Source organism: Aotus nancymaae, unplaced genomic scaffold, assembly GCF_030222135.1.
Source record: "Aotus nancymaae isolate 86718 unplaced genomic scaffold, 86718_ANA_hifiasm-v0.15.2.pri h1tg000003l, whole genome shotgun sequence".
NCBI lineage: Eukaryota > Metazoa > Chordata > Mammalia > Primates > Aotidae > Aotus > Aotus nancymaae.
The window spans coordinates 1,863,297-1,985,192 of record NW_026988414.1 but is presented as its reverse complement, the minus strand read 5'-3'; the positions used below and the strand labels follow the sequence as shown (position 1 = coordinate 1,985,192).

The following is a 121,896-nucleotide window of genomic DNA, read 5'->3' as shown; positions in this document are numbered from 1 at the left end:
GGCCCGGGCTGGTCCGGCTCGGCCACCGTTGTTATGGCAACCGCCAAGAAAAGGAGACTTTATCTCTTCGGGCTAAACCGAAAGTTTGCACAGAAGGGGCCAATCGAAGGGCCCCGAGGTGGCTAGCACAGGCCCCTCGGCGACTTCCCAAGTCGCACTCTCCAGGAAAACCACCACAGGGTCAGCCGAACCAGACGCCGCGCCCCACTCCCCAGGCCTTTCCGGCGGCTGCGCCCTTTAACCCCGGAAGTGGGCGGGAGAGGAAGAGGCTGGTGATGCTGGAACAAACATGGCTGCTCTGGCGCTCGTCGGCTCCTCCGGCTCCCGCCGTCCTCGGCTAGCCGCGGGCCTCCGGCTGCTCCCGATGCTGGGGTTGCTGCAGTTGCTGGCCGAGCCTGGCCTGGGCCGCGTCCATCACCTGGCACTCAAGGTAAAGCCTGGCACAGCCGAGCCGGGCCGGGGGGCGGAGGCCGAGGCCACTCCCCCGGGTTTTAGGGCAACTTTGGCCCACTGGGGACCCATGAGCCATTGGGTCACCTCTTTGCCCCTGACCGCAGCCTTTCTCTCAGAAGTAGCGGGGGCTGTGGGGAAGGCGGGCCTGGGCGGCGCTGGAGTCCTCAGGCTAACTGGCAGGGGCGGGAAGACTCGAGCTGAGGGAGGGGAGGGGGCTGAACTGCGGCTTAACCCCCACGGACTCGGGAGGCTGCTCTTCAAGCCCTGCTGGCTTCCCTGAGTCCCTCTCCCAAGGCAGCCTGCTCGTTCTTCTGCTTTCTCCCCTCCAACTTTTATGCCGGCTTTCATTGTCCGTGGTCTCCGCTCTTCCGTGCCCTTGTACTGTATCTGCAGTTTGAAGGTACTTGGAATCTTAGCCTCAGTTTCTCATTTTGGTTTAGAGCTCTCTCTGGAGTGAAAATCTTCAGAAGGAATTTCAAATCTTGCTTAAAACACGTGACTGAGAATTTAAAGCCAGCATTAAAAATGTGCCTCTAATTAAGGGGCCTGCTTTTTCTTCCTCTGTCCCGTCATTGTCTAGGGAGGAGAGATTTTCGATAAACCTAGAATGACCCCCTGGATCTTACTTTATAACTAGCAGAGAAAAGACCTCTAAGCCTGAAATGCGCCCTAAAGTGGTTCAGCAGGTTAATAAAGCCGGGAAATTCGCCAGGTACTGTGTGTGTCATGCCTGTAATGCCAACACTGGGAGGCCTAGGCAGGAGGATTGTTTGAGCCCAGGGGTTCAAGACCAGCCTAGTCAACATGGTAAGGACCCCCTCCCCAACCCCTAATCTACAAAAATTAAAAATTAACCAGGTGTGGTGGCACATGCCTGCAGCTTCTGGGGAGGCTGAGGCAGGAGGATCACTTGAGCCCAGGAGGTTGAGACTACAGTGAGCTGTGATCACTCATTGCCCTCCAGCCTGAGTGACAGAGCAAGACTCTGTCTCAAAATATATAAACAGAAAATTAGAGGAATAGAAAAGTAAATTGTTATGACCCAAACTCTTGTACATTGTTTTCATACCATACACTCTAATAAGAAGTGGAACTGTAGAGTTTGTCTTGTAAAAACACATTGTTATAGCAAACTATGAAGCTAAATAGTTTAATTAGCTTCAGACTATTAAAGTCTACATTAATAGTAAAATTTAATGTAGAATTTAAAGAATACAGAATGAATTTTAAAGCCTGGCTTGGCCAGGCATGGTAGCTCAAGCCTAAGCCTGTAATCCCAGCACTTTGGGAGGGTGAGGCAGGCAAATCACCTGAGGTCAGGAGTTTGAGACCAGCCTTGCCAACATGGCGAAACCACCTCTCTACTAAAAATACAAGTATTAGCCAGGTGTGGTGGCACACCTGTAGTCCCAGCTACTTGGGAGGCTGAGACAGGAGAATTGCTTCAACCTGGGAGGCTGAGGTTGCAGTGAGCCGAGATCATGCCACTGCATTCCAGCCTGGGTGAAAATGATACTCTGTCTCAAGAAAAGTAAAAAATAAAAAATAAATACGTGCCTGACTAGATCCATACAACCATACTTTTTTTTTTTTTTAAAGACAGGGTTTCACCATATAGGTCAGGCTGGTCTTGAACTCCCAACCTCAGGTGATCCGCCGGCCTTGGCCTCCAAAGTGCTTGGATTACAGGCGTGAGCCACCATGCCCGGCCACAACCATACTATTTGACATCAACTTTTGTTGTTTGTAAGTAAAAATTATCCTGATTAAAATGGTTTAATCATGAGGGTGGGCAGGTGAATTTTGGCTCTTTTTGAGAATCTGTTGAGAGCTATAGAACCTCTCTTCTGAAAAGTGCATGTAGAAATGTGGACAAAACTTCGCTGGGCGTGGTGGCTCATGCCTGTAATCCCAACACTTTGGGAGGCCAAGGTGGGTAGATCACTTGAGGTCTGGAGTTCAAGACCATCCTGGCCAACATGGTGAAACCAGGTCTTTACTAAAAATACAAAAATTAGCTATGCGTGGTGACTGGTGCCTGTAATTGCAGCTACTCAGGAGGCTGAGGCAGGAGAATTGCTTGAAGAACCCAGGAGACAGAGATTGCAGTGAGCTGAGATCGTGCCACTGCACTCCAGCCACCTGGGCAACAGAGTGAGACTCCATCTCAGAAAAATAAATAAATAAATAAAATAATGGGCGGGTGCAGTGACTCACACCTGTAATCCCAACACTCTGGGAGGCGGAGGCAGGAGGATTGCTTGAGCTCAGGAGTTTGAGACCAGCCTGGGTAACATAGTGAAACCCCGTCTCTACTAAAATACAAAAAATCAGCCAGGCATGACGGCTTGTGATTGTAATCCCAGCTACAAGGGAGTCTGAGGCAAGAGAATCGCTATAACCCAGGAAGCAGAGGTTGCAATGAGCCGAGATCACGCCACTGCACCCCAGCCTAGGTGGCAGAGCAAGACTCTGTCTCCAAAAACAAAAACAAAAGAAATGTAGACAAAACTGTCTTGAAATTTCTGAGTCTTCATAATCTTGTGAAAGCTTATGCATGGGTCCCAGCTCCAGGTTTATGACTCCAGGTTAAGAACACCTGATCTGGCTGGGTGCGGTGGCTCACGCCTGTAATCCCAGTACTTTGGGAGGCTGAGGCAGGCGGATCACGAGTTCACGAGGTCAAGACCATCCTAGCTAACATGGTGAAACCCTGTCTCTACTAAAAATACAAAAAAGTTAGCTGGGTGTGGTGGTGCATGCCTGTAGTCCCAGCTACTCCGGAGGCTGAGGCAGGAGAATTGCTTGAATCCAGGAGGTGGAGATTGCAGTGAGCCGAGATCACACCACTGCACTACAGCCTGGGCAACAGTGCGAGACTCTGTCTCAAAAAAAAAAATAAAAAACCCTCATCTTTAAAATTCTTTCATTTTACTTTAGGATCTTATGTCTTAGATTGAGGAGTTAGCTGAGTTCATACGGCTTATAAATGAGAGACAAAGCTAGGACTATGTCTCATGGCTCCCAGTGCAGTGCTTTTTGTACATTTATAGAATTAAAATGTTAGGTGGTTGCCATCATTAAGTAAATGCTGGCAGTATTGGTATAGATGTAAAAGTATATCCTAACTTTAGGGGTGAAAGCAAATTGAATTGGTATAATTCTGGTGATTGAGTGAGTTCTCCCTGTTTTTCTAAATTACTTAATGGTTTTTGTCTTTATAAGATGTTTCATAAATGATGTGGTACTCAGTCCATAATTAACACTATTGTTTATTTTTTTTTCTTTTTCCATCAAGTTATCCCTCGAGTATAATTGTTTCTTTTTTGTTTATTTATTTATTTATTTATTTATTTATTTTTAACAGACTCTTGCTCTGTCTCCAGGCTGGAGTGCAGTGGTATGATCTCGATCTCGGCTCACTGAAACCTCCGCGTCCTTTTCAAGCAATTCTCCTGCCTCAGCCTCCTGAGTAGCTGGGACTGTAGGTGCCCACTACCATGTCTGGCTAATTTTTGTATATTTTAGTAGAGACGGGGTTTCACCATATTGGCCAGGCTTGTCTCGAACTCCTCACCTTGTGATCCGTTCGCCTTGGCCTCCCAAAGTGCTGGGATTACAGGCATGAGTCACTGCACCTGGCCAATTGTTTCTTTTAAAATAAACATCATGGCTGGGCGCGGTGGCTCACGCCAATAATCCCAGCACTTTGGGAGGCCAGGGCGGGTGGATCACAAGGTGAAGAGATCAAGACCATCCTGGTCAACAAGGTGAAACCCCGTCTCTACTAAAAATACAAAAATTAGCTGGGCATGGTGGTGCGTGCCTGTAATCCCAGCTACTTGGGAGGCTGAGGCAGGAGAATTGCTTGAACCCAGGAGGCGGAGGTTGCAGTGAGCCAAGATCGTGCCATTGCATTCCAGTCTGGGTAACAACAGTGAAACTCTGCCTCAAAAAATAAAAATAAAAAATAAAATAAAATAAAATAAACATCGTAAGTCAGGGATGTCCAATCTTTTGAGTTCCCTGGGCCACACTGGAAGATGAAAAAATGTTTTTGGTCACACATAAAATAGACTAACACTAATCATAGCTGATGAGCTTAAAAAATTGCAAAAAATAAAATCTCATAATGTTTTAAGAAGGTTTACAAATTTGTTTTGGGCTGCATTCACAGCTGTCCTGGGTCACACGCAGCCTGGACAAGCTTGTTCTGAGTTCTTGCCCAAGGAAATGGAAATCATCTGAAGAGAGCCTGTCAGAGCAGCAACTTTATATTGCCTGTCTCTCAACTGAGAGAACTAGGAAACCTGATCAGATGAGAGACCCATACTGGCAAGGATTACATGAAGAGGTCACTGAGTACCAGGAATATGCATTGATCTCTTAAAACTTGGCTAGGCCTGGTAGCTCACGCCTGTAATCCCAGCACTTAGGGAGGCTCATTTAAGGTCAAGGGTTGGAGGCTGCCGTAAGCTGTTATGGCGCCACTACACTGCAGCCTGGGCAACAGAGCAAGATCCCATCTCAACAACAACAGCAACAAAATTAGCCTTACATGGTGGCGCATACCTATAGTCCCAGCTACTAGAGAGGCTGAGGTGGGAGGATCCCTTGAGCCCAGGAGTCAGAAGCTGTAGTGAGCTGTAATGGTGCCACTGTATTCCATCCTGGGGGACAGCATGATACTCTATTTCTTTTTTTTAATTATTTTTATTTATTTTATTTATTTACTTTTTTTTTTTTTAAGAGACAGGGTCTCGCTATGTTGCCTAGGCTGGAGTGAAGTGGCTGTTCACAGGTGTTTATCCCACTACTGACCAGCACAGGAGTTTTCACCTGCTCGGTTTCTGACCTGGGCCGGTTCACCCCTCCTTAGGCAACCTGGTGGTCCCCCACTCCTGGGAGGTCACCATATTGATGTTGAACTTAGTGTGGACACCCGATCGGCATAGCGCACTACAGCCCAGAACTCTTGGGCTCAAGCAATCCTCCCACCTCAGCCTCCCGAGTAGCTGCGATTACAGGCACACGCCACTGCGCCGGCTGAGATCCTATTTCTTAAAAAAAAAAAAAAGACAAAAGAAAACAACCTTTTTATTGTGGAGAATTTCAAATACTAAAGTAGCTAGAATAGTATAAGGAACTCCCATGTGCTTGTCACCCTCAGTAACCATCAACCCATGGCTAATTGTGCCTCATCCCCACATAAATCAAGTTCTTGTTCTTATTTTTCATTATTTTTAAAGTTTGAAATGAGTCCTCTTATGTTTTTATTTCCTTTTCTTATGCCATGCTAACATTTTCCACCGTTCTTCTGGCTTTCCTAATCTTCTCACATTCCATCTCTTTGACCTTTCTCTATATTCCTGGCCCTTTTATTTATTATTATTATTTTCTTTTTTTTTAAGACTGATTTTTGTTCTTGTCACCCAGGCCGGAGTGCAATGGCGCGATCTCGGCTCACAGCCATCTCCACCTCCTAGGTTCAAGCAGTTCTCCTGCCTCAACCTCCCAAGTAGCTGGGATTACAGGCATGTGCCACCATGCCTGGCTAATTTTTGTATTTTTTAGTAGAGACAGGATTTTGCTATGTTGGTCAGGCTAGTCTTGAACTCCTGACATCAGGTGATCCACCTGCCTCGGCTTCCCCAAGTGCTGGGATTATAGGCGTGAGTCACTGTGCCCAGCTATTTATTATTTTTGTTTATTTTTTAAAAGACTTGTCAGCAGGAAGTAATCTTTGCCTTTTAAAAACAACTTTGTTGATGTATAATTTACATACTGTAAAATCACCTATTTTAACTGTATAATGTAATGATTGTTAGGAAGTTTACTGAGTTATACAACTTGGACCACAATCTAGCCACAGAACATTTCTGCCACTCCATAGGATCCCTTGTTTGGTTTTAGAATCAATTCCCATTTCCACCACTAGTCCCAGGCAGCTACTAATCTACTTTCTGTCCCTATAAACTTGCCCTTTCTGAATGTTTCATGTGAGTGGAATCACAGGATAGGTAGGCTTTTCTTTTCTTTTCTTTTCTTTTTTTTTTTTTTTTGAGACAGAGTCTTGCTGTGTCACCCAGGCTGGAGTGCAATGGCGCGATCTCAGCTCACTGCAACCTCTGCCTCCCAGGTTTAAGCAATTCTCCTGCCTCAGCCTCTGGAGTAGCTGGGATTACAGGTGCCCACCACCATGCCTAGCTAATTTTTGTATTTTTTGTAGAGACATAGTTTTGCCATGTTGGCCAGGCTGATCTCGAAAGCCTGACCTCGTGATCCGCCTGCCTCAGCCTCCCAAAGTGCTGAGATGACAGGCCTGAGCCACCGCACCCGGCCAGGTTTGATTATTTTAGCAAGACTACTTGATAGTAGTGCTGTGTTCTTCCTTTGGGAGGCACAGTGTCTGATCGTTTCTTTTGCCCCTGTTGATGACCAGTGTTTACATTCCTTTGTTCATTAGATTTATTGTGATTTAGCGATGCTATTTAGTGTCAAAGGATAAGACTGTTAAATTATATATTTTATTTTTATTATATTTTTTGAGACAGGGTCTCATTCTGTTGCCCAGGCCAGAATGTAGTGATGTGAACACGGATCACTGCAGCCTCAACTTCCTGGGCTCAAGCAATCTTCTTGCCTTAGTCTCCTGAGTGGTTGGGACCACCCACCACCATGCCTGGCTAATTTTTAAATTTTTGTAGAGACAGGGTCTCACCATGTTGTTCAGGCTGGTCTAAAACTCCTGGCTTCAAGTTATCCTCCTGCATGGCCTCCCAAGGTGCTGGAATTACAGGCATGAGTGATGGCACCTGGCCGAGTTATATTTTTTATTGTACAGTAGATCTTGTTATATTTCTCTCAGGTGGCACGCAAGACAAAAGAAGTGTATAAAGTGCAAACAAGTGTCACTACTTAGGCATTCACATGCTCAGGTAACATTTATGGGTTGCTTACATTAGGCACATTTCACTCCCACAGAGGTGAACTGTGCATAATATAAGCAGCCTAAGGCAGCAAAGAAAACAGATAAGTGGGCCAGGCGCTGTGGCTCACGCCTGTAATCCCAGCACTTTGGGAGGCTGAGGAGAGTGGATTACGAGGTCAAGAGATCGAGACCATCCTGGTCAACATGGTGAAACCCCGTCTCTACTAAAAATACAAAAAATTAGCTGGGCAGGGTGGCGTGTGCCTGTAATCCCAGCTACTCGGGAGGCTGAGACAGGAGAATTGCCTGAACCCAGGAGGTGGAGGTTGCGGTGAGCTGAGATCGCACCATTGCAATCCAGCCTGGGTAACAAGAGCGAAACTCCGTCTCAAAAAAAGAAAAGAAAACAGATAAGCTCTTCCACATTCTGAGTACAGTCTAGAATCTCCTCTGTTGATGGGAATTTTTCTTAAGTATCTTACTCTTCTTGACTTCTTAGACTTAAGATATAGAATGTAATTTAGCCATTTCTGGATGACAGGTGATTAACATATTCTTACTCATAACTTTTAACATGGGAATATTTACATGGTCATTGATATTATTTTAATAGTCATTTTCTAATCCATTTCTTCTTAATGGAATAAAAATGATAATTCAAGTTTTTCATTTTAGAGATGGGGGTCTCGGCCGGGTGGAGTGGCTCAAGCCTGTAATCCCAGCACTTTGGGAGGCCGAGGTGGGTGGATCACGAGGTCAAGAGATCGAGACCATCCTGGTCAACATGGTGAAACCCCGTCTCTACTAATACAAAAAATTATCTGGGCATGGTGGCAGGTGCCTGTAATCCCAGCTACTCAGAAGGCTGAGGCAGAAGAATTGCCTGAACCCAGGAGGCGGAGGTTGCGGTGAGCCGAGATCACGCCGTTGCACTCCAGCTTGGGTAACAAGAGCAAAACTCCGTCTCAAAAAAAAAAAAAAAAAAAAGAGATGGGGGTCTCACTGTGTTGCCCAGGCTGGAGTACAGTGGCTGTTCACCAGTGCCAACATAGCACACTATAGCCTCCAGCTCTTGGGCTCAAGCTGTCTTCTTGTTTCAGCCTCCAGAGTAGCTGAGACTACAGATGCTTGCCACTGTACTCAACTAGTCTGAGTTTTATGTCAAAAACTGTCTGAATATAGTTTTCATATTGTGTTTAAAAACCAAATATTTTGATGACTGATCATTCTAGCTTTCAGGTAGATGATGCGGATGAGCAAGTGGACAGGAGTTGCTTTGCTAAAGTCTCAGAAATTTGGGCATTTCTTGGGTTGGATACTTTTATGACAGTTATTTGCAAATCATAACTCAAATGCTCTAGACTTTATTCCAGCAGCTTAGCAGGCCATGTAGTAAAGAGCAGAACTTGGGAATAGCCAGATCAGCAGTCCTCACTGCTGTTGAGTGCTGTGTAACTTCTGGCTAGTCACATTAGAAGCCTTCCTCACCCATGGGATCTAGACTAGAAGATGTTGGATGAAAGATAAGTTAAAGCAGAACATCACACAAAAGGAATATGTACCTGAAACTTTATTTCGACTTAAAATCTGCCAATATACATTCATTGACTTAAATGAATGACTTATTAAGCTTACTGGATGACTCTGCAACACATGCCTTCTGTCTATCTTACTCATTCAACAAATACTCTTCAGATGTCTTTTATATCCTAGGTGGGCACTTCTAGACACAGGCTGAGTCAGTGAGCAGGACTAAGCCCCTACCTACATGGAGTTTTCATTCTAGTGGTAATGGACAGCAAGCTTTTCTTTGAGATGGAGTCTCACTTTGTCGCCCAGACTCTAGTGCAATGGCGTGATCTCAGCTCACTGCAACTTTTGCATCCCGGGTTCAAGGGATTCTCCTGCCTCAACCTCCAGAGTAGCTGGGATTACAGGTGCATGCCACCACGCCCGGCTAATTTTTATATTTTCAGTAGAAACACGGTTTCACTATGTTGGTCAGGCTGGTCTTGAACTCCTGATCTGTGATCCACCTGTCTCAGCCTGTCAAAGTGTTGGGATTATAGGCGTGGGCCACCGTGTGCCCGGCCTGGACAGCAAGCACGTGGATGCACAAATAATTTAAAATTGGGGCAAATTGATAAGAAAATAGAACAGTATTGGAACCAAAAGTAATGGAGTTGGAAGCTGTTCTGGAGAGAGCCTCTGAAGAGTTAATATTTGAACGGACTTAATGGATGAGCCAGGCATTCAGGGGTCTAGGGAAGAGTATCACAGGCAGAGCAACTGGAAGTGCAAACTCCCAGAGTGTGACCGTCTTCGTGTTTCCTTGTCTGTGGAGGCCCATGTGGCTGGAGCAAAGTGATCTAGGGGAGAGGTACACATGAGCCTGGAGGCCATGGTAGGATGCGTGGATTTTATTCTGAGTGATGAGGAACCTGCCCTGGTTTTTGGCATAAGGAAGCAGTTTCCTGAAGAAGTGACATTAAAGCTGAGACTGGAAGAGTGAGAATTAGCCAGTGCAGCCCAGGCATGGTGACTCACGCCAGTATCCCCAGCACTTTGGGAGGCGGAGGCAGGCGGATCCTCTGAGGTCAGGAGTTCAAGACCCTCTTGGCCAAGATGGTGAAACACTGTCCATACAAAAAATATAAAAATTGGCCGGGCGCTGTGGCTCACGCCTATAATCCCAGCACTTTGGGAGGCCGAGGCGGGTGAATCACAAGGTCAAGAGATCGAGACCATTCTGGTCAACAAGGTGAAACCCCATCTCTACTAAAAATACAAAAATTAGCTGGGCATGGTGGCGCACACCTGTAGTCCCAGCTAATTGGGAGGCTGAGGCAGGAGAATTGCTTGAACTCAGAAGGCGGAGGTTTCGGTGAGCCGAGATTGCGCTATTGCACTCCAGCCTGAGTAACAAGAGTGAAACTCTGTCCCAAAAAAATAAATAAATAAATAAATAAAAATAAAAATAAAAATTAGCCGGGTGGAGTGGCGGGTGCCCATAATCCTAGCTACCCAGGAGGCTGAGGCTGGAGAATCGCTTGAACTTGGGAGACGGAGGTCACAGTGAGCTCGGTGAGTCGAAATTGCTCCCCTGCACTCCAGCCTGGGTGACAGAGCAAGACTCCATCTCAAAAAAAAGCATTAGCCAGGTCAAAATGAGGTGAGAGCTTATGTGTGGAAGAGGAAGTGCAAGGGATTGGATTCTTAGTTTCCTATTTTGTAAAATAGGGATGAGGGTAGCTTTCCCACAGGGTCGTTCTGAGGATTAGACAAAATTATGTAAAATAATAGCCCTGAGGCTGGGTGAGGTGGCTCATACCTGTAATCTCAGCACTTTGGGAGGCTGAGGTGGGTGGATCACCTGAGGTCAGGGGTTTAAGACCAGCCTGGCCAACATGCTGAAACCCCATCTCTACTAAAAATACAAAAAAGTAGCCGGGCGTGGTGGCAGGCACCTGTAATCCCAGCTACTCAGGAGGCTGAGGCAGGAGAATCGCTTGAACCCAGGAGATGGAGAGTGCAGTGAGCTAAGATTGCCCCATTGCACCCATTGCCTGGGTGACAAGAGCGAGACTCTGTCTCAAAAAAAAAATAGTAATAATAATAGCACCGAATAGTAGACTGGTCTAAGTAGTAGTTCACTCATTCAGCATTTATTAAATGCCTACTATGTGCTAGACACTAGAGAGACAGAAATGAGACAGGCCCATAAACAGGTAGTTATGATACAGCATGGTGGCTCTTTCGCCCGCCTGCCTTCTTGCCTGCCTTCCTTCCTTATTTCTTTCTTTCTTTCTTTCTTTTTTTTTTTAATTTTTCTTTTTTTTGAGACGGAGTTTTGCTCTTGTTACCGAGGCTGGAGTGCAATGGCGCGATCTTGGCTCACCGCAACCTCCACCTCCTGGGTTCAGGCAATTCTCCTGCCTCAGCCTCCCTGAGTAGCTGGGATTACAGGCACGCGCCACCATGCCCAGCTTATTTTTTGTATTTTTAGTAGAGACGGGGTTTCACTATGTTGACCAGGATTGTCTCAATCTCTTGACCTCGTGATCCACCCTCCTCAGCCTCCCAAAGTGCTGGGATTACAGGCGTGAGCCACCGCGCCTGGCCCTTTCTTTATTTTTTTAAAGACGGGCTTTCACCATGTTGGTCAGGCTGGTCTTGAACTCCTGACCTCAGGTGATCTGCCTGCTTTGGCCTCCAAAGTGCTTGGATTACAGACGTGAGCCACCACGCCTGGCCCGGCTTATTTCTTTTTTTAAGTAAGAGATAGAGTCTCTTTCTGTCACCCAGCCTATAACTCAGTGGTGCAATCATAGCTCATTGCAGCGTCAAACTTTTGGGCTCAAGGGAGCCTCCCACCTCAGCCTGCCTAGTAGGTAGGACTACAGGTCCACACCACCACGTCCAACTAATTTTTTAATTTGGGTTTTTATTTTATTTTATTTTATTTTAATTTTTTTTTAAGACGGGCTTTCACCATGTTGGTCAGGCTGGTCTTGAACTCCTGACCTCAGGTGATCCGCCTGCCTTGGCCTCCAAAGTGCTTGGATTACAGGCGTGAGCTACTACGCCCGGCCAATTTGGGTTTTTTGTAGAGATGGGGGTCTTGCTATTTTGTCCAGGCTGGGATCTTGAACTCCTGGTCTCAAGCAATCCTCCCACCTTGGCCCTGAACTCCTTATGAGAGAATAAGACAGGGAAGATTTAGTTGTTTTAATACCAACGTCTGGCATATTTGAACTAAAAATACTCCTAACCTCAGTGTACACTGTCAGTTATCTTTTTTTAATAGACATTTCAGGGTTTCTTCTCTTTTAAGTATGAATATTAATATCTATTAAGCAGCTGCTTTTCGGCCTGTGTGTATATATAAAAATATAAGATGCTTTTTAATTTAAAATTTTCAATTTTTAATTATTTTTTCCTATTACTAGTTTTTCTTCTTTTTTCAAGTTTCTACAGTTTGCATTGAACATGGCTTTTTTAGCGACTGCTGTTTGGTGGCATGTATGCCAGTGTGCTTCCTTCTGAAAATACCAGTGTAGGATAATAAAATATTTGATTGCTGGAGTTTGTTAATAAAACAAACTTGGAGAATTCCAGCGATTGCTTTGTCTTTTTTTTTCTTTCTCCTTTTTATTGCCTCCCTTTACTACTGCTGTGTAGATTTTTTCTTCATGGAGTTTTTTTTTGTTTTTGTTTTTGGAGATGGAATCTTGCTCTGTTGCTCAGGCTAGAGTGCAGTGGTACAATCTTGGCTCACGGCAACCTCCATCTCCCGGGTTCGAGCGAATCTCTTGCCTCAGCCTCCCAAGTAGCTAAGACTACAGACATGCGCCACCATGCCCAGCTAATTTTTTGTATTTTTCGTAGAGACGGGGTTTCACCATTTTGGCCAGACTAGTCTCGAACTCCTGACCTCAGGCGATCCACCTTCCTCGGCCTCCCAAAGTGCTGGGATTACCAGCATGAGCCACTGTGCCTAGCCGGGTTTATTGTTTTTGTATCTAATAGAAAAAAAACTAGGGGTCAAGAAATTGTATCTGGACTATAGGATAGCTTTTCTTTATCCCTTTCTACATCTGTTTAGTTGCAGAGTAACAAAAATATGGGTTAGGTAATTAAGCACCAGAAGATTTCAGTGTAAATGAGTAAGAGGATGGATCGGTATGTGTTGAGTTGACTGGCGTCCCCTGAGTTCATGTCTACTTGGAACCTCAGAATGTAACCTTATCTGGAATAGGGTCTTTGCAGTTAACATTAGGTCATGCTGGGGTTAGGGTAGGCCCTATTTTCAATGCACCAGGTGCTGTTATGAGAAGAGGAGAGGGTGCAGAGACATATGCAGAGGGAAGAAGGCCATGTGATGATGGAGGCAGAGCCTGCAGTGAGGCAGCTACAAACCAAGAATGTTAAGAATGCTGGCAATCACCGGGAGCTTGAAGGAGAAGGAAGGATTCTTCCCCAGAGCCTTTGAGGGACCAAGGCCCTGCTGACACCTTGATTTTGGACTTGCAGCCTCCAGAACTGTGAGATAACAAACTTCTGTGGTTTTAAGCCACCTGGTGTGTGGCTGTTTGTTACAGCAGCCTTAGGAAGCTCTACCTTCATAGCAACGTGTTATTGCTTTATTTTTGAGTAATAACTTTCAGAAAACATATTTAGCCATTAAGTGATGTTTGCAGCTGGCGCGGTGGCTCATGGCTGTAATTCCAGCACTTTGGGAGGCCAAAGTGAGTGGATCACCTGAGGTCAGGAGTTTGAGACCAGCCTGGCCAACATGGTGAAACCCCATCTCTACTAAAAATACAAAAGATTAGCTGGGTGTGGATCCCACCTACTCGGGAGACTGAGGCAGAAGAATTGCTGGAACCCAGGAGGTGGAGGTTGCAGTGAGCTGAGATTGTGCTATTGCACTCCAGCCATTCCAGAAAAACCCCAGAAAACATTATGTGATGTTTGTAGGCCTGGCGTGGTAGCTCATGCCTGTAATCCCAGCACTTAGGGAGGCCAAGGCAGACAGATCACTTGAGGTCAGAAGTTTGAGACCGGCCTGGCCAGAATGTTGAAACCCTGTTTCTACCAAAAAATACAAAAAGTAGCTGGGCGCTGTGGCACGTGCCTGTAGTCCTGGCTACTTGGGAGGCTGAGGCAGGAGAATCACTTGAACCCAGGAGGTGGAGGTTGCAGTGAGCCGAGACTGTGCTATTGCATTCTAGCCTGGGCGACAGAAAGAGGCCAGTCGCAAAAAACAAAACAAAACAAAACAAAAAACCCACAGTGATGTTTGTAAGTAAGTAAATCAAATCCTTCTTTGCACAAATGCTCCAGAATTGGTGCCAATCAGGACCCACCTGATCACTCCAGCTTTATGCAGTGGATCCTTATTACTCCATTGGCTGCAGCCTCATTTCACATACTGCTTTGTGAATTCCCAGTAGGGAGGGATGCATTTATTCACTGCCTTCCAAAAGTATCTGGAAAGTTTGGGGAAATTAAAAGAGGATTTTCCTGGCCAGGCTAGGTGGCATACGCCTATAATCCCTGCACTTTGGGAGACCGAGGCAGGTGGATCACCTGAGGTCAGGAGTTCGAGACCAGCCTGGGCAACATGGTGAAATCCTGTCTCTAATAAAAATACAAAGTTAGCCAGACGTGGTGGCAGGTTCCTGCAATTCCAGCTACTCTGGAGGCTGAGGCAGGAGAATCACTTGAACCCTGGAGGCAGAAGTTGTAGTGAGCTGAAATTGTGCCACTGCACTCCAGCCTGGGCAACAAGGGAGAAACTCTGTCTCAAGAAAAATAAAAATAAATTTACAAAGAATAAAAGAGGATTTTCTTCATCTCATTCACGTTGATTGTTATTGCCTATTGATGATGATAATGATGATTGTGCCTCATCTCGGGCCCGTTGATTATTAGCAGCTCCATTCTGGTAAAGCTCAAACCTTTCCTAGGCATGCCTCCAAAACTGTGATCAGTATGAGAAATTAAAAACTGGGCACATGTCCATCCATAGGTTAGCCATGTCTGTCCAGAATTTTGAGCGGACCATGTGGACCCAGTGGTGTGGAAAAGGAGACAGTGTACTGCTGTGGCAGTGTGAGCTCAAGCCCAATACCTTTATTGTAAGTGTGGAAAAGAGCTTCGTTGTGGCAGCCAACAGCTTACTCAAGTGGACTTGGATGGAAGGACAATAGGAAGAGAGCTGGGAGAGTGTGACACTGAGGGGGATGCTGTTGACACATTTAGTGTTCTTTTAAATCTTTCTTCCCTCTTAAGTATGCTGACAGAATTCTAGTAAAATGAGACTGTCCTGTGTCCACAGAAAGGTTGAGACTGCTGAGTTAGTGATAACTGTTCTGAGCTTACTTGGGGAAGATGAAGTGTCCTACAGAATCCAAATTTTAAGTGATAGTAATAGCTGCTTGTTATTAAAGCGTCTGTGATGGGTCAGAGACTCTGCTAAATATTTGATGCTTTTTATTCATTGACCCCTCATAGCAGCCGTTTGAGAAAAATGTTATTATTCCTGCTTTATGAATTTTAGAAAATGGAGCTCTGGCTAAAAAAGTGGAGGAGCCAGAATTTCAACCCAGGTTAGTGCACCTTCTATTTTACCTGCACTGGGTAAGCTTCTGGTGCCTAAAGCCCTCAGTAACTGTCTAAGAGGATAGTCCGTTTGCCAGCACCTCAGTCTTCTGTGTAGTTCTCTCACTTCACGTGCTTAGCTGTTGGATTTTTGAGTGAATATGAGTGAATTTGACTCCTTTCCATTTGTGAATTGCTATGTATGTGCAATGAGCCAAGAATTTTTAATATTAAACTTCTTAGGTTAGTTACTCCCTCCACTAATAGAAGGCAGCTAATGACTGGTAGTCCCCTCCCCCCCCTCTTTTTTTTTTTTTTTGGAGACACTCTCGCTCTGTCACCCAGGCTGGAGTGCAGTGGTCTGATCTCGATTTACTGCAACCTCTGCCTCCCAAGCTCAAGTGATCCTCCTGCCCCAGCCTCCCAAGTAACTGGGATTACAAGCGGGCACCACCACTCCTGGCTAATTTTTGTATTTTTAGTAGAGATGGGGTTCCACCATATTGGCCAGGCTCAAGTGCCTGAGCTTAAGTGATCCTCCCACGTTGGCCCCTCAAGGTGCTGGGGTTACAGTCGTGAGCCACTGAGCCTGGCAGTGATTGGTAGCCTTATTGTTTTTTTTTTTTTTCCTGTATTAGTAGAGAAACTGCTGATGGTGCCTGAAGCTACTTTTTGCTTACTTTTCAGATCTGATTTTTGTCTTAATCGGTGGTCACAAACTCGGATGCGGTTAGAAGCCAGCTCGGTTTTGTAAGTCAGCTGACTCAGTGAGACTGTACGGGAAGGGGCCAGCAGGAGAGCACAGGCTTCTTCCATAGTGGCCACTGCTTCTTGCTCCAGAGAATGGGTTCTTATTGTACTAGAATGTGGCCTGCAAGCTCTGGATCTTGTGGCTCTTTTTTTTTTTCTCTTTTTTTTAAATAAGAGAAGCTGGAAATTCATGTTATTTTTGCAGCATTCATTGGCAACTAATTAAAAATTAAAAGCAAAAGTAAAACAAAACACTGTGTTGGCCATATATAACACGTGTGCGTCAGTACACTCTGTAGACCACCAGTGGGTGAGCTGAAGCTAGCTCAGTTAAGTGATACTGTATTTATTATTTTCTAAGATTCAGTTTATAAACCTAAATTGAGGTATCATTACCTTTTTGTAATGACTGAAAGCAGTTTAATATGAAGTTGTTTTGGAAGTTCTGACATTTAGTTAAACTAGCATTGTCAGTATAAAACAACTGTTTTTAAAGGGAGGAAGGAAAAGAGCAAAAACATCAAAATAGTATACACTTTTTTTTTGAGATGGGGTTTTGCTTTGTCACCCAGTCTGGAGTGCTGTGGCGCAGTCTCGGCTCACTGCAACCTCTGCCTCTTGGGCGGGTTCAAGTGATCCTCAGCCTCCTGAGTAGCTGGGACCACAGATGCATGCTGCCACACCCAGCTACTTTTGTATTTTTGGCAGAGATGGGGTTTCACCATGTTGCCCAGGCTGGTCTCAAACTCCTGAGCTCAAGTGATCTGCCTGCCTCAGCTTCCCAAAGTGCTGGGATTACAGGCGTGAGCCACCACGCCCACCCCTAGGATATACTTTTTATTTGGTTGTAAAAAGTATGTGGTAGTTAAAAGAATAGATTTGGGGCTTAATCAGTCCTGAGTTAGATTACTGGCCCTGCCACCTACTGGCCTTATGATTTTAAGCAAGTTTTAACTTTCTGAGCCTCTGTTTCCTCATCTACCAAATGGACATAATAACTCTTGCCTCATAGAGTTGTAAGAAGTTGAGGTGAGATATGAAGCTCTTAGTGCAGTACTAGAGACAAGTTTAAGTGCTTGCAGTCTCTGAAATCCTTGGTGAAACACGCAGCCTTTACTGCTGTGTGAGTGTTCATGGAAATGGTAGGATGGAGGCTGAGGTCGTAGCTGAATCTCCATTGCCTGCATCTGGTATTGTCACGCTCTTGAGATAGGGTGGAGGTTGAGAATGTAGCTGAATCTCCATTGCTTGCATCTGGTAGTGGCATGCTCATGCTGCTTCGGCATATCCTCGCTTGTCTTTTCTTCCAGTCTCAAGATTTCTCTGTCTCTGATTTTTATAGTGAGGTATAACAAAGTCACTTCCATACATATCGTGTTTGACATGACATGATAGCTTACAATGGAGGTGGGGAACAGGTTGATGAAGGTCCTGCAGATATTACTGGCAGCAATACTTTTATTTTATTTTATTTATTTTTTGAGACAGAGTCTCACACTGTCACCCAGGCTGGAGTGCAGTGGCACGATCTTGGCTCACTGCAACCTCTGCCTCCCGGGTTCAAGTGATTTTCTTGCCACAGCCTCCCAAATAGCTGGGATTATAGGCAACTGCCACCACGCCTGGCTCATTTTTGTATTTTTAGTAGAGATGGGGTTTAACCATGTTGGCCGGGCTGTTCTCGAACTCCTGACCTCAGGGGCTCCACCATTTTAGCCTCCCAAAGTGCTGGGATTAAAGGCATGAGCCACCACGATCGGCCTCTTTTTTTTTTTTTTGAGTTACGGTCTTACTCTGTTGCCCAGGACGGAGTGCAGTGGCATGATCTCGGCTCACTGCAGCCTTGGCCTCCTGGGCCCAAACTATCCTCCCACCTCAGCCTCTTGAGTGGTTGGGATCACTGGCTTGTGCCATCATGCTTGTGCCACCATGCTCAGCTAATTTTTTTTTTTTTGATAGAGATGGGGTTTCACCATGTTGTCCAGGCTGGTCTCAAACTACAGGGCTCAAGTGATCTTTCTACATTAGCCTCCTGAGTAGCCAGCATCACAGGCACCTGCTATTACTCCTGGCTATCTATCTATCTATCTATCTATCTATCTTGAGACAGAGTCTCACTTTGTCGTCCAGACTGGAATGCCGTGGCATGATCTCGACTCGTTACAAGCTCCGCCTCCCAGGTTCAAGTGATTCTGCCTCAGCCTGCCAAATAGCTAGAATTATAGGCGTGGGTTACCACTCTCGGCTACTTTTTTATTTTCAGTAGAGATGAGGTTTTGCCATGTTGGCCAGGCTGATCTCAAACTGTTGACCTCAGCCGATCCACCTGTCTTGGCCTCCCAAAGTGCTGGAATTACTCGTGTGAGCCACCATGCCCAACTGATGCTGTTTTTTTTCCTTCTTTTATTTTTATTATTGATTCGGTGTCCCTGGAGAGATGCTGTTGTTATTGTTTAAAAGAGTGTTTAAAAACCTGTTTTTCATGGCATTGTATCATCAAATGAAATGATGATGCAAAGGTAAAAAAAATTGTAAAGGAATGTACTGTTTATATGGGGAAAAAGTGCTGTCAGGTTGCAATTGAAACATTTTCTAAAAAAAAACAAACCTAGAAAACCTGTATTGTGTTGGACTGAGTGAGTATAAATGAAACACTTAGAAGTGAGCTTCGTGCTGGATCAATTAGAAAAAGCATACTTTGGCCGGGCGCGGTGGCTCACGCCTGTAATCCCAGCACTTTGGGAGGCCGAGGCAGGTGGATCACGAGGTCAAGAGATCGAGACCATCCTGGTCAACATGGTAAAACCCCGTCTCTACTAAAAATACAAAAATTAGCTGGGCATGGTGGTGCGCGCCTGTAGTCCCAGCTACTCGGGAGGCTGAGGCAGGAGAATTGCTTGAACCCAGGAGGCAGAGGTTTCGGTGAGCCGAGATCGTGCCATTGCACTCCAGCCTGGGTAACAAGAGCGAAACTCAGTCTTGAAAAAAAAAAGAAAAAGCATACTTTAAAATTTAAACTTTATTGAAGTATAATATACATGCTAAAAATTACTCATTTTAATAAGCAAACAACTCAGTACGTTTCCAGAATGTATGAGGAAATGAGGCAGAACCATTACCAAGTCCCTCCAGAAGCACCGTAAGCCTCACTTTCCCTCAAGTGACAGGAAAGCTCCTTTCTCCTGAGAGTAGTCACTGTCTTCACCTCTGTCGCCACAGATGATTCCACGGCATTCAAGTTTGTTTACATGAGTATGGCTGTGATTCACATTCATTGTTTTATGTGGCAGGAATTGTGTGTTCATTTTCCCTCATCCTCTCCCTTCCGGGTCCTGCTCCACTGAAGATTCTGCCAGAGAATTAAGACCAGTGTGCTAAGGCATCCATTGTATGTAGTTGAATAAATTTCTCCTGTGCCTCTAGGGTGGTGGTCGTCATGTACTGTCCTTGAGAGAACTGAGAAAATAGATACTTAAGACATTTTCAGTGGGTTTAATTCTCTCAGATAATTCCAAGAAAGGCTGGGAGCCTTAGCTTTTCTACCTTTTACCACTGACCCGCTCTTGTGGATTCCAGGAGATGACCTCTGTTATCCTATCTGGCTTTTCTAATTGTTCTCTCTGAGAATGTTGGTTTGCTGCAAGCCACTCCAGCCCACCAGGGAGTGGAAGTCCAGCAAACATGTTTTCACCACATAGCTGAGGTCCTAAGAAAATCAGGGAAATTCCCAGGGGCCCAAAAAAGGAAAGAAGGAGCTGAAACTCCAGTGGGCAAAAGAACAGGGAAGCCAGGGCTGCCCTGTGTCACTGCAGAAACTTTAAGCCCAGAGTCCTGGGTTTGAACAGATGTTGAGGGGAAACAGGGACCATAGTCTTAGGCCTGAGCAGGGAGGCAACTTGGAACTGTGTCCCTCTGTGTCTCAGCCCGTAACCTAGGACTGTCAAAAAGCTATATTCCTGGAATGCAAGAGTGGGCAGGAAAGAAAATCCTGCTAGTCACAGTGCAGTGTGGTAGAGCTCTGTGGGGGAGGGGAGGGGATTTGGTTTATATTGTTTCTGCCGAAGATCTGCTTCACACAGGCCTTTGGTGTTTGCTATTAGACTACCCGTGATGTCCAGGAAACCTCAAATCTAGAAATAAAAAGTTACCCTTCACACAAAGAATCAAACTGCAAACTTATGAAAGGTGTTGCAGTTCAGCCAAATCTCAATATGAAACTCTTTTTTTTTTTTTTTTTTTTAAGACGAGGTTTTACCATGTTGGTCAGGCTGGTCTTGAACTCCCGACCTCAGGTGATCTGCCTGCCTTGGCCTCCAAAGTGCTTGGATTACAGGCGTGAGCCACCATGCCCAGCCCGAAACTCAATTTTTACACAACATAAAGTGTGTTTGTGGAAGCCCAGTTTTAGAAGTGTTCACTGACCCCATTATTCTGTCGGCCCTGCAATGTACTGACTTAGTTGAGATTGGAGTCATGATATTAAGATACAGCATCAGGCAGATGGGATAGGCATCTGCCTGTGTGATGCAGTCTCACCAACTTAGGATTCTCCTGTATCCAAAAAGACTCTGTCTCCGTATCACTGTTTCCTATTCCTGGGATTCCTCTTGCATAAGGCTTTGTTCCCTGCAAACCCATCATATACTGTATCATTTTTAGGTATAAATTCACCTTTTAAAATAATTGAATTATAGCTTAGTATATCAATGCGCAGATCCCATTCTTCACCCTGCAGGGGAGGAGCCAGGTACGAACAGATTGATAAGAGGATTTATATAAATGAGTGTATCCTTGGAGCAGCTTCAGCCACTCCCTTTCTTCCTCCCCACCCCTCAGCATGTTTTGAGTGCCTACTAGATGCCAGGCATTGTATTATCAGGAAGGATATGGGGATGACGAAAACATGGTTCCTCCTGCCCTGGAGTTCACATTCCAGCCAACCTCTGAGTTTGCTCCTAGAACCCATACCAGTGCATTGGAGTGAATTTGAAAACATTTAGTACTTCCTTCTGCAGAAACTTGATATCTTTTGGATTTCTGAGGAGTTGTCTTCAGCTTTTGGAGAAAGACATGTTACCACAGCTGTGTATGTTACTGAGCATATGGAAATGTTGGCTGGCTAGCAGGAAATGAGATATCACAATTTTTTAAGAAAACGAATAGGTTAAGTAATGAAAAGCACTTTTCCATATTACTGATTCCACCACTTCACGTCTCTTTAGGATGATGTGAGGCATAAGGTTCATCTGAACACCTTTGGATTCTTCAAGCATGGCTACATGGTGGTTAATGTCAGTAGCCTCTCAGTGAATGAGCCTGAAGATAAGGGTGTGACTGTAAGTACCTTTTAATGAGATCCAAGGGTTTACTCTTTTAGCCTGGGTGAGAGCCACCTTCCAACCCCAGTGCTTAAGTATAAAGTATCAGAATGTGGAGATAATGAAGCTTGTGAGTAGCAAATTATATGTCAAGCATCAAATAATTTCACTTTTATCACTTAAGATGTAATGCTGTAATAATTCCAGTAATTACGGACTTGACTTGAGTGATTTTAGTTTGCCTTCTTACAAAATGAATGCTAAGAAAACTGAGAGGAAACCACGTCAGAAGTACCACCTTTTCTGCTTTTTGAGTAGGAAAAGTATGGACAATTGTGTGGATATTTACTTCTCCTCTTTTTACTCCCCATTAGATTGGATTTAGCCTAGACCGTACAAAGAATGATGGCTTTTCGTCTTACCTGGTGAGTATTAAATCTGTGACCTGGTCCATGTCTTCATTTGAACTCAGGCCATTGAATGGGAACACTCTAACTTCCTGTAGTGCCATTTTCAGTTTTTTGGAGTACAGTAGCACAATCAGCTTACTGCAACCTTGACCTGCCAGGCTCAAACAATCCTCCCGGCTCAGTCCCCTAAGTACCTAGGACTACAGGCTTGCACCACCACGCCTGCCTAATTTTTGTATTTTTAGTAGAGACAGGGTTTCACACTTTCTTGGCTATGTCTCAAACTCCTGGACTCAAGTGATCAGCCCACCTCGGCTTACCAAAGTGCTACAATTGCAGGCGTGAGGCATCACGCCCGGCCACAGCGCCATTTTTTTTTTTTTTTGAGACAGAGTCTCACTCTGTCACCCAGGCTGGAGTGTAATGACAACCTCCGCCTCTCGGGTTCAAGCGATTCTCCTGCCTCAGCCTCCTGAGTATCTGGGACTACAGGTGCCTGCCGCCATACCTGGCTAATTTTTGTATTTTTAGTAGATAGGGATTTCACCATGTTGGCCAGGATGGTCTCGATCTCTTGACCTCGTGATCCACCCGCCTCAGCCTCCCAAAGTCCTGGGATTACAAGCATGAGCCACCACACCCGACGGTTTACTATTTTGAATGGAGTTTGAGCCACTCATTTGCTATGTTCCTGAAAACTTTCTGTTCTTGTTCTAGCATGAATGAATAAGATGATGTAAAATTGGCTCTTCCTTTCTCAGGATGAAGATGTGAATTACTGTATTTTAAAGAAAGAGTCTGTCTCTGTCACCCTTCTAATCCTAGACATCTCCAGAAGTGAGTAAGTAATTCTAAAGTTCCTTCAGTTCAGTTCTAGAGTAGAGTTGGGGAGAATTTAGTAGTACGCTAACATTCCTTGGGTGTCTGCCGTGTGCCAAAGACCATGCTGAGTGCTGGAGATTAAAGACAAGGCTAGGGAGACAGAGGCCTTGCCCTTGATGGGGGAGACAGAATGGCAGTACACACGATTACAGCCAAATAGAGAAGTGGAAGGGAAGAAGAACTCATGAATTGTAGAAAGGAAGGAGAGGCTTCAGATAAGGGTTGGCCCCGAACTTTTAAAATAGTCTCCATGATAACCTCTGTTTTCATGTAAAAAAAAATGATCTGATAGTCTCCTGTATTAGTTAGGCTGCTTTTGGCAGCAAGCAACAAAAGACTTGACTTAGACTCTGGCATATGGAGTGAAGACATTGATAACCTCGCCTGTCTGCAGTGGGGCAGGCGAGACACAGGCCTGCAGTGGCTTGCTGACTCTGGTTAAGGACTCTGGTGCATTTCATCTCTCTGCTCTGCCATCCTGGGTGTTAGCTTCTTCCTCAGGCAGGTTTCCCAGCCATCACCAGGTGGCTCTGCTCTGTCATCCATATCCAGCCAAGGGACAGAGAGCAGGCTCCTCCCCTAGTTAGAATGAGAAGTGCTTGAATGCGCCAGCTTAGATTGGGCATCCACTCGGGCATGGAAACTGTCACTGGCCCCTCCTGGGTGGGATGGAGTAAACAAAATCGGGTCTCATGAGAAGCGGGAAGGGTGGAAATGGATATTAGGCAGCAACTAACGGTGCCACTGCCCTCTCGTGCTTCCTGGGATTTCACTTTATTTATTTTTATTTTTATTTTTTGAGACAGAGTCTCTCTTGCTCTGTGGCCCAGGCTGGAGTACAGTAGTGTGATCTTGGCTCACTGCAACTTCCACCTCCCACGTTCAAGCTATTTTCCTGCCTTAGGCTCCCAAGTAGCTGGAACTATAGGCACATGCCAACATGCCCGAACAATTTTTTTTGTAATTTTAATAGAAACAGGGTTTCACCATGTTGGCCAGGTTGGTCTTGAACTCCTGACCTCCAGTGGTCCACCCACCTTAGCCTCCCAAAGTTGTGGGATTACAGGTGTGAGCCACAGTGCCCGGCCTGGATTTCACTTTAAAGTATTACTGATGTTTTATGTTTTGTTCCCTTTCTCTTGTGCACCAATTTGCTGAGCATTTTAAGGATACTTGAGGGAAAAGATGTACCTCAGATTTATGTGGTTGCTAAGATCTTAAAGAGAGACTGCCTGGATCCTCGCCCAGCTACTTCCTATAGGTGCTCTTGGGCAAGTTATTTAACTTTTCTGAGCCTTGGTTTCAGTATTGCAGAATGTGGATAATAGAATCTGTGTTGTAGAACATCATAAGGACTGCATGAGCTTGGCACAGGGCCTGCACGCAGCATGTTCAGTGGCCAGGAGCACTGCTTTGACCTTTTTTCCTTCTGTCTTGTTTGAATGTAGGGTAACAATAAAGTCTCCACCAGAAGCTGGTACCCAGTTACCAAAAATCATCTTCAGCAGGGATGAGAAAATCCTTGGTCAGAGCCAGGAGCCTAATGTAAACCCTGTTTCAGCGGGCAGCCAGACTCATAAGACACAAGGTAAACCATAAGGTGGAAACTGGCTTTTAATTTTCACTCCCTGCTTCATAGAAGCTTGTTTTGTTCCTAAGCAAAACATGATCTGTTGTCCTAGCATTATATTTTGGAAGTTATACAAAAATATATAAACGTTAAAGAAAAATGTGGAAAATATGAAGCAGATGGAAAAACAGCAGTCTTTTTTCCTTATTCACAGTGTTAAGAGTTTTAGTAATTTATGTTTTCGTATAAGCTTGTTTCATAAGTCTAGAAGATTTGATTTTTGAAATTCAGTCATGCTTATAATTTATATGCATGCCTGTTGACTTTTTAGCTCATTTCATACTTATCATCTATCCTACTAAGTGGATACTGTAATTTGCTCAGTCTTTCCTCTTAAGGACGCACATTTCCATTTTTGTGTGTTTATGAATGTTGCTGCAGTGGGCTTCTTTATGCATAGAACTCTTTTCATATATAGAACATTCTTTATGATGGTTTTCAGACTTGGAATTTCTGGTTCAAAGGATATGAATGCTTTCGAAAATATTGATATATATTTTTAAATTCCTTTCCAAGTGAGTTGTGTGGATTTATATTCTTACTGGATATATGTAGGAATAGTGTGCACATTATTATGTCCTAGCCAATATGGGGTATTTTCTCTTCAAAAAAAATCCTAAAATGACGGCAAAAAAGATATTCCTATATATATATACACACACACACACACTTTTTTTTTTTTTGAAATGGAGTCTCATTCTGTCACCCAGGCTGGAGTGCAATGGCTCAGTCTTGGCTCACTGCAACTTTCGTGTCTTGGGTTCAAGCGATTCTCCTGCCTCAGCCTCCCTAGTAGCTGGCACTACAGGCATGAGCCACCACGCCTGGCTAATTTTCGCATTTTCAGTAGAGACGGGATTTCACCATATTGGTCAGGCTGGTCTTGAACTCCTGACCTCGTGATCCACCCGCCTCAGCCTCCCAAAATGCTGGGATTATAGGCGTTAGCCACCGTGCCTGGCCACTGGTTTTTTATTTACTCTTATTACCGACGCTGCACTTTTTCTCCATGTGTTGATTAACTAATTTATTTTTATCACCTTTTTTTAAATTAACTGTCAAGTTCATCTGATGATTCATGTGAGTTCGTAAGATAACTTAGGTCCAGGTGCAGTGACTCACACTTGTAATCCTAGCACTTTGGGAGGCCAAAGTGGGAGGATCGTTTGAGGCTAGGAGCTTGGTACCAGGCTGAGCAACATAGTGAGGCCTTGTCTCTGCAAAAATAAAAATAAAAAAATTAGCCGCACATGGTGGCATGTGTCCGTAGTCACAACTCCTCAGGAGACGGAGGCAGGAGGATGGCTCAAGCCTGACTGTTCTAGGCTATGTTGAGCCATGATGCACCGCAGCCTATGTGACAGAACAAGACCCTGTCTCTGAAATAAATACATAAATACTTACTACTTAGACAATTTTTTTCTCAATTTGTTAGTCCATTGCGTTGCTGTAAAGGAATACCTGAGACTGGATCATTTATAAAGAAAAGAGGCTGAGCGTGGTAGGTCATGTTTGTAATCCCAGCACTTTGGGAGGCTAAGGCAGGCAGATTACTTGAGGTCAAGAGTTTAAGACCTATCTGGCCAACATGGTATAACCCATCTATACTGAAAATACAAAAGCCGGATGTGGTGGCACATAACTGTAGTCCGAACTACTGGGGAGACTGAGGCAGGAGAATGTCTTGAACCAGGGAGGTGGAGGCTGCAGTGAGCCGAGATTGTGCCACTGCATTCCGGCCTGGGTGACACAATAAGAGCCAGTCTCAAAAACAACCACCACTACCAGCAAAAAACAAACAAACAAACAAAAAACAAAAAAAAAGAAGAGGTTTAATTGGCTCACAGTTCTGCAGGCTGTACAAAGCATGGCGCAGACATCTCCTCCCGGTGAGGGCCTCAGGAAGCTTCCAATTATGGCAGAAGGCGAAGGGGGAGCAGGCAGTTCACATGGCAAGAGCAAGAGTAAGAGTGAGGAGGTGCTGCACTCTTAAACAACCAGATCTTGCATGAACTCAGAGCAAGAACTCACTCCTTACCACAAGGAGGGCACCAAGCCATTCATGAGGGATATGCCCTCATGACTCAGATACTTCATGCTAGGCCTCACTTCCAACGTTGGGGATTACAGTTCGACATGAGATCTGGAGGGGACAGACATCCAAACTGTGTATCACTGTCTGTCCAACTTGACCACGGTTAAAAGCCATACAGAAAGACTCCATTTGGCTGAGTGTGGTGGCTCATGACTTTAATCCCAGCACTTTGGGAGGCCGAGTCCGGTGGATCATGAGGTGAAGAGATAGAGACCATCCTGCCCAACATGGTGAAACCCTGTCTCTACCAAAATAGAAAAAAATCAGCTGGGCATGGTGGTGTGCACCTGTAGTCCTAGTAGCTACTTGGGAAGCTGAGGCAGGAGAATCACTTGAACCCGGGAGGCGGAAGTTGCAGTGAGCCGAGATTGTACCACTGCACTCCAGCCTGGTGACAGAGCGAGACTCCATCTCAAAAGGAAAAAAAAAAAAAAAGACTACATTTGTGCAATGGTGTAAGTTAATGCCTGTGAACCATCTCCTTCTTGTCTAGGTTCTTTGTGTTCATATCACCATTCCTGGGAAGAAAATACTATTTTGTTTCTTTTTATATTCTCCCTTCCTGCAGGGAGCTTGAAGTCCAGTCTTTCCGCAAAGAATATCTTAAGTGAAAACAAGAAATTCTGTTCCATGAAAGGAGCCATTAGCAATCATACTTCCTGCTGTAGAAAAGAAAGTGTTATTATGTTAAGATTACTTGCTATTAACTTTTCCAAGTGTGTAAATGTATTTCATAGTTTTTCTTGTTTTTTTTTTTTCTGTCGCCTGGGCTGGAATGCAGTGGTGCAGTCTTGGCTCACTGCAACCTCTGCCTTCAGGGTTCAAGAGATTCTCCTGTGTCAGCCTCCCAAGTAGCTGAGATTACAGGTGCATGCCACCATGCCTAATTTTTGTATTTTTAGTAGAGACGGGGGTTTGCTATGTTGGCCAGGCTGGTCTTGAACTCCTGACCTCAGGTGATCCACCTGCCTCGGCCTCCCAAAGTGCTGGGATTATAGGGGTGAGCCACTGCACCTGGCCTTTTTCTTAAAAATTGTGTTTTCCAATGTGATTACTTAGACAATTAGGAAAGTCATTCCATGTGGCTTCTCTGGCAATAACATACACTAGAATATCCAGAACTGAATTCTGTTGTTAATATCACCAGTTACTCCATACCATTTATAATATAACAAGGTCTGGTTTGCTGCTTCAGCAATACACATACTATGTTTTGGGACCTGAGAAAATGGCAGTCCCCAGGATTATTTTGTTTTAATTATTTGATATTAGATAAGCTGTAGCCTCATAAAATGATACTGTTATGTATATATATCTCTGTAAGTTGAGTAATGCAGTGCTATCTTTTAAATGTTTCTGCTTCTAGGTAGTGGAAAGTCTAAAAGAAGTACAGTGGATTCAAAGGTAAGAACTAACCACCCTCTTGTGCTCAGCTTTCCTAGATATTGTGTACGTGTGTGTTGTATATGTGTGTGTGTATTGATATATATCCATACATGCATTCACACACACATGCATATACAGTTGTCCCTCAGTATCCACAGGGGATTGGTTACAGGAACCCTAGTGAATATCAAAATCAGTACATGCTCATGTCTCTTATATAAAATGGCATAGTATTTACACATACACACATCCTCCTGTGTACTTTAAAGCATCTCTGGATTACTTATGACACCTAACACAATGTAAATGCTGTGTAAATAGTTGTTGCACTGTGTTGAGGTTTTTTGTTTTTTTGAGACAGAGTCTCTCTGTCTTCTAGGCTGGAGTGTAATGACGTGGTCTCAGCTCACTGCAACCTCTGCCTTCTGAGTTCAAGTGATTTTCCTGCCTCAGCCTCCTGAGTAGCTAGGACTATAAGCATGCATCACCACGCCTAACTAATTTTTTTGTATTTTTAGTAGAGCGGGGTTTCACCACGTTGGCCAGGCTGGTCTTGAACTCCTGACCTCAGGTGATCTGCCCACCTCAGCCTCCCAAAGTACTGGGATTATAAGTATGAGCCACCATGCCTGGCTGATTTTTTATTTGTATTATTTATTACTGTTACTTTTTAATCTTTCTTTCAAAAATATTTTTGGGGTAGTTTGTACAGTCTGCAGATGTGGAACCTGCAATACAGAGAGGTAACTATATATATACACATATCTGCAGGGGGCCAGGTGCAATGATTCATGCCTGTAATCCCAGCACTTTGGAAGGCTGAGGCAGGGGGACCACTGGAGGTCAGGAGTTCGAGACCAGCCTGGCCAACATGGTGAAACCCTGTCTCTATTAAAAATATAAAAATTAGCTGGACATGGTGGTGCGTGCCTGTAATCCTAGCTACTCTAGAGGCTGAGGCAGGAGAATCGCTTGAACCTGGAAGACAGAGGCTTCAGTGAGCAATCTTCAGAGATTGCGCCACTGCACTCTAGCCTGGGTGACAGAGTGAGACTTTGTCTCAAATAAAAGTTTAAAAAATTTATCTACAGGGAATTTTCTCCTATTTTGGGGGAGAACATTGACATACTGAAACAATTTCAAAGAAAAATTGATTCCCTGCTGGGCATGGTGGCTCACACCTGTAATCCCAGTGCTTTAAGAGGCTGACGTGGGTGGATTGGTTGAGCCCAGGAGTTCAAGACCAGCCTGGGTGACATGGTGAAACCCTGTCTTTACAAAAATTAGGAAAATTAGCGGGTATGGTGATACATGCCTGTGGTACCAGCTACTCTGGAGACTGAGGTGAAAGGATCACCTGAGCCTGGGAGGCTAAGACTACAATGAGCCATGATTGTGCCACTTCCCTTTAGCCTGGGTAACAGAGTGAGACCTTGTCTCCAAGAAAAAAAAAAAAAAAGTACAAGAAAGTTGATAATTGATTCATAACTTGTGTGGCACTTACATGATACTGGGTCAGATAGTTAGGGAAGGAAGATGCCAGGCCATCAGAAAAGCCCTCTGGAAGGAGCTGTCGCTGGGGCTTAGTTTGCAGTTGTTCAGTGAGGAGGAAGAGAAGGAAGGGGAGGAAGAATGCCATACGCAAAGACTGGATGAGACAGATGCTGGGCACTGGCTTATGTGAAGTGAAAGGCACGTATATGGGAGCAGAGAGACATCTTAGATAATGTAGGACCAGGCAATAGAGGGAGTAGATGCACAGGCAATGGGAAGTCATCCTGAGTTCCTGATTGGGAAAGACTGTGTTTATTAAAGATGGTGATTCTGAAAGTAATGTGCAAGGTATCCTTGGAGAAGGAGATAGTGATGTCAGAAGGACCAGGAAGGGCACTGTTGTGATAATACAGGTTTAGGGTGATGAGAATCTGGACTAGAGCAGAGCCTTGGATGGTAAATGACTGGGAAGCCAGTTAGGGTGATGGGAGGGAAAGAGAAGAGCAGAGGAGTGGGTGGTAGAAATAGCAGAAGTGGAAAAATTGGGAAAGTTTGGGTTTGTGATGTCTTGATTTCTCAGTGAGGGGGACATCTAAATGGTGATGTTTTGTCTTACAGCTTTGTTAAAGTATAATTGACAAACTGCACATAGGTAAAGCAGCAATTTGATAACTTTGACTATCAATCAAGAGAATGAACTATCCATCACCCCCAAAATTTCTTCTGCCTTTTTGTAAGCCCCCGTCCCCAAACAATCACTGATCTGTCACTATAGTATAGTTTTATAGAACTTTGTGCAACTGAATTATGCAGTACTTTTTTGTCTTATATTCAGCATAATTACTTTGAGTTTATCCACATTGTTGCATGTATCATTTTTTTTTTCATTGCTTAGTTTTATTGTACAGATGGCATATTTTTCTTTTTGCTGGAGGGAACGGAGTCTCACTCTGTCACCCAGGGTGGAGTGCAGTGGCATGATCTCAACCTCTGCCTCCCAGGTTCAAGCAATTCTACTGCCTCAGCCTCCTGAGTACCTGGGATTACAGGTGCACTCCACCACTCCTGGCTTATTTTTGTATTTTTAGTAGAGATGTTATTTCACCTGGTTGGCCAGGCTGGTCTTGAACTCCTGACCTCAAGTGACTGCCCACCTCGGCCTCCCAATGTTTTAGGATTACAGGCGTGAGCCACTGCACCTGGCCAATATTTTGATCATTTGATGTCAGGAGTAGAATTTAGGGGATGTGACAGGGCATGGCCTGGGTCAGCACCCTTAGTCTGGCTGAAACTTCAAGGGTAGACAAGCTGTCTTGCAGAAAGATTCAAGGCAGGGGGCGGAGGTAGGGGTTAGTTCAGAGGCAGAAGAGACAGCTGAAGAACAACCACCATTTTCTGTGAAAGCAGATTACAGACATCTTGAAAGGATAGTCTGTTTTATTTTCAGAGAGCTCTTGAAGGTCAGGAAATTCAGAGTTTAAGAAACGTGTTTTGTTTCGTTTAATAAATTAGTTTTAATTAGCATACTTTCTATGCCAGTATCATCCTAAAACATATTGTTATGTCTTTTTAGGCCATGGGAGAGAAATCCTTTTCTGTTCATAATAATGACGGGGCAGTATCATTTCAGGTATGTATGTTCTTTGTGTAAAGCCTTATGGAATTTCTCTCTACCATATAAAAGGGTAATTTTTTTTTAGAGGAATTTTGAATTTAGGAATAACAACTTAGGTATACCCTGTATCAATCACTTAAATGCAATAGCTTTCTCTATAACAAGCTCACAAAGGTGGATATGGTTACCTATCTACTTATCAAATAGTAAGTCTCTGAGAATAAATAACTTTGTGACTATCTAGTGTAGGTGACAAGGTCAGTTTCTAGCCCAGTCCTGCCTGGCTGTTCCTGTGACCCCTCTGTCCTGACCCAATGCTACCTCCCATTCAAAGTGTGCCAGAAGCATAGTACTCTATGCCTGAAAGGACCTTCGGTTATAATTTAGGGTGATGTTATAATTTTAGAGATGATTTCACTGAGACTTGGAGGCTTTGAGTGACCTGCTCAGCTGTCACAGTTATTAATTGCCCATGAGTGTTTAGTGGCAGCATAATAGCATATGTATGGGAACAAGATACTGGACTGGGTCTCCGAACCCACTTACTAGCTGGGTGATATTGGATAACTCACCTAATTTCTTTTGGTTTTGTTTTTGAGACAAGGTCTCACTCTGTTGCCCAGGCTGGAGTGCAGTGATACAATTATGGCTCACTGCAGTCTGAACCTTCCAGGCTCAGGTGATCCTCAGCCTCCCGAGTAGCTGGGGCTACAGGCATAGACCACTATGCCTGGCTAATTTTTAAATTTTTGTAGAGATGAGGACTTGTTCTGTTGCCCAGGCTGATAATTGAACTCCTGGGATCAAGCAGTCCTCTTGACTGGGCCTCAGTCAAGATGCTGGGATGACAGATGGGAGCCACCCTGCCTAGTCTCACTTTCTGAACCTCACTGTTTAATCATCTAAAAAATGGCAGGGCATGGTGGCTCATGCCTATAATCCCAGCACTTTGGGAGGCTGAGGTAGGCGGATTGCTTGAGCCCAGGTGTTTGAGACCAGCCTGGGCAACATGGTGAAACTCTGTCTCTACAAAAAATACAAAAAGTAGCCAAGAATGGTGGTACATGCTTATAGTCCCAGCTACAAGGAAGGCTGAGGTGGGAGGTTCACTTGAGCTCAGGAGTTCAAGACTAGCTTGGGAAATATAGTGAAACTTTGTCTCTACAAAAAAAAAAAAAAAAAAAAAAGCCAGGTGTGGTGCTGCATGCCTGTAGTCCCAGCCACTAGGGAGGCTGAGGCAGGAGGATTACTTGAGCCTGGGAGGTCAAGATTCATACAGTGAACCCTGAGCATGCCACTGCACTGCAGCCTGGGTGACAGTGAGACCCTGTCTCAAAAATAAAAAAAGAAAAAAAAATGCCTGCAGTGAAATGCACAGGTCTTGTCTTAAGTATACAGTTTGTTCAATTCTGACAAATGCATATACCCATGTAATTCACTCTCTATCAAGATTTCTGTTTCCATCTTCTGAGAAAGCCCCTCCATCCCCACAAACACTGTTCTGATTTCTTTTACCGTAGATCATTTTGCCTGTTCAACAATTTTTGTGTGTTCTTTAAGCTTAGTAACCATCATTTCATCACTATCCATATGAAAAGCTAACAGTTATTGAGAACTTGCAGGGTGCTCATTTGCTCAGAATCTTCCAGCAGCTTTCCATCTGTCTTGGAGTAAAGCTCAAGTCTTGCCACTGGTCTGCAAGGCCCATGTGGTCCAGCCCCTGTTGTCTGTCTGACCTCAGCTCCTGTTATTCACACTCTGCTCTCCCACACAGGCCGCTTTGCTCTTTCTCAGACAGATCAGCCTTTAAGCTCTGCTCTAGCTGTTCCTACAGGCAGGAATGCTGTCTCTCAGAATTCCACAAGTCTTTGCTGAAATGTCACCTTCTCAGCAAAGCTACTCTTGATTGTAGCTCACTCCTGTTTCCCTCATTGTGCTCTGGTTTTCCTTGGCATTATCCCTTCTAACCTGCCATTTGCTGTACTGACTTAACATTTATTGTCTGTCTCCCCTCTACAGAAAGTACCTTAGGGGTGGGGTTTTCTCTCTCTCATTGTTATATCTGAAACTTCTAATCTTGGCCTATATTTACAGAGACTAATGAACCAATGCTAGGCATTGTGCTAAGTGCTTATATGTCATTATCTCAGATCATCCTCTCAACAACTCTGTGAAGTCAGTACTGTTACTTTTTCTCTTTTACTGATGAGGAACTGAGGCTCAGAGAGGTAATGTAACTTGCCCCAAGCAGGGGATTCAGGTCCACATTTGTTTGACTCCAAGGCCCATGTGTTTAACCACTTTGCCTTTTACTGCCTCCTTGAGAAAATACAAAAGGTCCTTTTCTCTCCTCCTTCTCTCACCTTAAAATGCTTGTTAATAAAATGAGTTTTTAAAATGCTCCCCCCTTTAATCACAAAGGAAAGTGTGATAGGATGCACACATGTCAGGCATAGTCCTTTGTGTTGGGTAAGCATCCAGGCACAGCAGTCTGCGTGGTGACGAGGAACACATGCCGAAACAGCCCATCCGCACGGTTCTTGGGATGCGTGGAGCAGGCCATGGATGGGTGGTTTGCTTTTCTCTGGCTTTCCCCCACCTTGGAAAGAAGTTGTCGTGATTTCTCGCTGTTCTACCCAGTCTCCCGGTCTTGGCCAGTGCAGTCCATTCTGAGCTCTTCTGCTTCATTCATGGCATGGGGATAGTGGTTTATCTACCTAAATGCAGGAAGGGAACTGTCAGGCCTTATTCCAACTCTAGAGTTCACGGTTTTGTTTCGTTTTTGTCTCTAAGGGTCAGGTTCCTCCTCTGATCAACCATGGTGATTCTATTGATTTTTAAAAAAATATTGTATCTTTTAAACTTTTATATCTTTTTTAGACTTCCCCTGAATCTTACTTTTAGAATAGAAGTTGTCAGTGTGTTTAGGAAAGTTTCCTTATTCTGGCTAGCTCAGAGGACTAAAATACACATACACATTCACAACCACAACTGAGTTTGGGACATGGTCTAACTGTTTGGATAATTCCAGCTCACATGTTCTTGGTCTTTTATTTTTATTTTTGTCAGGTGTCTTTTTTCACCCCATTCTTCTAAGTTGTGAGGTACAGTATACATGCAGAAGACTGTAAAGTACTTATATTTAGTTTAACAAGTTACTCTGAACAGTCACCTTTATGTGAGCACGAGAAACCTCGTGTCTCCCTCGCATTCCTTCCCAACTCTAGAGTAACCCCTATCATGAAAAATGCTACCGTAGTCATTTCCTAGCTTTTCTTTGTAGTTTAATAGGTATATATATGTAACCCTAAAAAGATATTTCAGGCAGATTTCTTTTTATTGGTAGAACTTACGGCTGATGTAAAATTTTCTTAGGCTTGACCAGAAAGTCATATGTCATATTCTCTGAGCCTGTCTATCTTTTGATTTACATTAAACTTCATCTAAACTCATGAAATGTATGAAAAACAGAAAACTGTCTAAATATAGAAAATGTAGCTTTTGTTATTGTTCTCTAAAACCATAGTTGTAAATTTTGATGAAATACTGGTTGTTTTCAGGTATGAAGTAAGCCTCTTTTTTAAAGAATATTTTATGCCTATAAAGAGCAAAATAATATGTTAGCTTGAAGACTTGATAAATACGTCTTAGGTTATCTTTGAAGACTTCTGCAGAGACCATCACAAATGGCTAGATCTGTGATAGAGCAGGCATAGAAAAATGTTCCTTGTAGAAGCGAGGTTGTAGCTACGTAGCTTTCACTGTACAATGGGCAGCTGTTCTGTATACTTGAAAATTGTAACAAAATATCAGAGGGGAATCATAGAATAAGAAAACATCAGTTTAAACTCTGCCATGAGAGAGTCAGTAATTTAAGCAGTCTGTTTTTATTTCCTTCAGTCCATTAATATTCGTAATTTATTTATAAGGTTTAAAAATACAGTTGAGTAGAATTTGAAGAAAAAAGTAAACAACACTTTAAAAATAAAAGAAAAAAAATATATATATAGCTGAGGGTTTGGGTACCTTTAAATATTTTCTTCTTCACTTTCAGTTTTTCTTTAACATCAGCACTGATGACCAAGAAGGCCTTTACAGTCTTTATTTTCATAAATGTCTTAGAAATGAATTGCCGAGTGACAAGTTTTCATTCAGCCTTGATGTGAGTACTGTCTGGAGATTGTTCTACGTGGATTTTGTCAGCATAAAATGCAAGATTTACTTCTGTGTAAGATTAGGTTTTAAGAACATTTAAGACCTGCCACTGGGCAGGATACATCCCTGCCACTGGGTGATACTTCAGCAGAGGAGTCATGAGAAAATGCAAAGCAATTTAGGATGTGTCTGCACTTGAACCTGTGCATTAAGATGAATGTGGTGGTTTTGGCCGGATGCGGGAGACTGAGGCAGGAGAATCAATTGAACCTGGGAGGTGGAGGTTGTAGTGAGCCGAGATCGTGCCATACATAACACTCCAGCCTAGGGGAGAAGAGTAAAACTCCATCTTAAAAAAAAAAAAGAATGTGGTGGTTTCAAGTGGGTGACTTGAGTTAAAAAACAAACAAACAGAAGGCCATTTGCAGTGACTCACTTCTGTAATCCCAGCACTTTGGGAGGCTGAGGTGGGCAGATCACCTGAGTCCAAGAGTTTGAGACCAGCGTGGGCAACATGGCAAAACCCCCTTTCTACAAAAAATATGAAAAATTAGCCAGGCGTGGTGGTGTGCACCTGTAGTCCCAGCTACTCAGGAGGCTGAGGTGGGAGGATTTCTTGAGCCCAGGAGGCAGAGGTTGCAGTGAACTGAGATCGCACCACTACACTTCAGCCTGGGCAAAAGGGTGAGATGCTGTCTCAAATTAGAAAAAAAAAAAAAGGAATGTGGTTGTTGTTTGCTGGTATTTACTTTTTTTCCCCTCAAGACTGAGTTTCACTCTTGTTGTCCAGGCTGGAGTGCAGTGGCATGAACTCAGCTCACTGCAACCTCCACTTCCCAGGTTCAAGCAATTCTCCTCCCTCAGCCTCCCTAGTAGCTGGGATTACAGGTACCTGCCACAACACCTGGCTAATTTTTTTTTGTATTTTTAGTAGAGACGGGGTTTCATCATGTTGGCCAGACTGGTACTGAACTCCTGACCTCAGGTGATCCACCCGCTTTAGCCTCCCAAAGTGCTGGGATTACAGGTGTGAGCTATCACGCTCAGCCGCTGGTACTCACTCTCGAAGCCTAAGTGAGATAGCTGAGATTCCAAATTGCTGAATAAAGGATGATGTGTTCCTGAAAAGTAAAAATTAATTTTATGCTCATTTCAGATTGACATCACAGAGAAGAATCCGGACAGCTACCTCTCAGCAGGAGAAATTCCTCTCCCCAAATTATACATCTCAATGGCCTTTTTTTTCTTTCTTTCGGGGACCATCTGGATTCATATCCTTCGAAAACGACGGTAAACTATTACTTCCTTGAGCCCTTCAACTGAAGAGTGAGTTGGGATTTGGATAATTTCAGCTTTTGTGGGCTTCTGAACTTGGAGGCAGTTGGCACTAAGCAGTCTTGTTCCTTTCGAAGGGCGTCTTCCGGAAACACTAGGAAGACTGTGCGGGAGCATTATGGTGTGGGAGGCCTTTGCATGCCTTGGTGTCTGTTCACTTCCCGTTGTTTGTTTAAAAAGCACATCTAAATATTTTTAATAATATGCAAGCAAAATAGACTATATAATCTAAGTGTTTCCATAGTGGAGATCCCACAGTCCAGGACTAGGAGTAAACACATGGGTCTCATTCGGGGGCTGTTTATTCTGGAGAGGAAGTTAGTGATGATGACTGCCTGGCGAGAGCACTGAAGGCCTTGGCTCAAAGCTATGCTGGGATAGATTCTCTGCATTGACTTCCAGATGCTTGTCACTGGACAAAACCTCTTCAAAGCCCATCTGCCTGGCTTTTAGTCTTTTTCTGAAACCCCTGAGGCTTTGACTTCCTGTACATGGTTCTTGAGGGAAGCAGCTGCATATGCGGGAATTCTTTCTCCCTCCAAGAAAATTGAAAACAAAATATTAATATTCAGTTAGAGAATGGTGTAAAGTATTGTAAGACCCATAAACTGAGTAAGTGATGGTATGCGAATATGCTATGATAATATAGATTGATTTAAATTCATAAAATAATTAAGCACCCTGAAATACCTCTTCTTTCTCTGGAGCGTTGGGGTGGAAATGGAGACTTCTTTAATCCCTGCTAGCTTGATTGTGTTTTAATGGACATGCTCAGACTCTGGTATATTAGACTCTGGGTGGGTTCAGTTGCTGTTATCTATTGGTTGTGATATCCTGTTTACCCACCAGATGGAAAGATTTTCTTGTTTACTTGGGAAGGACCTACATAATCATATTTGGACTAGATTATCAAGCAGCAGTTACTAAGAAAGAATCCTATGGGCTGGTTGTGGTGGCTTATGCCTGTAATTCCAGTGCTTTGAGAAGCCAAGGCAGGAGGAGCACTTGAGTCCATGAGTTTGAGACCATTTTTTGGGCAACATAGCAAGGCCCCATTTCCTTTTTTTTACTTTTCTTTTTCTTTTTTTTTTTTGAGACGGAGTTTCACTCTTGTTACCCAGGCTGGAGTGCAATGGCGTGATCTCGGCTCACCGCAACCTCCGCCTCCTGGGTTCAGGCAATTCTCCTGCCTCAGCCTCCTGAGTAGCTGGGATTACAAGCATGTGCCACCATGCCCAGCTAATTTTTTGTATTTTTAGTAGAGATGGGGTTTCACCATGTTGACCAGGATTGTCTCGATCTCTTGACCTCATGATCCACCCGCCTCGGCTTCCCGAAGTGCTGGGATTACAGGCGTGAGCCACCGCACCTGGCTTCTTTTTCTTTTTTTTTTTTGAGATGGAGTCTCACTCTGTCAAATTATGGTAACAGTTTTCAGTCTGTGGTGAAATGAGGCTGACCTATTGTGTACAAATCTCATCTTTAATTTTTGTTGGAGTATAGGTTGCATCGAGAAAAGTCTCTCACTTAAGCCCTGCCAACGTTTTCCCAGGAGTCTTAGAGTCAGTTCTGGTAGGTTGGAAACCCACATGATATAAAGGCATGTGACCAAGGCCACAAGGCACATTTCGCAGGCCCCTGAAAGCTGGAAGCAACTGAGAGAGCTTTGCCTCATTTATTGAGACCCAGAGAAGGGAAACAAGAGCCAGTGTCACCTGACAGAGCTAGGACTGGAACCCGGGTCTGCTTGCTAGTATGTATCAGGCCCCTCCCAGCTTTGAGTGTAGGTAGAACTAGTATTTGAGCCAAGGTCAGTGAGGCTTGTTCTTTCCATCACGTCTCTGCCCCAGCGTAGCTGTTTTAACCATGGACTGCAAGTCAAGGTTACCAGAGTGTGAATGAGCACAGCTCTTTGGCGGTGGGTGGTTTTATACTCTGGGTAAATCTCATTGCCATTCAGTAGTTACAGATGATTCTGGCCTTGACTTTCTTTTTGACCTTCAAGTAGATGAGCACTGGAATAGGAAAGTACTGGGGAGGAAATGAGCCCGGAAACTGACATCACATTGTGCCACACTCTCATTATCACTCGGTGCCAGGCCCTCTCTATTGGTTCCTTTCATTTCCTGTCCCCTCTCCCACTCCTTCCCAACCATGGAGAACTGCTCAAATTATTTCATATGCATTTTTGGATATTTCTTTCTTTTTTTTTTTTTTTTGAGACGGAGTCTTGCTCTGTCACCCAGGCTGGAGTGCAGTGGTGCAATCTCGGCTCACTACAACCTCCGCCTCCCGGGTTCAAGCAATTCTCCTGCCTCAGCCTCCCGAGTAGCTGGGATTACAGGCATGCGCCACCATACCCGGCAAATTTTTGTATTTTTAGTAGAGTCTGGGTTTCACCATGTTGCCCAGGATGGTCTCGAACTCCTGACCTCAGGTGATCTGCCCACCTCGGCCTCCCAAAGTGCCACGCACCCAGCCTCATTTTTGGATATTTCTACATTCTTATAAATAAGTACTGTTTATTGGTGTTGCATGTATTTTAAATTTACATAAAATATTTGTAGACATTGTTCTTGTACATTTTTCACTCAGTAATATCCTTTTTATAATCTAGCCATGTGGCTGAGTGTGCATCTCATTCATTGATCAGCATCCCATGCTCTGTGTCCTCACATTTGACTGCTTTGGTCCTTTAGTGATGGACACAGCCCGGGCTGCATACATCTCTCTGATACTCCAGCCAATGCTGGCATGAACCTCCTAAGGTCCCGTATGGATCTGTAGAGCCTCCGAGCTGCAGTTCCAGAAGGAAGCACACTGTGCCATGGGTAGTTAATTTCTTTTCTTTTTTGAGACAGGGTCTCACTCTGTCTCCCAAGCTGGAGTGCGATGGCACCATCTCGGCTCATTGCAACCTCCGCCTCCTGAGTGCAAGTAATTCCCCTGCCTCAGCCTCCCGAGTAGCTGGGACTACAGGCACACACTACCATGCCTGGCTAATTTTTGTACTTTTAGTAGAGATGGGGTTTCACCACGTTGGCTAGGCTGGTCTTGAACTCCTGGTCTCAAGTGATCCTCCTGCCTTGGCCTCCCAAAGTGCTGGGATTACAGGCGTAAGCCACAACACCTGGCCATTGGTTAATTTCATTACGGGCCAGATTGCCTTCCAGCCTGGCATATAGGTTTATACATATACCAGTGGTGCATACATAGGGTTTGCTGTTTCTCCACATTCTCACCGATACTGATGTCTTAATTTTTGCTAGTCTGATGGGTGTAAACTGGTAACCTCTTTTATTTTGCATTTCTCTGAATATTAGTGATGTGGATTATCATTTTAGGGACTCGTTAACCATATCAGTTTCCCTTCTTGTGGCTGCCTGTATTCTTTGCTTTTTTTTTGAGATAGGGTCTCACTGTGTTGCCCAGGCTGGAGCAGTGGCGTGATCAAGGCTTACTGCAGCCTCAAACTCCTGAGCTCAAGTGATTCTCCCATCTTGGCCTCCCGAATAGCTGAAATTGTAGGCACACACTACCACTCTTGGCTAAACTTTTGTTTTGAGACAGTGTTTGTTTCGAGACAAGGGCTCGCTGTGTCTCCCAGGCTGGAGTACAATGACACAGTCACGGCTCACTGCAGCCTCTGCCTCCTGGGCTCAAGTGATTATCCCACCTCAGGCTCCCAAGTAGCTGGAACTACAGGTGCACACCACCATACCCAGCTAACTTTCTGTATTTTTGGTAGAGACAGATTCTCCATCTTGTCCAAGCTGATCTCAAACTCTTGGGTTCAAGTAATCCTCCCACCTCAGCCTCCCTAAGTGCTGGGATTACAGGCGTGAGCCACTGCACCCAGTCTCATAATAGTCTTATATGTTCTATTAGATTAATTCTTAAGGGGAGGCAGGAAAGAGTAGAGGCGTTTAATGATCAGCAACCCAAAGGTGAACTAGTATCTGTGATGGGTGGGCAGGGGAATGGGTGCTTTATCTCACTGGCATGGAGTATTTACAGACACCAGCCATAAAGGAGAGAGAAAGGAGCATGACCCCAGCACTTTCCCCTCACATATCCCTGCTGCTGGCTCCCAACCCCCCTACTCTGGGCTGCAGACTTCCCCTACAGCTGTTTGTAATCGCTTTCTGCTTTCCTGGGTGTTCTGTGCTGTTTTCTCAGGTCCATCTACCTCATTCTTGCCTCTGGCTTTCCCAGGGTGGTTTCCGGGAGCAAGCTGGCAGGCTGTGTTAGATTTCCATTTACTCAAGAGTTGGAACCCGTCATGTCTGGCTTTAGTGCATAACTCTCAGGTTCATTCACAACATTAAATTGTGTATCAGAGATTACTTTAGGACTCTATTCAAGACCTTTTTGACCAGCAAAAACTACTTTGTTAAAAAAGTGGCCGGGCGTGGTGGCTCACACCTGTAATTCTAGCACTTTAGGAGGCTGAGGCGGGTGGATTACTTGAGGTCAGGAGTTCAAGACCAGCCTGGCCAACGTGGTGAAACCTTGTCTCTACTAAACATACAAAAATTAGCTGGACATTGTGGCACACACCTGTAATCCCAGATACTCGGGAGGCTGAGGCAGGGGCATCTCTTGATCCCAGGAGGCAGAGTTTTCAGTGAGCCAAGTTCATGCCACTGCACTCCAGCCTGGGTGACAGAGCAAGACTCCATCTCAAAAAAAAAAAAAGTTTTATCTGGGTGTAGTGGCTCATGCCTCTAGTATCAACACTTTGGGAGGTCAAGGTGGGTGAATTGTTTGAGGCCAGGAGTTCAAGACCAGTCTGGGCAACTTAGCAAAACTCTTTCTGTATAAAAAATACAAAATAAAATTAGTTGGGCATGACGGTGTACACCTGAAGCCATCCTCCGACCTCAACTTCCTGAGAGCTGCTTGATCACTTGAGCTGAGGAGTTCAAGGCTGTAGTGAGCCGTGATGTCACCACTATACTCCAGCCTAGGCAATAGAATGAGACCCTGTCTCAAAAAAAAAAAAGTTTCATGTTTGTGGTTTGCACAGATTGTATTTCCTGCCTTCCTATAAATATAGCTGATATCTGGAGCTTTGGCTGTCCTTTGGGAGAATGGAATCTTCCTGTAATTTTTTTCTCTCTGTTTTTATAGGAATGATGTATTTAAAATCCACTGGCTGATGGCGGCCCTTCCTTTCACCAAGTCTCTTTCCTTGGTGTTCCATGCAGTATGTATTAGCATTTTGGGGACCATTCATGAAATTACATATAATGCCTATATGAGCAGGCAAAAGAAATTTGAAGAAAGGGGATAGATTGGTGGGAAACAAAGATGAAGAATACGTTTCTCCTAAAGCCTCCTCTTGTCTGGGAGGGCCTGGCCATGCGGGTAAATGATCACCACCTCCCCTCATACCAGACCTCAGGCATATTCTGATACTGCTTATAGACCTACAGTTTTTCTAGAACACTTGCTGTTTTTATTTATTAATTTATTTTTTAGCATTTCTAGAGATGAGAGTGCCACCTGCTAAATTGTTTCCACGACTTTTTTATGTTTCTAAATATTCCCTCATGTTCCTATGTGATTTGAAGTTCAATTCAGTATTGGCAGATTTATCTCAGAGAAAATTGATGCAATAAAACTGGAGGCATGAGAATTGAGCTTCAGCTTTGAGCATTTAGAACTTAGGCAAATTAAAATGAACTTGCCCATGGGGGTAAGCTCACGACTTCCCCCATCTGTGGGCCTCCAAGTACCTGTGGACTATACTTGCAAGGGTGACAGCCTCTAGACGTATACTCTTCGCTGCACTTGAAAATGTCCTCCTTGGAAAAGGCAATCATATATCCAGTGACAGTGCCCCAAAATGACAGTTATTTGGATAATTTCCCTTCTGGGTCCAAGTTCTAAGATTCTTTTTGGAACCATGTAGCTAATGAGTGACTCTGAACTGCAGTTGTTTGATTTCAGATTGACTACCACTACATCTCCTCCCAGGGCTTCCCTATTGAAGGCTGGGCTGTTGTGTACTACATCACTCACCTGTAAGTATGCAGGCACACATGAAATACACAGGAAATGACATACAAGAGAAGTGGGGGTGGGCAACAACCTGCCCTCCTGTGGCAGCCTGTGTGGGACCCTGCCATATGGGAGTAGTGGAGCTCATGGGTGGCTGTTCAGGCTGTGGGGTGCAGAGCTAACTTTGTGGCTCATGTATGATGGATTTCCTGAATTTGGCTGTCTTTTGTAAGAAGCTTGTGAACTCATAGAATGAGCTGTCTAACTGGCAGTGAGAGTCTAAAGAGACCCTCTGGTGTCTGTTCCTTGTTTTCTCTTCCAGTTTGAAAGGGGCACTGCTCTTCATCACCATTGCACTCATTGGCACTGGCTGGGCTTTCATCAAGCACATCCTTTCCGATAAAGACAAAAAGATCTTCATGATTGTCATCCCACTCCAGGTAAAGGAACCCTCGTCCTGTTTGTCACTTCCTCTCTTGGCACTTAGCAGGGCTCCGCGCCAAGCCTGTATGGGAAGAGGGAATCAGGTTACCCTGAAACCCCAGCTTCTGCTAGTGGAGGTTGAAGACTGGATTATCTTCCTGAATTCTGAATAGACTTCAGGTCATTGCACTGGGAGATGCTTGGCCATCAGCCAGCCACTGGCCTTTGGGCGCCTAGATTATTTTGTGTAGAGAGCTGTCAACAATGTAGGAGACAGACTGTACTGTTTTTTCTTGTTTTCTTCATGTTTGCTTCTATGTTTCCTTCATAACAAAATGGTGCTGTTGGTGAGGAAGCTCAGAGATGTAGTGATTTTATGAACAAAGTATTTTAAAACTGTGAATGACACCAGTGAGTTTCCACAGATAGAATATGTAGTAGACCTGAGGGGCAAACATTTCCTATATCCTTACCATGTTTGGGGCCGAGGGCCGAGGCCAGCCTTACAAGGCTGTGAGTCTCTTGGGGGCGGAGCCTTGTCTTACTGGAGGCTGAACTTGGATGTAAAGAACTTCCAGTAAACAGAGAGGTTTTAGCAGGGATGCACAACTATTCTGCTCTGTTTGACCAGACAGCATTTGTTTGATGAAGTTGTCCCCATCAGCTGTTCTCACATTTTGGAGTGTAACGTAAATGTGGAATGTGGTGGGTGGAAGGGGACGACTCCCGAGGCACCCACATCAGCCCTCCTGGCTCTGGCAGAGTTTACAGCAAAGCTCCTCTCTGAGTTCTAACAGACCTTGTCCACCCTCATGTTCAATGATGAGGGATGTGTGTTGACGTCACATGAATGGGACAGGCCAGTTGCTCTGGGTTTCTGGGGAGAGAGTAAGCACTCAGGTTGGAAGGATGGAGGAGGGCTTTGTGACAGAGATGGGGCTGGTCTGGGTGTTTAAGGAGAGGAATGTGACAGAGGCAGGAGTGTGACCCTAGTTACAGCTGTTTTAGAATTTGTTTAGCAGGCTTTCTGGGTTTTGCCAGAAAGCCCCTCTCAAAAAGAAAAAAATATATATATACATGTGACCCTGCTGCCTGCTGAGCACACGTGCTGAGGGACTCTGCTGGTTCCCAGCTATCGAGCCACCAGGGCCACTTCAGCCAGACAGGCCTACAGTCTTCGAGGTCTCAGAGTTGTGAATGATGGAGCCTGGGTTGCCACACGGCTGCCTGTGCCCCTTCCCTTTAGTAGATTCCCTCATCCTTCAGAGTCTCTCCCCAGCAGCCTGAACTGTGCTGTCATGGGGCATAGCCTTCCAGCTTCCCTGTCCTGGGCTTCCCTGAAAGGCAGGCAGACAGACAGACAGATAGACAGACAGACAGACACACACACACAAACACACCCACCCACCCACCCCCAGAATATCACTGTGAGAAAATAAGGACATTTAACAAATTAAGAAAGTTATGACTATTTAGACAATGGAACTAGTCTGAGAGGGCCTTGAATGTCAGCCTGAAAAGTTAGAACTGCTTCCTTTTGGCCACGGTCAGTGACTGAAAGCGTCTAGGTAAGGAGTCAATGGCATCCATGCAAATGATGTTTCAAGAACACTCTCCGCACCCTGTTGAACACAGGCACCTCTGGGAACATTCTTTCTCTCATGTACTGTGTGAATTAAGGACAAAATGGAATTTTGAATTTAAGACGTGAAAGCCTTTGTTTTCTACTTTGTCTTTTTATTTTTAGACGGGGTGTCACTCTGTTGCCCAGGCTCGAATGCAGTGGTGATCATGGCTCATTGCATCCTTGAACTCCTGGGCTCAGGCGATCCTCCTGCCTCAGTCTCCCAAGTAGCTGGGACCACAGGTGCACACCATCACGCCTGACTAATTTTAAAATTTTTTTTTTAGTAGAGACAGGGTCTCACTATTTTGCCCAGGCTGGTGTCGAACTCCTGGGCTCAAGCGATCCTTCTGCCTTGGCCCCCCAAACTGCTGGGATGACAAATATGAGCCACCGCACCCAGCCCTACTTTGTCTTTTTAGATAGAGCCGCAGATGCAAATGTTTTGGATAGACAGGGCTTCATGAGGACCTCAGGACAGGGAAGAACACAGAAGCTGGGTGGCAGTGGGAGACTGAAATTTCAGAAAATGTTTGCATTAGTATTAAATGAAGCCTCAGTGATAATTTGATTTCTAAGTCCTTTATAGAAAGAGAAATTACGCTTAGAGACTTCCCAAATAAGAGCACTACAGATTTTACATTCCATGTGAAAGTGTGGAGGGTTACCTTTACAGCAAGTAAGGCAGAGTGTTGGGGACCATGGACTTCTCATGGGGTGTATTGGTGGAATGATAATCTCTGCATCCCTTCCCAGTGGTAATCTTCAAAAGGATGTATTATAAGTGGTAAATTTCCTTTATGCTCTGCACCATCCCAGTTTAGCCAGCGGAAAGACATTATTATTTTTTTTTTTTAGGCAGAGTCTGGCTCTGTCGCCAGGCTGGAGTGCAGTAGTGCGATCTAGGTTCACTGAACCCTCTGCCTCCCTGCCTCAAGCAATTCTCTTGCCTCAGCCTCCTGAATTGCTGGGACTATAGACGTGTAGCACCACGCCCAGCTCATTTTTGTATTTTTAGTAGAGATGGGGTTTCACCACGTTGGCCAGGACGGTCTCGATCTCTTGACCTCATGATCCTTCACCTTGGCCTCCCAAAGTGCTGGGATTACAGGCGTGAACCAGCATGCCCGGCCCAGAAAGACTTTTTATAAATACTTTTATTATGCTAAGAGCCTAATTATGGGCCTGAGTACATGAGGCAAAGCCCTGAGCTTTGGAAGGAGAAGCAGTGCACGGACACTGGTCAATCTCAGAGGAAGAGCTGGGCCGTGTCCTGTGTGGGGAGCTGGACTTGAAGGGTCCCATGAGCAGCAGTGTGGCACTCAGCTGTGGGGCTGCAGTCAGTCATTACCACTGCTCTGGTCTCTGAAAACACAGTTCTATTGTCTGGCGCTTAGATGAGTTATTGTCACTGAGCACCAGAGCCTGAAAAGTGTGGGCATTTTGGCTAAATAGGATGTTACGTGCCACCTATCCAGCACCTGAGCAACTCCACTAGGTTTGGGGTGTCTAAAAAGCAAAGTGTCCTTGTTGTCTGTTGCTGCATAACAAATCACCCCAAAATTCAGTGACTTAAAACAGCAATAACCCTTCATGCTCTCAGTTTTTGTGGGTTAGGAATTCAAGAGTGGCTAGCTAGGTAGGTCTGACTTGGGTCTTGTGGTCCTTATCACACCCTGGCTGGGATAAAGTCTCCACTCGCATCTGTCTTCTGGGCTGAGAAGCTTGCTCAGGTGGGGATTGGGACATCTGGGGCTCCTGGGGGGTCTTTGGGGATCTTTCCTATCTCTGCATGGTCTCTACAACATGGCAGTTTCAGGGTTGCCAGACTTCTTACAGGAAGGCTTAGGGTTCAGAGATCCCAAGAGAGCTGGGTGGAAGCTTTATCTACCTTGGAAATCACACAGCATCCCTTCCATCTTGCCGTATTAGAGCAATTACAGGCCTGTTCAGGTTCAGAGGGATGGCATAGAGACTCTCCTTCTCAGTAGCAGAATGGCAGAGTTCTGGAAGAGCATGTGGGACTGGAAAGAATGCTGTGGTCGCAGATTGGGGTCTAGAGGCCAAGGTGTATACCCCACACTGGGGCTGCTAGCATTGTAACAGTCCACCCAGGCTTTGGGGCCTCAGCAAATTCTCATGTCTGTAGGTCCTGGCAAACGTAGCCTACATCATCATAGAGTCCACCGAGGAGGGCACGACTGAATATGGCTTATGGAAGGACTCTCTGTTTCTGGTTGACCTGCTGTGTTGTGGTGCCATCCTCTTCCCAGTGGTGTGGTGAGTAGCCCCCAGGAAGGGAGGCCACGTGACAGCTTGGCTGTCAAGCCTGCCAGCTGAACTGGCCATTCCCAAATTGATCCTAATCGCATGGGATGTGTGTTTAAAAGTACAGCTTTCAGGCCGGGTGCGGTGGCTCACACCTGTAATCCCAGCACTTTAGGAGGCCTAGGCAGGTGGATCACGAGGTTAGGAGTTCAAGACCAGTTTGGCCAACATAATGAAACCCCGTCTCCACTAAAAATACAAAAAATCAGCTGGGTGTGATGGCAGGTGCCTGTAATCCCAGCTACTCAGGAAGCTGAGGCGGAGGTTGCAGTGAGCCAAGATCGCACTCCAGCCTGGGCAACAGTGCAAGACTTGGTCTCAAAAAAAAAAAAAAAGTACAGCCTTCTGAGTCCCAGATTGACCCGAATCAGTCTCCAGGAGCAGAACCCTGTGTCTTTTTCAAGTTACCCAGGGGATTTTGGTGGAGTTAATCAGTCACCATGAGCTGGCATTAAGCAGAGTTCTAAGACAATAGAGAATTGGGAAATGAGAACTTGGTAGCAATTGAAAGTAGCAGCCTGGATTTGTGGTGGTCGGGGAGAGTTGGGGACATTCCATAAGCAGCCAGTTCCTGCCAACTTAGGTGGAAAATGAGGAAGTTCATTAACATAAAACTAGTGATAGTTCTCAGCACACAAACATTTTTGATATCTTCAGAATGGTTTGCTCCATTCCTGGAAATGGCAGAGTTTAGATGCATAGATTGTGCTTAGGTTCTGTGTAAAGAAGTGTTAGTGTCAAGTCAGTGGTTGATGAGAAAGAACATCCTTACTAAATGACATGCAGAGTGGCAGAAATTGAGAAGGCTAGCAGCAATAGAACACTTAACTTCACCCTTAGTGATCGAATTCCATGGCTTTTGGAATGTAGTTCTTTTGAAATAAAGTTTAAAGAAAATAGATTTACCTGCATTCTTCCATTAGAAGTGAGGTGCTTCCTTTTTTTCCCCCACCTCAAGGCGTAGTTTCGCTCTTGTTGCCCAGGCCAGAGTGCAGTGGCATGATCTTGGCTCACTGTAACTTCTGCCTCCCAAGTTCAAGTGATTCTCCTGCCTCAGCCTCCTGAGTAGCTGGGATTACAGGCACGTGCCATCACTCCTGGCTAATTTTTTTTTTTTTTGTATTTTTAGTAGAGATAGGGTTTTGCCATGTTGGCCAAACTCCTGACCTCAGGTGATCTGCCTTGGCCTCCCAAAGTGCTGGAATTACAGGCGTGAACCACTGCGCCCGGCCAAGGCGCTGCTTCTTGCAATGCCCCATCCAGTAAATTAATATTTTTGAGGATCCTGGGGTTTGTCAGTTAACGGTATCAGTGGACAGTACTTCTCATTCCAGCCGGTTGGATTCACTCTTCACACTAATTCCATCATACATCACACATGATCTAGTATCAGTTCAGCCAACAGCTACCAGCATAGAAGAGAGAGTATGAATGATGCTCCCTCCTCAGCCTCCTGGGTAGCTCACACTACCATACCCAGCTAATTTTTTGTAGACATAGAGTTTTGCCATTTTACCCAGGCTAGTCTCAAACTCCTGGGTTCAAATGATCTTCCCACCTCAGCCTCTCAAAGTGCTGGGATCCCCTGTACCTGCTGGAATATGAATGACTGTTCGTATTCACTGCAGCCTCCTGCCGCCCTGCACAGGAATTAGTTACTCGGGCATCTGTAACATAGGATGTCCAGCATTGTTTCCAGATAGAAAGAGCATCTTACTAGGGAACAGAGGCTCATGCCCTACTTTTACACATGCCACTATCAGAACAGTAAAATATAAGGAACCCCAACAGTCTATTGAGTTGTAAGCAGCCATTTCCTGCCCCTTGTTAATTTCAACACTAATGAGCAGATGCCAAATGCAAAAATTCCTTAAGGTAAATATCCTGAAAAGTACTGTAAAATGAGAGAAGTAAGTACTGGAGAGGCGATTCAAAATTAATAATACTTTTAAATATTCCTATTCAGCCAGCACTGGTTCAGGGCCAGCAGTGTACTGGGTAACTTGCATGTGGTGTTGCATTCAGTTCTCAAGCAGGTAGCCCCTCTCACGGGTGAGTAAATTACGGAGGATTTAGGAAAAGTAATCGATTTGCTGACTAGAGTGAGTGACGGCGCAGCCCTGTCTGCCTGTGCCCTGCTCATCCCTCAGGCCAGTCTCTCCATTGGTGGCTTTGCATGGTGCCTCCACTTCTCACCTGCTGCTTCTGTAATAATGTTAATGTTCCCCTGCCTGAACTTAATGATGGTCATTAGTTACCAGCACATCACAGCCTAAAATTGCCCCTGCAGGCTGGCATTTTTCAGCAATATTAAAAATCTCCACTCAATGAAATGAGTTTGCATGGAGCTGCATATTCACAGCTCCTGGACTTAAACTCTAGAAGTCAGCTGGTGACTTTCTTTTGGGTTTATTCTCTCCTTGTGGCAGATAGGCTCAGTGAGGCTCCATTGTCGTGGGAGTGTTGGGTAGGGGGATGGTTGTGGGAGTGGAGTTTCATTTTCTCCTCACACTGGTTTCTGCTAGACTTACTGCCACAGATTTGGCCAGCAGAGGGCGACTTTACCTCTCAGACATGTTGATTATCCACCATCCTCCGTTTTAGGGAGAGTGCTCTAAAGTTATTTAGTCCAACCTTTCAGCATATAATTGAAGAATTCACGGCCCCAAGTTACTGAGCTGGAAAGAGAGAGGAGTGCAGATTTGTCAGCTAACTTTCTGTTCTCTAAACGTTTATTTTTAGGTCAATCAGACATTTGCAAGAAGCATCAGCAACAGATGGAAAAGGTAAGTTCCCTCGTGTTCATTTTGTGTTGTTCAGCTTGCTCTGAACCCCCATGCTGGGGAACTGTGGAGGAGTAGGGGCAGCCTGTGGTCTCAAGATGCTGTCTTCCTGGGAAGTGAGCTAGGGGAGGCCTGCGGCCCACTTCCTGAGAGCAGCCAGGGATGGTTTGGAGAAGGAGGTGCAGCACCAGTTGTATGAGGAGGAGGCCGGGGGTGACTGCTGCTTATTAAGATGATTCATTTCATTTCCACTCGTGATTGTGATTGTCACCTTCTCAGAACTGAGTCAGGAAGAGAAAATCTTGTCTTGGAAGGGCCAGATAACACTTCACTGTGAGAACAGGAGGGTAATGGATTGGAGATGGCTACGTATAAGGAGCTCTGGCTGCTGATTTCACACACTTTCAAAATAGATGTGTCGGTGTTAATTTAAAGTGAGACTCTGATGACAGAAGGAACCTTGAAAACTACCTGATATGAAATGGTTGTGCCCTTTATAGCCCTTTTGCATCTCTTTGATTTTCCAGTCATGCCTCTTAAGTCAGAAGAGAAGCTGAAAAGAAAATGTTTTGTGTGGTTCTGGGCTTATTTGAATAATGTTCATGACCACAGGCTGCCATGGCACCAGTGGGAATTTCAGACCCCAAGGGTGTAAGGGGCAGTGCTGTCTCTCCCAAAGCCCAGAACTGCCTCGATCCGTGGTATTATACGCCCAGTGTGGATATTAACATTCTTTAAGGCAAGTTATGAATAATAAACAGGTTTTTGTTGTTAATAAAGTTTTGTTGCTGACCTTATTTCTGATTATAAAGCCAGTGTAGATTCATTTTAGAAAATTTGGAAAATGTGTAGTGGCTGTAAATCTTACTTCATAAACCTGGTATGCAACTAATAACATTATTTCTTTTAGTTGAATTAAACATGACTTTGAGCTTCACGCCAGGGTCAGCCCTAGGTTGTTATTTAGGGCACAGTATTCCGGAGGATCTCGCCAGTTTGGGCCTGGAACAGATAGTATGGCATCCTGCTGTCCAGGCTCACGTCGCTCTTGCTTCTGGGCAGCCTGTGTGCAAGTCTCACCCAGGCCAGGAGCTTTGGTCAGTGCTCAGAGACCAGTCTCCCAAGGCCCACTCGGCTTCTGTGACCTGCGCCGGCGTTTGTTTTCTTTCTAGTCCTGGGAATAGCCCTTCTCTCGTTTTCTCATTTTATCCCTCAAAGGCGCTAGGTTCCCTTCTTTTCCCTCTGGAGTGTCTTGTGATAGGTTCTTTTCAGTGGATTTTAGCAGGAGTCGCAGAGATTTTGCTTCTAGCCTGGCTATATAGCCTTTCTTGGAGCCCAGGAAAGCATCCTACCATTAGTAGAAAAACTCAAGTCAGGAAATACAAATCCGCCTCCGGGGATAATTGTTTGGGCATGTTCTTTTTTTTTTTTTCCCCCAATATTTCCAGCAATGGCTATAAGCAAATGTTCTTTTTTTTTTGAGACAGAGTTTCTCTCTGTTACCCAAGCTGCTGGAGTGCAGTGGTGTGATCTCTGCTCACTGTAGCCTCTGCCTTCTGGGTTCAAGCAATTCTCCTTCCTCAGTCTCCTGAGTCGCTGGGATTACAGGTGCCTGCTACCACACTTGGCTAAGTTTTGTGTTTTTAGTAGAGATGGGGTTTCACCACATTGGCGAGGTTGATCTCAAACTCCTGACCTCAAGTGGTCCACCTGCCTCAGCCTCCCAAAGTGCTGGGAGTACAGGTGTGAGCCGCTGTGCCCAGCCTGTTTGGGGATATTCTTGTCCTTATTTTTCTTCTATTCCTATTATATAAGAAGGTAATTCTATTATATTGTAACTTGGTGAACAGGTAGGATTTTTCTTATTTTATTAAGTCATGATGAGACTGTTTTAACTTTTTCATCTTAGACACTTCTGTATTTCTCATTGGTTCTTCCAGCTGTTTGGCTAAAAGTGTATAAAAAAATCCCAAGGGCAGTGTTTTCCATTGGCAAAGCTTACCTGTGTGTTTCTCCTTGCTCCATCCTGCCCCTTGGTGAATTCCTGCCTTCTTCACCTCCTCCCCGACCCCTGCTTCAGCCTCCTGACTCGCCTGCCTCTTCACTCTTCCATCTCGTGAGCTTGGGGTGACCGTGGTGTCTGCCGCTGGGACCATTTATTCCACCTGAGGTTGGTTGGTAGCTGAGGATCTTAGTAAGGTGCCCTGTCTGGAGTAGATGACACAGCAGGTGAGGCAGCATGGGGTCAGCGTTGTCCCCCAGCATCTGTAGTAAAGGGTAACTTTCTTCAACAGGAATGCGTTTGTCATGGCCTGGGCACACAAGGCAGTTTCTCATTTTTTTCCAGCAGGTGGCAGCATGGGACCTCTTCAGCAGAGAGCGAATCTAAGAGCAGGAAGTCGCATAGGTAAACCAGGGTTCACATTCCCCTTTCTTAGGAAGACATCTGCTAAGGAAGCACCCATTTCTCATCAGCATATATCACAAGCCCTCTGAAAGAAGGACAGAGCAGATTAGAACGGGGGTATCGTTTTGATTCATGTTTCCCTGAATTGATTGAGGCTGCGAGATGCTTTTGGCGTCACTCTGCACCCTGAAAAATGGTTATGCTTACAAAATTCCCAGACCCAGAGCAGCCGTGTTCCCAGCTGAAGCTTCGCCTGCAGAGAGGTCTCAGGAATGGCCCTTTGTGCTGGAGCCACCCTCGGGTGTGACTGCGGGGCGGCCGTGTGCTGTGAAGCTTGCAGGAAAGTAGGAGTGAGCACGCTGCTAGTCGCTGGTTCTGGGACCCATGGCCCCATCCACCCTCTGTGCTCCCCTCGATTCACTCCTCCTGAGATGTGGAGGCAACTGGGAGCACACAGGCCATGAGCAATCATATCTCCTATTAGATTTGGAAGCTTTGCTGGATGGAGCCTGACATTCTGTTTCCTGTTCTCAGGCTCATCATTCCAGTGACTCATTGCATGGCCTTGACAGTAACTTGGGATTTTTTTTTTTTTTTTAATTTAAAATTTTTGTAGTGATGGGGTCTCACTATGTTGCCCAGGCTTGTCTTAAACTCCTAACCTCAAGCCATCCTTTTGCCTCACAAGGCCTCCCAAAGTGCTGGGATTACAGGTGTGAGCCACTGCATCTGGCATTTTGGGCTTAAGAATCTCATTTTTACACCAGCCATGGTGGCTCATTCCTATAATCCTAGCACTTTGGGAGGCTGAGGCAGGAGGATTGCTTGAGACCAGGAGTTTGAGACCAGCTTGGGCAACATGGAGATATCCCATCTCTACCAAAAATCAAAGAACTGGCAGACCAGCCTACAAAAAAATTAAAAAATTAGCCAGGCTTGATGGTACACGCCTGTAGTCCCAGCTATTTGGGACGGTGAGGTGAGATCACTTGAGCCCAGGAGGTCAAGGCTACAGTGAGCTGAGATTGCACCACTGTGCTCCAGCTTGGGCAGCAGAGCCAGACCCTGTCTGAAACAACGACAACAACAAAAAACCACTATGGCAAAGAATCTCATTTTAAGTGTAGAGGTAGTTCCAACCCAGTAATTGCAAGTGAGAGAAATGCTATTTGTAGTTTTCCTTCCTGCATTTGGGGTGAATATAGCTTTCAGAGAGTGTCTGGCTTTTGTTAGTTTATTTGTGTCTGGATTCCTTTTGACCAAACCTGATGGAAATCTAAAGGGAAACATTGAGGCCGAATCTGCCCACTGTCCTTAAGCTGCTCTTTGTCTCTCCTGTCACACACTGTGGCTTCTCTCAAGTCCTTGGTCACTGAGACTCAGCTGCACTGCATCCTCTGAGAGGGAGCTTAATTGAGTCTCGCGCAGACACACCTAGTGCTGACTCCATTCCGTCTCGCCTGCCGAGATTTACTGGCTCTGACTGCCCTTGAGCTCGCATCCCTGTTCCCTTCTCTTTCTCCAGTGTCATTACCTTATAGGACTGGCTCGAGATACACGCCGTAAATTTAATTAACAGTCTCTGCTGCTGACCATCCTTTTTTTGGCCTTGTGTTTCTGAGGAAAGATGTATTCTGAAGAGCCTGAGCTTTTATGTGAGCTTCAGAAGTATTTAAACAATCCCAGTTGGCTGCTGCCGAGGTGATGGAGGAACGGCTTCATTCCAGGGTGCCGCCATGCTCTGAAAGTAGCCGCGGCCGTGCAAGGCATTTTTTAGGGTTAGCGGTTCTCAAGGGGGTCCTCAGGGTCAAAACTATTTTCATAATCATATTTTCGTAATCATATGGTATTAGTCTCTTGTACTGTTGGCATTTGCCTGATGGTGAAAAGCAGTGGTGGGTAAAATTGCCAGCGCTCTCACGTGATTTAAGGCTATGGCACCAGACTCTACGGGCAGCCACTGCATTCTTTACTGTCACCTCCTCACAGGGGGTCAAAAAGGCTCACATCACTTAAGAATGGTCTTGAAATAATAAAACTGTTCATGCGATTACATCTCAACCCGTGCCTTTTAATGCTCTGTGAGACAGCATGGGCGGTGTGCATAAGCATGCTGTGGGCCTGGAGTGTGATGGCTGCGGCCTGGAGGGAAAGTGCCTGTGCAGTTGTTTGAATTGCAGGCTGAACTAGCTGCTTTTATTTTATTTTTTTATTATTTATTTTTTTGAGACAGGGTCTTGCGCTGTTGCCCAGGCTGGAGTCCAGTGGTGTACTCCTGTCTTACTGCAGCCTCAACCTTCTGGGCCTAAGCGATCCTCTCACCTCAGCTCTCAAAATGGCTGGGACTACAGGCATGAGCTACCATGCCCGGCTAATTTTTGTATTTTTTGTAGAGGTAGGATTTTGCCATATTGCCCAGGCTTGTCTTGAACTCCTGAGCTCAAGTGATCTGCTTGCCTAGGCCTCCCAGAGTACTGGGATTACAGGCATGAGCTACTGTGCCTGGCCAAGCTGCTTTTATCTGAAAGAATGACTGACTGTTATGGTTACACAGCCTTGGGTTTTTGGTGGACATTTTCTTGAAAATGAACGAAGTGAACATATTACTTCAAGAAAAACAACTAACAGTATTTGTTGCCAGTGATAAAGGAAAACTTGTATTTATCCCTGTAAGCCTGACAGTTTCCTAACTGACAGTTCCCCAGTTCTTTTTTTTTTTTTTTTTTTTTGAGACAGGGTCTGGCTGTCACTCAGGCTGGAGTGCAGTGGCACAATCTCAGCTCCCTGCAGCCTCGACCTCCTAGGCTCAAGTTAGCCTCCCACTGCAGCCTCCTGAGTAGGTGGGACTATAGGTCTTTGCCACCATGCGTGGCTAATTCTTGTATTTTTTGTGGAGATGGGGTCTTACTTTGTTGCCTAAGCTGATCTCAAACTCTGACCTCAAGTGATCCGCCCACCTCGGCCTCCCACAGTGCTGGGATTATAGGCATGAGCCACCATGGCTGGCTAGTTTCCCACTTCTTATAAGACTTCTTCAGATGTCAAGTGGATAAGGAAATAATAATTAAAAAAAAATAAGACTTCTGATGTAAGCAGAGGTGATACCAAAAATGTAATTTTTAAAAAATTCTATAATGTTTCTGTATCTGAGAGATCTATATAATGCTCTGAAACAGCGAGCTCCATGCAGCCAGTGGCAGGATGCTCCATAGTCATGCTCAGGGGCAAAAGCGCTCCTGAAAGAGCACGATGGACCAGTGGAGTTTAATGTAAGAGTGTGGAAAGTTCATTGATACAGTTCAGAGTCCCCACCTCCCTCATCTTCAGAAGCTACCACTTGTCAGGTTTTAGTACAGAATCACAGACTATTCACAGTAATCTGAAAAGTCCTACATCTGTCTGTATGGGGCCAGATTTTCTTCATATATTTCAACCAAATGCTCCCTCACAGCAAATTGAATGCTGATTGAATCAAAGATGAGGACCCAGCTGCATCTTATTCAGCTAGACATTAAAGAGAATTACAAAAATGGAAAATAATTCCACTCTTCTCATTATTACTATTTTTTTTTAGAAAAGAGGTTTTTTTATTTTGGGGCCAGGCGTAGTGGCTTACGTCTGTAATCTCAGCACTTTGGGAGGCCAAGGCAGACCGATCACCTGAGGTCAGGAGTTCAAGACCAGCCTGGCCAACGTGGTGAAACCCTGTCTCTACTAACAATACAAAAATTAGCTGTGCATGGTGGCACACACCTGTAATCCCAGCTACTCAGGAGTCTGAGACAGAAGGATTGCTTGAACACAGGAGATGGAGGTTGCGGTGAGCCAAGATCATGCCACTACATTCCAGCCTGGGCAACAGAGTAAGAGTCCATCTCAAAAAAAAAAAAAAAAAAAAAAAAAGTTTTTTTTTTTTTAATTTTTAACAGAAAATGTTGCTTAGGTTAACATGTAATGAGTTTATTTTTGTTACTTTTGAATGAATTAAATATTTCTGAAATTTCTTTTTTTTTTAATTATTCATTAGTCCGGGCATAGTGGCTCACGCCCATAAGCCCAACACTTTGGGAGGCCGAGGCAGGTGAATCATGGGGTCAGGAGTTCAAGACCAGCCTGGCCAACATGGTGAAACCTCGTCTCTACTAAAAAAAAAAAAAAAAAAAAAAAAATTAGCCTGATGTGGATTAGCCAGGTGTGGTGGCAGGCGCCTGTAATCCCAGCTACTTGGAAGGCTGAGACAGAGAATTGCTTGAACCTGGGAGGTGGAGGTTGCAGTGAGCTGGGATCATGCCATTGCACTCCAGCCTAGGCAACAGAGTGAGAATCCATCTCAAAAAAAAAAAAATTAATTAATTAATTTTAGAGACGTGTCCTACTGTGTCACACAGGCTGGAGAGCAGTGATGTGATCATAGTTCATTGTAACCTCAAACTTCTAGGCTCATGTGATCTTCTCATTTCAGTCTTCAAGTAGCTAGAATTACAGGTGTGCACTCATCTTTTAACTTTTTTTGTAGAGATGGAGTCTCACCATATTGCCCAGGCTGACCTTGAACCCCTGGCCTCTAGCTGTCCTCCTGCCTCAGTCTCTCAAAGGGCTAGGATTACAGGTGTGAGCCACTGGACCCATCCTGTTTTACTTTCTGATGCATATTTATAGATGTAATCATATTAACAAAAAAACTTGGGGTCTTCAAGAACTTTTAAAAGTGTGAAGAGGTCTTCAGACCAAAAGGTGGGAAACTGTTGTGTTAGAGATGAGGCTTATTGAGTCTCTCATAGCCATGGGGATGTGAGGACGAGTGAAAGTGTGTCTGGTTCTTTTCTTCCTTTGCCTGTTGAGCTTATTTCAGGCTTAGTTGGCCAGATGCTTGTGGTTATTTAAGATGTTCGTTAGCCCAGGGCAGCTTATGCCAAAGAACTCTGTTGTATTTGGGTGTGTTCATATAAACAGACCTAACAAGAAACTTACTAGGGAAGACAAGAAGAGAAATAATCATTGTGTGCATCATGGCTGCAACTCATGTTTATATATTCTTATTTTTCATCCTGGCTTTCCTTGATTGGTGGTTTTTATCCCTTTGGGGAATAATAGACCGATTTTAGAATCTAGTGAGAGCTGTAGACTTCCCCATGTCTACGGAGAGTTTTCCATGGAGTATCATGGAATTCATGGACCCCAGATTTAATGACCTCTTACTTACATTAATTTAAATCATCTTTTTACTCTTCTACAATGATTTGGATAGGAACGCACCAGCCTCTTTATGATGTGAGACTGCCCTGGAAGGACTCATTACTAGGAGAGATCCTCTCCCTTTTTTTCTCTCATTTTTTTTTCTTGCTTTCTCTTTTCTGTCATTTCCACTGGAAAGGACCTCAAAGAGCAGTTCTGCTTTGGTGTTTTTTCTTTTCTTTAAAAGAAAAAATAGGCCAGTCACAGTGGCTCTCACCTGTAATCCAGCCTTTGGGAGACTGAGGCGGGCAGATCACAAGGTCACGAGTTCAACACCAGCCTGGCCAAGATGGTGAAACTCTGTCTCTACTAAAAATACAAAAATTAGCCGGGCATGGTGGCGCACGCCTATAATCCCAGCTACTAGGGAGGGGCTCAGGCGATCTGCCTGCTTCGGCCTCTCAAAGTGTTGGGATTACAGGCGTGAGCCACTGCGCCCGGCCGATATGTGTTTTTTATTAAGCTGGTTTAATACAGTGATTTAAAATTTTTTTAATCACCAAAACCCTCTTGTTGTTACTTTTCCTTAGCAGATTGCATTATATCCTTGTAATGCCATCAACTGAATCACAGCTTCTGATCAACGTTATGAAATAATTCATTAACCAGTGATACCACTCTTGAGTTCATATAAGCTACCCCCAAAAGCAGAGGCCTATCATATCATCTGGCTGAGGAGCAGCCTTGTCTTGGACACATTGCCAGGTTTTTTTAGGCCTTTAAAGTGTTGGGAATCTAGTACTTTTTGGGGCCCACAGCCACCAAGAGGGTCTGGTTAGTGGTCCGTGGTGGCATACCCTCCCTGGATCTGTCTGGGCTTGGTTCTTCTCCCTACAGGTGTTAACATGCATGTGGTTTCCATGGGTCTTGGGACATCGTTGAGAACCAGCTCTTCTCAATTGATGACTGCAGTATTTAGGGAAGGTCAGATTCTCTTACTGAGAAGGTTTTGCCTGCTATTAACCAGCCTTTGTCATCAAGCATTGGGAAGTCTGACCTTCATCATCACCTAGCTCACTGCTGACTGACTGTGTGCAGTGGATAGGAGGGGTGGGGGTGCTGTGCACCTCAGCCCAGCTGCAGTGTCGCATCCCAAGTCTCCCTGGCAGAGCTCACAGCATTGCGGCTGCTGGCTGCAGCTGGCAGAGAAACAGGAGAGACTGCTGAGAGCCAGGTCTGAGACTGGCGTGGCCCTTTGCACACCACCCTCTTGCAATGCCTTTGGCGCATTGTGGTTCTAGAATTGAAGGTAAAGAGGAGCTAGAAACCTAACAGGCTTGACAGCAGAAGTCCTTTTCAGAGCTAGCCTTTCCTGGTATTGTGTGGTCTTTAGTTCTACTGTCAGGAGCTGTTTCTGTTGCTTTTCTCTGATTCTCTGTATTTATCATTTAAGATATAATTTTGTTTAAGATGCACAGTCCTTAACTGTTCAGTTTGATGACTTTTGGTATCTCCTGGGTCATTGCTTCAAATGTGTATTGGAAATTGGAAATGTATTTTTTTTTTTTTTTGAGACAAGAGTTTTGCTCTTGTTGCTCAGGCTGGAGTGCAATGGTGCAATCTTGGCTTGCTGCAGTCTCTGCCTCCCAGGTGCAAGTGATTCTCCTGCCTCAGCCTCCCGAGTAGCTGGGATTACAGGCACCCGCCACCACGCCTGGCTAATTTTTGTATTTTTAGTAGAGATAGGGTTTCACTGTGTTGGCCAGGCTGGTCTCGAATTCCTGACCTCAGGTGATCTGCCCGCCTCGGCCTCCCATAGTGTTGAGATTACAGGCGTGAGCCACCGTGCCTAGCCAGAAATGTATTTTTGATTCATTTTCACATGACTCAACATTTTGAAGATCAGAGAATTTCACGCTCTGTGTAGTTCCTGACTACTCGCAGTCTTTCCCATACTTGCTCCTGATAATGGTCTTTGAGTGGGATTAGTGGGATCTTTTTTTGGTGGAGGCCAGAGGGCAGCTCGTGAACTAAACCCTTCCCAGAAGGGGCATTTCAGGCCGGTGTGGTCCCAGGTCAGCACATGGCCTGTATCCTTTGGTGTCTTTCTGGTGACTGAGAGAAGCCAGACTTTCAGGCCCATGCCGGACCACAAACGGGGGAAGCTCCTCTGTCCCCCATGCTGAGTGAGCTGGAGCCCAGGGCTTAAGCAGATTGTGGAAATGCCAAGACTCAGAGTGAGTCAGAGGTACTCTTAACGCCAGCCAGGCTGTCTGTCGTCTTTATTTCTTTAATTTTTGTGTTTGACTCAAAGTTCCCTCTGAAGCACAGCAGAGAGGAAGCAGACAACAAGGATAAAGAGTAGGTGGGGGTGTTGCCAGGCTCTGTGCTGACCTTACACCCAGGGAAGGATTGTTTCGGAAATTTTTCACCTTTTAAGTGGCTGTTGTGGACCTTTGCTTCTGTGTGTCCCATAAATCATGTGGTATAAACTCCTTAGAAAGGATTGCTGCCTGCTCTTGGGCATTGCCCAGCATTTTGAGTCATGACTGTGTTGTCCTGAACCGCCAGTGGACTTGAAGGTTCTGGACCGCCTTTCACTTAGCCTGAAGCGTAGGTGTTAAGCTGGTCCTTGGAGGGAGGTGGACTTGGGTTTGCGTGTTGGCCTCTCCACTTACAAGCTGGGGAACTTTGGTAATTAAACTTCTCCAGGCCTGAGTGCGTCATAGGCCTGCTTCCCTCACAGAGGTCATCGTGAGATGAAGCATGAGAGGTGCCCTGCTCGACCCCTGGCACATGGTGATCACACAATTTATGGCAACGACCAGTGCTGCTGTTTTTGTCCTTTTTGAAGTTCCAGGATCCTCCTGGGAAGTCAGCTGGGAATGAGGGGATGATCTGTCTCCTTGCTGGCCTTCCTAGTTCCTTTTTCACTCAAAGAGGAAGGAGTACCATCTAGGGCAGGGGCAGCACCTCCTGTGCCCCATGGGGGCGTTGGCTCTTTTGCTGCTGAATCAGGGAGAGCATTGACTTGTGGGGCATTTGCATGGGCTGTGGCATTTCCTGCCTCAGTGGGCACTGGTCCTTTTCTCATCAGTAAGAAGTATTTGCCAGAATTGAGGGGCGTGGTCATTTTCCTGAGAGTGAGTTGGAGGGAGAAGAACCCACAAGAGGTCAGCCTTATAGGAGCCCCTGGAGCAGGTGGACATGATGTCCCTTCCCACCCCTGTCTCCTTCTTCCCCTCTCCCCTGCAGAGGTTTCAGAGTCTTCATAGCTGGACCCGATTCCATAAGATGGGAGGGGGCAGAGGCGGCCTGGGCATCTATACTTAAAGTTCTCCGAGTGATTCTGGTGCTCACCCCCATTAAGAACCATTGCTGTACAGGAATTCTCCTCCACATGAGGAGATCGATGCCTGGAAACAGAGGGGGCAGGCCAAGGGCAGGCCCACCGAGCTGGGACGGGGCAGGGCTGGAAGGCAGGCCTCCTGGATCCTGCCCGGAGCCTCTTTCCTCTCCCCACGCTCATTCTTTCACCATATTTGCTGCCCCTCGTGGTGAGATCAGAAATAGCCCGCCCAGCCTTGGTGAGCCTTCACTCCCATAGAGGCCCAGCACCCAGCCCGCCACAGCCCGTGAGCAGCAGGCTGTCCGCGTTCCTAAGTCTAGGAAAGTCTTTGGAAGAACAGTGGAGGGAGGCGAGGGACCCCAGGCTGCGACCTGCCGCCTCGCTGCTCACTGCATCATGCTGCTTTCACCCTGTTCAGAGCGGGCTCAGCCCCTGCTCGGCGTCCTGACTCATCCTGTGCATATGGTAGCACTGCCTGCAGGAGAGCCCAGGCGCTCTGGCAGTCCCCAGGTCCACATATGTTCCAGTTTTACTCACTGGATTCCTGCCAGAGGTGGCAGCCACTGTGACATAGTAGATGCCACATTTGGTGTTGGGCTAATTCTATATGACACTAACACTGTCAAAGCAAGTAGCCAGCTGTTCACTGCGAGCCGATTGCTTTCTGTGTACTGTCCCATTAATTCCCCTAGCAACCCTAAGGGCAGGTATCATTACTCCTGCCTTAACAGATGAAGAAACTGAGGCTCAGAGAGGGTTAGCTGACTTATCTGAGGCCACACAGCCAGTGAGCAGCAGAGTTGGAATTTGAACCCAGGATGTTCAGTTATGCAGGGCCTGAACTTTAAAGCCCCCTGCTCTCCTTTTTTTTTTTTTTTTTTGGAGACATAGTCTCATTCTGTTGCCCAGGCTGGAGTGCAGTGGCAGTGCAGTGGCACAATCTCAGCTCACTGCAACCTCCGCCTCCCGACTTCAGGCAATTCTCCTGCCTCAGCTTCCCAAGTAGCTAGGACTACTGGCCTGTGCCACCACGCCCAGCTAATTTTCTGTATTTTTTGTAGAGATGGGGTTTTACCATGTTAGCCAGGATGGTCTCGATCTCCTGACCTCATAATCCTCCCATCTCAGCCTCTCAAAGTGCTGGGATTACAGGCGTGAACCACCGTGCCCGGCCTGCTCTCCTTTTTCTTACTCCATGAGTAAGCTCAGTCCCTGCCTCTGCTGCTTCAGCTGCGACTGGAGCTCCAGTGTAGGGATTGGGAGCTTCACTAACCCTAACCCTGCCAACTGCTGTCCGATAAAGGAATGTCCTATGTGTGACTGGAAATTATGTCATCATGACTGGTGGGCTTTTTTTTTTATCTGTTTTTTTTTTTCCTTGTTTTACTGAGAAAGGGTCTCACTCTGTCACCCAGGCTGGAGTGCAGTGGCACAATCACAGCTCACTTTGGCCTCAGCCTCCCCTCCCACCTCAGCCTCTTAAGTAGCTGGGACTACAGGCATGTGCCACCATGTCCAGCTGATTTATGTTTATTTTTAGTAGAGACAGGGTCTCCCTGTGTTGCTCAGGCTGGTCTCTCCCTCCTGGGCTCAAGCGATCCTCTTGCCTCAGCTTCCCAGAGTCCTGGGATTATAGGCATGAGCCAGCCTGGTGAGTTTTGGAAACAATTGTGAGCTAGACAGCACTTGTTCCCAAGGTCCATTTGTCAGTCTTGGCACCTAGATGGCCTAGCATCTGCGCGTGGTGATGTTTCTTCATTGGTGCCTGTGTGGGGTGTACAGGCTCATTTATGGAACAGCTCATAGCCCGCCTCCCATCAGAGAGTGTCCTTCCTGAGGCTGGAGGATGTGACAGGGTGATGCATGATGCCAGGGAGGTGCTAGGCGTAGCGCCTTCCTCTCCTTTGCTCTCACCCAAGCCTGGTCCTTAAGTGGTTAAGACCTGCAGTGCCTTAACCCCTTTGCTTTCTCTCAGTCCCCTCCCCATCCTCATTTCCTTCGCTGTGAAAAGGACAGACCCGTCAGACTTTACCTTAAGATTCTCTCTGCTGTCTTCAACTTCATTGCCTTGTTGCTCTTCCTTCTCTCCTAGCAGCCACTCAGGGGGGTCAGCCTGATGTTCACTGCCCCATCTACACCTTGATTGCTCCATATGGATGGACGTCTCACTGCCTTTTAGAGGGGTCTCCGCAGACTCTAGGTCTTTGACTCACTTGGGCTCTTTTTTTTTTTTTTCTCTCCGTCTTTCCTCCACAGAGGGATTATTCTCAAGTGTAGACCTGATCATGGTGTTGCCCTGCCTAAAACCTGTGGGAGGCTAGTTCGAAGGCGGTTGTGACTTCTGTCAATTCTTCATAATTACAGATCGAACTTCTCCTCCTGCTCTTTCCCTCCTTCTCACTGCTGCTGTTGACTAGTTTAAAAAACAAACAAAAACCAGCTGGCAGGGTTGCTCACGCCTGCAATCCTAGCACTTTGGGAAACAGATGGGAGGCCTTCTTGAGCTCAGGAATTCGAGACCAGCCTGAGCAACATAGTGAGACCCTCTCTCTGTACGAAGTTAGCTGGATGCAGTGGTGTGCACCTGTAGTCCCAGCTATTTGAGAGGTTAAGTTGGGAAGATCATTTAAGTCCAGCAGGTCGAGGCTTCAGTGAACTGTGATCATGCCACAGCACTCCAGCCTGGGAGACAGAGGGAGACCCTATCTCAAAAAAAAAAAAAAAAAAATAGAAAAAAGAAAACAAACCCTTTAGAGCAGGAGTGTCCAATCTTATGGCTTCCCTGGGCCACATTGGAAAAATAATTGTCTTCAGCCACACGTAAAACACACTACCAATAGCTGATTAACTAAAAGGATAAATAAATAAAATAGTTGCAAAAAAGAAAAATCTCATGATGTTTTAAGAAAGTTTAGGAATTTGTGTTGGACTGCATTCAGAGCTGTCCTGGGCTGCAGGTTGGACAAGCTTGCTTTAGAGGTTCTCTGGGACCCTCAGAACCAACCAGGAGCGGAAGCTCAGTCTTCTGTGTCTTACGGAATGTGTGCCTTTACTCAGCCCTGCCCCATTTCCTAGGCTCTCCACAGTCCAACCGCTTTGAGCTGCTTTTCCTTCCCTATATGTGCAGCTCTCTCGCCTCTGAGCCTCCACATCTGCTGTTCCCCAGCACTCTCCCCGCTTGCCTTCTCCACCCTGGCTCACTGCCGATCTGTGTTTAGGCCCTTTGGGAAGCCCTTTCTTTCACCCTGTTCCCCTGGTCTGGCTTGGAAGCCCATGCTTACCCCTGTCAGGGCACCTTGAAACCCAGGAATGAAAACATGACACTTCTCTGTCTGGCTGATTTTCTCAGTTGCAGCAAGACAGGAGTTTTGTTTGTCAGGACTTAGGCAAGCAAAATTCAGAGGAGACTTTTAAAGCATTTTTTATCATTTAAACAGTCTAAATGTTGGAGCTGTTAAGAATTGAGTGTTCTTGCTGAAGAACTGTTTACTGGTTTGGGAAGGCCATGGTTCCGGTTGTGCTGCTGGGCAGAGTACAGTGTGAACTGGTCATTTCATTGTCGCCTGCCAGTGGGAGCAGCAGGTGTGCGTCCAGAAAGGAACACAAAATGTTCATCCCAGAGGGTGAAGGTTAAAATCCCTGGGAGTGCGTCATGATCGATATCTGATGCTTCTCAGTTCTCATGTCTTGTCCTCTGAGAAGGCCTTCCCATCCCCCAGAGAGGAGGAGCATCTGCTCGCAGGCCTGTCGGCAGTGGCCGTGTGTGCCTGTCACTCAGTGAGTGCATAATTTGTGTTTCAGTGCCCTTCTCTCCTCGCAGGATGGCAGCTGCCCGGGGGGTAGAGGGTGCAGCTGTCATGTATACTGCTGTATCGCAGGGCCTGGCTCAGAGTCGGGGCTTGGTAAGTTTGTATTGACTGAATACAAAAGAGATGAGGCCAGACACAGTGTCTCACACCTGTAATCCCAGCACTTTAGGAGGCTGAGGCAGGCGGATCACTTGCGCCCAGGAGTTAGCAACATAGTGAAACCGCATCTCTACTAAAAATACAAAAATTAGTGGGGCATGGTGGCAGACACCTATGGTCCCAGCTACTCGGAAGGCTCAAGTGAAAGGATCTTTTGAGTCTAGGAGGTCAAGGCTGCAGTGAACTGTGATTGTGCCACTTGCACTACAGCCTGGGTGACAGAGCGAGACCTCTCTCAAAAAAAAAACAACAACGACAAAAAAGAAAAGATGAGAACCAGAGAGGTTTGATTTTTAATTTACTTTTTCTGTTATTTTTTGAGACTGGGTTCCTTCTGTCATCCAGCCTGGAGTGCAGTGGCATGATTTCAGCTTACTGCAACCTCAATCTCCAGTGCTCAGGCACCTCTGTTTCCCAAGTAGCTGGGGCCACAAGTGCGTGGCACCACACCCAGCTAATTTTTTTTTTTTTTTTCTGAGACAGAGTCTCACTCTGTCACCCAGGCTGGAGACTGCAGTGGTACGATCTCAGCTCACTGCAACCACTGCCTCCCAGGTTCAAGCAATTCTCCTGCCTCAGCCTCCCAAGTAGCTGGGATTACAGGCACCCACCATCATGCCCAGCTAATTTTTGTATTTTTAGTAGAGATGGGGTTTCGCCAAGTTGATCAGGCTGGTCTCAAACTCCTGACCTTAGGTGATCTGCCCACCTTGGCCTCCTAAAGTACTGGGATTACAGGTGTGAGCCACTGTGCCCGGCCTATTTTTTAGTATTTTGTAGGGATGGGGGTTCTACTGTGTTTCCCAGGTTGGTCTCAAACTCCTGGACTCAAGCAGTCCTCCTGCCTTACCCCACCAAAGTAGCCAGCACACTCAGCTGATTTTTAATTCTTTTTTTTTTTTTTGAGTTGGAATCTCACTCTGTAGCCCAGGCTGGAGTGCAGTGGTGCAGTCTCGGCTCACTGCAACCTCCACCTCCGGGTCCCGGTTCAAGCAATTCTCCTACCTCAGCCTCCCAAGCAGCTGGAATTACAGGCCTGAGCCACCATGCCCAGCTAATTTTTGTATTTTTTAGTAGAGACAGGGTTTCACCATGTTGGCCAGTCTGGTCTTGAACTCCTGACCTCGTGATCCACCCGCCTCGGCCTCCCAAAGTGCTGGGATTACAGGTGTGAGCCACCGCGCCTGGCCTTAAATCTTTTGAAAGACGAGTCTCACCCTGTTGCCCAGGCTAGTCTCAGACTCTTGGGCCCAAGGGATCCTCCACCTTGGCTTCCCGAAGTGTTGGATTACAGATAGGTATGAGCCACTGCGCCTGGCTGAGATTTAATTTTTTCAAAATAACAAGACTGCTATAGACATTGCTAGAGAAGAAAGCTGCTGTGATTTTTCATCTTCAGGTGTTATGTGTGTGCCTGCATGATCCGCTGCAGCCCCAGGGGCAGGTGTTCTATCTTCTCAACTCTGAGACTTTTTGAGCGTCCCCTCATTAATGCATTTGGTTTCCAGAGGAGGTTCTGTTAGTTGATATTCATCTTGAAGATAATTTAGGATTCCAGGAATTTCTTTTGGAATCCTAAGCCTGAATTCCCCCCGCCCCACAACTAATCATGAGCCCAAAGGAGGAGGAAGAGGAAATTTGAACCTTCACCACCCACAGTCCCATTCTTAAACTGAATCAGTAATTGAATGCTATTAAGAAAAATTAATTTCCCTCCTGCAGGAAGGTTTATGATGAATGAAAGGATTGCTGATCTGGCAGGGAGCCAGGCTTCCCTCTGCTCATCAATATTTCAGAGCCACAGGCAGTGTCAGGAAGCTAGCTGTCCTGGCTTGGCTGACCTTGAGCATGCATGAAGATAGGATCTGGCCAGGAAGGCTGTACTGAAAGGGCTTATTACAAGTCACTTAATGATAACTTCAGTGAAATTTGCAAAATACACCTGTGGGTTAATTGAATTTACACCCTCAGCTAGTGGGAGGCTCCCTCAGCTGGTTCTCTGGGACCAACTTGAGACTAGTCCCAGTGGAGGTCACAGCTCTGTGCAGAGCTGAAATGTTTAATGCTGGCTCTCTGGGGGGAAACATTCCTGATTTGTAGCATCTGCCAATTCCTGTGATGTCAGTATGCTCCCACCATAGCCAGGTTACAGCTGCTGACCCTGGGAATCGCTGGAGCAAGCCAGCTCCAGCTCATGTCTGGGGCCATGCTGCTCCCACATTTTTTCCTGGTGATTGGAGGAGAGCCTACCCAGCGGACTTGATTCCAGAGACATGATGTGCCTCTGAATGGTTCTCATCTGCATTAGAGGTGGCCTCTTGACTGAGAGGGTGCCTGAATGAGGCCTGCTTTTAAAAATGAGAAGTTAACGAGCTCTTCGTTTTCTTTCTTCTCTCTAGCTGCTATTAACTTAGCAAAGCTGAAACTTTTCAGACATTATTACGTCTTGGTAAGTAAAAAAAAAAATCCTCAATCTATAAATAAAATCAATTCAAAGAGTAGAGCAAATGAACTTCCAAAGAATTGGTGAAAGCACAAGATGTGCCACCTGGAGCTGAGTGGTGTGGCTTTTCTTTCTTTTCTTTTTTTTTTGAGACAAAATCTCGCTCTGTCACCCAGGCTGGAGTGCAGTGGCACAATTTCAGCTCACTGCAACCTCCGCCTCTCGGGTTCAAATGATTCTCCCTGCCTCAGCTTCCCAAGTCACTGGGATTACAGGTGCCTACCATTACACTTGGCTAATTTTTGTATTTTTAGTAGAGACGGGGTTTCACCATGTTGGCCAGACTGGTCTCGAACTCCTGACCTCAGGTAAGCCTCCTGCCTCTGTCTCACAAAGTGCTGGGATTACAGGCATGAGTCACTGTGCCTGGCCAGTGTGGCTTGCTTTTTTTCTTTTTTCTTTTTGAACACTGAGTCTCTCTATGTTGTCTTAGGATGGACTCCAACTCCTGGGTTCAAAAGATTCTCCTGCCTCGGCCACCTGAATAGCTTGGACTGCTTATGCACACCACCATGTCTGGCTTTCATTTTATAAAATCTAGTTGTGTCTTTTAAAATGGGAAATTAAATACCTGAGTTACATTTTTTTTTTTTTTTTGAGACAGTCTTCCTCTATTTCCCAGGCTTAAGTGCAGTGGTGCAATCTCGGCTCACTGTAACCCCAGGTTCAAGCAATTCTCCTGTCTCAGCCTCCTGAGTAGCTGGGATTACAGGCACACACCACCATGCCCAGCTCATTTTTTTTTTTGTATTTTTAGTAGAGACAGGGTTTCACCATATTGGTCAGGCTGGTCTTGAACTCCTGACCTCAGGTGATCCACCCGCCTTGGCCTCCCAAAGTGCTGAGATTATAGGCATGCCCAGCTGGTGAGTTGCATCTTTTTAACTTTAGTTTTAAATTTGGCTTTAAGTAGTCAGAAAAATAACACATGCTTGATGTGAAAACAAAAACAAAACTGCACAGGTTATCAAAACACAGCACAAGCCCTATAGGAGACTGATCTTCCCCCTCTCCATGGTGATTACTGTTAACAGCTTGGTAGTTATTTCTCTGGGTTTTTTTCACTAGGCATTTGCCATACCTGCTCCTTTGACTTGCTTTTTTTTGAGACAGGATCTCACTCCCATTGCCCAGGCTGGAGTACAGTGGCATGATCTCGTCTCACTGCAGCCTTGACTTCCCAGGCTCAGGTGATTCTTCCACCTCAGCCTCCCAAGTACCAAGTAGCTGAGACTATAGGTGCACAGACACCACCACACCTGGCCAATTTTTTTTTTTTTTTTTTTTTTTTTGAAATGGAGTCTCATTCTGCTGCCCATGCTGGAGTGCAATGGTGCCATCTTGGCTGACTGCAATCTCCACCTCCTAGGTTCAAGTGATTCTCCTGCCTCAGCCTCCCTAGTAGCTGGGATTACAGGCACTCACTACCACACTCAGCTAATTTTTGTATTTTTAGTAGAGATGGGGTTTCACCATGTTGGCCGGGCTGGTCTCAAACTCCTGACCTTAGGTGATTCACCTGCTTTGGCCTCCCAAAGTGATGGGATTATAGGTGTAAGCCAGCAAGCCTGGCCCTGCTAACTTTTTGTATTTTTAGTAGAAATGGGGTTTTGCCATGTTGCCCAGGCTGGTTTCAAACCGCTGAGCTCAAGAGATCCACCTGTCTTTGCCTCCCAAAGTGCTGGGATTACAAGCAGGAGCCACTGCACCGGGCCACTATTTTTATTCATTTAGAAAAATGGGACCACACTATCATGTTCTTCTGCAGCCGTTTTTGTTTTAGTCATTTGAGAAAACCAGTTACATATTGTGGTAATAAATTTCCCTTAAGAACAGAAAAATTAAGATGGTTGTTTTCAAACCTAGAAACAGGACTCTGATGGACATGAAAAGTTGTATCAGCAAGAGACGGAGCTTGCTAGAAATTGTTAGGATCATAGTTTCTTCGACTATAGAAGGTACAGACCTCCCAGAGTTAGTTTGCTTCCTGCCTCTTAAAAGAACATTTCCAAGTCTCCCCTCTGTGAGTTTGCCATTGTCACTTCGGCCAGTTCCTTTGCTCAAGCAAACAGCAGACTTCAGTGGTAGAGAGCGATGCAAGAGCAGACACTCCACTTGGGGTTGCTTTTTTTCTTTTCTTTCCCGCGGATTTTATGTCATCCACCAAACAGGCACAGGTCATCACAGAACCTCTCTGGTTGCATGCGGTGAGAATGAGTGATCCTTGACGGCCAGGTCAGCTGAGCTTAGTCCCCATGCGCGGGCCATGCTCTACTGGCCAGCACATTGAGTCCTTATCACCGCAAGGAGAAATGAAGGCATTCTCCCTTGCTAGAGAACTTGGTAGTATTTGTACTTCTATGAGTGTGGACCACGAATGCTTACAGCATTTGCCAGTGAATAGGACAGAAGTCAGTAATTTCCCTTTGTGGCTGTATTTCGCTATCACTACCGGTAAATATTCCTCAAAGCCTGAGAATAAGAAATACAGTCTTTGGAGATTGAAATGAAGGGCGTATGTCTGTGGATAGGGTGAGGAAGGGTTAACAGCAACCCGACTGAAGTGTCTTGTGCTCCCCGTGGGTGTGGCTGTTACCAATAACTTGGTCAGGTAGAGAAAGTGAGAAATTCTTTCAAGTGTGACTAGCAGGGTAGCCATGTCTCTCCACTGCGTGTATTAATTCACACTATACATGTCACATGCTTTTCTTTGAGTGAATCTGTTTTCTGTTTCCTAGTTCATTTGTGGAAGGAAATTGTTAAAAGTGGTGTCCTGACTTTTATGTTGATTTGATTTCCTGTTTCTTTCCTCTTCATACAGATTGTGTGTTACATATACTTCACCAGGATCATTGCCTTTCTCCTCAAGCTTGCTGTTCCATTCCAGTGGAAATGGCTCTACCAGGTATGCTGCTCACAGGCATAATGCCAGAGAATTTATGCCTGAGGATAAAGTCTTGAAGTGTAACTTAACGGTTGTTACTAATTTGTCTGGGAATGGCCACTAAGACCTTCCATCTCTTCTTTTTTTAAACTTTTTTTAATATTTATTTTTTAGTTTTTGAGACAGGGCCTCACTCCGTTACTCAGACTGGAGTGCAGTGGCGCTGTCTCAGCTCACTGCAACCTCCACCTCCTGGGTTCAAGCGATCCTCCTGCCTCAGCCTCCCGAGTAGCTGGGATTATAGAGGTGTACCATCACGCCCACCTAATTTTTGTATTTTTAATAGAGACGGGGTTTTGCCATGTTGGCCAGGCCAGTCTCAAACTCCTGACCACAGGTGATCCACCCACTTTGGCCTCCCAAAGTGCTGGGATTACAGACGTGACCACCACGCCCGGCCTCCTTCCATCTCTTCTGGTCTATAATTGAGATGATCTGTTTGTCCAGAAATGCTGCTGGATTCCATGCGGAATCTCAAAATAATTGCATTCTTTTAGTTTTCAATCTTAGAAGTCTGAAGAGAAAAGCTTCAGGCACAGAAAGATTTACCCTGAATAATTAGAACTTAGATGAGATGGGATCTTTTCCTTTAGTTACAGGGCTTAGAGTAATTAGAATTCAGGCTTCCCTTCTTCTTTGCCCATTTTATTATTTCAGTAATAAAGTATCTTTGCAATAAACTAGAACTAGCTTAACTGCTCCAAGTGACTTTTTCTTGCGTGCTGTAGGGACCGTAGGAGGATGTGGGTATGTGATGTGCTCTTAAAAGCAACCAGTGAAGACCTGTTAAAGCAAAGCAGAGCGCGGACTCTGAAATGTCATCCCTGGGCAGAATGCTCCTAGTTGAGGCTTCAGCAGGTCTAAGGAAAATGCCCTGTAGCAGGAACTGGCATTTGAGTGAAGAACCAGCGAGTGGTGGGTTGTGGGGAAATATGTCAGTTTGTTTAGTTCCATTGCTTTCTGAAGAACAGTGTTGCTAATCTCTTTATTTTGGGTGGTTTTTAAACTTGCAGCTCCTGGATGAAACGGCCACACTGGTCTTCTTTGTTCTAACGGGGTATAAATTCCGTCCAGCTTCAGATAACCCCTACCTACAACTTTCTCAGGAAGAAGATGACTTGGAAATGGAGTCTGTGTAAGGAATCTTTCTTCACTCTTCCTTAGCCCTGACCCCTCTGCCTAACTAAAAGCAGTGCAGTGTGAATCGGGCCAGCTGCTCTCGGCATTTCGTGGCTCCAGGGGTGGTTCCTCTGTTTTTAAGGGAAGGAAATGGACGCTGGAGCCCCAGGCTGTCTGTCTTAGTTTGAAGTACAATAACTGCCAGGCCTTGCTGGGTCTTGTCAGGGATGATGAACTCACCATCTACTGAGCATCACTGGAGCCTGCTTCCAAGAACTTGGTGGCAAGGACTTAGGGATATGCGTGGCCCGTTCACAAGGGAGAGGAAGGAGCCCACTTTCTGTCAGGCGCTTATGTCTGAAAATGGAATCTTCTGAGTCATCTCTGAGTCTACTAATGATCCTCAAACATCCTCTATCGTCAGATAACTACGTGGCTTTTCACAGCACAGTGACTTTGACCTATATTCGAGCACTAATCCGAGTCACTGAGTGAGTGATTCTAGGGTCCTATTTTCTGGGAAAGGGCAATCATTCTCTGGAAAAATGAATAGCGATTAAGCATATTTGCTTGTTAACTCTGAAATTTGATAAGCCAGATCAGTTGCTGTGTTTGATGATTAGCCTAAGGTGGAGTGTTCTCTTCTTGTTTCACTGGTATTGTGTTCTGCCCCCAGCCCTGGCAGCCTTTGACTTCTTCTCAATTCGGAGGCTGAGACTGGCCCATGCTAGACTCTGCTTGGCTGTCAGCAGGTCAGGCAGCATGGGACAGCTCTCTCTGCTCAGCTCCATGGCAACAGTACATGGAAGGCAGGTCCTGCCAAGGGCCCCAAACAGCCTCTCCCCATGCAGAGAAGACAGTGGAGAGGAGTGCAGGAGGACCATCAGCTGCCTTTCCCACAAGCAGCAGGATCTCAGCAAGTGTCTCTTGGTTGAAGAGGCACACATGTGTCTGTCTGGTAACCAGCAGCATCAGGAAGTAACCTAAAGCGTGTTGTATGTGTCATTCCCCTGCTGGGAGCCTTTAGCTTGGTGCCTCCTCGGATAGGCAGCTGGAAGCCGAGTGGCTGGGTCACAGCGTCTTCTCCTTTACGCCGTTGCACTCCACAGTGGTCACGGGGGTGCCCGCTGCCCATGCCCTTTCCCTCAGCCGTCTCCTCTTGGAGCCTGGATACATTATGAAGGTCTTTTTGTTTCATGGCAAAAATTTGTTTTTAATTTTGTTTTGGTGCTTGTTTTCTCTGTGACAGTGCGGACGACGCGGCTGCCCTCGGTGCAGCCATTACCCCACCAGTCCTGCCTCAGCTTCTTTCTCTGGGCCTGGGAATGAGGGCACAGTCCAGAGTAACACTGACTTTCTGTCTCTTTCCCCTTCTATTTCTTTGACCATCTCTCTTTAAGCCTACCAATTTAGGCAACAGAAGTTAGCGGTAAATAATCAAGTTAAAAGTACTGAATGTGATTTCTATTTTCAAACTTAGTAGCTGCCTCCTAGGCTCTGTGTATCCTCAATGATCTGAATGACTTGTCATCTTGAAGAGTGAGAATGGAAAGAAATGTTTGGTGTGTGGGTTCCTGGCCAGGAGGTTTTCTCCCTGGGGTTCCATTCCAGAATGCTGTCTGCATGGTTGCTGTTCACCCTTCACAACTCCCTGCATTCTCTCAGGTGGGCGGGGAACAAACGTAGAAACGGGGATTGGAGACTAATAGAATTGTCTCTTCACTGGGTCGCCCCATATTTCCCGAAAACACTTTTTAGTTAGAGAAACGGATGTATCCATGGACCAGTGAGGCCCAAGCCACATTTATTGCAGTCTTGTGTGGCAGAAGAAACCTGTGTCCCATTTGGCACTTTTGGTTGCAAGCACAGAGACTTGGAGCTTTGCGAGGGAAGGGGGTTACAGTTTCAATGTCAAGGAAGGAATGCTTGTCTGCGACGTAGGTTGCTGATCGGATGTTGGCCCTTCAACTCTTTGCCCCTTAAGTGCTTGCACCAGAACTAGGACACCCAGTGAGGTGCCTGTGAAGCTGCTGAAGCCCCACCACCATTTGTCTCTGCCGGGGAGGCTTTCAGGTGTTCATCTGACCCGGGTTTCTCTTCTCCCTGCAGCAGAGCTTGAGCTCCCTGGAGCATTGCCGGCACCCCATCTGCAGAGGACTAGCCAGGCTTCCCACAGCATGGGGCCCCAGGTGTTCCTTCAGCTTCCTGGAGGCTTGCTGGGCAAACAGGCTGCAGTGCCCACCCCACCCTGGGCATCTGCCATCAGGTTTCTTCCTCTCCTTGAGTTCATTCCTGCTGCTCCCAGTCCTGGCCACATGCTGAAGCTCCATGTCACCTGCCCTGCCTGTGACACCCTCCTGTGCTCCCACATGCCCTTAACTTCCGTTCTCCCTCTTCTCACTCCCAGGACTCAAACTCACCCAGCCTAGGCCTGCCTCTGCCCCTCGCTGCCCCCAGCCCCTCCTGAATGCCAGGTGCCTCTGTCCTCCTGCTCCCTGTCACCTCAGACTTGAAGTGGCACTCTTCCTGTTTCACACCAAGCTGGCCCTGCCCCAGCGTTCCCACAGGCCTTGGCGGCACTGACATCTGCCCAGTGTCAGGCAGCCATGGCTGAAACACCTCCCTCTTGCTCAACCCGTGTGGAGCACTGACCACGTCTTGAAGGCCTCACTTTGTGCCTCTCACGCCAGCACCACCCTGCCTCTTTGTCTCGTGCCTGGGGTTTGTGGTGGCACCCCCAATCCTCTCCCCTTCCTCTCCATCCTTTTATTCCCTGGAGACAGGGTCTCACTCTGTCACCCAGGCTGGAGTGCAGTGGCACTATTACAGCTCACTGCAGCTTTGACCTCCCTGGGCTCAGGCAGTCCTTCCACCTCAGCCTCCTCAGTAGCTGGGACCACAGATGCGCGCCACCATGCCCAGCTAATGTTTTTATATTTTTTTGGAGAGACAGGGTTTTGCTATGTTGCCCAGGCTGCTCTCAAATTCCTGGGCTTAAGCGATCCTCCCATCTCAGCCACCCAAAGTGCTGGGAATGTTGGTGTGAGCTGCCTTGGGAATACAGGTGCGCCGGCCCTTCCTGTCTGTTCTTCTGAGCTCTAGAATCACCTGTAGAGTGTTTTTGCAGTTCCGGCTTCCTGGCTGCGCCCCTGGAGACTCTGATTCTCACTTCAGAATCTGCTTTTCTCACTCCCCAGGGCAGTCTGAGCAGGAGGCAGGGCTGAGAACCCCGGAGTAAGAATCAGGGTCATCCTTGGGTGACCAGGCAGACTGGGCCCTCGACAGCCCTGCCGTCCTGTGTCCACCCATGCCTCTTTTTCTGCCACTCTCCTTTCCAGACTGGCTGGAGTTATTAAATATATATACTGGAGGCCGGGTGCGGTGGTTCATGCCTGTAATCCCAGCACTTTGGGGGGCTGAGGCAGGCGGATCACCTGAGGTCAGGAGTTCGAGACCAGCCTGGCCAACATGGTGAAACCCCTTCTCTACCAACAATACAAAAATTAGCTGGGCATGGTGGCACGTGCCTATAATCCCAGCTACTCAGGAGGCTGAGGCAAGAGAATCACTTGAACCCCGGAGGCACAGGTTCCAGTGAGCCAAGATTGCGCCATTGTACTCCAGCCTGGGTGACAGTGAGACTTCATCTCAAAAAATAAAATAAAATAAAATATATATATATAAATAGATATATACACTGCAACTACTTAGCACTCCCGGACTTTCTGGGAAAGGTCCTGGGTTTTTCCTCCATGCTTTTTGCTTGTTATATTTCTTCTTTTTTTTCTGGCTTTTATGTTTCTTCTTCCTGACTTCCTTCCATCCATCTTGGGGCTAGCTCCTCTGTGTCGCATGACAGGCTTCCTGGCTTCCCAGTTTCCCAGCAGAGGGGATTCTTCTTAGCCTAAGCCGTCATCCAGCTCGGTTCCCAGCACTCCTGTCTCTGTTGGAGCCGCCTGCAGCGTCGTTCTGGGAGACCATCTCTCCCCTCCTGCGCTGTGGGCCCCCGAAGAGCAATAAGTCCATTTTTTTCCCTCTGTGACCTAGCACAAGGCCGGTCTTGAAGAATGAAAGTTGTTTTCTCTCTTGGCCCACCGTGTGGAGAGGAGTATTTTCTTAGAGAAGGACAAGTGGAACGTGTTTTCCCCAAGTCCATTGTCAGGGCCGTACCCGGGTCACGGGGAAGGTGCTTTACCGCTTAGAGTCAGTGTGCACTGAACTACTCATCCTTTTTAACAGATGCAGTGATCATGGGACAGTGCATGGTTACTGGAGTGTTTCTGGAAGACTTAGGGAGAGGCACGGGGGCTACTGCGGGGCTCAAGGCAGGGGGTTCTCTGGCTTGTGCAGAGGCCCCACCTCCTGTGTTCTCGTCTAGAGAAGGTCCCTTCAGGAGCAGCCCTGTGCACATGGATCCCTCCTGGGGCGAGTGTCTTCCTAACGAGGCCAGGCCTGAGACAGGAGCCAGCTGGCAGGAAGTGACGCTGGGCAGCTTCAGCTGAGGCTCCTTCCTTCGTCTTGGGGTATGCTTTTAGACTCACAGCATCTGTGGGATCCGGCCACATGCCTTGTCCCAGCTTTGCTGTAAGTACAAATAACCAGTGAGTCTGAAGGACTCATTTGAGAAAGGTCTCAACCCAGGGTGTGGGGGAGGGATTCTTTGAGCTTGGGTGCGGTAGCACCTTGGTGGCAAGAATGAAGAGACGAGGAAGAGGGGGAGGTTTTCTTCCCTTACCCCGTACAAACATTTACTTACCATGAGGTCCAGCTGCATGCACTCTAGATGGGTCACATATAAGGCCCCTTTGTCACCATTTGTAGGGAAAGGGGTGAGGTAGTTGGCAGGGGGATGGGTTGGGTCCTTGGAGAGAGTCTGTTGAGTTAGTTGACTGATTTTACTGATGAGGAAATTTCTCTTGGTTTACAGTGGGGGAGCATAAGTCCTCATTGTTTTCCTAGAGGACAGGGGAGATGATGGGCCCAGTGGCTTTGGACCCAGTATCTCTCCCTAGTTCTCCCGATACTTTCAGAGCCGCCCAGTTCCCGCACAGTCCAGCCCACCTTCTGTGAGGCAAGAGATTATCCTCTCAAGAAGCTGGGGCCTGTGCATGTGATTGCTTCTGATGGAAAGGGCTGCCTTGCTTAGCTCCTCACGCCCTGTGAGGCCAGCGATCTTCCATTCTTAATTCTCGAATTCAGTGAATGGCTCCATGGAGCTTCCTCAGAGCCAGGCACCAGCAGATGGAGCCCTGGGAGCTCACAGAGTGGAGGCCTAGGCCACGCACCAATGCACAGCCACATGACCTGGCCCCAGCCTAAGAAGAAGACAGCCAGTTCTCTGTCTGCAGTGGCCAAAGAATCTGTGGTCCTAGAAGGTTCCTCTAAACCTGTGATTCTGTTCCCTGGCTCAGAAATGATCCGTTGTGACTGGTTATTAAAATGTGTGGTTGGCTAATGAGCTTTCTTTTCTGAATGTCAATTAAGACTCAGATTTCAGTCTCATAACCATAACTGTCACATATCTATGCGCCACAAAAATGACACAAGCTGTGACAAAAAGATTCATGACGATTGTAATAATGATAGCTGGTGTTTATTGATTAGGCACTTTGGAGAATCTTGTTTTCCCTCATGACAGTTCTGAAAAGTGAGAATTATTTATTATACTTAAGCATAGAGAGGTCAAGGGACTTGGCGGTTATACAGCTAGTAAGGAACAGGCCAGGAATCAAACTTAGATTTGTGTGTTTCAAAAACTAACACCCATTATCAGTCCTAACCACCGTGCTGTGGTGGAGACGGCCTTTTACACTAAGAGACTGTGAGATGTTCCTTATCTTCTTTTTCTTGCCTTGTTTAGCGTGACGACATCTGGGGTGATGGAAAATATGAAGAAAGTAAAGAAGGTGACCAACGGCTCCGTGGAGCCCCAGGGCGAGTGGGAAGGCACCGTGTGACAGAGTCGACCTCGAGGATGGCACTGTCCAAGGAGACTTTTATTCATAGTCCTGTTGGAGAGCGAGAGCAGCTCCTACAGTGAACTATTGGCACCTCCGACAGTGACACCAGGGCACGTGGCTGGGAGCACAGTGCCGTGGAAACCTGACTTTGTACTCTTCTTTTATGGAAACTGGATCTGTGGCTGGTTACAGGCAGCTGGAGTCCTCCTTCAGGTGGGAATGGGAGGAGGGACACAGAGGAGGAGAGGAAGAGAAAAGGAATTACTCATTTTAAATTTAGGTTTCTTTTTTTCTTCTTCATTTGGGAGCTCTAAGGTATATGCAATTGTGACCCCACGTGTGGGGCAGTGGTGAGGACGGCAGGTGGAGGGGGAAGGAATGTGCGAGGTGTCTGTCTGATGCTTTAGGAAATGTCTGTAAGGACACCGGGACTTAGGAAGGAAGAAGGGGAGGGTGCCGTTGCCTCTTCAGGAGACAAACATGAATGAAAACAGGTGATTTTAGAAAGCAGAGTCAAAACCCAGCTTCGGATGTAGCACCTGCCCTAGGATTCCTGCCCTGAGCATTGCCCAGACCCTGAGAGTGACTGGGACGGCTGTTCCTGAGGCCCAGTGGCCTTCTTTCCAACAGGAATAGGAGGCTATGATGTCACTGTCAGGTCATGCCTGTGGCACAGTCCAGGTGGTGGGAGGGGGTTTTCTAATTGAGATGTTGCCTGATGGATCGAAAGACACATTTTTAAGCTCAAAAAGCATTAGCCTCTGGAGTTCCCTGGACATCCACTCCCTGACTGTCCAGAGCACCCCGTCTCGTTTCCCTTCACGCCTGTGGTTTTATTTTTGTGTGATCAGAATTTGGGAGGAAGTGGAAAGGGGTTTTCCTTAAGGAGCAGCTGGGGCAGAATAGGTCGTATTTAAGCCAATACTTAAGTCCAAGCAAATCATCCCCATTAAAAAGCTTCTTCTGTAGGCTAGTAGGATTTCTAAATAGATGAATGCAACAGACTTCGTCCCCATAGTCCAAGAGTGTGTATGTGAAGAAAGGGAACACAATTCAGCAGTTTCACTCAGGGATTTGGGGATGGTGAACTATTTCACAGAAACGCAGTGAAGTTCCCTTCCACGCTTTCAGAGCCTGGGAATGAACACAGAGCTGCCTAAAGTGAGCAGTATTGCAGCTCAGAGAGAAAAGCATTTGAATAGTGGGACAAGCTCAGAAGGTCCTTTGTGACTGAGGGCTTAAAAGGAGACCAAAACATGGCCCCATCAGGGATGCTTCTTAATGCCTGGGGGGCCAGCTAGGTAGAGTTGCTTCCAGAAGCTGGAGCCCACCCCTGCCTGGGCTTGTCAGAGAGCCACACCTGTAGGGGGAACTGGGACCTGGGGGGTGATAGTCGTGGTCTCTGGGAGTTGTTTTCTCACCTCTGGCTTAGAAGGGTCAGTGAGAAACCACAGGGTATGAGGTCACACTCACTGTCACGGGTTTGGGAACCTGAAAAAGTCTCCATTCAGAAAACGGTTGTTTTCCCTCTCCCATGCCATTTTCTCTTCCTGAATGACTAATGAGGAAGCGGGTGTTTTTTTTCTGCACTTTGGTTCACCATCTGGGTGCTGTAGGGTGCTCTGGAGGTGCGGGCTGCCTTCTGAGGCAGTGGCTCCTGGAGGCGGCCGTGGAGGAATAGCACGCCCCTCCCCAGGCCACGGGTGCACCTGTTGGCAGGTATTTTAGGGAGGCATCCGTGTCTTCCCAACTTCAGGAGAAGAGTAAACGTGCCCTAAGTGTTCACTTCTGGACCCTTTTAAAGTTAACTCGGGACTGGACTGTGTGACAGGGAGTTGGAGGAGGAGGATGGGAATCTTTAACACTTGGTTTTCCTGTGCAGAAACACAATACCAGTTTTCACAGGAATGTGTCGCAATCTGTGCCTGCCAAAGCCCTCCTCAGTCCTTCCCTCAGAAGGACACATTTGCTGTTTCTCCCACAAGCAGCAGTTGTTGATGAGGTGATAGACTCCTTGGCAAGAATGAAAGGTGTGATGAAACCTCCCTGCTCGGAAGGGTCTCCGTGGAGGTGTCCTTACTTCACATGCTGGGTTTTGCGAGCAAGGAAGCCAGGGAGTGGAGGAGCCAGAGGGAGGCAGGAGTGTGTGTGGACAAGCGCTGGAGCCTCAGCCATCAGACTGGCATGGGAACGCCAGCGTTGGGTGTTCAGATTCCACGCGTATGTCTGGGCTCACTCACAGCATGGCAAGTGTCTGCAGTGCTAGTCCTGACCCTTCCGGAACAGCAGTGGACAGATGAGGTAAGACTGTGTTTCAGAAACAAAGATGGCCACAGCCTTCCTAAAAAGCAGGTCACCTGGCCGTGTCTGTATTATAACTGGTAAAAGGCTTCAAGTCAGATTGATGATCAAGAAAAGTCAAAACCCCAGCCCAGGATTGGTGAAGCAGGCGGTGGTTCCAGGCTTTTAAAAAATTATTTAAGCACTCTATCCTGTTCTGTGAATGTATCTTCCCTTTCTCCTTCACATCATAGCTGTGACCCACCGTTCATCTCTGTTGTTGCGTGAAGATGACGGATGGAGTCCAAAGCCAAGTGACTTCACCAGCTGACAAGCCATCCTCCTGCAGCCTGAGTTTCACGGTCCACTGGCTTCATTGCAATGCGGTGTTTGAACGATTAAGGCCTTGCAGTATTTCAAGGATTGGGCAGAAAATGTCGGATGCACATCGCAGAGCCATTGGTGGTATTTATAGCTCTGCTTTGTGCTCCTCCTCACTGTTTCTGCCTACGCAAAATATCCACGTCTCCTTTGAGAAATCTGTTGTGGACTGAAAGCGCTGCTGGCTGTGAAATTTAATAAAGTGTGTATGTTTCGCTAGAAAATTATTTCTCGGACAATAAGAACAGTCACTGATCTCTTAATCCTGGCTCTTAACAGTGGCCAAGGACTCCATCGGCCCATTTCTTGGTCCCTCAGTGCTTTAAAATTTAAGTGGCGATGCACTTCATAATGTTGAATATGACTCTGGTGAATTGTAGGAGGCCCTTGTGAGGAGGGCTTGCTTCAGTGTGAAAGTTGCTCCTGGCCCGAGTCCGTTTAGTTTTCTTTCAAGAAACCACTTTAGAGTAAAACATCCAGGGCTTCCCTGCCCTGAACATGTCCAGCCTGCCAGGGCAGCACACAGCCTCCTAAGTCCCCTTCACATAGCTGTGAGGGTGAGAGCTCCTCCTGCAGGATGACCTCATCGCCAGCTCTCCACACCCTCACTCCCTCTTCCCTCCCCCTCCCTCCTCCTCCTCCTCCTCCTCCTGCTTCTCCTCTATGATCCCTCCTCCTCCACCATCCCTCCTCCTCTGCCCTCTTTCTCCCTATGCCTATTGATCCCACATAGACTCTTTCTGGGCACATGGGTGAAAGGCTTTGGTGCATTGCAGCATTTTCTCCCAGTGGCTGTGTGAGAGATGCATTTTCTAAGCCAAGGAGAATTTTCTCAAGAGAGTGCGTACTCATGCCATGTATTATTGCTTTGGGCCATATAGGATGGTCTTCCTTCACACTAAAGCGGGTGTCCTGTTTTGGTACTTACAAGAGTCTACTCCAGGCAGCCAGTCCGTGCAGACCGAGGAGGAGCAGAAGTGATGCCTGTTGGAATTGCAGGTGGCATTCTGGCCTTCTCCCCATCCTGAAGCGTTTTCTTCGAGGAAGGCTCTTAGAACATTAGACAGTCCGCTGAGGTTGTTGGCCCAGCTCCATACACCCAGTAGAACAGCGGAACAGTTCATGCTTTATGCTGCCAAGCTGCTGGATTTCAAAGGAAACAGATCCTAGCCCACTCCTCCACCCCTGCTTCCACGCGCCACACGTCACCCCTCTGCTTTTCTCCGACCCACCCCTGGCCTTGTAAGACTGACCGTTAAGCTACGTCCAGGATGCCTGTGGCCTGTGGCTTGGTTCTGCCCTTTAGGATTCAGCAAGTTAATGGCTCCCCTGCTGCAGAAGTTAGACTGACTTGATGCCTCTTGGTGTATCAAAAAGGTATTCATCTGGAACGTACTGAATGTTCTGAAAGACCCGCTCTTCACTCCGGTTCTCCCTAGGGTGTTTCTGGCAGGGCATCTTTAAAAGGCATCTACCTGTGTTGACGCTATACTTGTCACCACCTGGAATGTAGTTATTGGTGGGCAGGCTGATCATACTCCAGATTCCCCAGAGGCCGCTTCTGTAGCCCGGCAGTGCATCTGTGCCTCTCTTCATGGTTTATGCTTGAAAAATAGATAACGCTTTTAGATGGCTCACTGCCGGGACGGGGCCCCGCACATCTCAGGCACCGTGTAAGGGAGTGCCCTGAGATGGTGGGGGGTGAGTGGGCAGGGCTTGGCCCAGCCACCCCAGGGACCTGCTGGTGGTCTGGCGGCAGGGGGTCTGCAGGTCGGCCACGTGGGACGGCGTCCTGGGCAGAGTCAGAAAGGTCAGAATTAAACAGAACAGTTAACTCACCCATAGGACGGCTTATTTTGAGGCAGAGTTTTAGATTTTGGAGGGGGCAGCCAGATGAGATGGGGACCTCGAGAAGGTGGGCCTTTGGAGCGTGTAAGATACTGTTACAGGGTCCAGAAGTCATGTCCACACAGGGGCCTTGACTCTTCCCACAGCTTTTGCAGATCGTACATTGCATATGACTGGTCATGTGACCTCAGAGAAGTCAGACACATTTAATCCAGAAATAGTTTGGTGTGAGGGAGGGCTCGCAGGTCTGTGCATAGCATTTGCTTTCCTGGTTAGAGGTTGGGACGCAGAAGCAGTTTCAGTATTTTTTTTTAACATTAATGATCATTGAAGAGTATTTATGTAAACATATAATGTGTAACGGGTGGGGGATCTGATCAGGGTGATGTACGGGGTGAATTCTCTTGCCGTGTTGCAAATGTGTAAAATAAAGATTACCTGGCAGAACCGTGTGTGTGAGATCCGGGGAGTCGCCGGCTCCTGGTGCTTTTCTCTCCTCCACATCCCTCTCATCATTTTTTTCTTTGTGGTTTTTGTTCATTAAATTAGTTAACTGCCTCCCACCAGCTCCTGCTGACAATAGTGGCACCTACTAGAGAAGTCCCAGGCATCTCAGCAGATCTGTGGCAGCCCCGGTGAAGACCCAGATGACTGAAAAACGTCTGTAGGTTACCGATGTCCGGCTCATGCTGGAGGCAGGCGATGCCTCATGAACCGGTGTCAGGGCACTGCTGCCATTTGACGGGAGGTGACAGTAGGGGCCCGGGGCAGAGCCCGCTCTGTGACAGGCAGATGTGAACTTCCTCCTGGCATCATTATCAGTAGCTCTCAGTTACCCTACGTTTTGAGCAGAGAAATCCAGGATTTTAGACTCAAAGCATTTTTAGAAGTCATTCAGTCCCAAAGCCCGTATTTTACTAAGAATGTTTTAAATTGAGGCATATTTTACCTACAGTAGAATCCATCCTTTTTTTTTGGAGACAGAGTTTCGCTCTTGTTGCCCAAGCTGGAGTGTAATGGCGTGATCTCAGCTCACAACCACCTCCACCTCCAGGGTTCAAGCGATTCTGCTGCCTCAGCCTCCCACGTAGCTGGGATCACAGGCGTGCGCTATACCATGCCCCGCTAATTTTGTATTTTTAGTAGAGATGGGGTTTCTCCATGTTGGTCAGGCTGGTCTCGAACTCCTGATCTCAGGTGATCCACCTGCCTACAGCCTCCCAAAGTGCTGGGATTACAGGCATGAGCCACCGCACCCAGCCAGAATCCATCCTTTTTAAATGTGCAGTTTGTTGCATTTTGACAAATGGATGTAACAGTCCTGAGGCCTCCACCACAGTCGAGATCCAACATCCAACCCCGTTACCCCATGCAACCCCATTTTGCCCCTTCCCAGTCCAAAGTGCCCCCTTTCTGAAGGTACCACAGCCCCGGCTCTGATTCTACCATAGTGCTGTTTGCCTTGTCTAGAACTTCATGTGAATGAAACCGTGCCGGGTGCCCTCTTTTTTGTGTGGAGCTGCTTTCACGCAGCATACTGATGTGTGATTCATCCCTCCAAAGCCCTGCCTTCAAAACTACAAAAATTGGGGCCTAAAGGGAGTTCTGCCACTGCCCACCCAAATCTTTCCCCCTTTTCCCCCAGCTGGTGTCAGAGCTGAGACAAGAACCCAGGCCTGCTGACTCCAGCCTTGTTGGGATAATAAGGATGAAGTCAAGGGCTTGGCCCAGTGCCCCTCACAGGAAGGCCTCAGAAAAATGGATCTGTTGGTTACTGCTGTTGTGCTTATAAAAATGTGAGCATGGGCCAGGTGCAGTGGCTCGTGCCTGTAATCCCAGGACTTTGGGAGGCTGAGGTGAGCAGATCACCTGAGGTCAGAAGTTCGAGACCAGCCTAAGCAATATGGCAAAACCCTGTCTCTACTAAAAACTACAAAAATTAGCTGGGCATGGTAGCACGTACCTGTAGTCCCAGCTGCTCGGGGGCTGAGGCAGGAGAATCGCTTGAACCCTGGAGGCGGAGGTTGCAGTGAGATGAGATCCCACCACTGCAGTGCAGCCTGGGTGACGAGAGCGAGACTCCATCTCAGAGGGAAAAAAAAGTGAGCATGAACCTCAGTTGACCAGATCATAGAATTTCAGAATGAAAAGGAGACAGAATCCTGGGCCAGGTGTGGTGGCTCATGCCTGTAATCTCAGCACTTTGGGAGGCCGAGGCAGGCGGATCACAAGAGTTTGAGATGGGTCTGGCCAACATGATGAAACCCCATCTCTACTAAAGATAAAAAATACTAGCCGGGCATGGTGGTGGACACCTGTAATCCCAGCTACTCAGGAGGCTGAGGCAGGAGAATTGCTCGAACCCGGGAGGCAGAGGTTGCAGTGAGCCGAGATTGTGTCATTGTACTCCAGCCTGGGCGACAGGGTGAGACTCTGTCTCAAAAAAAAAAAAAAAAAAAAAAAAAAAAAAAGAGAATCCACGTCCATGGCCGAGGTTTCCCAGCTAGTACTGGTCATGCCCCACCCACAGCTCTTGTCCCTGACTTTCTGGAGGCCTTGCCTGTGCCACAAAGAATGAGCAGGAGCATGGGGTGTCCTGAGAGTGCGAAACCCAGGATTCAGAATCCAGGATGAGAGACGCCAAGGCAACTCAGGAAGGGGACAGCTGAGAAAACAGGAAGGACCTTGCCGATCATCTAATTCCATGGTCCTCAAACTTAGCGAGCACCCAAGTCCCTGGTAGAGTTCCTGGGGGGCCTGAGAATCGGCATTGCTAACACGCTCCCAGCTGGTGCTGACGTGGCTGATCTGGACCACACTAAGAACAGATCCAACCCAGTTCTCTTCCTGAGTCTTGGGCCAGTCTCCGGCTGGCTACAGGGACAGGGGCCCACCTTGCACACAGCTCCTATGGGACAGAAGTGAGCGGCTCTGTCCTGCCAGGGGGGGCACTGCAGTGGGGACCAGGTGAGAGACTGCAGGCAGGTGCTGGCAGAGGCCTGGCTGTCCTGCTGCTCCCCTGAACCGTCCCACGTGGGGCCCCCTTGCTGTTCCAGGTCTCTCTGGCTGCTTCTTCCCCCACCACTAGCATAGAGCTTTCCCAGTTAGAAATGCAGCAGCTGACTGAGGATGAGCTTGAGAAGCCTCGGCGCCCGTGGGTTTGGCATCAGAAAAGCCCATGCCTGCGAGTCTGACCCGAGCTTCAACAGCTGAGCCTTGCACCCTTCTTGGATCAGTATCGTCAGAGGAAGAGCCCCCAGCACAAAGCAAGTGCTCAGCAAATGAGAGCCCTTCAGTGCCTGTGGCGGGCTGGACTTCCGCAAGACCACCTCAGAGGGTGATGGGTCATTTCAAGGTCATTTCAGAACATTCCCTCTGCCTTCTCTGTTTGCCGAGCTTTCCATCGCTAGGGCCCGGACTGCATAGACACCAGCCAGCCAGGAGCTCCAGTGTGAGGCTGAGGAGACAGACCATCCTGCCCTGCTGGCCCCAAAGACACGGGTTGTACCAAGCCCGTGTATTGACTTACTCTGAGTATAAGCACTCACAAGCACTTACTCTGTACAGCATTGTAGTGGCCTGGGCATCGCAGGTGCTTAGTAAATACCGACTGGACACCTGAACCTACACCAGCGCCCCGGGAGGAGCAGTTCTGTCCCAGGCAGTCCGGAAGCCAGTGTGGCGATTGGCAGGCATTGTCAGGGGAGCCAGCTGCCTCCCAGGCTGGCCGCCTTCGTCAGCTGCGGCATCTGATTTCTTCCCGTTGTAAAGGAGGCTTGTCACATCACTGGTCATCTCTGGCTGGTCCACTCTGATTGGCAGCTGTCATTGCTGGAAAAACATAATTGTCAACAACTCTAGTCTGGTGGGCAAACTCTTTTGAAGTCAGAGAAATAACTAACAGGTCCTGATCATCGAGAGGCCGGGGGACTTTTTGCTTGTTCTGATAGGCAGCGCAGGCTAAGTCCAGAGCAGATATTGGCTCCAATGTGTGTTTCTGAGAACAGCCCACTGTTCCCGGGCCCCAGGACCCTGGGCAGATCCTCCCTGCCCCTACCTGGGCTCCTTAATTATCACAGCTGCTGTTGGGTAGCCTGCCCTTCACCAGGAACGTCAGGTCGGCAGAGTGGTAGCTGTAGACTCCCTTAGGCTAAGTAACAAGGAGGCCAGGTAAGTGGTTCCCCTAAAGAGAGAAAGCACGGACTTGCTGGAGGCTGGCATTGGCTTTGCCCTCCTATAGGCCACTTGCATGGTAGGACGTTTCTGAGAATCCATCCTGAGCCCCTTGGCACCGGCCCACCCACCCCCACAAAGGGAAGCACAGTCAGCAGCTGGGAACTGGATGTTGGGGGGTTGTTGTGACCCACTTGGGAGCTGCACCCTAAATGGCTCCTTCCCAGTTTGCCAAAGGAACGCTGACCTTTGCAAAAATGAGGAAGCTGCTCATTAACACACATCTGCAGGAATCAAGCTTGCGCCCTGCATCAGCCATTCGTGCGTGTCCTTAGACATCACTGCGTCTCTGTCATTCAGAGCCCTGGTTCCCGTTGACCCCCGCTGCCTCAGGCTGAACATCGTTTAGCACACACCAGCATGGGCAGGGCCTCAGATGAAACGAGTAAGCCTGGCTGTGCCACGTGGGAGAACAGTACTGGGGCAGGGAGCAAGCCACGGGGTGAAGCCACGGGGCGCAGCGGAACGGCGGCACCGCACCTCCTCCCTTCCCGCTCACGCCCGAGCTAGCGGCTTCCTCCACTTCTTCCCTCCACCTTTGCGGCGGTCTCACTGTCTCTCAGTCCCCTCACTCTGCGTCTTCGCCCTTTCCACGCCACCTGGCCCCTTCCATCAATCAAGCTTGTTCAAGTTTTTCCATTAACAAAAACAAGCTCGACAGCTGCAGCTCCCACCCGCTTCAGAGCTCTCTCGGGTTTGCCGATTCATCTTCCAGCCGTCCCCGGCGCGGTGTGGTCGGGTTTCCACCCTGCCACAGTCGGGCTAGAGTTACTCAAAACCTCTGGGAGCCTGGCTATTGTATTCCTTGACTTCAGCAGCTTGTGACACGGGGGACATTCTTCCCCTCTTGCGACGCCCGCCACCACCCCTCATACTCTCCAGCAACCAAATTCAACTTCCTGTGGTTTTCCAGGCTCGCGTCCACCCTTCAGTGCCAGGTCCTGGGCTCTGTCCCAGGTCTGACCCTGCCCAGTCTCTCCCACTGTCTGGCTTTCTGACACCCAGGAGTTTATCGCAGCCTAACGCTGTCCTGAGATCCTCATGGCTCATTCTGCTGCCTCTTGGGCTGGGGGTTTTGTTTGTTTGTTTGTTTGTTTGAGACAGAGTCTCACTTTGTCACCCAGGCTGAAGTGCAGTGGCGCAATCTTGGCTCATTGCAACCTCCCCCTCCTGGGTTCAAGCGATTCTTCTGCCTCAGCCTCCAAGGTAGCTGGGATTACAGGTGCCTGCCACCATGCCTGGCTAATTTTCTTGTATTTTTAGTAAAGATGGGGTTTCACCATGTTGGGCGGGATGGTCTCGATCCACCCTCCTTGGCCTCCCAAAGTGTTGGGATTACAGGCGTGAGCCACCACACCTGGCCTAATTTTTGGTATTTTTGGAGATGGGGTTTCACCGTGTTGGCCAGGCTGGGCTCAGACTCTGACCTCAAGTGATCCTCCTGCCTGGGGGTGCTGGGATTACAGGCATGCGCCACTGCGCCCTCCTGGGCTGTTTTAAAGGCACATCAAAAGCCATACTTTCAAAACGAAATGACCATGCCCCTCCCTGATCCTGGTTAAAAACAACAAAACAAAACAAAAACACACCTGGCCCTTATCCTGGATGCTTCCCTCTCCCCACCTCCACCCCGTCGTGTGGTTGAAGTCCACCCGCTTCTGTTCCCACTGCTACTGCCCAGGCCAGCCACCCTCATCTAGATGACAGCACCAGCCACCTGCCAGCTGGCAGCCAGGCCTCTAGTCTGGCCCTGCCTCCAGCCTATTTGCCATGTGCAATACTTTTCAAAAATGCTTGTTCCTCTGTGTTAAGTACAGAGATTGCAGAAGTGAGCCAGGAGGGTACAAGGTCAAGATGAAAAACAATTGTATTTCTATACATTTGCAATAAACAGTTTAAAGAAAATAACTTCATTTACAATAGCATCAAAAAAATGAAATACTTAGTAATAAATGTAACAACTACAAGACTTATACTCTGAAAACTGTAACACATTGAAAGAAATTAAAGAAAACCTAAACGGAAAGACATCTCATACTCGTGGATTGGAAGACAGTGTTGTTAAGATGACAGTACTCCCCGAATTGATCTACAAATTCAGTGTAATTTCTATCAAAATCCCAGATGGGTTCTTTGCGCAGAATCACAAGCTGAAGTTCATATGCAAAGACAAGGGATCAAGACACTTCCCAGTTTTTGTTTTGCCATTTTTTTTTTTTTTTTTTTTTTTTGATGGAGTCTTGCTCCGTTACCCAGGCTGGAGTGCAGTGGCACAATCTCGGCTCACTACAACCTCTGCCTCCCAGGTTCAAGCAATTCTCCTGCCTCAGCTGCCTGAGTAGCTGGGACTACAGGAGCCTGCCACCACAACTGACTAATTTTTATATTTTTAGTAGAGACAGGGTTTCACCATGTTGGTCAGGCTAGTCTCAAACTCCTGACCTCAGGTTATCTGCCCGCCTTGGCCTCCCAAAGTGCTGGGATTACAGGTGTGAGCCACCACCCCAGGCCACTTCTCAGTTTAAAACTTACTACAAAGCTGCAGTAATCAAGAGAGTGTCGTACTGGCAGAAGTATAGATGTGTAGATCAATAAAACAGAACTGAGAGTCTGAAAGAGCCGCCCAGGATGGAGTGCGGTGGCCATTCACAGGCACGATCATAGCTCATTGCAACCTCTCACTCCTGGGTTCAAGCCAGCCTCCTGCTTCCTGAGTAGCCAGGACTACACGCTCATGCCACCACACACAGCTTATTATTATTTTTTTTAATTTTTGGTGAGGCTTGCCCAGGCTGATCTCAAACTTCTGGCCTGAAATGTTTCTCTCTCTTTTTTTTTTTTTTTTTTTTTTTTGTTGTTGTTTTTGAGATGGAGTCCTGCTCTGTTGCCCGGGCTGGAGTGCAGTGGCATGATCTTGGCTCACTACAACCTCTGCCTCCTGGGTTCAAGCGATTCTCCTGCCTCAGCCTCTCAAGTAGCTGGGATTACAGGTGTGTACCACCATGCCTAATTTTTGTATTTTCAGTAGACATGGGGTCTCACCATGCCGTCCAGGCTGGTCTCAAACTCCTGACCTCAAGTGATCTACCTGCCTCGGCCTCCCAAAGTGCTGGGATTATAGGCGTGAGCCACTGTGCCCAGTCTGTTTTGTTTTTAATCATGGTCATCCGAAGTGGCATTGCATTATGGTTATGATCTGCATTTTCCTAATGATCAGTGGTGTTGAGTATCTTTTCCAGTGTTTACTGGCCATTTGTATCTCCTCTCTGGAGAAATGTCTACTTAAGTCCTTTGCCCATTTTTGTTTTAATTGGGGTAAAATATACAAAACATAAAATTTACCATCTTTTTCTTTTTAAAGAAAAAGGAAGAAAGAAAGAGAAAAAAAAGAAGAAAAAAGAATGAAGAAGAAGAAGAGAAAGAGGGAGAGAGAACGGGAATATTGCTTTATTGCCCAGGCTAGAATGCAGTCTAAAAATGGGAATTGAAAACCTCTTTTATGCCAATAATTGTGCTTAACAGTGGAGACAGGAAGGAATAAGGGAAGAAAATAACAAACAAGCAGCCAACCAATATTTCATTTAAACCTATGAAATGCTATGCAATTACTGGGGAGTGATTTACTTCCAATTATGTAGTCACTTTTGGAATAGGTGTGATATGGTACTGATAAGAATGTGTGTTTTGTGTATTTGAAGTGGAGAGTTCTATAAATGTTTATTAAGTTTACTTGTTCCGGGTCTGAATTCAAGTCCTGGATGTCCTTGTTAATTTTCTATCTCGTTAATTAGTCTAATATTGATAATGTGATGTTACAGTCTCCCACTATTACTGTGTGGGAGGCTAAGTCTCTTTATAAGTCATTAAGAACTTGTCTTATGTATCCGGGTGCTCCTGTATTGGGTGCGTGTATATTTAGGATCGTTAGCTCTTCTTGTTGCATTGATCCTTTTACCATTATATAATGTCCTTCTTTGCCTCTTTTGATCTTTATTGCTTTAAAGTCTATTTTATCAGAGGTGAGAGTTGCAACTCCTGCTTTTTATTTATTTATTAATGTTTGCTGTCTGTTTGGTTGGTAAATCTTCCTCTGTCCCTTTGAGTCTTTGTGTATCGTTGCATGTGAGATGGGTCTGGATACAGCGTACCGATGGGTTTTGGCTTTTTATCCAGTTAATAATATATACGAGTTTAATACTGCCATTTGATGCTAGCTGGATATATTTTTGGAAAGGCTGATACTGGTTGTTCGTTTATATGTGTAGTGCTTCTTTCAGAAGCTTCTGCAAAGCAGGCCCGGTGATGGTAAAATCTCTAAGTACTTGCTTGTTTGCAAAAGATTTTATTTTTCCTTCACTTTTGAAGCTCAGTTTGGCTGGATATGAAATCCTGGGTTGAAAGTTCTTTTCTTTAAGGATGTTGAATATTGGCCCCCACTCTTTTCTGGCTTGTAGGGTTTCTGCTGAGAGATCTGCTGTAAGTCTGATAGGCTTCCCTTTGTGGGTAACCTGACCTTTCTCTCTATCTGCTCTTAGTATTTTCTCCTTCATTTCAACCCTAGTGAATCTGACGATTATGTGCCTTGGAGTTGGTCTTCTTGAGGAATATCTTTGTGGTGTTCTCTGTATTACCTGGAGTTGAATATTGTCCTGTCTTACTAGGTTGGGAAAGTTTTCCTGAATAATATCCTGAAGAGTATTTTCCAACTTGGATTCATTCTCTTCGTCACATTCAGGTACACCTATCAAACGTAGATTAGGTCGTTTCACATAGTCCCGTATTTCTTGGATACTTTGCTCATTCTTTTTTATCCTTTTTTCTCTAATCTTGACTTCTCGTTTTATTTCGTTAAGTTGGTCTTCAAACTCTGATATCCTTTTTTCTGCTTGATCAATTCGACTGTTAAAACTTGTGCATTCTTCGCGAAGTTCTCGTGTTGTGTTTTTCAGCTCCATTAATTCACTTATATTCCTCTCCAAATTGTCTATTCTCATTAGCATTTCGTCAAACCTTTTTTCAAAGTTCTTAGTTTCTTTGCATCGGGTTAGAACAAGTTCTTTTAATTCACAGAAGTTTCTTATCATCCACCTTCTGAAGCCTACTTCTGTTAATGGAACGCACTCATTCTCCATCAGGGCTTGTTCCGTTGCTGATGAGGAACTGTGATCACCTGTAGAGGGAGAGGCATTCTGATTTTGGGTATTCTCAGCCTTTTTATGCTGGTTTCTTCCCATCATTGTAAATTTATCCGCCTGTCGTCTTTGTGATTTCCGACTTTCAAATTAAGTTTCTGAGTGGACGTTGAACTTGTTGATTCCCAGTGCCGAAATCTGAGCAATCCACTGCGCCAGCCAAAACAGCGGTGTTAAGATTGATGGTGCTTTTCTGCCCGGGAATCGGCCAAAAGGGGACCCAGTCCCACTCACTCTGCACCAAGAACTGCCGCCCTGAGGCGCCAGCAAAACCGCCGCACTGGCCACAAGAGTCGCGCTAGCGCCCCGTGGGGCTCCTCCGCTGGGAATCTCCTGGTCCACGAGCAACAAAAATTCGTCTGAAAGTGTGGTGTCCTCTCGTTCTCTGCACTTTCACTAGGAGCTACGATCCTGAGCTGCTAGTGGTCAGCCATCTTGGATCTCTCTCCTTTTTTTTTTTTTTTGAGATGGAGTCTTTCTCTGTCACCAGGCTGTAGTGCAGTGGCTCGATCTTGGCTCACTGCAACCTCCGACTCCCTGGTTCAAGCAATCCTCCTGCCTCAGCCTCCTGAGTAGCTGGGATTACAGGCGCCTGCCACCATGCCCAGCTAATTTTTGAATTTTTAGTAGAGTTTTCACCATGTTGGCCAGAATGGTCTCAATCTCCTGACCTCATGATCCACCCACTCTGGCCTCCCAGTGTTGGGATTACAGGCGTGAGCCACCGTGCCTGGCCAAAATGTACCGTCTTTTACATGTACAGTCCAGTCACGTTAAGGACTTTCATTTATCTTGCAAGAATGAGTACTCCGTACCTCTTCCACGACTCTCCATTTCTTCCTGCTCCTTACCCCTCCCATTGCCAACCACCGTTCTGCTGTCTTTGTGAATCTGACTTCTCTAGAGACTTCGTGTAACTGGAATCATACAGTGTTTGTTTATCTTTCTGACTGACTTATTTCTCTTAGCATGATGTCCTCCAGGTTCTTTTTGCCTGTTTCAATTTTTTGGGTTTTTTTTTTTGCTTTTGGCATCCAATGACATCCAATAAATAATTGCCAAATTCAATATCAGAAGATTTCCTCTATGTTTTATTATAAGAGTTTTCATTTTTAGCTTTTCTATTAGAGCTTTGGTCTATTTTATTTTATTTTATTTTATTTTTGAGACGCAGTTTCACTGTTGTTGCCCAGGCTGGAGTGCAATGGTGAGATCTCAGCTTGCTGCAACCTCCGCCTCCCGGGTTCAAATGATTCTTCTGCCTCAACCTCCTGAGTAGCTGGGATTACAGACATGTGCCACCATGCCCAACTAATTTTTTGTATTTTTAGTAGAGACAGCGTTTCTCCATGTTGGTCAGGCTGGTCTCGAACTCCCGACTTCAGGTGATCTGCCCACCTCGGCCTCCCAAAGTGCTGGGATTACAGGCATGAGCTGTGGCGCCCAGCCCTTTCTTCCCTATTCTAGACTGGACCTCAGATTCTTCAGGCTTGTGGTTTAGGTGGGACTGACCCCCTACTCCTAGCTCTAAGCTTGGGCCTTAATTGGCTGAAGCTTATCAACACACCCCTTCTCTCCCCTCCTTGCCTCTTGTGTTGATTGGTTCAAGAATAGACAAACGACCCCCTTCAGGCCAATCTGGGCCAATGAGACCCAGTTCCTAAGACTTGATTGGCAGGGTCAGGGGTGGGGAAGAAGTGGGTCATTTTTAGTAAGAAATGAACATCGAGTAGAAGCCCTAAGCTGCTGCCTTCAGCCAAGTGGAGTGCCTTCCTGGGAACAGCTCTACTACCAAGGAAGCAGGACCAGACACAGAGAGAGGAAAACCAGATTCTCTCATAGCCTGTGAGCCCTGGATCCAGCTTTGCCTGAAGGCATTGTTGCTGGACTTAAGTTTCATGAGTCAAGAAGTTCTGGGCCAGGTGTGGTGGCTCACGCCTGTAATCCCAGCACTTTGGGAGGCCAAGGTGGGCAGATCATGAGGTCAGGAGTTTGAGACCAGCCTGACCAACGTGGTGAAACTCCATCTCTAGTAAAAATTCAAAAATTAGTTGGGCATGGTGACACATGCCTGTAATCCCAGCTACTCAGGAGGCTGAGGCAGAAGAATCACTTGAACCTGGAAGACGGAGGTTGCAGTGAGCCGAGATTGTGCCATTCCACTCCAGCCTGGGCAACGAGCAAAACTCCATCTTAAAAAAAAAAGTTCCCTTTTTGCTTTAGCCCGTTTGGGTCAGGTTTTCTGTTGCTGTAAAGTGCTTTTGCAGATAATTGTTACTGGAAAAGGGTCCAGATCCAGACCCCTAGAGAGGGTTCTTGGATCTTGCACAAGGAAGAATTTGAGCTTAGTCTGTAAAGTGAAGTTCATTAAGAAGGTAAAGGAATAAAGAATGGCTACTCCGTAGATGGCATAGCCTCAAAGGCTGCTGCTTGCCCATATTTATGGTTATTCCTCTACGATATGCCAAACAAGGGGTGGATTATTCGTGCTTCCCCTTTCTAGACTGTATAGGGTATCTTCCTGATGTTGCCATGGCATTTGTCAACTCTCACCGCGCCGGTGGGAGCGTAGCAGTGAGGAGGTCACTCTCATCGCCGTCCTGGTTTTGTTGGGTTTGGGTTGGCTTCTTTACTGCAACCTGTCTTATCAGCAAGGTCTTTGTGACCTGTATCTTGTGCCCACCTCCTATGTCACCCTGTGACTCAGAATGCCTTAATCATCTGGGAATGCCACCCAGCAGGTCTCAGCCTTACTTTACCTAGCCCCTGTCCAAGACGGAGTTGCTCTGGTTCAAACGCCCAGACAGAGGAACACACAAGGCATCAGGGAGCCTGAGGGGCCTTCACAGTCTCCCTGGAGCATCTGGGAAGGCTCCCCAGATAATGTTGGGGCAGAATTCTGAAAGAGGAGTGGGGGTAATTAGGGAAGGAAGGGCAGCGCTGTCACAGGGAGAATGATTGAGACAGAGCGTCCCTCCTGAGACTCTGGAGGAATTCATTTATCAGTAGTGGCCTAAGAGTGCCCTGTGGGTCAGGCCTTCACTAATGCCAGGTTAGAGGATGAGCTGATCTGGGGGCAGTGCCAATTCAGCCCCTCTCATGCTCTCGGTGTCGCCTTGGAGTCAGGGCCCAAGCGTGAGAAGGGGCTGAGTTGGCACTGCCCCCAGTTAAGTTCATCCTCCCAACTTCTTTTTTCTGAGATAGTCTTGCTCTGTCACCCAGGCTGTAGTGCAGTGGCATGATCTTGGCTCACTGCCACCTCCGCTTCCTGGGTTCAAGGTTCAAGCAATTCTGCCTCAGCCTCCTGAGTAGCTGGGATTACAGACATGTGCCACCATGCCCAGCTAATTTTTGTACTTTTAGTGGAGACGGGGTTTCACCTGTTAGCCAGACTGGTCTCAAACTCCTGACCTCAGGTGATCCGCCTGCCTCGGCTTCCCAAAGTACTGGGATTATAAATGTGAGCCACCCAACCCAGCCCCTCCCGTCTTGTTCTAAGGTGAGGTTCGGGGGATCAGCCAGGAGCCCTGGCTAGGAAGCAGAGGTGTGCTGTCTCCTGGGCCAAGTCCTTTCCAGCCACCGAGCTGGGCTTTGGCTGGAAGCAAACCTTCTGGGCCTGAGCCCGAGATAAGGCTGATTTTGTTGTTTTTGAGAAAAAGCTCCTTTGCCTCATCTAGAGTTCCCATTCTAGAGGGCTCCTTCGCCCTCCCTGCTTTTCGGTGAGTTTACCTATGTCTGCTGCCTTTCTGCTGTCTAGGCCTCGTAAAATCTATCAGCGGGTGGCCGGATTGGTTTTTAATCACGTTTTACCTCTGTGGAATGAGTCTCTCTGGACCCTTCGGAACCGCTCTGAGCATCGGGCATCCAGAGCGTCTTGCACTGGGCGATTCAGACAGAATTATGAACAACGCTGGATTTACTCCTCCGGAGGGGCCTGCTGGGAGCCTTGTCCATGCAGCAAAGCAGGGGAGCGTCTGTCTGAGGCCACTCAGGAGGCAAAGGGCCCGACTGCTGCAGGGTCTTTCCAGCTCAGGGCTGAACCTCGCCCTCCGGCCTGTAGACCATCAGAGACAGTTGGTAATGAGGGGTGCTTAAATCACCCGCAAGCCACCAGGCCATTTAGAAGATGCTTAAACCTACACATTCCCTTCTCTCTGTCTATTTTCATTCTGTCCCCCAGCCCTCTGAAGTGCATCCCAGGGCCAGCAAGACCCTGTAACCAGCTTGGTGTTGACAGGTATCTTAGTCTGTGTGGGCTGCTATAGCAAAATACCATAGACTGAGTGGCTTATGAAAAACAGAAACAGGCTGGGCGCAGTGGCTCATGCCTGAAATCCCAGCACTTTGGGAGGCTGAGGCAGGCAGATCACGAGGTCAGGAGTTCAAGACCAGCCCGGCCAACATGGTGAAACCCTATCTGTACTAAAAATACAAAAAATTAGCTGGGTATGGTGGTACATTCCCATAATCCCAGCTACTCAGGAGGCTGAGGCAGGAGAATTGCTTGAACCAGGACACAGGAGGCGGAGGTTGCAGTGAGCCGAAATCGCATCACTGCACTCCAGCGTGGGCTACAGGGTGAGACTCTGTTTCAAAAAAAAAAGAAAAAAAAAAACCCCAGAAACTTACTGCTCCTGGTTCTGGAGGCCGGGAAGTCCAAGACCAAGTGTGCAGAGTCCACGTCTGGTGGGGACCCGTTCCTCATCGCCGTCTTCTCACTGTAGCCTCACAAGGCAGGATTTCTCAGGGGCCTCTTTTTAATTTTTGATTAATTAATTTATTTATTGAGACAGAGTCTCACTCTGTCACCTAGGCTGGAGTACAGCGGCATGATCTCAGCTCACTGCAAGCTCTGCCTCCTGGGTTCAAGCAATTCTCCTGTCTCAGCCTCCCGAGTAGCTGGGAATACAGGCGTGTGCCACCACACCCAGCTAATTTTTGTATTTTTAGTAGAGATGGGGTTTCATCATACTGGTCAGGCTGGTCTCAAACTCCTGACCTCAGGTGATCCACCTGCTTTGGCCTCCTAAAGTACTGTGATTACAGGCGTGAGCCACCTCGCCAGGCTGGGGCCTCTTTTTAGGGGCACAAATCCCATTTATGACAGCTCAATCCTCTTGACCTGATCACTTCCCAAAGGCCCCACCTCCTCACACCATCATCTTGGGAGTATTTCAACACAGGAGTTTAGGGGAGGCCGGTGTGGTGGCTTATGCCTGTAACCCCAACACTTTGGGAGGAAGAGGTGAGATGATTGCTTGAGCCCAGGAGTTCAAGACCAGCCTGGACAACATAATGACACCCTGTCTCTATAAGTTAATAATAGGCCAGGCACAGTGGCTCACGCCTGTAATCCCAGCACTTTGGGAGGGTGAGGCGGGCAGATCACCCAAGGTTGGGAGTTTGAGACCAGCTTGACTAACATGGATAAACCCCGTCTCTATTAAAAATACAAAAAATTAGCCAGGCGTGGTGGCACATGCCTGTAATCCCAGCTACTTGGGAGGCTGAGGCAAGAGAATCGCTTGAACCCAGGAGTTTGAGGTAAGCCAAGATCATGCCATTGCACTCCAGCCTGGGCAACAAGAGTGAAACTCCATCTCAAAAATAATAATAATAAATAAAAAGGAATTTTAGGGGAACACAAATGTTCAGTCCATCACAGCCTGTTTCCCTCCAGTGGAGCAGGGCTAAGGACCACAAGGAGCGGGAGAAGCTGGCTGGTCAGGAGCTGGGGAGAGGCCAACCTCCATGGACTGGCCCATTTTCACCTCTCCTTCCACTTCCTGCCCCCAACCGGGGACCTGGCTCTGGGCAAAGGCAAATGGGTCTTGCTGTTGTTGCTGGACAGAAATGGGGCTGAGGAGCTGCTCCACTCCCCGGTCTTCATATTTCACCTGGTGGGAGAATAGGAGGGGCGGCTAGGTCACTAGGCTGGGTGCATTTCAGAGCCCAGGGAGCAGATACTATTGTTTTGCAAATGAAGCCCCAGAAGGTAGGGGGCTGTCCCAGACTTCCTGCCTTGCTGTCCAGACCTCCTCCTCGACCTCCTGTCCTAGAGAGTATTCCAGAACTTCACTTAGGCCTCTAAACTCTGGGCCCTGTGACCCCACCTAATTGAGGAGCTTTTCCTACATCCTTTTTTTTTTGAGACAGAGTCTCACTTTGTTGCCCAGGCTGGAGTTGTGCAGTGGTGTGATCTCGGCTCACTGCAACCTCCACCTCCTGGGTTCAAGCTCTGCCTCAGCCTCCTGAGAAGCTGGGACTACAGGCGTGTGCCATCACACCTGGCTGATTTTTTTTGGATTTTAATAGAGACAGGGTTTCCCCATGATCTCAATCTCCTGACCTCATGATCTGACTGGCTCGGCTTCCCAAAGCGCTGGGATTACAGGTGTGAGCCACTGTGCCTGGCTTTTTTTTTTTTTTCCTTGAGACAGGGTCTCACTCTGGTTGCCCAGGCTGGAGTACAGTAGCACAGTCAAGGCCCACTGCAGCCTCCACCTCCTGGGCTTGGGTGATTCCCCCGACGTCAGCCTCCCGAGTAGCTGGGACTATAGGCGCGTGCCACCACGCCTGGCTAATTTTTTTGTATTTTTAGTAGAGATGGGGTTTTGCTATGTTTTGCTATGTTGTCCAGGCTGGTCTCGAACTCCTGGCCTCAAGCAATCTGCCCACCTTGGCCTCCCTGACTGCTGCGATTACAGGTGTGAGCCACTGCACCGCCTAATTTAAAACGTTCTGCCTCTCTGTTCCTCGGAGTCCACACAAAGCGGGACTGTCCAGCAAGCTGCCCTTCCTGCCTCCTGTCTGGTGTGGCTCCGTGACTCCTGCATAGCCCATCAGACGGCCTCTCTCGGGACGAATTTTTTTTTTTTGAGACGGAGTCCTGCTCTGTTGCCCAGGCTGGAGTTCAGTGGTGTGATCTTGGCTCACTGCAACCTCTACCTCCCTGGTTCAAGCAACTCCCCTGCCTCCGCCTTCCAAGTAGCTAGGATTACAGGTGCTCACCATCACGCCTAGCTATTTTTTTAATATTTTTAGTACAGATGGAGTTTCCCTATGTTGGCCAGCTGATCCTGGCCACCTCAAGCGATCCACCTGCTGCGGCCTCCCAAAGCGTTGGGATTACAGGCATGAGGCACCATGCCCAGCCTCCCAGGACTGAATTTTGAGCAAACAACTGCACACAGGGAGGAGAATGGCCAAGGCTGATGGCTGTATCCTGAACTGGCAGCCTGGAGACCCCATGCCCTTGCTCCTGCCGTGTCGAACCCAGATCCTGCAGATTCCCAGGCCCTGCCCCTCCTCTGCCCTGAGTGCTTCCACACACACGTTGCCAATTCTGCGGCCCTTAGCCACCTTGGGTCTCTGTTGCAGGCCGCCCTGGAGCCCGGGTGGCTGGAGAGAGGAACCAGCTCCCTCCCATGACCGCCCCACTGCGGGGGCCCTGGCAGGCTCTCCTGCCTTCTACTAAGTGCCTCTTTTGCTTCACTGGCTTAGGAGCTTCTAGCCTTGCAAACAAAGATTCTCTGACCTTCCTTCTGACACAGATGAAAACTGTGAGTGAGGAAAAGACAGACAAGTGCTGGGGAGCACAGCCGGCCCCCCTGGCCCCTGGGTGTACAGCTCAGCTCACCACTGCCCTATGCTGAGGTACCAGGAGGCCACGGCCAGCTGCCCAGAGTGAGAAGAGCCTTGCTTGGGCCCTCCTCAACGCCTTGATCCTCACTGGGGAAGGTGAAGTTCAGAAAGGGCATGTCTTTCCCAGGCAGCAAGAGGCTTCGAGGACCAGAACACACTGCCTGATGGCTCCCTGGAAAGAGAGCAGAGAGGTCCCTTCTCACATGCAGGTACCTAAGAAAACCAAGGAAGGGCTGGGTGCAGTGGCTCACGCCTGTAATCTCAGCACTTTGGGAGGCTGAGGTGAGTGGATCACCTGAGGTCAGGAGTTCGAGACCAGCCTGGCCAACATGGGGAAACCCTGTCTCTACTAAAAATACAAAAATTAGTTGGGCATGGAAGTGCACGCCTGTAATCCCAGCTACTTGAGACAGGCGATGCTGGGAGCAGAGGGCCGAGGGCTGTGGTCAGTCCGCTCCAGCGGGAGGACGTCAGCCAGGCCTGTCCAGTAGGGCTTCTGCATCCTCTTCTGGAACAAGGACCAGGGAGATACCTGTTTCATGCCCTGGATGTCATGATAGCACCTATCAGCATTAAATGATATCTGGTTCAGCTGGGCATGGTGGTTCACACCTATAATCCCAGCTCTTTGGGAGGCTGAGGTGGGTGGATCACCTGAAGTCAGGAGTTCAAGACCAGCCTGACCAACATGGAGAAACCTAAAAATACAAAATGAGCTGGGCGTGTTGGCGCATGCCTGTAATCCCAGCCACTTGGGAGGCTGAGGCAGGAGAATTGCTTGAACCTGAGAGGCGGAGGGTGCAGTGAGCTGAGATCATGCCATTGCAGTCCAGTCTGGGCAAAAAGAGTGAAACTGTCTCAAAAAAGAAAAAAATGCCATCTGGTCCTCACCTCACAAGGAGCCCCGTCCCCTGGTTCATGGGCTTGGGGGTGCCCCCTAGGTCAGGGTTTCCCCAGTGTGGGGTTGGCAACCCTAGTGACCTAGGAGGACAGTGGCATCGGGGAACACACAGCCTCACACCACACAAAGTTGCACCACTAAACTCCAGCCTGGGTGACAGAACAAGACAGTCTAAAAAAAAAAAAAAACTGAGGAGGGAGGGCTTTGCCCCAGTCCAGATGGGCTTTGCATCTGTCTCTCAACAGGCAGGCTGCGTGTTCATTCACAAATGCACTCGGCTAGCAGCTCCATGTAATGACTGCATCTCCCATGCCGGAGAGGCCAGCTTCAAGGTCCACAAACAGCCTGTGAGGTAGCAGGCACCCAGGGCGCCTCCATCCCCTCTTACCCAGGAGGAAAGCAAGGCTCAGAGGCCACACGCCTGGCCCCAGCCCCAGCCCCCACAGCAAGGACTAGCACTCAGACTGCTTGGGGACCTTGCCAAGGGAAGGTTAGTGACTTTTTTTTTGTCAATAATGCGTATAATAATAATATTGCTAAAACAAATGTATTGGCCTGGCGCAGTGGCTCACACCTGTAATCCTAGAACTCTGGGAGGCTGAGGAGGGCAGATCACGAGGTCAGGAGATCAAGACCATTCTGGCTAACACGGTGAAACCCCGTCTCTACTAAAAATACAAAAAATTAGCCGGGCGTGGTGGCAGGTGCCTGTAGTCCCAGCTACTTGGGAGGCTGAGGCAGGAGAATCGCTTGAACCTGGGAGGTGAAGGTTGCTGTGAGCCAAGATTGCATCACTGCACTCCAGCCTGGGTGACAGAGTGAGACTCTGTCTCAAAAAACAAACAAAAAACAAATATATTATTGTCAGTTATAATAACAGCCAGGTTTCACTGAATAGGGCTAAGCAGTCTACACACATCACTTAGTTCTCATAACAACCGTGAGGGGAGGTGGTATTTTTATTATCCCCACCTTCCAGATGAGAAAACTGAGGCTTCACACAACCAGTAAGTGCAGTCTGGCTCCAGGCCCTGTGCTAACTAACCACTGTTCCACCCTGTTTTTTCTCTTGCACAATAAAAAAGCAAGGACTGGCCAGAGGACCCAGTGAGAGTGTGACCACCATGGCGGACAGCTCTGACTTGTAGGGATGAGCACCTCCTGGTCCTGTCTGAACACAGCCTTGCAAATTGCCATTTGCCCTGAGTGGGGAGTGCTGTGCCCAGGTGAAGTGCAGCCAGCCACGTGGCAGGCGAGGTGGGCGGGAGAGACTGTAGGATTCGTCCTAAGGGAGCATGGAGACACCTGTGCCCCGGTTGACTCCGCCTCCCCAGTGACTATGATTGACGGCTTAAGGGGTCGAGCCACTCTCTCCAGCTGAGTCTGTCTTGCCTCCCATTCCTCCTGACATAATGGTCCAGCAGCCACTACCCAAGAGCTGGAGTTGGCGGCCTGCTGAAGAGGATGGTGGGAACAAGGGAGAACCGCTCAGCTGGAGCCGTACGTGGTGACTGAGCTCCCGCTGTGGGCTGGCCACCTGCTGATGCGACATCAGATGTTGAAGGAGCTGGTTGCTGGGTGGGCCCTCTCCAGCACTGCCCACTCTGTGAATTTGAGCACTGTATTTTTTTTTTTTTAAGACAGAGTCTCGCTCTGTCGCCCAGGCTGGAGTGCAATGGTGCGATCTCAGCTCACTGCAAACTCCCGAGTTCAAGTGATTCTCCTGCCTCAGCCTCCCAAGTTGGTATTTTTGGTAGAGATGGAGTTTCATCAGATTGGCTAGGCTGGTCTCAAACTCCTGACCTTGTGATCTGCCTGCCTCAGCCTCCCAAAGTGCTAGGATTCCAGGCTTGAGCCACTGTGCCCAGCCTCAGCACTGTATTACTCTGTTCTCATGCTGCTGATGAAGACGTACCCGAGACTGGGTAATTTATAGAGGAAAGAGGTTTAATGGATTCACCGTTTCACGTGGCTGGGGAGGCCTCACAATCATGGTAGACAGCGAAAGTCACGTCTTACGTGGTGTCAGGGAAGAGAGATTGAGAGTCAAGTGAAAAGGGAAACCCCTCATAAAAACATCAGATCTCGTGAGACTTACTACCAGGAGAACAGTATGGGGAAACCGCCCCCATGATTCAATTACCTCCCACCAGGTCCCGCCCACAACATGTGGGAATTATGGGAACTACAATTCAAGATGAGATTTGGGTGGGGATACAGCCAAACCGTATCAGGTACATTCCACAGCAGCTACTAAAGGCTGGCTGCTTCACTGCCCCCATCTGAGCCTCCTGCCAGGGTTTAGTGTCACTCCACTCACCTGTAGGAAATCCGCTCTTTACTACCCAACTTCCTCTCCCAGGGGAGTAGGGACTCATATAACAATGGGCTCCTCATGGTTCTTCTTATTTTTTTTAGAGTGAGAGCTCTCTCTGTCATCCAGGCTAGAGTTCAGCAATGTGATCACAGCTCACAGCAGCCTTGAACTCCCAAGTTCAAGCAATCCTCCCGTCTCAGCCTCCTGAATAGCTGGGTTTACAGGCCCGCCACCAAGCCTGGCTAATTTTTAAAAACTATTGAGAGATGGGGTTTTGTGCTGTGGCCCAGACTGGAGGGCAGTGGTGCAATTGTGGCTCACTGCAGCCTCAAACTTCTGGCCTCAAGTGGTCCTCCTGGCTCAGCCTCCTGAGCCGTCACTGGGATGATAGGTGTGAGCTACTGTGCCTGGCTCTCCTTATGCTTATATATTCCATAGGATGTGGGTTCTTCAGCATGCTAAAAGGAGTTTTAAAAGAATGTCCTACCTGAGTAAGTGTGAAAAATGCTTCATTAAATAACACAGATTTCTTTCCTGCAGGACTTCTCAGAGCATTTACTATGCTAATATGCATTGTGATGGTCAAAAGGGTGCTTACAGTATGGGATAATTCCTAAAAATGCTTGACAAGGGAATTTGTTTTACCACAGGACATGTATGCCATAGAAACTGTTTTTTCTTCCAAAGATACTGGATTATATACTTTTGACAATCTTTCTTTTAGATTTGGGGAACAAAATATGATCTAAAACTACTTAATTATTAATAAAATACAGTTTTGGCTAAGTGCAGTGGTTCGTGCTGGTAATCCCAGCACTTTGGGAGGCTGAGGTGGGGGATCACTTGAGGTCAGGAGTTCAAGGCCAGCCTGGCCAACATGGTGAAACCCTGTATCTACTAAAAATACAAAAATTAGCAGGACACGGTGGCGGGTGCCTGTAATCCCAACTACTGGGGAGGCTGAGGCAGGAGAATCACTTGAACTTGTGAGGCAGAGGTTGCAGTGAGCCGAGACTGTGCTATTGCACTCTAGCCTGGGTGACAAGAGTGAGACCCTGTCTCAAAAAAAAAAAAGAGAGAGAGAGAAAATAAAATCTAAGCACATCTGAATTGTTTTTGTTTTTTTGTTTTTTGAGACAGAGTTTTCCTCTTTTTGCCCAGGCTAGAGTGAAATGGTACAATCTTGGCTCACTGCAACCTCTGCCTCCCAGATTGCCTCAGCCTCCCGAGTAGCTGGGATCATGGGTGTGCATCACCATACCCAGATAATTTTGTATTATTAATAGAGAAGGGGTTTCACCATGTTGGCCAGGCTGGTCTCGAACTCCTGACCTCAGGTGATCTGCCCGCCTCGGCATCCCAAAGTGCTGGGATTACAGGCGTGAGCCACCAGGCCTGGTATTTTTATTTTTTGAGACAGGGTCTCACTCTGTTGCCCAGGCTGGAATGCAGTGGCGAGATCTTGGCTCATTGCAAACTCTGCCTCCCAGGCTCAAGCCGTTCTCCTGCCTCAGCCTCCCAAGTACCTGGGATTACAGGCACACGCTGCTACCACTGGATACTTTTTGTATTTTTAGTAGAGTTGGGGTTTCTCCATGTTGGCCAAGCTGGTCTTGAACTCCTGACCTCAGGTGATCACCCTGTCTCAACCTTCCAAAGTGCACATCTGAAATTTTAAACCTCCTAGTTGGCACATTGGCCAACAATTTAAAAAGGTGAAATTAATTTTAATGCTATACATTTAACCCAAAACATTTATCAATTCAATATATAATCAAAATAAAAATATATGAATTATGTGGTTTTTATTATTTTCCTTGTACACGAACCTTTGGAGTTTGTGTGTATTTTGCGCTCACTGTGCCTTCTCAGTCTGGACCAGCCACGTTTTAGGTGCTCAGTGGCCACGTGTGGCTGGGGGGCCTCCCTGTTGGCCATCACAGGTCTAGGCGTTTGCTACAAGAAGGGAGGAGACGTCTGTGAGGGTTTGGATGCCATGGTTTGGTTTGTAAGAGGAACGGAGATGAGGCAGGCAGGGCCTTGTAAGCCTCATAGAGGCTTTCCCCTGAGAGCAAAGAGAAGCTTCGCTGGTGGGGATCGATGCAGAAGATTTTTTCTTTTTCTTTCTTTTTTTGCGACGGAGTTTTGCTCTTGTTGCCCAGGCTCAAGTGCAATGGCGTGATCTCGGCTCACTGCAACCTCCACCTCCTCCCGGGTTCAAGCAATTCTCCTGCTTCAGCCTCCTGAGTAGCTGGGATTACAGGCATGCGCCACCACGCCTGGCTAATTTTTTTGTATTTTTAGTAGAGACAGGGTTTCTCCATGTTGGTCAGGCTGGTCTCTAACTCCTGACTTCAGGTGATCCACCACCTTGGCCTCCCAAAGTGCTGGGATTACAGGCATGGGCCACCACGCCTGGCCAGAAGATTTGCACTAGAAAGTCTCACTCTGGCTGTGGTATGGGGATTTGAGAAGGAGTATGAAAGATGCTGCGGAAATCGCTTCGATGGCTTGGAGAGAGAGTGGTGGCTGGATTCCACTGAGTGTGATGGAGGGGCAGAAAACTGTCGAGGCTTGAAGGCTCTTTAAGAAGTGAAACCGACAGACAAGGTGTGGTTGATGGCATACAGAGGATGGGATTCTGGGGAGCAGGAAGGGTCCGGGGTGTTTCAGACTCTGGCTGGAGCCTGTGGTTGTTGGGGGGACCATTTGTAAGGGAAGAAGCATCCTTTTTGTGGGGACTGGACTGTAGTGAGTGATGTTTAGGATCTGTTGAGTCTGAGGTGCCTGTGTGACACAGGAATGGATACTCCCAGTAATGCACCCACTTGTAGGTCCACAGACTAAGCCCTGGGAGGAGGGATGGACCAGGGCTGTTCATCTGCAGGGGAGGAAACCGGAGCTTAAGAGTGTAGTGACCGAGCGGAGCATTTGATCCAGTTTGCCCAACGCTGTGTTTAAGTTTTCCCCACGGACTTTCTGGAAGAGCAACCGAGCAAGCTTCCCTAACCCTAACCCTAACCCTAACCCCAACCCTAGCCCTATGCCTAACCCTCACCCTCACCTAACCCTAACCTAAGCCTAAGCAAAACCTTAACCCTAACCCTAACCCTAACCCTCACCATCACCCTCAGAGTCACTCTTCCAGGTGAGCCTATGAAACCGTAGAAGGGACCCTTTTTGCTGAAAGGCAAGAGGGAGGGTTAGAGGCTGGGTTAAAATGCAGATTGCCAGGCTATACTGCCTCATTCACATTCATCATGTCTGGAGTGGAAGCTGGGGATCTGGGTAATGGACATGACCCCTAGGGGTGTCTCAGTGATTCTGGAAGGTTCTGCCTTGGGATATCTACAGATAAGTGAAGGAATTTGACAAAATACTGTTCTTATTCAAAAGCAATGTGTGAGCTGGATGTGGTGGCACACGTCTGTAATCCCATCATTTTGGGAGGCCAAGGCGGGAGGATTGCTTGAGTCTAGGAGTTCAAGACCAACTTGGGCAACATAGTGACACCCCATCCATATAAAAAATGTTATAAATAGCTGTGTGTGGTGGTGTGTGCCTGTAGCCCTGCTACTAGGGAAGCTGAGGCAGGAAGATCGCCTAAGCCTGGGAGGTCAAGGCTGCTGTGAGCCATGATTGTGCCACTGCACTCCAGCCTTGGTGACAGAGTGAGACCCTGTCTCAAAAACAGACAAAAACCCCAAAACGAAGACACTAAAGCAATGTGTCTAATTGTAGAAAATAATTTGCATAAAATATAGATGAGGCCGAGCATGGTGGCTCATGCCTGTAATCCCAGCACTTTGGAGGCTGAGGTGGGTGAATCTCCTGAGGTCAGGAGTTCGAGACCAGCCTGGCCAATGTGGTGAAATCCCATGTCTACCAAAAATACAAAAAATTGGCCGGGCACAGTAACTCACACCTGTAATCCCAGCACTTTGGGAGGCTGAGATGGGCAGATCACCTGAGGTCAGGAGTTTGAGACCAGCCTGGCCAACATGGTGAAACCCTCTCTCTACTAAAAATACAAAAATTAGCTGGGTGTGGTGGCGGGCGCCTGTAGTCTCAGGTACTTGGGAGGCTGAGGCAGGAGAATCGCTTGAACCTGAGAGGTGGAGGTTGCAGTGAGCTGAGATTGCGCCACTGCACTCCAGCCTGGATGCCAAGAGCAAACTAAAATGGCTGAATTGTGTGCTAATTTAAAATGATGGATTTTATGTGAATTATATCACAAGAAAAAAATGCAAGGAAAAAATGCAGATGAGAGAAAAAAACTAAAGTGACTTGTAATCTACTTACACTGAAAACTGATAGGACTCCCTGGAAGTCTGTCCTTCAGACAGCTTCCTACATGGATGCAGAGATTTATTTTCATTATTCTACATACAGTGGTTTATAACCTGGGTTTAAAAAAATTATTTAATTTTATTTATTTATTTTTTTCGAGACAGAGTCTCACTCTGTTGCTCAGGCTGGAGTGCAGTGGCGCAATCTCAGCTCACTGCAACCTCTGCCTCCTGGGTCCAAGCGATTCTCATGTCTCAGCCTCCTGAGTAGCTGGGACAACTGTGCACTACCACGCCCAGCTAAATTTTGTATTTTTAGTAGAGACGGGGTTTCATAAGTTGACCAGGCTGGTGTCTAACTCCTGACCTCAGGGGCTCTGCCCACCTTGGCCTCCCAAAGTGCTGAGATTACAGGTGTGAGTCACCTCACCTGACCTGTTTTGTTTTTTTTTAAACATAGAACTCAACATCTCCCCTTGAGTGTTTCACAGACATCTCAGATCTGTCTCTGAGATCATCACCCCCTCTTCGAACCTGGTCCACCTCGTGACCCCATGTTGAGCAAGGCATCTGTCCCTCAGGTGCTCCTGGACACCACCCGGGAGCCACCCTGACCCTCTCTCCCCCGTGGGGCTGTTCTCCCCAACCCGGAGATCCATGGTCATGCCTTCCTCTCTTGTCCCTCCCACCCACATCTAATCAATGGCCACTCAATTTCCCAGGTCCTCGATGGTGTCTCTGCCTTCACCCTGCCTGCTCCAATCTGCACAGCAGCCAGAAGGATCCTTTAACCTGTGAATTGGCCGTGACACCCCAACTGGAAGACGGGCTGCACCTGTTTGTTTGTTTTTGAGAAAAAGTTTCACTTTGTTGCCCAGGCTGGAGTGCAGTGCTGCGATCTTGGCTCACTGTGACCTTCACCTTCCAGGTTCAAGGGATTCTCCTACCTCAGCCTCCCGAGTAGCTGGGATTACATGAGTGCACCACCATGTCCAGCTAATTTTTGGATTTTTAGTAGAGACCATGTTGGCCAGGCTGGTCTCGAAATCCTGACCTCAGGTGATCTGCCTGTCTTGGACTCCCAAAGTACTGGGATTACAGGTGCGAGCCACCAAGCCTGGCCTGGGCTGCATGTTTTTTTCACTTAAACATCAATGTCCTGTAGCGGAAAGACCTGGATCCTCTGCTCCTCGGATTGTGACCGGGGGATCAGGGAGCAAATCCGAGCCCTTCGTCCGGTGGCTCAGGCTCAAGCGTTTTCAGCTGATGTGGGCAGGGACCTTTTCAGCTGAAAACCAGGTCAGGAAGAAGGATGGCTGGTCCCAGGGCCCAGCACTTTCTCACATGCTGTTATCACACCACGGGGGTCCAAAACACTCTGCTCACCCTTCCCCGCGCAGTTCTCAGGCTTCTCCCTCCTTCGGAAAGCACGTTCCCCCCCCTGGGACTACCTCCTGGGGTCTTCCCACCTCACCGCCGGCACCTCTGCTGTCTCCTGGACCTGATCTTCTCGGCCAACAGTCTCTCACTCAGTGACCTCATGCTGTCTCGACTTTAAAGGCCATCTCTGCCAGGATGGCTCCCAGCGTATACCTGCAGCCTGGACCTGTCCCTGAACTCCAGATGCCTGTGCCACCTGCTTTCTCCCGTCTCCGCTTGGACGTCTAGTTAGCATTTCACACTTCACCTGTCTGCAGTAAGATTCCAGCCCTTCCTGCCTCCAAACCTATCCACTCCCCATCTTAGCAAACAGAAACCCCACTCTTCCATATGCCCCGCTCAGAAACCCTGGCTTTGTCCTCGAGACCCCGCTCTCTGTTTCACACCTTCCAGCCCCCATGTCTCTCCTGCCTCTAAGCATACTCCATCCACCCCTGCCTTCCCCTGAAGCCCCTGCCCAGCCTGAGCCCCAGGCCCCAGGAAGTCTCCAGATGGGGATGGACTTGCTGGCCTGGAGGACCTCATTCTGCAGAGGAGATGAGATGGGCCCCAGCTGGAGGGATCTGGTGTAGACTTGGGAGCAGCATGTCCCAACCTTGAGGACCAACTCAGAGTGGACGGCAGTGAGAGGATCCTGCTCTCACTACCCTCAAAATGTCACTGAGTCTAGCCAGTTCCCTCCGTATCCTCCACGGCCACACTACACCTGGCCACCACCACCTCCTGGCTGATGATACAGTGACCTCCAATGGGTCCCCATTCCTACCTGTCTGTGTCTGAAGTCAGTTCTCCCTGTAGCCGCCGACGAGGGGACCGGGTAAGCACAACAGATCCCTTGAGTCGGGAGTCTTGACCTCGCCTCCCCACTCTGTGCCTTGCCCTCTAAAGCCCGCCTCATTGCACCCCTGCCAGGCCACACGGGAGGCTGCACACGGGCCAGCTGGGCTCCATCTGGGCTCTGCCGCAGGACCCGGCGATGCTTCCCCTCCGCTCTCAGTGAGGCTCCTTCTCCAACAAAAATCACACACCTCCTGCCCTTCCCATTTTCCTCCCTGCCTGTTTCCTCTTTCACCCGTGCGGTGCATTCTCCGCGAGGCGTGTTGGTGGTCTCTACGCTGCTGCACTTTCGCGTGTTGGTTATTGTTTATGGCACTCTCCCCTCACTAAATTGTAAGGTCCATGATGGCAGGGGTCTAGTCTGTGTCCCCAGAGCCCTGCACATAGTAGGTGCTTAGTAAACATGCCTTGGAGGATGGGATGGATCTGTGAAGTCCCTGAGTTCCCTGGCAGGTGCTCCCATGTATGTTCCCCCACCCTCTCCATTCCTCGCGTGGTGTTTGCTGCCAATGTGATTTTGTGCTTGCTGTGCAGCAATCGCGTCAGATCCATGAGCCCCCATGTCGGTCCCAGTGCCCAGCACGGCGCCTGGCACAGGGGCAGTGAGCAAGAAATACTGGCAGGATGAGCACCTGAGTTTCTTTTGTGTGTGTGTGTGTGAGAGTGTGTATGTGTGTGAGTGTATGTGTGTGTGTAGAGACAGGGTCTCATCACCCAGACTGGAGTGGGTGCAAACAGGGCTGACTTTGGCCTCCACCTCCTGGGCTCAAGCAATCCTCCTGTCTCAAATAGCTGAAAGCCTCTCGAGTAGCTGAGACTACAGGCATGTGCCACCATGCCTGGCCCTTCCCTCCTTCCTTCCTTCTGTCCCTGCTTCCTTCCTTCTTTCCTTCCTTCTTCTTTCTTTTTTCTCTTCTTTTTTCGCTTCTCTCCCTCTCTCTCTCTGTGTGTGTGTGTGTGTGTGTGTGTGAGACAGAGAGAGAGAGAGAGAGAGAGAGAGAGAGAGAGAGTCAGGGTCTCTTTCTGTCACCCAGGCTGGAATGCAGTGGCACAATGACAGCTCACTGCAGCCTCGACCTGCTGGATTCAAGAGATCTGCCCACCTCAGCCATCCATTTAGCTGGGGCTTAGACATGTGTCACCAAGCCCAGCTAACTTTTAACATTTTTTTGTAGAGATGAGGTCTCCCTGTGTTGCCCAGGCTAGTCTTGAACTCCGAGCTCAAGTAATCCTGCCTCAGCCTCTCCAAGTGCTGGGATTACGGGCATGAGCCACTGCACTGGGCCTGAGCACCTGGGTTTCTATAGGGCTTTAAGTACTACCACTGTCATCCCACCAGGCCCTGGTCCCCATGCGGGCTCCACCTCCTGCCAGGCAGGATGCTCAGCACAGTCTGGTCAACTCTGAACCCCCCACTGTGGGCCCCTCACTGCCGTTCATTCTGAGCTGGTCCTCAAGGTTGGGACATTCTGCTCTCAAGTCTACACCAGATCCCTCCAACTGTGCCCACCTCCTCTGCAGAGTCAGCTTCCCAAGCCAGCAAGTTCATCCCCATCTGAAGACTTCCTGAGGTCCGGGGCTGAGCCTAGGCAGGGGCTTCAGGGGAAAGCAGGAGTGGATGGAGAATGCTTAGAGGCAGGAGAGATATTGGGAGCTGGCGGGCATTCGGCCCGCCTCGGGGCTCCTTTGAGTTTTCTGGACCCTCCGAGGTTAGAACACTGTGGGAAAAAGGGAGGAAAAGAGACCTGGCTCCTGCCCCATCCCTGCTGCCCCGGCGGAGGGCTGCCTCATCCTCCCTGCTCGCTCCCCCACCCCAGGGCTTAAGCACGGGGCGTCATTCCCTTCTCAGTCCTTCTCTCATTCACAGAGATTTGCTGGATAATTGGGACACCTCAGGGGCCCTCTAGGTGCTGGAGATGCTTCTGCCCTCCGGAAGGGTGTTCTCCCAAGAGACAAACAGGACGCAGGAAACAGGTGACGTTTGTGGAGGATGCAAAGGAGAGAAACTAAAGCTGGGAAGGAGGATGGGAGAGGTCTGAAGACGTGCTGGCATTTTGGATGAGGTGGCCCGGGAAGGCCGAGCTGGACTTACCCCCTGGACCCATCCCCCACGCCAATCCAGGGGCCTCTGTCCATCCAGGTGGATGGAGCCTGTCACTCCAGCCTCAGCTCAGAGAAACAGCTCTGAACAGCTCTGACCTATCACTCCCTGCTGAAGTCCCTTCAGGCGCGCTGGTGGGCAGGGGCCCAGCTCGTTGGCGAGGCGCCTCAGCAGGCCTGCCCCGTGAGCCCTGCCCTTCTCCCAGGTCCTCTGCGCCTGTAGCCGTGGGCAAGCTGGGGAGCTCTCCCTCGGGCGTGCAGGCCTCCCCGCCTCTCCAGGTGGCTGAGGCCAGAATACTTCTCCATCCACTCCCGCTTCCTGACCCTGGGCTTGGAGGTCACCTTCCCCCAGGCCGAGAGTAGGCGTCGCCACCGCAATCTGCGGCACTCCGCACAGCCCTGCCCGCCCTGCGAGGGCCGGGGCGCTCTTGTACCGTAGGCCGCCGTGTCCCCGGCCCCCCACGAATCCGTGTCGAATGAATGAATGCCTCATTCGCGTCCGATCTTCCGGGCCCTCCCCGCCGCGGCGGGGGCCGGAGCGCCCGGGCTGGATTCGGGGAGGGGGCAGCGGGGAGGGGGGGCACGGCCCCACACCAGGGCCGTGATGAGCCGAGGGGACGCCCCTTTGGCGGGCTGGTCGGGCGGGTGCGGGGCGGGAGGTGGCGCCGGGCTCTGAGTGGCGGCTCCGGGTCCACCCCTGGCGCGCGGGTGCGGGCGGGAGGCGGGAGGCGGGGAGCGCAGGGGCGGCGGCGGGCGGGAGGCAGCAGCGAGCATGTGCCGCGGAGCCCAGTAACCAGGGACGACCGCGGCCACACCGCGCCGGCGCCGGCGCCCAGCCCAGGCAGCCCCGCGCCGCGGCGCCCGGACCGCCCGGGCCTGCCCAGCGGCCGCCCCACGCCCCGGGCGCCCCGGCGCCGACAGCCGCGCAGCGCAGCGCGGGCGCCGCAGACAAAGGCGCGGCCCCGGCCCGGCCCGCCCGGCCCAGCCGCTCCCGCTGGGAGCCCCGACCGGGTCCGGCCCGGGGGGCGGGGGCCGCGGCCGCCGAGGATGGGGAAATCCAACAGCAAGTTGAAGCCCGAAGTTGTGGAGGAGCTGACCAGGAAGACCTACTGTGAGTGCGCCCGGCCCCCGCCCGCGCCCCCCGGCCGCCCCCACCTCCGCCGCCCCCGCCCCGGGACCCGCGCGCGACCCGCTCCGCGCCGCCGCCTCCGCTCCGTCCTCCCCGCCCGGCCTCCGCTGCGGACCCCTCGGAGACTCCCCGGCCGCGCCCCTGCCCCCCGCCCGGCCCCATTGTTCTGGCACCCCCAGCCGGGGAGTGAGTGCGCGCCGGTCGGCGTTCGCGGCGCCACCCCTAGGTCCGGAGGGGCAGCCCCAGCCCCCCTGCAGCCCCCTCTCCGCACAGCTGTCCCTACGGGCAGGGGGCGTGCGAGCGCGGGGCGGTGGTCCCAGGAGGGGCGCCGGGCTGCGCGGAGCCGACTGGCAGGCGCGCGCAGGGCTGGTGATTCATGCATCACGATGCCGCCGCCGCCGCCGCTGCGAGATTGGCCTGTCGCCCCCTCCCTGGCCCGATCGTGTGTGGAGGGGTGGGTGGCGAGACTTGGCACAGAGCTCCTCGCGCAGTGACGGCGGCGAAGGGTCCCCAGCACCTCTGGGTTGCAGAACTTACAGGCTGGGTTCTCCCCGGCCGCATCTCTGTCTGCCAGACCGGGAAATGGGTTTATACAGCCCGGGCTATCTGGGTGGGCTGCATGTGATCATTAGCTGTCCAGGGCAGCCCCGAGGAGGAGGGCCTGTCCTTTTTGGACGTCTCCAGATCAGTCTCAGTGTGTCTCCTTCCACTTGCTCAACTTCACAACTCTGCAGTCCCCTTGCTGCCCCAATTTCTCCATACCAGGCTTTCACCTTCCCCGCAGCCTCTCCGGAGGTGCGCCAGCATGCTAGGGGTTAATGGCACTGGGTCCAGACCACCCTGTCTTTCTTTGGGGATGGCGAGAGGGAAGGCATCGGGGTCCAGAAGGACCTCCGCCAAGGTGTTTGACTCGGAAGTGGACAGTGGCTCTGGGCTTGGGTTCGAATTCGAAACCCATCCCCGGGCAGCTGCGTGGGCCCAGGCCCTCTGCACCACCCCTGGAGGCAGCAGCTTGACTGTCAGCCCCTTGTGTTGATGGAGGCTGGGGAGGCAGCTCCTGGTGGTGCATTGCACAACCTCTGCTCCCCGCTTTCCCCCACTCCATCGGTCTTCTGGGCACGTTTGCAGCTCTGTCCAAGCCCACGCTTCAGCTCCATGCCCCTCACCCAACGTGATTGGAACAAAGGGGGCTTTCCTGAGCAGGTGCCAGTCGGCTGCAAGGTGCCGGCCCTTCTGTGGAATCCTGGAGCACGCAGCTCACATCTCAGGAGCTGCTCCTGGAAGGGGTGAAGCCCCCTGGTCCAGGGGCTGCTCTCACCCTCTCTCCAAGGTGGGTGGGTCGGTGGGTGGCCCATTCCAGTGTGGCTGCTGTTGTGTGAGATTCGCCGGGTCCTCCTTCAAGCTAAGTCCAGATGAGGCCCACAGCCACCAGCAGGTGGGACTTCCTGGGTCCCTGTGCTGGGGGAGGCTGAGGACTCATTGGGCTTCATCGGGAGTGGTGGGCATGGGCTGCCCGAGATGCCTCCATCGTGGTGGGGCAGGGGAGTGAAGCTAGGTTTCCTGCTCATTGGGCACGTCATGTGCCAAGCTCTTGGCATCGTAAGCACCTTGACTCCACCACAACAGCTCTACCAGGCTGCATGCTGCTACGATCTCCATTTACAGATGGGGAAACTAAGGCTCAAAGGGACAAAGTGGCATGCCTGTGATCCAACAGCTAGTGACTAGGCAGTGTCAGGACTCAAATTCTGGTCTGTCCTGCTTCAAGGCTAGTGAGAGACCTCAGAGCTCATGCCAAGAGCTCTTCTGGGCCAGGAGCGGTGGCTCACGCCTGTAATCCCAGCACTTTGGGAGGCCGAGGCAGGAGGATCACCTGAGGTCAGGAGTTCGAGACCAGCCTGACCAACATGGTGAAACCCCCGTCTCTACTAAAAATACAAAATTAGCCGGGCATGATGGCAGGTGCCTGTAATCCCAGCTACTTGGGAGGCTGAGGCAGGAGAATCAATTGAACCTGGAGGTGGAGGTCGCAGTGAGCTGATTGTGCCATTGCACTCCAGCCTGGGCCACAAGAGCAAAACTCCATCGCAAAAAAAAAAAAAAAAAAGCTCTTCTGGGTGTCTGTTTCTGACTTTTGCTACAAACCCATGATGGTGGATTCTAAATGAGAAGGGCCTGGGGTGATTGTCCTGTCTGGCCCCCTCTTCCAGGCAGACCTGTCAACTTTGAGAGAAGTTGAGTCAACAAAGCTTTGTTAGGAGCTGGCCCTCGTGGTGCTGGGCTGGGCTATTTTTAAAGGCCTTTGGAGACGTGGAACAGTTTTGGGCAGGGAGAGAGTTGGCCTGGGTACTTCTCCTCTGTAGAAGGCCTTATTAGGGGTGGGCCGCTGGAGGCGGCGGTGGGTTCATTGGCCTCCTGTCTGCCGCCCACACTGACGTCAACTCCTTCAATGCAGGCCCTTGTGTGTGGCACTCACAGCTGTGTTCCCCCCATGTGTTGGCCTTTGGTAGGTCCACAGAATGAAAAGTCTCCCAACAGGACAAGCAGAGAAAGCCTCCAGCTTGTTCTCCGGACCCCAGATGGGCTTCCTTCTGATGGCGAGTGGAGCCATCTGCTCTTTGTTCTGGGGGATTCTGTGTATGGGGTCAAGAAGAGCTCCCCGGGAAGGACTCTCAAATGTCAGAATCTCCTGGTTGATTAACACACACGAAGTCGCCTGGTCTGCCCTCCCAGATTTCCTATTCTTTAGGTCTGGCTGGGGCCCAGGAATTTGCATCCTTGACACGTGTTTGTGGTGCAGATTGTGGTCCTGGGGAGCCCGAATTGAAGACCACAGATCTGGTGTATGCTGGGGGTCCTAGCCTACAGCTGGCCACAGTGCCCAGGAGGCCCACAGGGGAGCCACGGGTCCACGTCAGTGCACTGGGCAGCGTCCTTGGTGGGTGACTCTGGCTCTGTCTGTGGTAGTCTGTGTGTGTGCAGAAGAAGGAACGTTCTAAAGGCTCCAGGAGTGTGGTCCTCACTGGACACGCCGGGATTCTGCCTGGCTCCAGCCCTAACCCGATCCTCAGCCTTCCACCAGCAACAGGCTAGGGAGAGGTGGATGGGGTCGCCCTGCAGCCAAGACTTAGACGGTGGTGGTCAGCGTTGCAGATGGCCCAGTTTCTTTGAGGTCTGACCCACGCTCTTCCAACCTGCTGGTGAGGCTGCTGGCATCCTTGTGTGCCTGGCTGTGGGATGGGCCAGTCCCCTCACCTACCTGAGCCTCTGTTTCCTCATCTGCAAAATAGGTGTGCTCATGGCACCTGACCCGAGGGGACGTGAGGAGTCAGCGGGATAGCTCCTGTGCAGCATGGGGCCTGCTGCGTGGCATGGGATATGTGGTCAGTAAATGCCAGGGGTTGTTAGTAATGTTTATTTGTTCTTTATTTTTGGAGACAGGGACTGGCTCTGTCACCCAGGCTGGAGTGCAGTGGTGCAACCATGGCTCACTTAAACCTTGACCTCTTAGGCTTAAGCAATCCTCCTGCCTCAGCCTCCCCAGTAACTGGGATCATGGGTGTGCAACACCACACCTGGCTAATTAAACTTTTTTTTTTTTTTTTTTTTGTAGAGTTAGGGTCTTGTCCTGTTGCCTAGGCTGGTCTCAAACTCTTGGCCTCAAGCAGTCCTCCCGCCTTGGCCTCCTAAAGTTCTGGGATCACAGGCCTGAGCCACCGTGTGCAGCCTTAATATAGTTTTGATCATACAATACAGCTCCATCTTGAACTGGGCTTTTCTGTGTTTTGTGGGCGAATTTCTTCTCTCCACAGAGGAATCTTCCTACGACCCCGGTCTTTGTGCCTGGCACATGGAAGAGGACCTCTGTGACTGCTGTGCCCAAATCCCAGCAGGGGCTGCTCTGACGTGCGGCGGCCTCCCCAGCCCCACTGGTGAATCGTGAAGCTGCCCTGGCCTGTTCCTCAAGTGCTCACTGTGTGCCAGGCACAGAGACGGAGGAGTGACCGAGAGAGACGGAATTCCTGCCCTCAGGAGGAAACCAGCCAGGTTGCCTGAACACTCGCGCATAGGGGTGCAAACCACTTGTGGTGGTCTGAGCTGCATCCACGTAAAGCCTTCTGAGGCCACGGCAGGCCCAAGCCAGCCAGGCCCCAGAGGCACAGCCTCTGCCCTCCGTCCCACTCCTTCTCCTCCTCCTTCTCCTCAGGATGTTTGCGGGCACTTCCTAGGGACCCTCGGTCCGGGACTCAGGGGTGGCATTTCCTCCTCATTGCTCTTGCTCAGCCCAGGCTCTGCCTTGACCTTGCCTGCCAACCTTGACTCTCTTCTGTCTTTTCCCTGATGCCCAGAATGGTGCCCGGTACGGAGGAGCTTGTGGAGGGCAGGAGCCCACGGCTGACGCCTCTGTGACCCAGAGCAGAGGATGGGTCCCTGGCTCCAGGTTGGGATCAGCAGTTGGGCTCTTGGGTCTCTCTGGTCGTGGACTATTCTGGGGCCCATGAGGGTCCCTTCCTCTAGGGTGAGGAATATGCTCTGGTCATCACTCCCCATCCGACTCTGCTCAACCAGGGCGGGGCAAGCCACTGCCTTTGGGGGGTGGTAACGAGCCCATCTTGGTGGGACAAATATGGGGGTTGAGTGATGGCTGCATGGCGACACGGGGGGCCCAGAGCCAGGCACAGGGTGAGCCTCAAGGAGAGGAAAGGGCCAACACAAGGGAGTAGCTCCTGCAGTCCCCATGCGTCCCATGTGCGTTGGAGTGAACCCCAGGAGGTCTTTGCTTTCTCTGAGAGTCGAGCCGAGCAGCAGGAGGGACTGAGGTGGACTCCCAGCATCAGGGTGGGCATCTGGGCAGCAGACATCACCTGAATTATTAGGAGGGGCTCGATCCCCTGTGGTGTGGGGCTGGGTCCTCGCTCGGGCTTGGGGACCTTGGGCAAGTCCCTCGGCCTCTCTGAGCACCAGTTTGCTCATCCATCAGACATGCCTGCCGACTCCAGGGATCTAAACAGGAGAAGCTTTGCAGTCCGGGAAGCGGGCCAGAAAGGGAAAGGGGCTGTTTGGCAGCAGAGTCCTGTGGGGGAAGGAGGGCTCAGGGGCCAGGTCTGGGGTTCTGGCCTTTTCCTTGGGCAAGCGTTGTCTCACGGGCTTCACTTTCCCCTCTGGAAAATGCGTGGTTATGGAAGGCCTCAGCATTGGGCAGGATTCTGGGTCTGGGAATATGAAGGGTTTAGCCTGGTACCTGGTTCTGAGGGGAACCTTTATTTATAATTTATATATAATTTATTTATTTATTTTTTATTTATTTATTTTTTTTGAGACGGAGTTTCGCTCTTGATACCCAGGCTGGAGTGCAATGGCGCGATCTCGGCTCACCGCAACCTCCGCCTCCTGGGTTCAGGCAATTCTCCTGCCTCAGCCTCCTGAGTAGCTGGGATTACAGGCACGCGCCACCGTGCCCAGCTAATTTTTTGTATTAGTAGAGACGGGGTTTCACCATGTCGACCAGGATGGTCTCGATCTCTTGACCTCGTGATCCACCCGCCTCGGCCTCCCAAAGTGCTAGGATTACAGGCTTGAGCCACCGCGCCCGGCCTAATTTATTTTATTTAATTAATTAATTTTTTTTTTTGAGACAGAGTCTCACCCAGACTGGAGTGCGAAGGCATGCTCTCTGCTCACCGCAACCTCCGCCTCCCAGGTTCAAGTGACTCTCCTGCCTCAGCCTCCCAAGTGGCTGGGATTACAGGTGTGTGCCACCACACCCAGCTAATTTTTGTATTTTAGTAGAGACGGGGTTTCACCATGTCGGTCAGGCTGGTCTCGAACCCCTGACCTCGTGATCCTCCTGCCTCAGCTTCCCAGAATGCTGGGATTACAGGCGTCAGCCACCACCTGCACCGTGCCCAGCTTATATTTTTATTTTTATAGGTATGGGGTCTCGTTATGTTAGCAAGGCTAGTCTTGAACTTCTGGCCTCAAGTGATCTCCTCCCATCTCGGCCTCCCAAAGTGTTGTATTACAGGTATGAGCCACTGCGCCTGGCCATGAGGGGAACCTTTCAAAGCTCTCCTGGCAGCAGCTGGTCCTGGGGTGCAAGTCTCCCGTGTCCAGGGCAGGAGGGCCAAGGGGGCCTGGGGCTGGCCCCTTGTGCAGAGAGGGAACGGGTGGCTGGCGAATGGCAGGGACTCACCTGGGCCCTAGAGCCCAGCCACTTCCTCACAGCCTCTTCCTGCCCTTTCTGCCTCCTCGGGTTCCAGGTTAAATGGGACCCAGCTTCTCCTGTCCCTTCGCCATCCCACAGGGTTTTCCCATCTCCCTGTGTCAGGGGAAAGCCCTTTCCGAACCTGACGGAGGCCTTGGGATCAGACCTAGCTCCTCCTGCTCCCAAGGACTGTCTTGAGCCCCTTTGGGGCAAGGCGTGGGCAGTAGGGGGGGTGTCCTGTCGAGTGGGCTGGGGCTGCGTCACCCGCTGGGAGGTCACAGGAAGGAATTTGGACATTGTCTGGGATCCGTAGGGAGCCATGGAAGGGAGGTGTGGAGACACTAGATTTGGGTTTAGAAAGATTGCTGTTGGCTGTGGGCCACAGAATGGACTGAGGGGAAGGGCGGGGGGGTAATGGGGACTGGAGGTGATCATAGAGATGAACTGGGGTATTGGTGGGGATTACATGAAAGACAGATTCCAGATATATTTAAGAATAAGACTCAGTAGGGCTTCATGCATAATTTTCTTTTCTTTCTTTTTTTTTGAGACAGAGTCTCACTCTGTCGCCAAGGCTGGAGTATAGAGGCGAGATCTCGACTCACTGCAACCTCCGCCTCCCAGGTTCAAGCAATTCTCCTGCCTCAGCCTCTCAAGTAGTTGGGATTAGAGGCGCGTGCCACCATACCCGGCTAAATTTTTGTATTTTTAGTAGAGATGAGGTTTCACCATATTGGTCAGGCTGGTCCCGAACTCCTGAACTCCTGATCCAGCCGCCTTGGCCTCCCAAAGTGCTGGGATTACAGATGTGAGCCACCGCGCCCGGCCTCATAGTTTTTATTACCGTGTAAATTTGGGATTATCTACTTTTTATTTTCTAACTTAAAAAAACCTGACAGTTCTGAGTGTTTGCCCGTGTCATGAACTACGCTTTTAGAGCATGATTTTTTTTCATGGCGCGTCATCTGAACAGAACATATTTAATCCCGTCATTGGACAGTTAGGCGCTTCCTCCCATATTAAAAATGCCGTGCTGAGCATCTTCAGTAAATCGTTGCATGAATGTCGCTGTACTAAATCTCTGCACTTATCTTTTCTTGAAGATAAATAGCCCAACATGGGGTTATGGAGTTAAAAGGCTGGGGACATTTTGAAAGGCTTTTGATTAAAAATTGCTGAATTGCTCTCCAGAAAGGATACTCCAATTTACATTTTCAGCCAAAGTAGACGAGAGAGTGCCTGTTTCTCTGCATTCTTGCCAGCACTGGGTATTACTGTTTTTCTTCATTCTTGCCAATTTTATGGGGAGGAAAAGAGGTGGCTCACTGTCTTGATGTTTATTTCTTTGATTACTGTGAAACAGAATCCTAGAATCTTTCAGCTGGAGGACACTCTTGGGGCCAAGTAGTTCAATGCCCTCATTTTACAAGTAGGCAAATTAAGTGCCAGAAAGGTGAAGGGTCTTCCTCAAGGTCACACAGCAAATTCGTGGCAAGAACCGATTCCTACCCAGCAATCCCATTACTGGGTATATATCCAAAGGATTATAAATCATTCTACTATAAAGACACATGCACACGAATGTTCATTGCAGCACTGTTTACAATAGCAAAGACCTGGAACCAACCCAAATACCCAAATGCCCATCGATGATAGACTGGACAGGGAAAATGTGGCACATATACACCATGGAATACTATGCAGCCATCAAAAACGATGAGTTCGTGTCCTTTGTAGGGATATGGATGAACCTGGAAACCATCATTCTCAGCAAACTGACACAAGAACAGAAAATCAAACACCGCATGTTCTCACTCATAGGCGGGTGTTGAACAATGAGAACACATGGACACAGGGAGGGGAGCATCACACACTGGGGTCTATTGGGGGGGAAATGGGGGGAACAGCGGGGGGTGGGGAGTTGGGGAGAGATAGCGTGGGGAGAAATGCCAGATATAGGTGAAGGGGAGGAAGGCAGCAAATCACACTGCCATGTATGTACCTATGCAACAATCTTGCATGTTCTTCACATGTACCCCAAACCTGAAATGCAATTAAAAAAAAAAAGAAGAACCAATTCCTTCCTGTCAGGGCAGCACCCACTGTGCCAAGGTGGGTTGTCTGCTGGGATTCAGATAGGGATGTCTTGCTTTCTGTCTGTCTGTCTATCTATCTATCTATCTATCTATCTATCTGTCTATCTATTTATTGAGATGGCATCTCACTGCATCACCCAGGCTGGAATGCAGTGGCGGGATCTCAGCTCACTGCAACCTCCACCTCCCAGGTTCAAGCTGTTCTCCTGCCTCAGCCTCCCAGGTAGCTGGGATTACAAGTGTGTGCCACCACACCTGGCTAATTTTTTTTTTTTTTTTTTGAGACCAAGTCTTGCTCTGTCGCCCAGGCTGGAGTTCAGTGTCATGATCTCGGCTCACTGCAACTTCCGCCTCCAAGGTTCAAACAGTTCTCCTGCCTCAGCCTCCCGAGTAGCTAGGACTACAGGCATGCACCACCACACTCAGGTGATTTTTGCATTTTTTGGTAGAAACAGGGTTTCACCGTATTGGTCAGGCTGGTCTTGAACTCCTGACCTTGTGATCTGCCCACCTTGGCCTTCCAAAGTGCTCGGATTAGAGATGTGAGCCACTGTACCTTGCCTAATTTTTATATTTTTAGTAGAGACGAGGTTTCGCCAGGTTGGCCTGGTTGGTCTCAAACTCCTGACCTCAAGTGATCTGCCCACCTTGGCCTTCCAAAGTGTTGGGATTACAGACGTGAGCCCCCGCGCCCGGCCTAGGGATGTCTCGCCTTCTTCCTTGAAGTCCTCTGCTGGGGTTCATCTTGCCCCAAATATCTCTAGCACCCTGGTAAGGAGAAAGCTGATGTAAGTTAAAAAGTACATCATCATTACGGTCATAACAAGATGAATCAGTTTTCACATTGTGTGTGTGAACTATTTACCAGGGCAGGGAGTGTCAGAGCTTACTTTGCAGCGTTTCTAGGTAACTTGAGATTGGGGTCATAGTTTGCCCGAGGGCAGGACAGCAGGTGCTGTGAGGCCTTGAAGGTCAGTTCTGCTGTTTTCTGGCTGGGCGATCCTGGCCAGCTCCTTACGTCTCTGAGCTCTGAGGTCCCTTGTGCATGAGACAGGGATGGACGCACAGGGATCTGCACAGTGCAGTAAATGCTCTCCCAAGAAGGAGGCGGCTGGACCGGCCGTGTCAGGGACAGCTGTTCTTGGCCACTCCCTGGGCAGTCACAGAGTGAGGTGTCACAGGCTCTCGGCTGAATTGGGAGTGAGTGGCAAATGTGGAGAGCCTCTGTGGTGGCCTGTCTGGATTGTGGCTGGATCGTTCTGTATCCGGCTCCCGGCTTGGTGAGTTGGAGAGGGAGAGGTGGCCGTGGCAGGCGGGTTTTAGGCTCAGGCTGCCCAGGGGCTCAGGGCGGACAGCAGCCTGCCTGGACTTCAGTCCCAGAACCATCATGGCCTGGACAGTGGCTTTGGAGTCACTAGTTCCCTCTGGGATTCAGTTTCCCTTTCTGTACAATGTTCAAATTGCCAGACAGTGAGACTGGGTGGGGAAGGCACGCCAGGGCCCCAGGGACAGAGTGTGCTCGGGCTCTGGTGTTCACGACCCAGGCCCTTGGGTCTTCTTAGCCTCAGGCGTGGTTTGTAGCCTCTCGACTCCTCAGTTTTTGTATCTGTGAGTTGGGGATAAGGGGCTTCTACAACGCAGAGCTGTGTGTGGGGTTTGGAATAACAGACGCTGAACTTGGTGGCTCATGTCGGTACTCCCTCTGTTCACCGGTGGTGGAGGAGGATCTGCCAGCCGCAGTGCGGGATGGTGAGAGCCTGGTATTAGGCACGTTCTGCGTGGCCCAGGCCTGTCCTTGGTGTTCACATGTGCTCGTCACCAACTCCACCCAGGAGCCCTGTGGGGTCCCTGTTTT

At 48.2% G+C, this 121,896-nt stretch overlaps 2 protein-coding genes, 1 non-coding gene and 1 pseudogene across 8 annotated transcripts in view; 3 read left to right on the top strand and 1 right to left on the bottom strand.

Moving 5' to 3' along the window:
- Nucleotides 1–262: 262 nt before the first annotated feature.
- On the top strand, nucleotides 263–79,077 carry GPR107 (G protein-coupled receptor 107). 6 transcript variants are annotated; one of them, XM_064377048.1, is made up of 20 exons: nucleotides 290–430; nucleotides 21,463–21,576; nucleotides 21,933–21,983; nucleotides 22,730–22,809; nucleotides 24,299–24,438; nucleotides 27,942–27,979; nucleotides 31,029–31,085; nucleotides 35,125–35,232; nucleotides 36,382–36,515; nucleotides 41,694–41,769; nucleotides 42,516–42,589; nucleotides 42,889–43,006; nucleotides 46,763–46,893; nucleotides 49,684–49,727; nucleotides 52,075–52,131; nucleotides 56,648–56,740; nucleotides 67,023–67,072; nucleotides 69,948–70,031; nucleotides 71,084–71,205; nucleotides 77,050–79,077. In XM_064377048.1, the coding sequence occupies exons 1-20, from the start codon at nucleotides 290–292 to the stop codon at nucleotides 77,144–77,146; spliced, it is 1,809 nt and encodes a 602-aa protein (XP_064233118.1). In that variant the 3' UTR covers nucleotides 77,147–79,077. The 6 variants fall into 6 exon arrangements, with proteins under 6 accessions (XP_064233112.1, XP_064233118.1, XP_064233102.1 ...); XM_064377032.1 differs by lacking the exon at nucleotides 56,648–56,740; XM_064377036.1 differs by lacking the exon at nucleotides 56,648–56,740 and having other exon boundaries at nucleotides 375–430; nucleotides 52,072–52,131.
- Nucleotides 43,978–44,039, top strand: LOC135277391 (U7 small nuclear RNA). Its single transcript, XR_010344996.1, has one exon. It is a non-coding gene; the product is annotated as a U7 small nuclear RNA (small nuclear RNA).
- Nucleotides 79,078–81,472: 2,395 nt separating the features above from the next.
- Nucleotides 81,473–84,749, bottom strand: LOC135274624 (uncharacterized; annotated as a pseudogene).
- Nucleotides 84,750–111,624: 26,875 nt separating this feature from the next.
- NCS1 (neuronal calcium sensor 1) overlaps nucleotides 111,625–121,896 on the top strand; it is a 68,457-nt gene continuing 58,185 nt past the window's right edge. The window contains exon 1 of the mRNA XM_064377025.1: nucleotides 111,625–111,722. Within this exon, the coding sequence (XP_064233095.1) occupies nucleotides 111,659–111,722 (64 nt within the window). The 5' untranslated portion in view covers nucleotides 111,625–111,658. The remainder of the gene's footprint in view (nucleotides 111,723–121,896) is intronic.

Excerpts from the sequence above, each read along its gene's own strand:
- GPR107 (XM_064377048.1), top strand. The coding sequence starts at position 290 with ATGGCTGCTCTGGCGCTCGTCGGCTCCTCCGGCTCCCGCCGTCCTCGG. Across the intron at positions 24,439-27,941 it reads CCAGACTCATAAGACACAAG|GTAGTGGAAAGTCTAAAAGA; the intron begins GTAAACCATAAG and ends TTCTGCTTCTAG. Across the intron at positions 43,007-46,762 it reads TGATTGTCATCCCACTCCAG|GTCCTGGCAAACGTAGCCTA; the intron begins GTAAAGGAACCC and ends TCATGTCTGTAG.